We start from the raw sequence: 144,179 nt of genomic DNA on the forward strand, positions 1-144,179 counted from the left end.
AACTAAGTCTTGATGATAATAAGCAAAGATTTTTAAAGTAATAAAAGTATATCTTTTTCTATGAAACTTTTGCCCCTGACCCTGTTACATTTATTGTCAAAAAGAATTGTTCTAGGTGTGTGTTATGTGTTTCCCTTCTGGTAAAACTCCTAAAGAGATTTATTTCCATGTGATTCATTGTTTCTTTGTTTCTATATACGTAACCATGTATGTGGAGCATTAAACTAGAATGTTTGTATTATAAAAGTAAAAAAAAGTAAACATTCTGTGACGTGCAGTACAGCATAGTGTAAGATACTGTAAGAATAGAAAAATTAATGTTTGCGTATTTTTTTGCGTAAGTTAGCATTCGCGGCGCCATTTTCTATGTGTTCGCCATTTTGAGTTAAAAATCTAAACTAATCCTTCGTCATTTCTGAGAAGAGGCCTCTGCTGAGATTCATTTCTCGAGGCTGGGCTTTGCTTCACTAATGAATACATTGTCCTTATTCGCGCATACCTTTCCCACTAGATAGAAGCCTTCTCCCACTTGTCTAGTGGTGGGCACAGGCAGAGCGAGCTTGAGTAGTAGAGAGTGGCCTAAGAATCGAAACATATTCCTCTGTACTTCACTATTTAGCTGCATCTCCCTGGAAAATCTCATTATGGGCGTGCCTTCATTGGTTTCCTAATTTAATTTGTTTGCCCAAATCCTCTTCGATCAATCTACTGTTTCTAAATTCTTGTTATCCCTGCATTATCCTGTTTACTAACTTTGTTATTTTATATTTCTAGTGTCTGTATTTAAATTTGTACCTCAAACTACCTCTGTCTGTATTAGTCTGTCTGTAGCTTGCTTTCTTCTGGTTTTTCAGTCAGCTTTCCCTCTCCCCTTAACTATTTTGTGGACTGCCTTGTGGTGGTAATATAAGACTTAGAGAACCCATTGGTCCTCACTACTACTAGTACACTAGTACTACTACTCTGCTGTGCAGATTGCATGCCCAAGTAAGGTATTATACCCGTGTTTGTTGAGATGGGAAGGCTTTCTTTTACTATCTCATGTCCAATCAGTAAAACCAGAGAGTGGCCATGGTCACATTGGATACCACAAAGTTGTGTCTTCTGCTCTTCATGTCATCTAGGCCTAGTATTATTTACATATTAGTAGCAGTTGATGGTGAACTGAATACCGTGCACCACGGCTGAAAGGAAGTGTGAGGAGGACGGCACCCTTACATTTTCCTACCAAGAAGACCTTAAGTCCGATTGTCCGCCCAGTCTTATTTCTTTTCAAAAACCCAGATTCACCAATAGCTCTAGACCAGTGTTCTTCAACCTGTGGGGCTCCCCCACAGGGGGGGGCGTGACACCTTCCCAGGGGGGGCGCGCACTCCACTACAATCTGACCTTTGTTCCGTCCTCCGTGCAAATCTCCCAGGAGGGGGTTAATTCACGGAGGTGACAGCTTCAACAGCAGTGTGATACAAGGAGTCTCCTCTGCTAAAAACGAAAGCATACAAACAGACACGCTTTCGGTTTTAGCAGAGGAGACCCCTTGCCTCCCACTGCAGCTGCAGCATTTCAGCGCTGTGAATTAACCCCCTCCTGGGAGAGTTAGCTCTTCCCAGACGGGAGAAAAGTTTCCAGAGTTCGAGTCTTGGCATTGAAGCTGAAAATCCAGTGATTCTGGGCAAATCACTTAATCTCCCCGTGCCTAACAAAGAAAATGAATATGTCCTCATGTAATGCAACTTGTGCTATGTAAAGCGCTCTGATACCTGATTCAGGTCAAGTTTGCGCTATATAAAACTCAGTAAAAAAAAAAAAAGTGGGCTCTGGCCCAGGGCCCCAGCCTTTCAAAGGGGGTGGGAGTGTGTGTGTGGGGGGGGGGGGGGTTGGGGGTGGTGGTGGTGAAGGAGCCAGCACTATTCTACAGTATTGCCCTCATTACCTTGAATCATTTAAAAACATAATGTTGTAAATAGCGCTTTTCAATTATTCATTTTCAATGTGTATAAGTCTATTACAGACATTTTGCAGACAAAATGTGTTTATGCCTCATGCGACATCCATATAAAAAGTGTATTTTAGATCAATACATGACCTCACATATGAGAAATAGAAGGGTGTGACAGATTATTTGCAGTAATATTAGTGAACTGCTGTTGTGTTACATACTGAAAACACACATCACTATCTCTGAATATCCGATGTACACACATTTAGTATTTGACCAAAGAAGGCATGAAAGTGCCGAGACTAGATCTTAAAATCAAAGCTTGTCTGAACAGGGACCCCGAAAATACATTTGGCCCACACCACAAAATCCTTAAAACGCCCCTGAAAGTTTCTTTTAAAATTACACAGGCAGGCGCGCAAAATGCCAGCCAGCCAGGTGTTTTTTAAACAGCTTGCAAATTGCAGTTTACTAAACAATCTTATTGTATTAAATGTTATTCGCTGAATATGCCCGGAATGTGCGCGTGGCGGTCAAGTCCAGAAATTTCTGTCAGGTGGTGGGGGGGCCCAACATCTAAAAAAAATCACCTGGGGGGCTTAACCTACAAAAGTTTGAAGACCTCTGCTCTAGACACTGAGTCCAGTCCTTTCCAGGTTGTCTTCTTGAGCGACATTTCAAAAATTGCCACCAACAAAATGCCCAACCGGATATTTTATTATTTTTGATAGGACATATTGTCTGTCCCCGAATTGTAGTGATGTGTGTGGTGTATGTATTTTCAATCTTGCTACGAAAAAGATATGATTAGGGGGAGGTGTGTATGGCATCTAAACAATGTGTAATGTTTTTTCTAGCCGTACCGACCACCAGTGTCAGGGCCAGCGGAGACGGCGATGCCAGCCAGCAGGGAGCAGATGTGGCAGCTGCAGGGGGTGAGCCAGCAGCACTGGTGGGGGTGGTTGTGAGTCTTATTGCTTGCTTATTTACAATTTATACACTCGCTACAAGAATGTACACTGTACTGTTGAGACTAAGTTGTGAATAGTCAAAGACACCCTTTACTTAGCATCAGCATATACAGCGGGAGTTGAGTAACTAATAGCCTCTCCTATCTTCAACTCAGCAAAGAAAGTTTTATGAAGAAATCTCAGACCTTGATGGGTTGACGGAAAAGCAAAAGAAGCTTGGAAGGAGGAAGGATGGGTGAAATGTAATATGATTGGCAGAGAAGGATGTGTGGGTGAAGGGATGATAGAGGTGGCTGATAGGATGCATGGGCGGTTGAAGGATGGGTGAAAGGTGAAAGAAAGGATGCCTGCCTGGGTGGGTGAAAGTGTATGGTTGTTGGACTTGGCCCTCTTGGCAGGGTCATCCCTGAACTTTTTGCCTTCCTCCTGTATTTTGTCTGACCGGTTTTTGTTGGTATAACGACTCTGGGCACTTTACCACTGCTGACCAGTGCTAAAGTGCATATGCTCTCCCTACTGTAAATTGCTATATGTGATTGGTTTCCATGACTGGCTTATTTGGTTTACTGTCAGTCCCCAGTAAAGTGCACCAGGAGTGCCAGGGCTTGTAAACACAAATGCTGCTGGTGGGCCTGCAGCACTGGTTGTCCCAGCGGCCTAGTAAAATGTGCCTAGGGTCTGCCATTGCAGAACCTGCGTGCAGTCTGGTGCTGTCATGCTGGCTGGGCAAGTGCACCCACTTGCCTGTCCCTAAACCTTCCCTTAACTTCATATTAGTCACCCCTATGGTAGGCCCAAGGGTGGGGTGCATTGTAAGCATAAGGTAGGACAAGCCCTGATGTATGTGGCATGTCCTAATAGTGAATTACAGCCGTTTTCGTTTTTCACTATTGTAAGGCTACCTGTTCTCATAGGCCAGAATGGGCTGCTGGAATTACTCTACTCTATAATTCCAGCAGGCTCAGGGAACATGGTAGAAAGTCAAGTTTAGCATGCCTGAACTCAGAATAATAAAATACTTCTTTTAGTAAAGTTTATTTTAATATCCTGTGTTTGCAAATGCTACTTTTAGAAAGTTAGCATTTTCTTGCCTAACCATTTCAGCCCGCCTCTGCCAGGATGTGTATCTGTTGTCTGGGTTGTGTAAGTGACAGGGCTGGGGATGACAGGTGGCGAATAGAGGGATTACACCAGAGTGGGTGGTGGGAGTGCCCCTTGACTCTGAATAGGGCTGTGCTCTGTCACCACAATCCTGGCTCCGCCCCCTGGGGAGCGACTGATAACTCTGCCCGACACCTGGTCCAGGAAGAGGGAAGACTGTCAACAGAGTGCTCGTGGACTGTACTTGTCCTCACAATGCTGGCTCCACCTCCTGCGGAGCGTCTGCTGTCCCTGCCCCACACTCTGAAAGAAGAAACCAGAGCCTGGAAAACAAAGTGCTCAGAGACTGACTGGATTAGGCAAAGGCCCCCCTGGCCTGCAAGAACAAAAGAAATGGTGTATAAAAGAGGGAGCCCTGCTCCTAAGAAATTAGATCCTGTTGACGCCAAGAAGAAACTCTGCCTGAAGAGAAGGACCTGGAAAAGCTACATGGAGGACTATTGTCTCTAATCCTGAGAGACTGGCCTGTGGTAGGTTCCTTGCTGTAAGAAGGAGAGAGGAAGAAAAGACTGAGAGACGTTTTATTCACTTGTCAATCTTAAACAAATCTCCAAGGGCTTGCTGGTGAACTTGCCCCCTGAACTGCGCCCCAGGAACAGTGGGCGCTACCCCTCCCTTGAAGAAGGAAGCTGCTGCTGGTGTATTTCCCCCTTCAGCGCTGACCCCGGTGACCTGAGTGCGACTGGGAATCTGTCCCACACTCTGAGAGCCTGTGCGCCCCATCCCGCTGAGCAAAGTTACCTCTGACCGACTGGGCAACAACTAGCATCGTGAAGGCCTGGCCTAAACACCGCGACCTGCTGAAACATCGAGCCGGAGCTCGCACCGCAAGAACGGACCGTCCAATCCAAACAACGTGAGTCTGTGGCCCCCGAGCTGTAGAACCCACCGTGAAGACTGCCTGCACCTAAACTCGCCCCTCCATTACGACGCTCTGTTGACAGCGCCTCGCCGCTGGATTCACCTCAAGCCGCTGCCCCCTCCCTCTTCAAAACACAGAACGGACCATAAGATCAAGAAACCCCAACGCACTGCTGCCCTCCGAGTGCAGGATCTATTGTGCCCTCAAGCTGTAGCTCGCAACGAAGGAGAAGCGCACCTCGACGTGGGACGCCCGATCTCCACCTGTGTTCGTCCGCCCAACCCCCGAGATCAAGGTACTGTACTTGTGCGCGGTGCGAGTCGCATTGAAGCTACGGCTCGCACCGCCCTTTGTGCCTCAGGAGCCCCTGGTACGCTCCGCATCGTGCGTCGCGCCCGGACAGAGGTGTCCGCGAGGCGCGGGCTAGTGTAAGGCCCGGGTGGAAGTAGCAGTACGAGTCGTACCCCTATTCCAAAACCGGCCACGTCGTACACGTCTAACGCGAGGCGCATGAGCTTTAGCGAGGCCTTCCTGTTTTCACCATACGAGGCGCACAGGAGCACTAAGATGCGTACAGCCTTAACGAACATTGCCAAAAAGCACCGCATCTTGCTCTAAGTATTGTGGAATCCTTTTTAAACCTAAACTGGAACTATTTAAGTACTGTGAAGTCATTTTCAAGTAATTGAATGCATTTTCAGTACTGTCCATTATATTTAGGCACTGTGGCAACATTTTAAAGAGTAACTGGAAACACGTCTAAAGCACAAAGCCTTAAGCCTGCTTGAAAGTTTCTATACATAAAAGGAATATATTTTTACAAAACTACAGTCTTGTGTCCCTGTGTGGGGGTTGGTGATTTATTGTGTGTGTTGCACTAAATGCTTAACCGTATGTGCTCTGGAGTTTAGCCTTGTCTGCTTGCGCCACGCCGCCTAGAGAGTGAGCAGGGGTTATTTCTAGGAGTAGTCCTTTGCCCTGACTTAGAGGAGAGGGTCCCTGCTTGTCACAAGTGAATACTTGCACCAACCAGAGACCCCCAATTCTAACAATGGTGAAAGGAATCCTCCAAGCGGTTTGATGGGTCAACTCAAAGCAAGGATGCATGGGTGGGTAAATGACAAATGTATGTTGGTGAAAGGTTTGTTGAGAATGATAGCCACGTTTGGATGGATGGATGGTATTCAATCATAGGTGGAGACTGGATGAAGAGAATGTAAAACATAAACCGTGCCGGAGTAGCAAAGACAAGGGTGCTAAAATAATGCGAGAAGAACAATGCATTTATAAATGGAAAAATCCATGGGGAGAAGACTAAACAAGGAATGTTTTTGTTTATCAAGGTTTTTGTTAAAATGTTTGAGGTTGTATTTAGGACTACTGCCTTGACTCACAGTAGTTTCCAAGCAAAACATATATATTATGAACCCACCCTTCATTAGTCACCTCCCTCCGAGGCCCACTCCCTACTAAGCATGGGCGGAAAATCCGTTCCGCTCGCATATTTTGCGAATTTTTGGTAAATTCGCGATCCGCGAACTCCCGCGAATTTGCCGCGAATTCGCAAATCCGCGAGCGGCTTATCCGGGCCCGGGGCAAAAGTTGAAGCCTGGCCTGTTGTAACTATTTTACGATGTCGCCGGCAAGCTGCCGGCGCCATCCTAAAATAGTTACTAAGTTAGCTTCAACAGGAAGCTATAATAGATAAAATAAAGCAGGTGCTCGATTTTATCTATTAGAGCTTCCTGTTGAAGCTAATTTAGTAACTATTTTAGGATGGCGCTGGCAGCTTGCCGGCGCCATCGTAAAATAGTTACAACAGGCCAGGCAGGTGTGCCTTCTTCCCAAATCTACCGTCGGAAATCAGCTGTGATGCTGGACAGAGGCCTTTGCATCCTTGACTTTCAGGAGCGCAATCCCTTTGCTGTTCCTGTGACCAGGAGGGTCTGTCTCTTCATCTACTGCTCTGATCGGTCTAAGACCTTTTATCCACACAAGAGGCATGTGCACTCGCATGGAAGCCCCGCCCACACACTCGCGGTGTGCACCGTCTTCCCGCCATTGACCCACTATGATGGACAGCTCACCTAAGGGAGCCCTTCGGGGCGATTGCATATTAACACACACATGGTCGCTGGAACTAGTTGGAGCTCAAATGCAGTCACTCATTCATCAGCCCAAAAAACAATCGTGCTCGTCATCGAGGCTGGGCAGGTGTGCCTTCTTCCCAAATCTACCGTCGGAAATCAGCTGTGATGCTGGACAGAGGCCTTTGCATCCTTGACTTTCAGGAGCGCAATCCCTTTGCTGTTCCTGTGACCAGGAGGGTCTGTCTCTTCATCATGTGTACCTTTTAAACACACAAGAGGCATGTGCACTCGCATGGAAGCCCCGCCCCAAATCCGCGGATCCGCATATACGCAAAATCCGCCGATTTTGCGGATTCACGATCCGCAAATCCGCGAATCGTGGATCCGCAAAATCCGCCCATGCTTACTCCCTACCCATGGGATTTTTCGACAGTGTCAGCCATGGGTGGCCTATCGGCTGTATGGTTACAACAATACAATACCAGTACCTCACGTAGCGTTGTGACGTTTATCATCATTCATATTAGTAACTATTCATCTGCCTTGTTGTAGACTAGTCAGGGCGAAAGTGAAATTGAGCATTTGCCATTTAACAGAGCCTGGCCATAATAGAAAATGAGATAATTGTGTAGTACAGCTGCCCCACCTGCAGACAGTAGTAAGGTATCGCAAGTCTGCGACAAGAGCATGTCTGTCTATGGCGCAAGCCGAGCTGGCATGCCTACAAGATTAATTTAGCTAAACATGAGAGAGAGAATAAGAATGCTTGTCTACTCCATCAGCCGCTGATATTGGGCCCTGATGGCCTCCAGCTGCCTTTTGCCAGGTCCTGGTTGCTCTCTCTGGCCTGTCAGATGGTGAATTGGCAGGAGTAGCTATATCAAGAAAGAAAAAGACAAATTGTAACCAATACTCTTGGCAAAACAGTAACATATAAAATGATATAGTGGCACAGTAGCACTAGCAGCACATAACATGTGTGGTATCCTCGATTCCTCGGCCCCCAAGATGTGGATGTGATTAGAGTTTCAGGTATCAAGGCCCAATATCAGCGGCTGGTGGCCCAGGAAGAAGTAGAGGAGGCGGCAGCCGCTGCAGCCTCTAATGCCCCAGGCCCCCGCCAGGCCCCAGTAGTGGCTTCGGTGGTCCGGCAGCCGCCCGCTGCCATTCTTCAACCATTGCTGCTCACCCTGTACACTTCGAGCCTTTCTGCACTGCATGCTCCGGACGTTTGCGCGCCTGGAAAGCCGAATAAAGGAGCGTTTGGACCAGCTGGAGAGGAAGATCCGACTCCTAGCCCGCCGCTGGGCCTCAGTCTCTTGCCCCTTTTTTAAATTGTTTGTTGGGTGGATGGGACCTGTTGGGGAGAGGGTGGGAATGTGGGAGTTGGGGAAATTGGATTGGGTTTTTTGGAATCATTTTTTATGGACATTTGTTTGGACAATTTGGATTTTGGATTTTCGTTGGACATTGGTTGGGGTTAGGGAGAGGGGTGGGTCAGGTGTTGTGAGCTTTTCTTCTAGTTTATATTTGTTAGGGAATACATTCTTAGTTTACATATGATATAAATCTTTTTTGGAGAGGGTTACTCTTTTACTTTGCACTGTTTCCTTTGACGCAGGGCCACAGCCAGTTTTTTAAATCTGCCGATAGTGTAACACAACAACAGATAGTTGCGGCACCCTCACTTGTCCTCCTACTCTCTCCTCCTAGTCTGTGCAGTCTGCAACTATATAAAGCCCTGTGGACTCGGAAGGGGTGTGGGTGTGTGAATTTATTTTCACAGTTTATACAGATTATTGCATCTTCAATGAATCCCCCACAGTTCTTCTCTTACCTGTGATCAGGCGAAGCGATGGCTGCATGGTGATGGTTTGGTTTCCAAAGGGGCCATTGTGGTGGTGATAGTAGACAGTAGCAGCAGCATGCTAGCGGACTAGTCGAATACTAGTGAAGCAGTAAGCACCAGATCCTGCACCGAGGCTTCACTCCCTCCTAGCCGAACTCAAACTGTAGGATGAGGAATGAATATTGATCGCAGGGACTAATTAAATTGACATATTTAAAACTGACTTAATGCTGTTTTATTACGTTTTACACCTCCGGGCAAAGTAGAATGAAGACGCACTCACTCTAGGCATCCTTTTATTTGTTCAATAAATGGCAATTCAGGTAAAGCCGTTTTATATGCAAGTTTTGACACAAAAATAATGAGAGAGCCACCTGAGGGAGACTAAAGTGTGACTAGTAGTACAGTTCACGAGAAGAAGACTGCCAAACCAGAAACCATGATAAGCAATGCTAAAGTAACATAAATCAGAATGGTGGGCTAGTACAAGTTACAAACTGAAGTCGAGATGAGCTGTGAAGTGGACAAGTGTAACCTTTAGTGCTGGAAGGAGGATGATGCTCTCAATTAATATGGATTATGTTCCTCTGGAAAATCTTGAATATCGAATACTGGTGGGTGGGCAATCTAATATATATAATATTGCAAGTGTGGGCTATATACTTATAGCAGAAGAAGGTCCTCGTCCCGCCTTGTGAGAAGTTGGCCTGATAGGGGATGTTTCCAATTCTGGAACCACCTGCTATCTGACCAAACAATCCCTTATGGTGTCTGGTTGTAAGTCAACCTTATTAGACAAGCTATCCTAGGGGTAGCATGGACTAAGCAGCCTAAAGGCTTAACTTAAGAGGTCGTGTTAAGCGAGCTGTTTTACCACATACAATCCTGTAATACAAAATGAAAGGACACCACACAAGTATATATTATAAAAATATATGTGTTTATTACTAAAAACAATCCCCAGTATTCTTTATGAATAAAGGGGCACAAGCGTTAAATCAAAAGCACTGTTTAAACATACAAGTTGCACAATTATGGATGAGGGCGGGTGGCCACTCAAACCATATACTAAACAAGTGGTATAAGAGAGGCCACTCGAACAGTGGTTAGGCCTAGGGCCTAGGGAATCGCTGGGAGCAGTCAGGACAAGCAATGCTGAAGTCGGGAATGGCCCTCGGGATTCGGGAGATGTGCGGAAAGCGCACGCATGCACCAATATTAACCAATGGTGCGTAAAAGTCATAGAGTTAAAGTTTAAGGAAACTTCCGCTGAACCTAGAGGAACAAAACTTAACACACAGACCCTAGAGGTGTGCACCAGTGTGGGAACACCGGCGGAGCAAAGTTACCTCACCCACAGGAAGTGGGTGCACAGGGTCGAAGTGGCGTCGGGTTTTGACACGCAGGCTCTTGGTGCTTGAAGCTGAAAGGGCTGCAGGCAGGTTGAAGATGAAGTGTCCGGTGGAGTCCAAGGGTGGACTCAAGTTGTAGAGTACCTGAAAGCAGAGGGGACAGAGTCTGGGTCACTCAGCAGTGACCAGGGTGGAACCAGGACGGAACCAGGCAATGTCGGGCGCAATCAGGTGGTCGTCGAGGAGCTTCTCTCCGCTGTCACGTGGGCTCTGGGGCATCTGCGACGTCCAGGAGCAGGTCACGATCTGTCCCACGCAGGCTCTCACCGTCGGTGCAGTCGGCTTCAAGTTTGGAGCAAACAAGCCTTGGTAAGAGCAATCCACGCGGGATCGGAAGATTGCTTCTCACTCGGACCAGGAAGGTCAGAGTCGGGGCTCCTTTTCAGGGGAGCTGGTGTGGATCTGGAGCAACCAGATTCACGAGTCTTCTTTGTAGTTTCGTCGGCACAGGGACCATTAGCCAGCTGGCAAGTGACCGGGCCAACGCGTTGAGCCAAATAGAGCCAAAGGGCCCCACGCAGCACTCGTCGAGTGTGGAGGGCTGAACTTCGGCTCAGGAGCAGCTCAGGGTGGGGGCTTCTCAAACCCCGGTGCACAGCTTCGAGGGTCACTCGTGGGCTGCACGGTCAGCGTCTCGTGGTCAATTCAAGATGGCGTGCCCCACGCTTCCGGTCGCCTCCACGGGTCTCAGCTCTGCAGGGACTGTGGATCGGGCTGTTGGAAGGCAGGCAAGCTTGATCTCGTTGATCTCAGTCGCTCGAGTTCCGGCGGGAACTGCAACTAAGTAGACGTCGAGGGCTGGATGGTGCCTGCTGCTGCAGGGTGGTCACTCCTTGACCACAAGGGAGATTCTTCGGGCTTCCACGTTGAGATGGAGGTCCAAGGGTCCAGAGTTTCGTTTCAAATGTTTCTTCCAGGAAATCTGATGTGCATTGGCACTGCTCCCACTCTTATTCCAATCTGGGGGGCGTGATTACCTGCTAGGTCCCTCCCTATGGGTGGGACCCAGGAAGGGGGTGGATACACCCCTTTCCTTTGATCCAGGCCGCCCTGGCACGAGGGCTGGAGTGCCCCAGAACCGGTTTGGCCGGATTATGCAAGGGGCAGCCTTGTGCGCCCCAGGCAGTGTCTGGTTTCTTTCAAACCTCCCTGCTACAATCCACTATCTCCTGTCTGGAGGGTGGTGACACCCTCCTGTGACAGGAAACCCTTTGTCCAGGCCCCATCTGCTGAGTTTCGGTCAACTGCAGGGGTCCAGACATTTGTCTGTGGCAGAGGCATCCATTTTGTGGATCTTAAGGTCTTTGGAGAAATTAACCGTATTTAGTAAAGGAACATGTCTTACCCCTCTAGAGGGGTGGAATGCCATCCCCGTTGCCAGAACTGGCGAGGGGATGGTATTCCAAATCGTATGACACCTTACACGACATGTTTTGATAAAGCCAAACCAAAGTTGCTATATAACCGCGAGGATTATAAGGCACTTAAGAGTATATGGTATGGCATTATCCTGAAACAGCTTAGGGAGTTGTTCCCGACAGCTGCAGACAGGCTCAGCTCATGCTAGAGCTCCATCTCACATTAAACCACGCACTCTGCCTCCAGGATTGATGAGGCCTTCCATAGGAGTGGCTCACAGGTTAATATGTGTCCAGATATAGGTTTAGATATAGGTATACTATATCTAAGCAAGGGGTGCTTACACCACCTTACCCCAGCTGAGTGATCAGCCAGTTGTGTCAATTTAAGAACCAGCCAGGGGTGGCAAAAGATATGCTGCAGCCCATGGTAGGCCTTGGTGGCCCCTATGCCCTGGGCACCTATAGTGCATTATACAGGGGCTGACAAGGAGTCCATTTCCAATTGTGGTATGTACCTAGGGTACATGGAATCCATTTTACAGAGAGAGCAGATGGCCTGGGGCCCTGATTAGCAGGGAACCAGGTCAACTAAGTCAAAAAACCAGCTAAACACAGGCAAAAAATCTGGGGTAACCATAGTCAGGTAGCCACCTTCCTACATAACCCCCCCCCCAAACGAAAGGAGATAAGGCTATCCTTGGCCAGGTAAGCCTATATTGCCTGAGTGGCCATATAAGGAAGTACCTGCACTAGCATGGGTACCCCCTGTCTCATGGTCCACTAAGCAGTCCCTCACCCTTTGGGTATTAGAGGGTCTCCACCATAGGGAATTACTACCTTGGGTGTGTTTATGCAAAGTTAAAGGCTGGTTTGGATATGGAGTATTGAAGTGAGGCTCTACTAAGTTAGGGCTTGGCTTCCTCCAATTATCTTCCACCATGTGTGCCTTTCTTTCTTTAACTGAGTTGCACTGTGCTCTCAGGGTCAACCTCTGGCTACCTAAAGCTGGAGGCTGGGTCCCTCTGTTTGGCTTGCTGGAGGGACAGTTCAGGTTTGGGCCCTTTGGGTCCCAGGTTTGGCTGTGCCCAACAGAATCCATCTGTGGGAGGTCCCTAACTGTTTTTAAGGGGGCTCCCTCAGGAGTTTTTAAAGTTTTCACCTTACTAGGGCTACTAGTTTTGGTGCACCTAATCTGTTGATGGGGGTGCTTTATTTGACAGGGGGCCCCCTGGGTCTCACTGTCCTTCTTGTCCTCTGCAGCCCTGGGCTGGCTAAGGCAAGGGAGAGAGGGGCAGGTTACCTGCTCCAGACTGGGTCCCACCTGAGAAGGGTCCACTGACATCAGAGGTTCTGTCAGGCTAGGCCCAACCACCTCTGGGGCAGTTCCTTCATCAGGGGTAAGATCAGTTCCCTGAGGAGGCTGATCCTGTCCTAAAGTCTGGTGAGGGGGAGATTTCTCTTCCTCCTCCATGCTCTCAGTTTGTGTGGAGTTATCCATCATTTCAGGTTTCACAACACACATGTCAGTTTGAGTTTGGGCTGTGGCCATCACAGCCCCACCAACCTTTTCAGGAGGAGACTCAGTTTGGGTTTCTGCTGTTATCATAACAGCTTTGCTATTCTGTTCAGGAAGAGCTTTTGCTAAAGATGGGGCAGAGAGTTTCTCAGCCCTACCAACCTTTTCAGGAAGGACATCTTGAATTGGGGCTGTAGCCATTACAGCCCCACTAACCTTTCCATTGGAATTTACCATTCTAGAATGGGTTTCCTGTTCAACCTAAGCCCAGGCTGAGATCTCCAAATCATTACCAAGTAGGCAGTCTACAGGCAAGTTTGGTGACACTGCCACTCTCTTTGGGCCAATGACACCTCCCCAGCTGAGACTTACTACTGCCATGGGAAGATTTGTTTGGATTCCATCAATGTTTGTAACCTGGTATGTGGCACCAGGTAAAAGTTGCTTAGAGGGGACTATGCCATCAGCCACCATGGTGATGCTAGCCCCTGTGTCTCTAAAAGCTTCAACTTTCAAACCATTGATGATGGGTTCTTGTCTATACTTGCTCAAAGTATTTGGGCAAGCTGAGAAGTTGGCAAACCCCATGCCAGTCTCATAAACAAGATCATTGGGTGATGGGGACCTGGATTGGCCAGGGTCCACCTGAGCTCCAACAGTAAACCCACCCAGATTCCTGGGTGTGCTTCCACTTCCTGGGGGATTACTGCTGACAGTAACAGGAGGTGTTGAAGCTGGCTTTGGAGGTATATTTTCTTTATTGTTATTCTTGGGACAACAGTTGTCTGTTTTGTAATGCCCCACCTGTTTACAGGCATAACAATAAGGCTTTTTCTCAGTTGAAGAAGTGTCTTGGGACCCACCCCCATTCTTGGAGTTTTGGGGCCCTGGGGAAGTCTTTTCTTTATTTTTATCCCCACCCTTATCTTGAGGCTTGGTAGACTCCTTCTTCTGGTTACTGTCCTGATTCTTAGGCCTAATCCTGGTTCTGACCCACTTGTCTGCCTTCTTTCCCAATTCTTGGGGAGAGGTCAGATCAGAGTCCACCAGGTGCTGGTGTAAGAGCTGGTTCTGACAATTACTTAGGATCTGCTCCCTCATAATCAAATTATACAATCCTGTAAAGTCATGTACTTTGCTGCCATGTAGCCAACCCTCCAGAGCCTTAGTTGCACAATCAACAAAATCAGTCCAGTCCTGAGTCTGTGTCTTCTGGGTGTCTCTGAACTTCAACCTGTACTGTTCAGTGGTTAAGCCAAACCCATCTATCAGAACACTCTTCAGGACTTTGTAATTGTTTGCATCCTCATGTCTAACAGTGAGGAGCTTATCTCTCCCTTTCTCTGAAAAGGAGTACCATAAGATTGCTGCCCACTGTTCCTCAGGAACCTGCTGTACCATGCAGGCTCTCTCAAGAGCAGTTATCCACTTGTGGATGTCATCCCCTTCCTTGTAGGGGGGCACAATCTTTGTCAGGTTTCTACTATCATAGGACCTGGGTTTCTCTTTAGGAATATTGCTGCCACCAGTGGCATCTAAGCCACACAATTGTTGCTCTCTTGCCAAGGCAAGTTTAGCTTGAGCTAAGGTAAGCTTAGCTTGACTCAGGGCTACCTCCTCTCTCTCTATCTGGAGTCTGACAGCCCTCATTCTAGCCCTATGCTCAGCTTTCTGAGAAGCACTCATGCCTCTCTCTGATTCTCTGGAGGCACTAGAAATATGAGAGTCCCCTGAGGGAGATCTCACTCTTCTGTTGCCTGGGAGAATCACATGTTGGGTTCTGGGGAGGTGCTGGCCCTCTCCATTCCCCAGTAGGTCCAAGTTGGCCTGGCTAAGCCTACCAACTGGAACCTGGCTACCCTGGTCCTGTACTTCTAAGTCCTCAACATCTGAGTCCTCATCCAAGTCATCATCATCCTCCTCTTCAGGGGGATCAACTACAGGGGGGTTCTCTCCATTTCCTGTGTCTAGGGAAGCTGCTTTTGCCTTCTCTAAGTCATCCTGTTCTAGGATTTCTACCAGGATTAGGCAGGTGGGGCTTCTGCCCCTTTTTAACCCTCTTGCTTTGCACAAGGCAATCAAGTCTCTGCGGGTTAGTTTGTCATATCCAAAAGTTGCCCGGGTAGGGTCAACTGTCACAGGAGCAGACCCTGAGGCTTTTCCTGTGTCAGACATGGTTACTAGTGAGGTGTAAGTGGTGCACTTACCTACACTAAGTGTTTTCCTACTGTACCTTGCTAGTTAGTTGTAGTCAGGGTGTGCTAATCCCTTCAACCTACAACTACTAAGTTCAGTAGAACTTAATATGCTAAGCTTTTGATTTTATATGTACCTAGAGGTACTTGATGTGATCTTTCAATTTGATTTAGATTGCAATGGTAAAACAACAGCAAGCTCAAATCCGCACCGCTGCTCACCAATGTGAGAAGTTGGCCTGATAGGGGATGTTTCCAATTCTGGAACCACCTGCTATCTGACCAAACAATCCCTTATGGTGTCTGGTTGTAAGTCAACCTTATTAGACAAGCTATCCTAGGGGTAGCATGGACTAAGCAGCCTAAAGGCTTAACTTAAGAGGTCGTGTTAAGCGAGCTGTTTTACCACATACAATCCTGTAATACCAAATGAAAGGACACCACACAAGTATATATTATAAAAATATATGTGTTTATTACTAAAAACAATCCCCAGTATTCTTTATGAATAAAGGGGCACAAGCGTTAAATCAAAAGCACTGTTTAAACATACAAGTTGCACAATTATGGATGAGGGCGGGTGGCCACTCAAACCATATACTAAACAAGTGGTATAAGAGAGGCCACTCGAACAGTGGTTAGGCCTAGGGCCTAGGGAATCGCTGGGAGCAGTCAGGACAAGCAATGCTGAAGTCGGGAATGGCCCTCGGGATTCGGGAGATGTGCGGAAAGCGCACGCATGCACCAATGTTAACCAATGGTGCGTAAAAGTCATAGAGTTAAAGTTTAAGGACACTTCCGCTGAACCTAGAGGAACAAAACTTAACACACAGACCCTAGAGGTGTGCACCAGTGTGGGAACACCGGCGGAGCAAAGTTACCTCACCCACAGGAAGTGGGTGCACAGGGTCGAAGTGGCGTCGGGTTTTGACACGCAGGCTCTTGGTGCTTGAAGCTGAAAGGGCTGCAGGCAGGTTGAAGATGAAGTGTCCGGTGGAGTCCAAGGGTGGACTCAAGTTGTAGAGTACCTGAAAGCAGAGGGGACAGAGTCTGGGTCACTCAGCAGTGACCAGGGTGGAACCAGGACGGAACCAGGCAATGTCGGGCGCAATCAGGTGGTCGTCGAGGAGCTTCTCTCTGCTGTCACGTGGGCTCTGGGGCATCTGCGATGTCCAGGAGCAGGTCACGATCTGTCCCATGCAGGCTCTCACCGTCGGTGCAGTCGGCTTCAAGTTTGGAGCAAACAAGCCTTGGTAAGAGCAATCCACGCGGGATCGGAAGATTGCTTCTCACTCGGACCAGGAAGGTCAGAGTCGGGGCTCCTTTTCAGGGGAGCTGGTGTGGATCTGGAGCAACCAGATTCACGAGTCTTCTTTGTAGTTTCGTCGGCACAGGGACCACTAGCCAGCTGGCAAGTGACCGGGCCAACGCGTTGAGCCAAATAGAGCCAAAGGGCCCCACGCAGCACTCATCGAGTGTGGAGGGCTGAACTTCGGCTCAGGAGCAGCTCAGGGTGGGGGCTTCTCAAACCCCGGTGCACAGCTTCAAGGGTCACTCGTGGGCTGCACGGTCAGCGTCTCGTGGTCAATTCAAGATGGCGTGCCCCACGCTTCCGGTCGCCTCCACGGGTCTCAGCTCTGCAGGGACTGTGGATCGGGCTGTTGGAAGGCAGGCAAGCTTGATCTCGTCGATCTCAGTTGCTCGAGTTCCGGCGGGAACTGCAACTAAGTAGACGTCGAGGGCTGGATGGTGCCTGCTGCTGCAGGGTGGTCACTCCTTGACCACAAGGGAGATTCTTCGGGCTTCCACGTTGAGATGGAGGTCCAAGGGTCCAGAGTTTCGTTTCAAATGTTTCTTCCAGGAAATCTGATGTGCATTGGCACTGCTCCCACTCTTATTCCAATCTGGGGGGCGTGATTACCTGCTAGGTCCCTCCCTATGGGTGGGACCCAGGAAGGGGGTGGATACACCCCTTTCCTTTGATCCAGGCCGCCCTGGCACGAGGGCTGGAGTGCCCCAGAACCGGTTTGGCCGGATTATGCAAGGGGCAGCCTTGTGCGCCCCAGGCAGTGTCTGGTTTCTTTCAAACCTCCCTGCTACAATCCACTATCTCCTGTCTGGAGGGTGGTGACACCCTCCTGTGACAGGAAACCCTTTGTCCAGGCCCCATCTGCTGAGTTTCGGTCAACTGCAGGGGTCCAGACATTTGTCTGTGGCAGAGGCATCCATTTTGTGGATCTTAAGGTCTTTGGAGAAATTAACCGCATTTAGTAAAGGAACATGTCTTACCCCTCTAGAGGGGTGGAATGCCATCCCCGTCGCCAGAACTGGCGAGGGGATGGTATTCCAAATCGTATGACACCTTACACGACATGTTTTGATAAAGCCAAACCAAAGTTGCTATATAACCGCGAGGATTATAAGGCACTTAAGAGTATATGGTATGGCATTATCCTGAAACAGCTTAGGGAGTTGTTCCCGACAGCTGCAGACAGGCTCAGCTCATGCTAGAGCTCCATCTCACATTAAACCACGCACTCTGCCTCCAGGATTGATGAGGCCTTCCATAGGAGTGGCTCACAGGTTAATATGTGTCCAGATATAGGTTTAGATATAGGTATACTATATCTAAGCAAGGGGTGCTTACACCACCTTACCCCAGCTGAGTGATCAGCCAGTTGTGTCAATTTAAGAACCAGCCAGGGGTGGCAAAAGATATGCTGCAGCCCCTGGTAGGCCTTGGTGGCCCCTATGCCCTGGGCACCTATAGTGCATTATACAGGGGCTGACAAGGAGTCCATTTCCAATTGTGGTATGTACCTAGGGTACATGGAATCCATTTTACAGAGAGAGCAGATGGCCTGGGGCCCTGATTAGCAGGGAACCAGGTCAACTAAGTCAAAAAACCAGCTAAACACAGGCAAAAAATCTGGGGTAACCATAGTCAGGTAGCCACCTTCCTACACCCCTTGAGTTGGTTTTGCTTTCACCACATCCACCCCAGCAAATGTGTGATTAATTAATGATGTAAATTTGATTTAGCCACACCTCAATAAATCACACAGCCGGGAGGAAGATGGTTAGGGGTTCAATGAACGGATGGAAAGTGGGATTTGAAGGAAAGGTTTGACAAAGATAAACATTACACATGGACAACCCATTCATCTTGCCAGCCGAGCATCATAAATCTGTAATGGGAGGAAAAGGAAATGCATGCATGATGATGAGTACTCGACTAGTACAGATATATCAAATTGTCTATCTGTTCTGCAGTAAATAGTTCAGTTAAGCTTACACAAAAGATCCCTTCCTAACAGGCAGATTGGGCTTGAGTCGCATACCACAAACTGATGCCTATCTCGGAAAGTCCCTTTTCTCACAGGGATCGGCTCAGTCAAAAGGTTTGTCATTTTCTTGTTTGCTACTCCTACAACTTGCATTGATTGTTCCGGGAGGGGTAGGTTGGGAACTACTGCAGATCTAACAGTAGAACGGGTAGCACCAGTGTCAACCAAAAAGGTGGTAGGATGCCCGTCAATGTCAGCTTCTACAAACGGTCACCTCTGGTCTACCTCCTAGACTGCCCCAAGAGTGCAGTCTTCCTCCCCCCTAAGGCACCGTCATACCAACGAGTCAGGACTGTACTCGTCAAGCCCATCAAAGAGAGACATCTGCTGGTATGTCCGAGTCCCTTGCGGGATTCTCGGTGGCTGGGGAACCTGCGCTTGTGGAACCAATGTCCTCCCTTTCATCGATCTTGGCTTTGTCACAGTATTAATCATTTCAGGCACCTGCACTGTCTCTCCCTCCTGCTGCAACTGATTTGCTGGGTTCAATGGACACTCGCATTTCCAATGCCCGATTTGGGGCCATATGTAGGTGGCCAAATACATGCCCTAAGGGCATGTATGTGTGCCACATGGCACACAAGCCAGAATCAGGGGTGCAACAGGGTGTCAAGGTGACACCCTGTCCCCATTGAGAAATCGGTAATTTTACTGAATCGGTATTTACCGATTCGGTAATTGCCATTGATTCCTATGGGCCTCAAGGCCCATAGGAATCAATGGCAATTACCGAATCGGTAAATACCGATTCGGTAATTACCGAATCTTACCGATTCGGTAATTGTTACTGAATAATTAACTACATGGCATTTACCGATTTGTAAATACCGAATCGGTAACATTCGGTATTTACGATTCGGTAAATGCCATTTACCTACATATGGCCCTTGGTGACAAAGATCACATGCAGTGGTCTTCTTCAGTGTCGCCACATCCATTCCCGTTTTGGAGTCTACTTGTTTTCCCTTTCCCTGATCCTGACCATTCTGTGCTCCTCCCTGATTACTTCCCTGTTTTCTCCCTAATGTTACTCCACTTGGCTGCTTCTGGAGTCCCTTATCAGCAGCTTGCATCTGGACTAACATCAGCTTATCTTTAAGCTTTCTATGTTTCGAGTCCACCTCATCACTGCAATACCTGGCATATCGCAGTATCTCATCCCCTGGCTTGTTCTGCCAACAGATCAAATGCTGCTGAATAATAAGTCTAATCTCTTGTCTCAGACCCAAACCAAACTTTGAAATGAACTGTCCCATGTCTTTAGGGTCTAACGTATCTAACCCACTGTACTGTTTAAAGACTTGCAAAAGTCTTTCATAATACTCATGTACCGTCCCCTTCGGCTCCTGAACCGTTCGATCTATCTTGACCCAATCAATGTCCTGTGGCGCTACCTTGGACTTCAGCCATGTGATCATCTGTTCAAACTTCTTCATGACAATAGGCGAAGGACCATTTGTAACAGAATCCCTAACTGGTTTATAAGTAGGCCAATCAATAGCAACTTTACAAGCTGCCCACAAATCGCTCGGAACTTCAATGTCAAACAGCGTATTCATATCAAACCACAACAACTTTGAGATCTTAACATAGCGATCAACCTGTTTGTACCATTCAACTGGTTTCTCCCTCAACTTAGGGAAGTCATTTATGAACGCTGCTAAGTCACCTCTACTCCAAGGCACATACCTTCTACTAGCTTCCTCCCGCAAAGGGTAATTCTGTACTCCCAACACTCCCCCTCCCGGAGGTGGTGTCTCTCCTACGCTCTTTTTAGCACTCTTCTTTTTGGACCATCTTTCTTCCCACTTTTTGAGCATTTTCCATGCGCGTATCCCTATAATCAGTTCCCGAATGTCCTTAATCCAATGACCCTCTTCTTTTCCAGTTCCTGCTCACTGTATTGCAACATGTTACCCCCTTGTAACATCTTTGATTTGGACAAATCCACCTTGTACCTCTTCGCTAAGGCAGACATTTTCTCATGTGCCCAACTTGTGCCCACCTTGCCTTTTCGAGTCACATCCTTTGCTACAAACAATAACTCATCTGGTTCATAATGCTCCACTCTCTCCAGAGGTAAGTTTCCTTCGATTATCTCATCTACCTCTGCTTTCAGTCTCACTACATCCAGCATCTTTGCCCTTATGTCCGCTTTCAGAGTCCCTCTACTAGATGCACCATTCAATTCTTCGCTTCCACTGCTCTGTTCTCTACACCTATTCCCTTCGGCTGTATCCATAAGGACTGGTTTGATCCCAACTTACTGTCATCCTGTCATTCCGATTCCTCACGGGTGGCTCCCACATTCTTAGGTCTGATCTCGAATCGGCAAGGGATCTCGGCCTCGCCGTCCTTATCTCCATCTGTCCCCTTGATGAGTCTTCAGTGACTGGCAATGGTGTACTCAATTCGCTGGGTCTCGGCAATTGAGCTATCACGCTCACTGTGCCATTCCCTTCAGAGCTAGTTCTCTCTCCTATTACTGACTGTGATGAATTTCCATTTCTCACCTGATCTGGATCGCATACTGACACTATGGGACCAATGGTGGCATTTTAGAGTCCTAAAGTTAGGAGTCCTAACTTTAGGACTCCTAAATGCCTTCTGTGAATACTGAAAGTCTTAAAGTTAGGCTTTTTCTCAGTTTAGGAGTCCTAAAGTTAGGACTCCTAACTTTAGGACTCCTAAATGACTTCTGTGTATACGAAATGAGTAAGTGCCTACTGTGAATACCAAAATGGTCGTAAGTTTAGGATTTTGTCTTAAGTTAGTTCTGTGAATCGGGCCCACTGTTCTTGGAAATGGGCCGCTACACCCGCTCTAGTAAAAGTACTGGGCTGGTCCGTTAACTCTGGTATTTCAGGGTGATATATTAGATGAACCTCTCGCAACGGAAACTGAGATACCAAGGTAGGACTCTTCTCATGCAACCTGCCCCTATACACAATTAACGTTGTGATTTTCTCAAAAACTTGGCCAGGCTCCATACCGCCAGCATACACGCCCTTATCTTGGATCAACCTCCCGACTATCATTAAATAAGGTAGTGCCTTCTACCAGTTCTAGAAGTATAGCTATGAATAATAAATCCAATTTACCTTCACAAAGTCAACAGGTGCCTATGTCTTTTATATCTGGTGCACTTATGAGAAATTTGTTTGTATTGATAATTCTTGCAGATTAGATGTATGCATAAAATTGAAAAAAAACGTGAATATTTTTAGACTTTATTGCTCGACAAATAAGTCCAGGACCAACTGTTTTTGTACCACTTGATACCAAGGTCCACGGATATTTATTGAGTTACCCCGTTAAGTTATAATGGAATGTAAAACATGAGGCCGGTATTTTTCTCTGGGAAAGGTGGCAACCCTATTTCTGCTCCAGGACCCAGATTCTCTCTCCAACATTGTTGCCAGTCTGCATTTACGTAGCTTGAGTTTCCCTCTTTTGATCAAACTGGAAAACTTGCCAAGTCACAAAGCGATTTCTATGTTATTTCAACATAAAAGCACCAATAGTATTTCTTTACCAGCATAAACGTCACTTTTACTGCTCACAAAACCTGGCTTTACATCTTTAAAATAATTGTGTATTGTATACATTTTCATATGTGTGAATTAATCTTCTATCAGGGATAGCTGTTACGGGACAAGAGGCCCTGACAGTTCGGACACATACACAAACATAGTTGGTAAAAACAAATCTTTTCTCAGCCACTTCAAATTATGACTCATAGAGCTGGGCGGTCACACTTAGAAGAGCACCACACACATCTCACAGACAAACACACACACAGACACACACAGAGACAGACACACACACACGCACACACAGACACACACACGCAGACACGCACACACACATACACACACACACACAGACAGACACACACACGCACACACAGACAGACACACACACGCACACACACACATACACACGCACACACAGACACACACGCACAGACACGCACACACAGACTGACACACACACGCACACAGACACACACACAGACACGCTCACACACACACACACGCACACACAGACACACACACACAGACACGCACACACAGACAGACACACACACAGACACGCACACACAGACACGCACACACACACACGCACACACAGACACACACACAGACACACACACGCACACAGACACACACACGCACACACGCACACACACACACACAGACAGACACAAACACGCACACAGACACACACACACACGTGCACACCCAGACACACACACACAGACACGCACACACACACAGACACACACACACAGAGACATGCACACACACACAGGTGTGCAGCTCTGGTCCCTGCTTTTTCTCAGAGAAGCCAGTCTCATGCACAGACCTCGATGCACAAGAAACAAAAACTAAAATTTTAAAGAGCTAAGGATGCGCGAGATTACACAGAATTAAATCCCCTTGAGTGACATTTCTCAAAAGTAGTCGAAGATGGACCCTGTTTGGTGTTTGCTTAAGAAACCAGGAAGTAGAAGTTTTCTGACTGTGAGTGTCTTAACACCCACGTCTGTGTCTTTGCCGGCGCCAATGCTTGTTTCTCATATGAGACCCTGTCATGGACTCAAACAGCCATGTCTGTTTCTTTGCAGGCGCCAATGCTTGTTTCCCATAACACCCATGTCTGTGTGTTTACAGGCGCCAATGCTTGTTTCCTATAACACCCACGTCTGTGTGTTTACAGGCGCCAATGCTTGTTTCCCATAACACCCATGTATGTGTGTTTGCAGGCGCCAATGCTTGTTTCCCATAACACCCATGTCTGTGTGTTTACAGGCGCCAATGGTTGTTTCCCATAACACCCATGTCTGTGTCTTTACAGGCCCCAATGCTTGCTTCCCATAACACCCATGTCTGTGTGTTTACAGGTGCCATTGCTTGTTTCCCATAACACCCATGTCTGTGTGTTTACAGGCGCCAATGCTTGTTTCCCATAACACCCATGGCTGTGTGTTTGCAGGCGCCAATGCTTGTTTCCCATAACACCCATGTCTGTGTGTTTACAGGCGCCAATGCTTGTTTCCCTGCTGGACCTGGAGGCGGCGGTTCCGTCATCGGCCACCAGAGGGCGCTCCTCGCCTGCTGATGAATCCACTGAGCTGCACATGGGATGAAAGGAGAAGGGTTTCCTCTTCTGGGTCAGCGGCGGCAGAGACAGCACTAGTAGTGTTGACATCACTTCCTGGCTCTCCTGGTGTGTGCAGCCTGCTGCAGAGGAGGAACGAGCCCTGTCTGTCTGTGCAACGACCTTCATCTACAGACCCCCCCAGACCCCAGATCTGCCCTTGCCCCCCCTCAGACCCCAGATCTGCCCCCTCAGACCCCAGATCTGCCCCTGCCCCCCCTCAGACCCCAAATCTGCCTCTGCCCCCCCTCAGACTCCAGATCAGCCCCCCTCAGACCCCAGATCTGCCCCCCAAGACCCCAGATTTGCCCCTGCCGCCCCCTCAGATCCCAGATCTGCCCCTGCCACCCCTCAGACTCCAGATCAGCCCCTGCTCCCCCCTCAGACCCCAGATCTGCCCCTACCGCCCCTAAGACCCCAGATCTGCCCCCCCCCCACAGACCCCCAGGAGGAGGAGAGAGCCTGGACACGTCTGCACAGGTCTCTGCTCAGGTAGGAGATTGTCAGCACCTTCTGCTGTGTTTGTAGAAATAGACTGAATAATCCTGGAGGGAATCTCTGCAGGAGCCGGGCTGAGCTGGGCTCTTCTATCCAGGGCTCCTGGGGCTGAGCTAGGCTCTTCTATCCGGGGGCCCCTGGGGCTGAGCTGTCTATCCGGGGGCCCTGGGGCTGAGCTCGGCTCTTCTATCTGGGGCCCCTGGGGCTGAGCTCGGCTCTTCTATCCAGAGCCCCTGGGGCTGGGCTCTCCTATCCGGGGCCCCTGGGGTTGAGCTGGGCTCTTCTTTCCCGGGCCCCTTGGTTTGAGCTGGGCTCTTCTATCCGGGGCCCCTGGGGTTGAGCTGGGCTCTTCTATCCGGGGCCCCTGGGATTGAGCTGGGCTCTTCTATCCGGGGCCCCTGGGGCTGAGCAGGGCTCTTCTATCTGGGGGTCCTGGCGCTGAGCTGGGCTCTTCTATCCGGTGGAACCTGGAGCTGATCTGGGCTCTTCTATCCGGGACCCCTGGGGCTGAGCTGGGCTCTTCTATCTGGGGGGCCCTGGGGCTGAGCTCGGCTCTTCTATCCGGGGACCCCGGGTCTGAGCTGAGCTCTTTTATCCGGGCTGTTCTTTCCTTAGTACATCAGGTAGAACCGCCCATGACGGCGTGCCATGGGTAGTACGGTTGATACTTCATCTCATTTGTAGATCTAGGGCTGGTGCAGCCTTGTACTCATTTGTTCTTGCCTTAGTACATCAGGTAGAACCGCCCATGACGGCGTGCCATGGGTAGTACGGTTGATACTTCATCTCATTTGTAGATCTAGGGCTGGTGCAGCCTTGTACTCATTTGTTCTTGCCTTAGTACATCGGGTAGTACCGCCCATGACGGCGTGCCATGGGTAGTACGGTTGATACTTCATCTCATTCCTAGATCTAGGGCTGGTGCTGCCTTGTACTTATTTGTTCTTGCCTTAGTACATCGGGTAGTACAGCCCATGACGGCGTGCCATGGGTAATACGGTTGATACTTCATCTCATTCCTAGATCTAGGGAGGGTGCAGCCTTGTACTCATTTGTTCTTGCCTTAGTACATCGGGTAGTACCGCCCATGACGGCGTGCCATGGGTAGTACGGTTGATACTTCATCTCATTCCTAGATCTAGGGCTGGTGCAGCCTTGTACTCATTTGTTCTTGCCTTAGTACATCGGGTAGTACCGCCCATGACGGCGTGCCATGGGTAATACGGTTGATACTTCATCTCATTCCTAGATCTAGGGCTGGTGCTGCCTTGTACTTATTTGTTCTTGCCTTAGTACATCGGGTAGTACAGCCCATGACGGCGTGCCATGGGTAATACGGTTGATACTTCATCTCATTCCTAGATCTAGGGCTGGTGCTGCCTTGTACTTATTTGTTCTTGCCTTAGTACATCGGGTAGTACAGCCCATGACGGCTTGCCATGGGCTGTATGGTTGATACTTTATCTCATTCCTAGATCTAGGGAGGGCGCAGCCTTGTACTCATTTGTTCTTTCCTTAGTACATCAGGTAGTACCGCCCATGACGGCGTGCCATGGGTAGTACGGCGGATACTTCTTTTCATTCTTAGATCTAGGGCTGGTGCAGCCTTGTACTCATTTGTACTTTCCTTAGTACATCGGGTAGTACTGCCCATGACGGCGTACTACCCATGACGATGAGTATAGTGTCTGCCAGTGATTACTGGCTATGTTCTAAGTTCATATATATTCTTTTACTATTTCTTTACCAAGTGCTAATTCTAACAGTGGCCCACTTGGCCCAGTCATGTGTAAATAATCCCTTGTAAATATTGCCGGTTCCAGTTGGCACAATGTATATTGTGTGATTATTATCTGATGTGTTTTGAGAATACAAAGGCTAGATTTTATATAACCTTGTGTGGAGTTCCTTTTGTGGGGGGCCTGGGATGTTGTTGCTGGTGGGTGCGTGCGCAAATGCTTTACACATTGCCTCCTGGATAAGCCTTACTGCTCGTGCCAAGCTACCAAGGGGGTGAGCAGGGGTTATCTTTGGAGTGTAACTCCCTTTCCCTAACTAGAGTGGTGGTCTCTGCCTGGCTTTGGGGCCAGCCTCTCCCAACCAGAGATCCCATTTCTAACAAGGAGGAACTCCTGGAGATGTCAAAAAGAAAGGAGGGGCAGTGACATTTTGCGTTATGTATGTACTATGTTTTGACCTAGTTACTACTTATGGGTGAACTTCAGTGATCGGCTTACAGAGCGCAATATCCACAAACCTTATAAGCTGTGCGCATCAGTGAAACTGCATGAAACTTTAGCAATGAAAATTTAGGCCAATACGTACAGTCCCAGAAACTTTATTTGCTGTGCGCATCAGCGGAACCATCAGCCCGATTACTGATGGCACATATTTATACAGGGAGGAGTCACTTTAGTCTGGTGCTCAATTACATGTGTAGATGTGAGTCTGGTGGTGCCTGATAACTGAAAGGCACATATTTATTTACATACAATTTCATATATGTATGATTTATTATTCCTATTACAGCGCCTTCTACCTTGAGAAGACCCATTCTAGACCAGTGTGTGGACAAAACCCATGCCGACAAATCGAGGACAAAGGGATCGGGACATGGTCTAGGGACACTGACAACAAATCCTACATCAAACTTAATGTTTAACCGATGGAGAGCTATGAGCGACCTGAAGGGTAATACTGAGAAAAAGTAACCTGGAGAATTGCTGCAAATTAAAATAAATTTAAAAAAAAACTAATAAAGAACTACATAACCACAGCTGTGTGACCTGGAAGCCGATTGTTTCTCAATATATCCCTAGTTTGTGATTACCTTACAGTGCTCACATTATCATCCACGCTGGAAGAGATGGGAGCCTGGGGTGTCTGGTCACAGAAGCTCATTTACATACAAAGGGGGTGACAGCCTGTTCACAACGCACAGCACAACTTGTTTACGTAAAGTGCTTGTACACAGAACAGGGTAAAGTCTTGTGTCTCTTTTTTTCATTTTCTTTATTATATCCTGCACCTCGCTCTCTTCTTCTCTTTCTCTCATTTCAATTCATCATAAATTACTCAAATTCACTATTGCTTTATCAGCACGGCACAAGTCGGGGGTAGCCACAGTTTGAAGGGGTCCCCGTACTATTATCTAGAAACAGGACTCAGTTCCACCTAGCTCCTTAGCCTGCAACTGATAATTGTTACTTTGTGCCCCAGCACTGCAGACACAGGCCTCTGAGTGTTTGTTTGTGTGAGTGGCGCAGGAGAGGAACAGAGAACTTGACAAAATTAGCCCTTCTATTGCTTAATACATTGTAAATGTGAAACACTTTGGGTCTTAGGGGCTGGATAAAGATTAACATCAGGAAACAATCGCAAATTAAAAGCACATTTTATTTATTCGCTGAAAACTCTTTAAAAATGTAATTTCCAAGTTCCACATATCTTTTTAAAAATATTTACACTTTCAGTAATTTCCAAGTTTAGTTACAAACTAATAGCGGAGAAAACACATGATGTATAAAAACTGAAACCAAAAACGTATTTTTACGTTATTTTATGTTTCTTTTTTTTTGTTTTTAAAACAGGCCGTCAACCTTTCACATGAAATTATTATAAGGGCCTGACATCACTTTTGTGATGTCACTACATGTGACGTCACTGTGATTTGCATATGATGATGGGCTCCTTCACTATTTTCCTTACTTGTGCCCTGTTTATTTGCATGACATGGTTCTATAGGTATTAAAAATAAACATATAAATTCACAGGTGTTCAGCACGTTTCTCTGGTGATGCCACACATTGACATGTATTCGGCTGCTTCTTCTATTTTTAGGTGAGTACAAAGAACGTGTCGTTCCCCCTCCTTCCATTTCTCTCTTTTTCTCCCCTTTTCTTTGTCTCTCTCGCTCTCTTCATCTCTTCCCTCTCTATCTCCCACACACTCCTGTTAGCATTAGCTTCATGAATGTCACTGCCACTTCTGGCATTCATACGACAAATCCTTCAAAACATTTGAGGACAAGGGATAATCAGTGTGGAAGACGAGTTGCTGGGAGTGCAACTGATTGTCCTGGCACATATATGCTTTTGATGTGGGATTTCGCTATTTCATCACATTCTTCAAACAGAGTCTGCTGCTTACAGTGGCTCAATTCTGGTAAAAAGTAGAGTTTGGCAAGTCACAAAATGAATAGGGAGAGCCAAGTCGGAGTGGAGCCACAGGATCTAAAAATAGGTTATTTCTTAAACACCTGTGTTTCCCTTTAGTTCATTACATATACTGCAGTGGCATTTGTTAATAGTAATACATACATTTTACCAATGAAGCTTCATATATCCAGAGCCCTGACAACATGTCCACTCTGGGTGTGTCGGGTTTATAGGTTTTATCACTATTTCGACAAGTTAGCTAAAAATACCATTGTTAGTCCCAGTATTGTTCAGTGTTGCTTTTACGGGAAGTGTGATCAGGTGCGATTGAATTTTTTTCTTTGTATCTCTTCTTCATCAAATAAAAATGAAGAATGTTTCTTTTAATCCACATTGTGTTACTTCCCACTATGTATCCTGGTGCATCATGTTGCTTTGCTTTGTGTATGGAAGTGAACAATCTCTGGAAACAAACACTTTTATAACTCTGCAAATACTGATATCTGTTTTTCTTCTTTACTGCTAGTCGGGTCTTCTATCAAAAGCCCTTCACACTTTCAGTGCCCTTCTATGTTTTCTCCCTGTGTGTTTGCTGATGACTTTGTAGCTCTGATAATCGACTAAAGATCTTCCCACATTCATTGCACTTGAATGGTTTTTCTCCTGTGTGAGTTCGCTGGTGATACCTTAATGCTGAAGATCCGCAAAAGCTACTGTCACATTCACTACAATCGGGTTTTTCCCCTGTGTGTGTTCGCTGATGACTTCTTATGTGTGATCACCGACTATAGCTCTTCACACATTCACTGCACTTGAATGGCTTTTCCCCTGTGTGTGTTTGATTATGTCTTTGTAGGGTTAATAACTGACTAAAGCTCTTTACACATTCACTGCACTTGAATTGTTTTTCCCCTGTGTGTGTTCGATTATGTGTTTGAAGGTGTGATAACCGACTAAAGCACTTTGCACATTCACTGCACTTGAATGGTTTTTCCCCTGTGTGTGTTCGATTATGTGTTTGAAGGTGTGATAACCGACTAAAGCACATTGCACATTCACTGCACTTGAATGGTTTTTCCCCTGTGTGTGTTCGATTATGTGTTTGAAGGTGTGATAACCGACTAAAGCACTTTGCACATTCACTGCACTTGAATGTTTTTTCCCCTGTGTGTATTCGCTGATGTTTTTGCAGGTTTGATAAGTGAATAAAGCACTTTGCACATTCACTGCACTGGTATGGTTTTTTCCCAGAGTGTGTTCGCTGATGTCCTTGTAGGTATTCTAATCGACTAAAGCTCTTCCCACATTCACTGTAGTTGAATGGTTTTTCCCCTGTGTGTGTTCGCTGATGACTTTGGAGGTTTGATAACTGACTAAAGCACTTCCCACATTCACTGCACTTGAATGGTTTTTCCCCCATGTGTGTTCGCTGATGACTTTTTAGGTCTGATAACTGACCACAGCTCTTCCCACATTCATTGCACTTGAATGGTTTTTCTCCTGTGTGAGTTCGCTGATGATACCTTAATGCTGAAGAGCTGCGAAAACTACTGTCACATTCACTACAATGATAGGGTTTTTCTCCCGTGTGTGTTCGCTGATGACTTTGTAGGTATGATAAATGACTAAAGCACTTTGCACATTCAGTGCACTTGAATGTTTTTTCCCCTGTGTGTGTTCGATTATGTATTTGAAGGTGTGATAACCGACTAAAGCACTTTGCACATTCACAGCACTTGAATGGTTTTTCCCCTGTGTGTATTCGGTGAGGTGTTTGGAGATTTATTAAGCGACTAAAGCACTTTGCACATTCACTGCACTGGTATGGTTTTTCCCCTGCGTGCGTTCGCTGATGACTTTGTAGGTCTGATAACTGACTAAAGCTGACCTGCCTGAGCCGTGTTGGAGGCTCACTCGACTTGCTCCCTGAAATTGCTGGAAATCACCCACACCTTGCCGGACCCGCTGCGCGGGTCCGGCTGCGCCAGGAGACACCCTGTGGAGGCGCTGGGAGGGGAGCGCTGTTCAGGAAGAACTTCGTCCACCGGCAGGGCTGCGAGCAGGCTAGCAGGGACTCCATTGTCCAGGAGTCCCTGCGTGCTACACCTGTGGCCGCTCTCCCTGCCGGCCACGCCCCCTGACAGCCGCTGAAATCTGCCTCGCCCTCTCTACCCAGCGGGAAACGTTGTTGCTGACCTGCCTGAGCCGTGTTGGAGGCTCACTCGACTTGCTCCCTGAAATTGCTGGACATCTTGGGAAATCACCCACACCTTGCCGGACCCGCTGCGCGGGTCCCACTCTGCGGGTCCCGCTGCGTCAGGAGACACCCTGTGGAGGCGCTGGGAGGGGAGCGCTGTTCAGGCAGAACTTCGTCCACCGGCAGGGCTGCGAGCAGGCTAGCAGGGACTCCATTGTCCAGGATTCTCTGCGTGCTACACCTGTGGCCGCTCTCCCTGCCGGCCACGCCCCCTGACAGCAGCTGAAATCTGCCTCGCCCTCTCTACCCAGCGGGAAACGTTGTTGCTGACCTGCCTGAGCCGTGTTGGAGGCTCACTCGACTTGCTCCCTGAAAATGCTGGACATCTTGGGAAATCACCCACACCTTGCCGGACCCGCTGCGCGGGTCCCGCTGCGCGGGTCCCGCTGCACCAGGAGACACCATGTGGAGGCGCTGGGAGGGGAGCGCTGTTCAGGAAGAACTTCGTCCACCGGCAGGGCTGCGAGCAGGCTAGCAGGGACTCCATTGTCCAGGAGTCCCTGCGTGCTACACCTGTGGCCGCTCTCCCTGCCGGCCACGCCCCCCGCCCCACTCTCGCCCTATTCTATTGGGCGGAGTAACCGCTGCGCGGGAGCGCGCGGGAGCGACCGGGGCGAAGACCGGGCAAAGAGTGGGCCGTTTGAGGCCGTTCGAGTACGGCAGAGTCCGGCCCGGGCCCACCCCCCCTGGCCGTTTGGAAGTATTTAGCATACAAACCTTTGCCTCTTGGGTTTGCAAGGACGGTCTAAAGGTAACTGTGTGATCTCTTATCTTACCCACATCGTACAATGCCCTTAAGGTCAGGTAAAGAACGCACAGTCCAAATCCATACTACCAAGGGAGTCGTATCAGGCCCCCTTGACGCCTTTATCACACGGGCTACGGGGATATTGGAGAAGGAAATTGCCATGGTCGAAAAAAGACTCTCGCTTGATCTTATCAGAGGAAAGCGTTCATCGCTGGGGGAACTAGCTACCATTACCAGCCCCGTAACTCATGCTGCTTTCAACTGTGTCCAAACATCCTCCACGGACGCTATTGTCCATCTAGAAAGCGGGGGGGTGAGTCCTACTGCTTCTACTTTGGAGGAAGATGGGTACAGTGCAGATGACTCAGAAGTTAGCCAGAGGGCCGATTTACAGATTAGCGGGGGGCTTGAACCTAGCCAGATATCTGGATACCTACCCCTTAATGTCTCTAATACTGTTGACATCGTGGATTCCCTAAACACTAACACTGACTTTAACACCAAAAAGAGAAAACAAGATTCTAGACTGTCGGAGGGGAGAGAACGAAAGATCCCAAAAATAAAAGATGCCCCAGATAAAGGGAGTCAGGGCTCGGAGTATCCTGTTGACATACAAAATCCCTCTGCGTTTTTTAATATGTTGTGCCCTTCCCTCACTACACTGGGCTCTTCAAACACCTGCCCCACGTGCCTTAATAGTGATGAAATACTGCTAGTAAAAATGGAGGCCATGTTCAAAACTTCATTACTACCGGTCTTGGAGCGGACAAGGCTAATGACCTCTAAAATCGACAGCATGGAAGCCGTAATCAATTCAAACCATGCCATGCTACAAAAATTATCTGGTACTAGTCACATAGGAGTTAGCAAAATACAAACAGCCCCAAAAAACTTAGTTAGTAATAATATGGCAACAAGCAATACAGCTCATAATAAAACACCAAGGCCAAATATCAATATGCCCACAGGGGGGTAGAAGCAAAAAGCCACATCCTCTAAACCATCTACGAGCACTTTAACACAGGTACCCAAGACAACGGTTACTGAGAGACATAATTCCCGTGGGCATCAAAGTACTGGGCCACCGCCTCAAGTTAAAATAAACCCTGCCCCCCCCGCCCCCAGCCACATAGAGATATAGTTGGCCAACGCAGTAACAATAACCATAAGGAAGGGAGACACAGAAGATTTACCACCCCCGCGCTGATCTACCTGTTGAAGCAACTCAACACACAATAGTCTTGACAGGTGTTGCCCCACTAAAACCTGGCAGTAAGGAGTCGGAGGGAGATTGTATTTTGATTTCGTTCAAAGACCCATGGGTGGTTGACTCTATCTGCAGAGAAGCTAGATTTGCTAGACAGGGGGATGTCCAAACTTTGGCCCTATCGTATTTTTACCCACATAGGCAAAGACCCATCCAACCATATCCCACCTTCCGTCAGCCCCCAGCTATAAGATTCCCCCTGGCATTAACCCCTCTTGACCGCCAACGCCCATTCCTTTTCAACCATTTTGGCCCCCTTTCTGACCTTGAGGCCATAGATTGACTTCACACAACGCTTTGTGAGTCCTCCCTTGTTAAAGTAGTTGGTCATGAGCCAATAAGGTGTAGTATGGAGACCTTACACCCAAATGATAACTTAGATGCAGTTAAGGGAGGTCTTGAGACAAGGGCAATTAATCTACCTGCATCCAAAGATGATCTAGATGCTATGTTAAATGCTAATTCCATGGACAATCTCAAGTTCACGGAGAACAAGAAGGATAGGGGGCGCAAGCAGGCACCTATCCTAGTTTCATCTTTGCAACCTCCCCCTGTGGTCCCAATCATTGACAATCTAAAAATCTTATCATGGAATATCGCAGGAATTAAGGCCCGCATGTCCTCTGCAGATTGGCTGGAATTTGTGGACAAATATGACATTATTTTGCTCCAAGAAACCTGGGCAACCGAACCAGTCTTTAAGTTGGGTTATGCAAATTTCTTTAAACCTGCGATTAAAGGGGGTAAAGGACGTGCCTCAGGTGGTTTATTGATTTGGGTGAAGCAGTCATTGGGCCTTTATCCAACAGAGTTTCATGTCCAGCATCCGGATCTCCTTTTAATTAAACTGAGTAAGGCTAATCAACATGATCTGCACCTTTTCAACATATATGCCAGAGGTATGCCTGGTGGCCGTAGCCCGCCGTTGCTGAACGTTATCGACCACAAACTTGCTGAAATAGGCAGTGGGAATGCCATCATCTTAGCTGGAGACCTAAATTGCACCATAGAGCCATTGCTAGATATGGGGGACAGTTGGAGCTCGGCTGAGGATGCTGTTTGGGACATACCTGATCTGTTGGTTGATAAAATGGCTAAAGCAACTGAGGCAGCAGTGAACTGGATGGCCCTATGCTTAAATAGGGGATTCCGAGCTTGTAATGGCCGCACAAGTTCGGATAAAGAAGCTAATTGTACCTTTGATAATGGACTAAGGCGGAGCCGCATTGACTACGTTTTGTTAAAATTGGAATATTGGCCTTCACTAGTAGATATGGTAGTAATACAACGTCCGGAAAGCGACCATCATCCGCTGTTATTATCATTGAAACTGCCAGATATAAAGAGACTAGACGAGCCTACTTTTTCACAAACAGGGGAAGTTTTGTTAACCAATGACAGGAGGAGGTTGAAATGGTCTAGGATAATGGAGGATGAATCCTTATGGGACAATGTTAACACAATGGCTAAAAATGTGTACAATGACATGTTAAAAATTGATTTGTTGGGGGGAAGTCCGGACTTGGCAAACAGTGTTATCAATCTCCACACTAGTTGCTTTGACCATCTAAAGTCCCTACTTTCCCTCCCTTGTGGAAGTGTTCCCATCAAAGCCAATTCTCTTCGCCAAAAATGGTATAACAAAAAATGTAGGGAGGCCCATTCTGATCTTATTAAAACTATCAAATCTCGTGATATGGTTGCAGTCAAAGCGGCTAGGCTGCATTATAGAAAAACCCAGTGGGAATCTAAACGGGAGTGGGAGGACAGGTTTTGGTTAGATCTCTTGGACGCCTCCACCTCGAATAATCAGAAAAAGTTCTGGGACCTAGTCAAGTGGGGGAAGGATCCAGACTCGAGCACCCCGGCCAACCATGTACCCTTAGATGAGTGGGTAACATTCTACTCTGCCCAATTCAGAGCCGATAATTCCAAACCCTTAAAAACTACGAGTACGACACTCCCGCTAAACACCCACGGGGAGAAACTCATTTTTTCAGTATCAGAGACCGAGCTGGCATTAGGCTTGACCCTGCGAGGGAAAGCTCCGGGCATGGATCTTATCCCAGCGGACCTGTTTAAATCAAACCCAGCCTTGTGGCTCCCTTACATGACCATGATCGCTAACTCTTTAGTCAAAGGAGCTACAATCCCAAAATCATGGAAGGGAGCTGAGATAATTCCAATATTCAAAAAAGGTGACAGGTCCAACCCAGGGAATTACCGCCCTATCAGTCTCATTGATTCCATACAAAAAATCATCGCACGTATTGTCTTGGGACGGGTGCAGGGCTGGATCGAATCTGAGGACATATTATCTCCTATGCAGGCGGGCTTTAGATCAGGCATAAGCACCATAGATCAGGTGTTTAGATTATGCCTGATCTATTGGAAAGTGGTCTTGCTTGGCGGCGGTACCATCTTTGCTGCATTCATTGACCTCAAGTCCGCCTTCGATCTAGTGCCAAGGGACAAACTGTGGGGAGTGATGGAAAATCTAGGTTGTCCTCCAGAACTACTTGACCTCATAATTAAATTCCATGGGGATAATTATGCGAGGGTGAGGTGGGGAGGCCAGGGCCAAGTGACGGAAACATTTCCCGTAACTAGAGGTGTCCGTCAGGGGTGCGTCCTGGCACCAACACTCTTCCTCTTATTCATCGATCAAGTGGTGAAATTTTTTATGGACACCCCCACTGATGCACCAATGCTGGCTGGGAAGAGATTCCCACTGCTCATCTTCGCCGATGACACCCTACTCCTCTCTAGAACACGCAGCGGACTGCAGCGGGCCTTGGACCGCTTTGAGGAGTTTTGTGCCATTAACAATCTTGCGGTGAACGTGGGTAAAACAAAGTTCATGGTTTTTTCTAGAAATCATTCTGTCCGGAGCTCTGTGAGCTTGAATGGCGTTAATCTCGAGCAAGTCGAGACTATGCCCTACCTGGGGGTTACTCTTGACAGCCGCTTGAGATGGAAAGATCAAATTAATACTCAACATCTCAAGCTCGCACGGTTAACGGGCTGTCTTATAAAAGAGCAAAAGAGATCCATCACTAAGCGGGTTCTCCCAGCTCTCAAGATCTATGACGCCAAAATCACCACTACTATCCTATATGGCGCAGATCTCTGGGGCCATATGGATCTCCTTAATCTCTTTAAAACCCAATGTAAGTTCTTACGGAACCTGGTAGGCTTACCACAGTCGACTCCATCAATCCCGCTCTGTTTGGACCTGGGGTGCCTACCGATTAACGAGATGGCTAGATTTAGGCTGGTGGCCCTTTGGAGGCGAATATGGACCTCCCCTGACCTGTCTCTATTCGCGAAAGAACTTGCAGAAGTCAGGTCAATCAGTGGATCTGGAAAAATCCCATGGCTTCAAGCTGTAAAAAACATCCTCATTGACATGGGGTTAGTACAGCTTTGGATATCTCCCTCATCCAATGCTTTCCTTCTAAACAGGAGTTTAAAGCCTTGTATTGGGCCTCTGTTCGTCTAAATCGAGTTTCACTCTCCAGCAATACTAGCCTCACGGGCAGGTTTCTTACATTCAAGCTAGACCTGTCCCGTGAGCCCTATTGGGATATAATAACCAAACCACTGGACAAGAAACTGTACCATCAGTTCAGAGTGGGTGCTCTTCCCTTGAATACTTTTGTAAACAAATGGTCTACGGGGGTGTCAAATTTCTGTAAAGGCTGCCCGGGCCAGAAAGAATCAGAGGGCCATTTTCTTTTTGCCTGCCCCCGTTATTTGGTGCCACGAAAGAAATGGTTAAAACCACTGTTTCAGCGTTTACCATTTAGAAAATCTGCCGATGCCATCTGGGCGCTAAAGATTAACACCTCTGAGGTCTTTGTAGTGAGCCTAGCTAAATATCTGGGGTGGGCCTGGCTCATAAGGTTAAAACCTATGACAAAGTTGCCAGAGCCCGTAAATAGTGTTTCATAAAGTGATATACTGTTTACTGCCTAAACACTCATTTTCTACTATTTGCATTGTCGCATTTTATATCATGCATTGGTTTCCCATTGAGTGATATGACTTGATATGTATTATTAAACCTCTATGTCCTTATTCAGGTTTCTCACCCTAGATGTTTAATACTTTTTCTTAACTTCTTAACTCCTTTAAAATCAATTTATCTTAGGTTATTATTGTGTGGTTTATATGGTTTGCTTCACATGTATATAGCCTTTGCTCACTAATGTTTTGTACTTCTTCTTTTTTTTTTGCTAAGAGTTTTTTAACTTACTGTTTTTTAATTTATTATAATGTGTCTTTTATGATTTGCCAAAAATCGAAATAAAGACTTGAAACCTGACTAAAGCTCTTCATACATTCACTGCACTTGAATGGCTTTTCCCTTGTGTGTGTTCGCTGATGTCTTTGTAGGTCTGATAACTGACTAAAGCTCTTCCCACATTCATTGCACTTGAATGGTTTTTCTCCTGTGTGAGTTCACTGATGATTCCTTAATGCTGAAGAGAAGCGATAACTCCTGTCACATTCACTGCACTGGTATGGTTTTTCCCCCCGAGTGTGTACGCTGATGACTTTGTAGGTCTGATAACCGAATAAAGGTCTTCACACATTCATTGCACTTGAAGGTTTTTTCTCCTGTGTGAGTTCGCTGATGATACCTTAATGCTGAAGAGCCGTGAAAACTACTGTCACATTCACTACAATGATAGGGTTTTTCCCCCGTGTGTGTTCCCTGATGGCCTTGTAGGTTTGATAAATGATTAAAGCACTTTGCACATTCAGTGCACTTAAATGTTTTTTTCCCTGTGTGTGTTCGATTATGTGTTTGAAGGTGTGATGACTGACTAAAGCACTTTGCACATTCACAGCACTTGAAAGGTTTTTCCCCTGTGTGTACTCGGTGATGTGTTTGGAGGTTTGATAAGCGAATAAAGCACTTTGCACATTCACTGCACTGGTATGGTTTTTCCTCAGAGTGTGTTCGCTGATGTCTTTGTAGGAGATCTAATCGACTAAAGCTTTTCACACATTCACTGCATTTAAATGGCTTTTCCCCTGTATGTGTTCGCTGATGATTTTGTAGGTTTGATTACCTACTAAATGTCTTGACACATTTACTGCACTTGAATGGTTTTTGTCCTGTGTAAGTTTGCTTATGAAGCTTGAGTACTGATGACAAACTAAAGCTTTTGCTGCATGCGTATGATTCTTCTTTCTTGGTTAGTGTCTGTGGGTTGGGTATATATTTGTCTATATCCCATGATAGTATTTCCTGATGGACCAACATGGCTGATAAAGCACTTGTGTTTTTCTCACACACTTTATATGTGTGCAGCATTTAGCACGTTTTATTTCTGTTTTAACAATAAAATGCAATAGCCACCAAATATTTGCTACACTCCTAATACGTATTAGGTGTCTTTGAAGGTGATTGTGCCTTTAGATTGGATTATGGCTATGCACATTTGCGGATAAAGATGTATCTTCCTTCTGCCGGTGCAAATTGGGACAGTCTGTTGTATTGTAGATAGAAGAACTCCTCTTTCCTTTACCCGTCAGTTGTCCGGCTCCACTCTGTAGTGCTTTTCTCTGGTTACTGTTTGGCCACAAAGAGTTTACAATTCACATAGAGGACTGAATGATGGCATCATTTTAGAAAACTGAGCACTGCGGTAATCACATCATACCAATCCCATGATCAAAGCTGGTGTTGGACACTTGTTTATACAGGAGGCGGTTTGTTATTGTTGTTGCCTTAATTTTCCTAAGGTCATTTCTTCGTCTTGTGGCGTGGAGGTGCACAGCTCAGTTCTTACAATCAATGAACTGCCCTTGATGCTTCATCCGGGATCTGTCAGTTTGTGTGCAGGTTCCTGTGTCGCCGACTGGGCTGATGTTTTCCTGAATACTGCAGCTCATTATTTCTGCTATTATTGAAGATTTACAGCATTCGCTTCATTATTGATGGTCATTTCATACGTTCAAGGCTTGTTTTCTGCTGGATGTAAACATATTTAACATTACTAAATTGAAACATAATGGAATGAGAATTCAAAATGTTTAACTGGTTGTAAAAGACATTTCAGGGGAGATTTACTAAATCTCCACGCAATGCAGCGCAGCCCTTCCCCCCGCACGAGGCTGCGCTGTGTGACAGGGAGGGAGCAGGAGAGCATATTTTCAAAGATATGGCTCTCTCCTTCCCTTTCCCTTGCGCTGGCACTGATTACAGCAGCCCTGCGCCATGCACACACTTTAGCACCAGAGCGCTAGCGTGTGTGTGTGAGTCCAGCATAGGTTTTGTACAGGAAGGACACCCTTCCTGTACACAATACTATGCCTAGACATGAGGGAAACCTTTTCCCACTTTGTATACGTGTTGCACAGTGCAGCACGCATGCAAAGTTAGAAAAGGAAGGAGAAATGAAAGCATTTCTCCTTCCTTGCGCCTAGTTTAAAAGGGTGCAGTTTTCTCACGCTAAACCCAATCTACGGTTTTTGGTAAATTGGGTTTAGCGAGAGAAACCTTGGGTGGTTGCACGGGAACGCCAATCCACCACCCTTGGCAGGCCACCATGGCACAAAGTAATGCGAAACAATGCTATTTGCAGTGTCACATTATTTTTACGTTATTTCCAGCGCAAAAAAAGTTTAGCTCTGGAAAGTAAATTAGGAAAAAAGATTTTGCGCCATTTTATGCCACTTTTGTGAAGCACAGTGCAAAATTATTAGTTAATCTCCCCCCTCTTCTTTACCGCCTTTGAAACTTAGCAAGGAATATTTCTTCATTCACAGATATTTAACAAAAGTCATTTTGATCAGGTGCCATTTTAATAATGTCTGAAAAGGAGGCGATTTGCCAGGGTTTACAGAGTAAGGGCGCTCCCGGGGCACCCAAGTGCTAGAGGTATAGCTTGAGATAGACGCATAGGGTCAAGATTTCATTTAAACAACAATAGATTTTAGAAAAAGAGATAGATCAGGCGGGGCTGCAAAATTTCCAGTAACTCTTTACGGGGCTTTTGTGTAAAACAGAACGAGGTGTTCACTGTAAGGCCTGTCCTATACATTATAAGCGTATATAAGGCAAACAAACGTTGGTTCATATAATTTAATAATCAACAATATCAGTTTTTTTGTACTTATAGAGAATCCATCACAACCAATAATTTACCTGACATATCCCTGCAGCAGGTGTGTGCATATTACTCTTTTTCCCCCTGTCCCACCAATACATGGCATCTGGCATGATGTTGTCCGTTTGGGGCCCTGGATGCCACTTTGTGACTGGATGGGCACTTGGAAGATCGGAAGGAGTTGCCAGTTATCCACAGGTGATGCAGCATTTATACCTTTCCATATTCCTCATATTCAAGCTTACTAATTTCCTGTCCTTCGGTCTCCCTACGGCCCTGTGGCTACCCACTCACTCTGTGGGGTTCATCAGAAGTCAGATAATGGCCTGATAGTCACAAGGCCATGGATCTCACTTCTTCTACAACACTTATTGCAGACATAGGGCCTAGTTAGGAGTTTGTCCAACAGATTATTGCCTCAAAACTAGGGGTGGTGGAAGAATTCTGATCTGCCGGGGGAGCTTGCAAAGTTTTGCCCACAGGTGCGGAGTTCCAAAAAACTCCACAAAGTGATGCAGAACTGAGGTTTTTTTCTCAAGCGGTTCGCCAACGGTAAGGTGGCGAGCGCTTGTGAAAAAATATAATGCGCTAGACCTCCTGGCGAGATTTCTCATTTAGGGTGGTTGCGACCACTTGAGTGTAGAAATCTGCCATTCTCGTTGATGAAGCTGCCACTCAATTAGAAAGTCAATTCGAGCGGCAGAAAGCAGCAGCGCCCTCTGGCGTGACGCGTAGTGCCGTTCATGCTGATTTTACAATGCGGGACAAACTCCTGGCACTGAAGATCAGTGAGAGCAGCGCAATTTAACAAACTCTGCCACTTACGGAAGTCTTGTAGAGTGTGGAGTTTTGTGGGTTCCGGGAGAGTAAAACTCGGCGAACTACACCAAGGCATAATCAAAACGTGACAGATATCCGGTCTGCCTTATTTTAATTGCCACAGGATGTAATGCATTTTTAGTGGGGCGGGCAGGATACCTGTCATATTTGTGATGGAATAAACCATCCGCTGAAATCTAAATTAGGCCTTTGGTGTACATTGTGTCCAGTGTGGCTAGCTGGGCTTGAAGGATCTTGTGGTTTGTGGGTCTCTCACTGTTTTGAGGTCATTGCCAGGCAGAACTTCTCTCAGCAGCGCCTTGTGCAGATCTTTCTTCCAGGCAGGACCTCCGTCAGCTGTGCCTTGTGCAGATCTTTCTTCCAGGCAGGACCTCCGTCAGCTGTGCCTTGTACAGATCTTCCTTTCTAGGCAAAACATCTGTCAGCTGGGCCTTGTGCATATCTTCCTTTCAAGGCAGGACCTCTGTCCGCTGCACCTTGTACAGATCTTCCTTTCTAGGCAGGGACTTCTGTCAGCTGTGTCTTGTGCAGATCTTCCTTCCAGGCAGGACTTCTGTCAGCTGCGCCTTGTGCAGATCTTCCTTTCAGGCAGGACTTCTGTCAGGGATGTATGACGTTTCAACGCATGCTTTTACAACGCATGCCATTACAACGCAGGTTTTACAACGCAAGTCGTTACAACGACTTGCGTTGGGGGGGTGCTGGATAGTGAATAGTTTAATTTACTATTCCAACTCCAGTCCCCGTGGAAAGTAGGGAAGGTGTTGGATAGTAATTAAACTATTCCCTATCCTAGAGCGCCCCCCAGCGCAATGCGTTGTAATAACTTGCGCTGTAAAAGTTGCGTCGTAATGGTAGTGCATTGCAAAAGTTGCGTTGTAAAGGATGATCCCCTCTGTCAGCTGCTTTTGTGCAGATCTTCCTTCCAGGCAGGAATTCTGTCAGCTGCGCCTTGTGCAGATCTTCCTTTCTAGGCAGGACCTCTGTCAGCTGCGACCTGTGCAGACCTTCCTTCCAGGCAGGACTTCTGTCAGCTGCGCCTTGTGCAGATCTTCCTTTCAGGCAGGACTTTTGTCAGGGATGTATGACGTTTCAACGCATGCTTTTACAACGCATGCCATTACAACGCAGGTTTTACAACGCAAGTCGTTACAATGACTTGCGTTGGGGGGTGCGGGATAGTGAATAGTTTAATTTACTATTCCAACTCCAGTCCCCGTGGAAAGTAGGGAAGGTGTTGGATAGTAATTAAACTATTCCCTATCCTAGAGCGCCCCCCAGCGCAATGTGTTGTAATAACTTGCGTTGTAAAAGTTGCGTCGTAATGGTAGTGCATTGCAAAAGTTGCGTTGTAAAGGATGTTGCCCTCTGTCAGCTGCTTTTGTGCAGATCTTCCTTCAAGTCAGGACTTCTGTCAGCTGTGCCTCGTGCAGATCTTCCTTCCAGGCAGGAATTCTGTCAGCTGCGCCTCGTGCAGATCTTCCTTTCTAGGCTGGACTTCTGTCAGCTGTGCCTTGTGCATATCTTCCTTCCAGTCAGGACTTCTGTCAGCTGCGCCTAGTGCCGATCTTCCTTCCAGGAAGGACGTCTCTCAGCTGCGCCTTGTGCGGATCTTCCATCGGGCAGGACTTCTGTCAGCTGTGCTCTGTGCAGATCTTCCTTCCAGGCAGGACTTTTGTCAGCTGCGCCTTGTGCATATCTTCCTTCCAGGCAGGACTTCTGTCAGCTGTACCCTGTGCAGATCTTCCTTCCAGGCAGGACTTTTGTCAGCTGCACCTTGTGCAGCTGACATCGTCCGGAACGGCCCCACTCAACCCCCCCTACCGACGGCACGGACAGCTCTCACATCCAGCAGCGGGACCCGCGAAAGAACCGGTACCCTAGACAACGGACTCCCACAAGGGAGTCAACACAGGGGTCCAGGGGAGTCCCAGCCAAGAGGCCTGGAATCCAATCCCATTGGAACCCCGTCCCCGTGACGGGGCCACCGGAGTGCCTCCCAACAAACAAACAAAAACGGAAGACCACTCTAACACTCACCGGAGTGACTCCTGCACCCGTGGCACGCGCATCGAAGCTCGCAGCGCCTGGAGGCCACAAGCAGCAGAGTCACAGGACCCCCTTGCCCATCAGATAATAAGGGCGCCGCAGAGGCCCCAGCGGAGCACTGTCCTCCAAGGGAGCGGAGCCGAAGAGGAGATCCGCAATAAAGGGCGCGGGCAGCGTGGGTGAGCCCACGCTCGTCTTCACCCTGTAGTGCCGTTCATGCTGATTTTACAATGCGGGACAAACTCCTGGCACTAAATATCAATGTGAGCAGCGCAATTTAACAAACTCTGCCACTTACGGAAGTCTTGTAGAGTGTGGAGTTTTGTGGAGTTCCGGGAGAGTAAAACTCGGCGAACTACACCAAGGCCTGATCAAAATGTGACAGACATCCTGTCTGCCTTATTTTAATTGCCACAGGATGCAATGCATTTTTAGTGGGGCGGGCAGGATACCGGTCATATTTGTGATGGAATAAACCATCCGCTGATCTCTAAATCAGGCCTTTGATGTACATTGTGTCCAGTGTGGCTAGCTGGGCTTGAAGGATCTTGTGGTTTGTGAGTCTCTCACTGCTTTGAGGTCATTGCCAGGCAGAACTTCTCTCAGCAGCGCCTTGTGCAGACCTTTCTTCCAGGCAGGACCTCCGTCAGCTGTGCCTTGTACAGATCTTCCTATCTAGGCAAAACATCTGTCAGCTGGGCCTTGTGCATATCTTCCTTTCAAGGCAGGACCTCTGTCCGCTGCACCTTGTACAGATGTTCCTTTCTAGGCAGGGACTTCTGTCAGCTGCGCCTTGTGCAGATCTTCCTTTCAGGCAGGACTTCTGTCAGCTGCGCCTTGTGCATATCTTCCTTCCAGGCAGGACTTCTGTCAGCTGTACCCTGTGCTGATCTTCCTTCCAAAGGGGCTTCTGTCAGCTGTACCCTGTGCTGATCTTCCTTCCAAAGGGGCCAGACAGATTTATTTTACAATTTATGATCTCAAACAGCAGATTCATTCTGGAGGGTCATCTATTTTATTTTAGTTTTTTGTATTTTTCGAAAAACATTTTGATATTTAAAATATGTCATCAAATAAACAGTCATCAGACAGTGAAAGATACATACAGACAATAAAAATGTGCAAAAATATGTACAAGTGCTATACAAGTGATCAAGAATAAATGCTATACATTGACACACGCAACACCAAACAATGTTGAATCAATTACCTAACAAGACTTAAACATTAGGAACCAGTCCTTTATATTGGGTACAAAAAGACAAACGGACCTCTAATCACAGAGAGCTGCCTGCCTGTCTGACTGAGCCAAGGGTATGGAAAAAAAATTTACAGGGTTGCACAACAAGGGATAACACTGTATAAGTCTCAATGGTCCTAGCGGCACCCAAATTCTTTTTCCGAGGCTCAGAGTCAACGCGTTTCGAACCTCAACGCTAGTAAGGGCCGAAGACGGCTGTAATGCCAGAAACCGGTCCCCGGAAGCTTGTTTCCTTCCCAGTGTAAGAATTGGCTTTTGTAGTTTGGTTTGCCCTGTTCCCATCATGCACTGGGACAGGAACAGACTAATTTGCATACAGCCAGGTTCTGAAACTGGGATGGTGCAGTGAGCTAAAAAACGGTGTTGGATCTAGCCCTGATCTCTTGACAGGGTGAGAGTATTCTGCTTAATTCAGAGACTCTGTCCCTCACCACCCCTTGTTGTAAATATTTTTGTCCACCCTAAGCGTGGAAGGGTATACTCAGACATGAGTCCCTTGCTCATTGCACCATCAGGATTCAAGCAAGCCGGGCCGAAGACGGCTGTAATGCCAGAAACCGGTCCCCGGAAGCTTGTTTCCTTCCCAGTGTAAGAATTGGCTTTTGTAGTTTGGTTTGCCCTGTTCCCATCATGCACTGGGATAGGAACAGACTAATTTGCATACAGCCAGGTTCTGAAACTGGGATGGTGCAGTGAGCTAAAAAACGGTGTTGGATCTAGCCCTGATCTCTTGACAGGGTGAGAGTATTCTGCTTAATTCAGAGACTCTGTCCCTCACCACCCCTTGTTGTAAATATTTTTGTCCACCCTAAGCGTGGAAGGGTATACTCAGACATGAGTCCCTTGCTCATTGCACCATCAGGATTCAAGCAAGCCGGGCCGAAGACGGCTGTAATGCCAGAAACCGGTCCCCGGAAGCTTGTTTCCTTCCCAGTGTAAGAATTGGCTTTTGTAGTTTGGTTTGCCCTGTTCCCATCATGCACTGGGACAGGAACAGACTAATTTGCATACAGCCAGGTTCTGAAACTGGGATGGTGCAGTGAGCTAAAAAACGGTGTTGGATCTAGCCCTGATCTCTTGACAGGGTGAGAGTATTCTGCTTAATTCAGAGACTCTGTCCCTCACCACCCCTTGTTGTAAATATTTTTGTCCACCCTAAGCGTGGAAGGGTATACTCAGACATGAGTCCCTTGCTCATTGCACCATCAGGATTCAAGCAAGCCGGGCCGAAGACGGCTGTAATGCCAGAAACCGGTCCCCGGAAGATTGTTTCCTTCCCAGTGTAAGAATTGGCTTTTGTAGTTTGGTTTGCCCTGTTCCCATCATGCACTGGGACAGGAACAGACTAATTTGCATACAGCCAGGTTCTGAAACTGGGATGGTGCAGTGAGCTAAAAAACGGTGTTGGATCTAGCCCTGATCTCTTGACAGGGTGAGAGTATTCTGCTTAATTCAGAGACTCTGTCCCTCACCACCCCTTGTTGTAAATATTTGTGTCCACCCTAAGCGTGGAAGGGTATACTCAGACATGAGTCCCTTGCTCATTGCACCATCAGGATTCAAGCAAGCCGGGCCGAAGACGGCTGTAATGCCAGAAACCGGTCCCCGGAAGCTTGTTTCCTTCCCAGTGTAAGAATTGGCTTTTGTAGTTTGGTTTGCCCTGTTCCCATCATGCACTGGGACAGGAACAGACTAATTTGCATACAGCCAGGTTCTGAAACTGGGATGGTGCAGTGAGCTAAAAAACGGTGTTGGATCTAGCCCTGATCTCTTGACAGGGTGAGACTATTCTGCTTAATTCAGAGACTCTGTCCCTCACCACCCCTTGTTGTAAATATTTTTGTCCACCCTAAGCGTGGAAGGGTATACTCAGACATGAGTCCCTTGCTCATTGCACCATCAGGATTCAAGCAAGCCGGGCCGAAGACGGCTGTAATGCCAGAAACCGGTCCCCGGAAGCTTGTTTCCTTCCCAGTGTAAGAATTGGCTTTTGTAGTTTGGTTTGCCCTGTTCCCATCATGCACTGGGACAGGAACAGACTAATTTGCATACAGCCAGGTTCTGAAACTGGGATGGTGCAGTGAGCTAAAAAACGGTGTTGGATCTAGCCCTGATCTCTTGACAGGGTGAGAGTATTCTGCTTAATTCAGAGACTCTGTCCCTCACCACCCCTTGTTGTAAATATTTTTGTCCACCCTAAGCGTGGAAGGGTATACTCAGACATGAGTCCCTTGCTCATTGCACCATCAGGATTCAAGCAAGCCGGGCCGAAGACGGCTGTAATGCCAGAAACCGGTCCCCGGAAGCTTGTTTCCTTCCCAGTGTAAGAATTGGCTTTTGTAGTTTGGTTTGCCCTGTTCCCATCATGCACTGGGACAGGAACAGACTAATTTGCATACAGCCAGGTTCTGAAACTGGGATGGTGCAGTGAGCTAAAAAACGGTGTTGGATCTAGCCCTGATCTCTTGACAGGGTGAGAGTATTCTGCTTAATTCAGAGACTCTGTCCCTCACCACCCCTTGTTGTAAATATTTTTGTCCACCCTAAGCGTGGAAGGGTATACTCAGACATTAGTCCCTTGCTCATTGCACCATCAGGATTCAAGCAAGCCGGGCCGAAGACGGCTGTAATGCCAGAAACCGGTCCCTGGAAGCTTGTTTCCTTCCCAGTGTAAGAATTGGCTTTTGTAGTTTGGTTTGACCTGTTCCCATCATGCACTGGGACAGGAACAGACTAATTTGCATACAGCCAGGTTCTGAAACTGGGATGGTGCAGTGAGCTAAAAAACGGTGTTGGATCTAGCCCTGATCTCTTGACAGGGTGAGAGTATTCTGCTTAATTCAGAGAGTCTGTCCCTCACCACCCCTTGTAAATATTTTTGTCCACCCTAAGCGTGGAAGGGTATACTCAGACATGAGTCCCTTGCTCATTGCACCATCAGGATTCAAGCAAGCCGGGCCGAAGACGGTTGTAATGCCAGAAACCGGTCCCCGGAAGCTTGTTTCCTTCCCAGTGTAAGAATTGGCTTTTGTAGTTTGGTTTGCCCTGTTCCCATCATACACTGGGACAGGAACAGACTAATTTGCATACAGCCAGGTTCTGAAACTGGGATGGTGCAGTGAGCTAAAAAACGGTGTTGGATCTAGCCCTGATCTCTTGACAGGGTGAGAGTATTCTGCTTAGTTCAGAGACTCTGTCCCTCACCACCCCTTGTTGTAAATATTTTTGTCCACCCTAAGCGTGGAAGGGTATACTCAGACATGAGTCCCTTGCTCATTGCACCATCAGGATTCAAGCAAGCCGGGCCGAAGACGGCTGTAATGCCAGAAACCGGTCCCCGGAAGCTTGTTTCCTTCCCAGTGTAAGAATTGGCTTTTGTAGTTTGGTTTGCCCTGTTCCCATCATGCACTGGGACAGGAACAGACTAATTTGCATACAGCCAGGTTCTGAAACTGGGATGGTGCAGTGAGCTAAAAAACGGTGTTGGATCTAGCCCTGATCTCTTGACAGGGTGAGAGTATTCTGCTTAATTCAGAGACTCTGTCCCTCACCACCCCTTGTTGTAAATATTTTTGTCCACCCTAAGCGTGGAAGGGTATACTCAGACATGAGTCCCTTGCTCATTGCACCATCAGGATTCAAGCAAGCCGGGCCGAAGACGGCTGTAATGCCAGAAACCGGTCCCCGGAAGCTTGTTTCCTTCCCAGTGTAAGAATTGGCTTTTGTAGTTTGGTTTGCCCTGTTCCCATCATGCACTGGGACAGGAACAGACTAATTTGCATACTGCCAGGTTCTGAAACTGGGATGGTGCAGTGAGCTAAAAAACGGTGTTGGATCTAGCCCTGATCTCTTGACAGGGTGAGAGTATTCTGCTTAATTCAGAGACTCTGTCCCTCACCACCCCTTGTTGTAAATATTTTTGTCCACCCTAAGCGTGGAAGGGTAAACTCAGACATGAGTCCCTTGCTCATTGCACCATCAGGATTCAAGCAAGCCGGGCCGAAGACGGCTGTAATGCCAGAAACCGGTCCCCGGAAGCTTGTTTCCTTCCCAGTGTAAGAATTGGCTTTTGTAGTTTGGTTTGCCCTGTTCCCATCATGCACTGGGACAGGAACAGACTAATTTGCATACAGCCAGGTTCTGAAACTGGGATGGTGCAGTGAGCTAAAAAACGGTGTTGGATCTAGCCCTGATCTCTTGACAGGGTGAGAGTATTCTGCTTAATTCAGAGACTCTGTCCCTCACCACCCCTTGTTGTAAATATTTTTGTCCACCCTAAGCGTGGAAGGGTATACTCAGACATGAGTCCCTTGCTCATTGCACCATCAGGATTCAAGCAAGCCGGGCCGAAGACGGCTGTAATGCCAGAAACCGGTCCCCGGAAGCTTGTTTCCTTCCCAGTGTAAGAATTGGCTTTTGTAGTTTGGTTTGCCCTGTTCCCATCATGCACTGGGACAGGAACAGACTAATTTGCATACAGCCAGGTTCTGAAACTGGGATGGTGCAGTGAGCTAAAAAACGGTGTTGATCTAGCCCTGATCTCTTGACAGGGTGAGAGTATTCTGCTTAATTCAGAGACTCTGTCCCTCACCACCCCTTGTTGTAAATATATAGATCTTCCTTTCTAGGCAGGACCTCTGTCAGCTGCGACCTGTGCAGACCTTCCTTCCAGGCAGGACTTCTGTCAGCTGCGCCTTGTGCAGATCTTCCTTTCAGGCAGGACTTTTGTCAGGGATGTATGACGTTTCAACGCATGCTTTTACAACGCATGCCATTACAACGCAGGTTTTACAACGCAAGTCGTTACAATGACTTGCGTTGGGGGGTGCGGGATAGTGAATAGTTTAATTTACTATTCCAACTCCAGTCCCCGTGGAAAGTAGGGAAGGTGTTGGATAGTAATTAAACTATTCCCTATCCTAGAGCGCCCCCAGCGAAATGTGTTGTAATAACTTGCGTTGTAAAAGTTGCGTCGTAATGGTAGTGCATTGCAAAAGTTGCGTTGTAAAGGATGTTCCCCTCTGTCAGCTGCTTTTGTGCAGATCTTCCTTCAAGTCAGGACTTCTGTCAGCTGTGCCTCGTGCAGATCTTCCTTCCAGGCAGGAATTCTGTCAGCTGCGCCTCGTGCAGATCTTCCTTTCTAGGCTGGACTTCTGTCAGCTGTGCCTTGTGCATATCTTCCTTCCAGTCAGGACTTCTGTCAGCTGCGCCTAGTGCCGATCTTCCTTCCAGGCAGGACGTCTCTCAGCTGCGCCTTGTGCGGATCTTCCATCGGGCAGGACTTCTGTCAGCTGTGCTCTGTGCAGATCTTCCTTCCAGGCAGGACTTTTGTCAGCTGCGCCTTGTGCATATCTTCCTTCCAGGCAGGACTTCTGTCAGCTGTACCCTGTGCAGATCTTCCTTCCAGGCAGGACTTTTGTCAGCTGCACCTTGTGCAGCTGACATCGTCCGGAACGGCCCCACTCAACCCCCCCTACCGACGGCACGGACAGCTCTCACATCCAGCAGCGGGACCCGCGAAAGAACCGGTACCCTAGACAACGGACTCCCACAAGGGAGTCAACACAGGGGTCCAGGGGAGTCCCAGCCAAGAGGCCTGGAATCCAATCCCATTGGAACCCCGTCCCCGTGACGGGGCCACCGGAGTGCCTCCCAACAAACAAAAAAAACGGAAGACCACTCTAACACTCACCGGAGTGACTCCCGCACCCGTGGCACGCGCATCGAAGCTCGCAGCGCCTGGAGGCCACAAGCAGCAGAGTCACAGGACCCCCTTGCCCATCAGATAATAAGGGCGCCGCAGAGGCCCCAGCGGAGCACTGTCCTCCAAGGGAGCGGAGCCGAAGAGGAGATCCGCAATAAAGGGCGCGGGCAGCGTGGGTGAGCCCACGCTCGTCTTCACCCCGTAGTGCCGTTCATGCTGATTTTACAATGCGGGACAAACTCCTGGCACTAAATATCAATGAGAGCAGCGCAATTTAACAAACTCTGCCACTTACGGAAGTCTTGTAGAGTGTGGAGTTTTGTGGAGTTCCGGGAGAGTAAAACTCGGCGAACTACACCAAGGCCTGATCAAAATGTGACAGACATCCTGTCTGCCTTATTTTAATTGCCACAGGATGCAATGCATTTTTAGTGGGGCGGGCAGGATACCGGTCATATTTGTGATGGAATAAACCATCCGCTGATCTCTAAATCAGGCCTTTGATGTACATTGTGTCCAGTGTGGCTAGCTGGGCTTGAAGGATCTTGTGGTTTGTGGGTCTCTCACTGCTTTGAGGTCATTGCCAGGCAGAACTTCTCTCAGCAGCGCCTTGTGCAGACCTTTCTTCCAGGCAGGACCTCCGTCAGCTGTGCCTTGTACAGATCTTCCTTTCTAGGCAAAACATTTGTCAGCTGGGCCTTGTGCATATCTTCCTTTCAAGGCAGGACCTCTGTCCGCTGCACCTTGTACAGATGTTCCTTTCTAGGCAGGGACTTCTGTCAGCTGCGCCTTGTGCAGATCTTCCTTTCAGGCAGGACTTCTGTCAGCTGCGCCTTGTGCATATCTTCCTTCCAGGCAGGACTTCTGTCAGCTGTACCCTGTGCTGATCTTCCTTCCAAAGGGGCTTCTGTCAGCTGTACCCTGTGCTGATCTTCCTTCCAAAGGGGCCAGACAGATTTATTTTACAATTTATGATCTCAAACAGCAGATTCATTCTGGAGGGTCATCTATTTTATTTTAGTTTTTTGTATTTTTCGAAAAACATTTTGATATTTAAAATATGTCATCAAATAAACAGTCATCAGACAGTGAAAGATACATACAGACAATAAAAATGTGCAAAAATATGTACAAGTGCTATACAAGTGATCAAGAATAAATGCTATACATTGACACACGCAACACCAAACAATGTTGAATCAATTACCTAACAAGACTTAAACATTAGGAACCAGTCCTTTATATTGGGTACAAAAAGACAAACGGACCTCTAATCACAGAGAGCTGCCTGCCTGTCTGACTGAGCCAAGGGTATGGAAAACAAATTTACAGGGTTGCACAACAAGGGATAACACTGTATAAGTCTCAATGGTCCTAGCGGCACCCAAATTCTTTTTCCGAGGCTCAGAGTCAACGCGTTTCGAACCTCAACGCTAGTAAGGGTTCTCCTCAGGACACGGACTGGATGGAGCCGAAACTGCAAATGATAATGGTGAGGGACAATGATGTAAGTGTTGTGCACTATAGTGAACTTGAATAGAATTAAAAAATCAGACTTGTGACTCATATCTCAAAAGGAAAATGAATAGTACCTGGGAATGACGGTTAATTGTCACTTGTGAATGGTTGCAATATGATCAAGCCTGGATCTCAGTCAGGCCAGCGGAGGTTGCAGTATACTGAAACACCTCTCCAATATCGTAATTCTGTAACCAGATGAGGGGGGAAATCAAGACCATCGAATTTCACACAATTTCATCGGTTTGCACTTATTTGGATAAAAGCCTACCTGTTTGGGAAGGCGTTTTTCGCACAGATTAGCAGAGTTGCAGTTGTGCTTGGCAGAGCTGACGTTTTTTTGGGGGCGAGTCTGAGCTGGCACTAACCTAGAAAAAAGTTGAGGTATAACGTTTGTGTCCACGTATAACGCTTGCTGCGGGCTATTAACTCTACACATGTAGCACAGTTCGTGGTTGGCCAAACCCATTGTAAGCTCAGTGTTATCGAAACTCACTGTTTTAGAAGGCGCCCAGAGCCGAGGCTCGATAGCCGCTCTCGTGTAGATGTTCGTCAGCAATGTCGATTAATCTGAAATGGTGAAGAAACCAGGTGTCAATGACCCAGCACGTTCTGGCTCTTAGAGCGCCGCGCAGCAGCGCTGGAAGTTATATTAAGACTTACTCGTAGTTCGATAGATTGGGGTGATCAGTATCCTGCATTCACGGGCGGCGTTCAGCTTGCGCAAGCCGGGCGCGTTTGAAGCTGACTTAAAGGGAACCCTACAGGTCACGTGTACCAACAGGGTAACTGGGACATGTAGTGCAACTGAGTAATGACTACAAGTGGACAATTCCGTTGCAACTGACTGAGAGAGGCCCAGGGATAACAGAGTTTGCTAAAGACTTTCAGACTTGTTGGAGCACACCAGAACCAACACGCAACGGATATTATTGCCGAAGTGCAAGGGCTGAGAAGGAAGATTCTGAGTGTACAGTAGAAGGACATGGATCTCATGCTGACCAGAGGTTGCTTGATTCTGAAAGGTCATTCATACCTAAGTTTGCAGTATCGAATTTCAATATTAGATACGCTTCCCTCTGAGAGAGGCGTAGGTCTGGATCACCACCTCCACCTGCTTTGATGACTGAGAGCACAGTCCATTTTAATTCATCCGCCTTGTGATTCTTCTGTAGGTAGTGGGCCACTAGTGGAGCAGTAAGTATTTTGTTGTTGATTCTGGACCTGTGTTGAATTATTCTTTGTCTGACTTCTTGTGTAGTTTTGCCGATGTACACCTTTTGGCACAGGCATAAAATGGCATACACCACGTACTTGGTTTTACAATTTGTGTGTTCATCATGCCGCCAGAATTTCTTACCATCTGTGAATAGCGAGCCTTCCACTGTGAGGTTACACACCGAACAGGTGCCACATTTTCTGTGGCCCTTGACTGGATTCGCGCCAAATATTGTACTCTGGGTATCACGCTTCTTTTGTGGTCTTGTTGTAGTGATCAGTTGTCCTATACTACGATTCTTTTTTAATGCAAAGAGGAGTGATCCCACATCCGGGAGCACTTCTTCAACTAGATGCCACGCATTCCGAATGATTTTCTGTAAGGGGTGTGTGTGGGGTCCGAATGTAGACACACACACCATGCGTTGAGTTGGTGGTCTGCGTCTTTTTTCGAGCAGATGCTCCCTGGGTGTCCATCTAGCCCTCTTCATCGAGTGCTTGAGAAGCTTTCTCGGATAACCTCTGTCCTGTAATTTTTTAACCAGGGCTTGGCCATGGATATCGAAGTCTTGGATTCTAGAGCAGTTCCTTCTTACCCTAAGAAATTGTCCATAGGGCAGGTTGTTCTTGAGGCTCCTAGGATGGTAACTTTTGAAGTGCAGGGCGTTGTTTTTGTCCGTCTTTTTTTGATACAGGGAGCAGGCGAGTCCGTCAGCCGTGGCCTTAACTTCCACGTCTAGAAACGGTAGTGATTTGGAGTTATAGGTGAGGCTGAACTTGATATCAGGACTGCGGTTGTTCAGCCAGATATGAAACGCCTCCAATGCTTCAATTGATCCATTCCAAACGCACCAGACGTCATCTATATATCGCAGCCACTGCTGGATTTGTGATTTATACGGGTTATTGTTGTAAACAAACTTCTCCTCGTATTGCCCCATGTACAGAATCGCCATTTCTGGGGCAAAAGGACAGCCCATTTCTGATCCTTTCACCTGTAGAAAGAAATCGTCCTCAAATGTGAAGTAGTTTCTTTTCAAAGCAAGTCCCGCAAAGGCCAGACGTAGCTCCGTTGGGACCCTGTGCGGTCGCGGCCTTTTTTCCAGATATATTTCAAGACAATGATGAAATACAAGATACCCTAGACAACGGACTCCCACAAGGGAGTCAACACAGGGGTCCAGGGGTGGCCCAGCCAAGAGGCCTGGAATCCAATCCCATTGGAACCCCGTCCCCGTGACGGGGCACCGGAGTGCCTCCCAACAAACAAAAAAAACGGAAGACCACTCTAACACTCACCGGAGTGACTCCCAGACTCGTGGCACGCGCATCGAAGCTCGCAGCGCCTGGAGGCCACGAGCAGCAGAGTCACAGGACCCCCTTGCCCATCAGATAACAAGGGCACCGCAGAGGCCCCAGCGGAGCACTGTCCTCCAAGGGAGCGGAGCCGAAGAGGAGATCCGCAATGAAATGGCGTGGGCAGCGCGGGTGAGCACACGCTCGTCTTTGCCGCCGGAGCTGCCTGCCCCCAAAATGGCCACCGGCAATCCAATCCACGCAAGATATAAACGAGGCCATACAAGCGGAAACGGCCCCATTAAGCTGCCAGCCCTGGAGCACTGTGAGAAGCCCTCGTGCCGTCCCTAAGGAGTACCAAACACATGTTTCTGCAGAAGATCCTGGAGACCCAGCTGGATCCCCCTTCCTAGGACACCTGACTATAAAATGGCCACCACCTCAGACTTCCACTGATCATGGAAGGAGCAAAGGACACGATCTCCAACCACTCAACGATGGCCCAGCGGAGGTTGTAGCTGAAGATCGACCCCAGTAAACACCCGGCCCCAGCTGCAGAGTCCCCTCTACATTTAAACACTGGACCCAACACTGCTCTAACTTGGGACCACTCCCCTCCGGGCTGCCTGCCCTCAAAATGCCCACCAACTTTCCCTAAACAGACAAAATTGATGGCACATCGACCGGATTGAACCTTTCTGGACGCTTGCCCCCGGATTGAGGAAAGCAGACCCACGCCACGACCAAAAAAGGATAACAAATTCCCGGCACCACCGGAGGATAGCAAGCTACAGCTCCCCTCTAGGCTAAGTGGCTGCCTGACATTAAAATGGCCGCCTTGTTTTCAACACCAAAAGCTCAAACTGGGAACGGGAAGCCCACCAATGTCTGCCTCTAATGTCATTTTTTTTTATCGACCCCGAGGGCTTGGCGCCTCAGCGTGCATTAACTCTGAGGGGTCGCCTAATCCTATAAGGCATTAATAAAGCATCCCTACCTCACTGCAACTCATTTTGAACCCAGGAGCAACACCCCCCTTGCATCCTCTAGGCGGCCGGGGTGCCCCAGGGCAACCCAACTAGAGGACCTCCCTGGATGAATTCCCCAAGGGAGCATTGGTAAGGTATTACCGCAATGCCTCAACATCGCCAGGTTAGTAAGGTCCCTGACCCTACCCACTCCCTTAACCAGGAAAGCCGAGGGCCTCTGCACTCCCAGCCCAACACCGACCGCCCCCAGAGCAGTCCACTCCCCCTCCCTCCTTCCTGACAATCAGCTTTCATCCCCCCTACCACCACAGTCCTCCCCGGAAGGGGAACCTCAGTGCGCTATAACCCCCACCCCCCTACTCAAAAAGCCTAACCTCCACCCGCCACATCAATCCTCGCTCCCTCACCCGAAGACCCTCACCCCCCAACCACCAAAGATGCACCTGGCCGCGCAATTGGACTCTCTTGCAGGCCCTTCTCCCAACGCCCTGACACCCCACGGTTAGAACACCTTCGCTATAACCTACCCCCACAGTCTCTCATTGAAAGCGAAAAAACGCTTTAAACAGAATTTAATCAGGCAACACCCCAAAACACTAGTTGTTGACACTTACCACTGAGCTACTAGAGGGCTGAAGAAAATGGACTTCATTTTCCATACCAACAGACCAGATCTCTGGGTCATTATCTTCAACTCCCACCTGCCCTTCTCCAAAACCACTATCACAGATCACAACCGTAGATTAACCATCTCCCCCCTGAAACATCAGTCCCTGACCGGAGACATCTCCATTACCATTTTCAGCAACTATATGTTTTTTTTAATCTACCCCGAGGACTTGGCGCCTCGGCGCACATTAACTCTAAGGGGTCGCCTAATACTATAAGGCATCAATAAAGCATCCCTACCTCACTGCAACTCATTTTGATCCCAGGAGCAACACCCCCCCTTGCATTGTCTAGGCGGCCGGTGTGCCCCAGGGCAACCCAACTAGAGGACCTCCCTGGATGAATTCCCCAAGGGAGCATTGGGAAGGTATTACCGCGACGCCTCAACATCGCCAGGTTAGTAAGGTCCCTGACCCTACCCACTCCCTTAACCAGGAGAGCCGAGGGCCTCTGCATTCCCAGCCTAACACACCGCCCTGCCCCCAGAGCGGTCCACTCCCCCTCCTTCCTTCCCGACAATCAGCTTTCCTCCCCCCCTACCGCCACAGTCCTCCCAAGAAGGGGAACCTCAGTGCGCTATAACCCCCACCCCCCCTAATCGAACAGCCTAACCTTCACCCACCACATCACCCCTCGGCCCCCTCACCCGAAGACCCTCACCCCCCAACCACCAAAGATGCACCCGGCCGCACAATTGGACTCTCTTGCAGGCCCTTCTCCCAACGCCCTGACACCCCACGGTCAGAACACCTTTGCTATAACCTACCCCCACAGTCTCTCCTTGAAAGTGAAAAAACGCTTTAAACAGAATTTCATCAGGCAACACCCCGAAACACTAGTTGTCAACACTTACCACTCTTTATCTCATTTCAATTCATCATAAATTACTCAAATTCACTATTGCTTTATCAGCACGGCACTTGTCGGGGGTTGACACAGTTTGATGGGGTCCCCCCACTATTATCTAGAAATGGGACACAGTTGCACCTAGCTCCTTAGCCTGCAACTGGCGACAGTAATCACTTTGGGAAGGTGGTGCAAGTCCAACTTTTTGATGCAGATCTCGTATTCATTAACAGTGGCAGAGTCACTATCAGAGAGTTCAGGAAGGTGTTTAAAGAATTCTTGTCCCTCGGAGCCCAAACAATGCATTAACAATGAGGCTTTCCTCTCTGCACTTAAGGAAGTGCCACAGACATGAGCATAATGTGTGAAAACCTTCTTTCACTTCAGCCATGACGGAGGAGATTCCTGGAGATGTGAACAAGAAGGGAGGGTCATTCACATTTTGTATGATGTACGTACTATGTTTTGACCTAGTTACAACTTAAGGGTGAACTTCAGTGATCTGCTTACAGTGCGCAATATTCACAAACCTTATAAGCTGTGCGCATCAGCGAAACTGCGTGAAACTTCAGCAATTAAAATTTAGGCCAATGCGTACAGTCCCAGAAACTTCATTTGCTGTGAGCATCAGTAGAACCATAAGCCCGATTACTGATGGCAAATATTTATATAGAGAGGAGTCACTTTAGTCTGGTGCTCAATTCCATGTGTAGATGTGAGTCTGGTGGTGCCTGATAACTGAAAGGCACACATTTGTTTACATACAATTTCATATATGTCTGAGTTATTATTCCTATTACAGCGCCGTCTACCTTGAGAAGGCCAATCCTAGACCAGTGTGTGGACACAACACATGCCGACAAATCGAGGACAAAGGGATTGGGACATGGTCTAGGAACACTTACAACAAATCCTACATCAAACCTCACGTTTAACTGATGGAGCGCAAAGAACGATATAAAGCAATATACTGAGAAAACGTAACCTGGAGAATTGCTGCAAATTAAAGTAAATAAAAAATACTAATAAAGAACTACATAACAACAGCTGTGTGACCTGGAACCCGATTATTTCTCTATAGCCCTTGTTTGTGATTACCTTATAGTGCTCACATTTATCATCCGCGTGAGAAGAGATGGGAGACTGGGGTGTCTGATTACAGAAGCTCATTTACATACAAAGGGGGGTGACAGCCTGTTTAAAACGCACAGCACAACTTGTTTACGTAAAATGTTTGTACACAAACAGGGTAAAGTCTTGCTTCCCTTGTTTTCATTTTCTTTAATACATCCTGCACCTCGCTCTCTTCTTCTCTTCCTCTCATTTTAATTCATCGTAAAGTACTCAAATTCACTTTTGCTTTATCAGCACGGCACTTGTCGGAGGTTGACACAGTTTGATGGGGTCCCCCCACTATTATCTAGAAAAGGGACTCAGTTCCACCCAGCTCCTTAGCCTGGGACTGGGAAATGTTACTTTGCTTCTTGCATATGCAAACACCGGCCTCAGAGTGTTTGCAATTATCTGTCCCACTAGCAGCGTCCCCTTTATTTATTTGTATGAGTGGCGCAAGAGAGGAACAGAGAACCAGACAAAATTAGCCCTTCTATTGCTTAATTCACTGTAAATGTGAAACACTTTGGGGCTTAGGGGCTGGATACAGAACATCAGGAAACAAACACAAATTAAAGCACATGTTATTTAATTGCTAAAAACTGTTTAAAAATGTAATTTCCAAGTTCAACATATCTGTTTAAAAATATTTACATTTTTCAGTCAATTCCGAGTTTAGTTACAAACTGAAAGTGGGATAAACACATGATGTATAAAAACTGAAACCAAAAACTTCTTTTTACATTATTTTATGTTTCTTGTTTTTTGTTTTTAAAACAGGCCGTCAACCTTTTCCGTGAAAATTATTATGAGGGCCTGACATCACTTCTTGTGACATCACTACATGTGACGTCATTGTGATTTGCATATCATAATGGGCTCCATCACTATTCTCCTTACTTGTTCCCTGTTTATTTGCATGACATGAGTCTATAGGTAATAAATATAAATAGATAAATTCACAGGTGTTCAGCCCGTTTCTCTGGTGATGTCTCACTTTGGTATGTATTCGGCTGCTTCTTCTATTTTTAGGTGAGTACAAATAACGTGCCATTCCCCCTCTTTCCATTTCTCTCTTTTTCACGACCATTTCTTTGTCTCTCTCGCTCTCTTTATCTCTCACCCTCTCTGTCTCCCACACACTCCTGTTAGCTTTAGCTTCATGAATGTCACTGCCACTTCTGGCATTCATACAACAAATCATTCAGAACATTTGAGAACAAGGGACTATCAGTGTGGAAGACGAGTTGCTGGGAGTGCAACGGATTGTCCTGGTACATATATGCTTTTGATGTGGGATTTCACTATTTCACCACATTATTAAACCAGAGTCTGCTGCTTACAGTCGCTCAATTCTGGTAAAAAGTAGAGTTTGACAAGACGCTGAATTAATAGAGAGAGACAAGTCGGAGAGGAGCCATGGGTCACACTTAGCTATAGGACCAGAGGCACAAGCTGATCCATCAACCGATAACAGTGTGTAAAAGGTGCAGCAAACATTACTTAAAAACAAGGTATATGTTCTTTCATATCTAAAAATAGGTTATTTCTTGAACACTTGTGCTTCGCTTTATTTCATTACGTATACTGCAGTGGCATTTGTTAATAGTAACACATGCATTTTACCAATGAAGCTTCCATCTCCAGAGCCCTGACTACATGTCCACGTGTGTTGGGTTTATAGGTGTTATCACTAATCCGACAAGTTAGCTGAAAATACCGTTGTTAGTCCCAGTATTGTTCAGTGTTGCTTTACAGGTAGTGTGGTCAGGTGCGATTGAATGTTTTTCTTTGTATCTCTTCTTCACCAAATAAAAATCAACAATGTTTCTTTTCTTTAAATCCACATTGTGCTTGTCTCCCACTGTGTATCCTGGTACATCATGTCACTTTGTTATGTGTAGGGAAGTGAACAATCACTGGAACCAAACACTATTATAATTCTGCAAATACTGTTATCTGTTTTTCCTCTTTACTGCTATTCAGGTCTTCTATCATTGGTATTTCAATGTCATACATAATTTGAATTTTATCTTTTTCCGTAATTTATTCCTCTCACAATAACTGCACTGCTCTGCTCTTGTCTATGTCCTTAGACGGGTCAATATTATTTTTTATGTTCTTAAATTCTTTCCGGAATCTCTGCATCTCTAGGATTATTTCCATGTGAGTTAAATGAAGGAGTGTATTCACTGAGGGCTGTGTGGGATCGAAAATTGACAAAAGCCCTTTTCACTTTCAGTGCCCTTCTATGTTTTCTCCCTGTGTGTTCGCTGATGACTTTGTAGCTCTGATCGTCGACTAAAGCTCTTCCCACATTCATTGCGCTTGAGTGGCTTTCCCCCTGTATGTGTTCGCTTATGTCTTTGAAGGTGTGATGACTGACTAAAGCACTTTGCACATTCGCTGCACTTGAATGGTTTTTCCTCTGTGTGTGTTCGCTGATGTTTTTGTAGGTTTGATAATTGACTAAAGCTCTTTGCACATTCACTGCACTTGAATGGTTTTTCCCCTGTGTGTGTTCGCTGATGATTCTTTAATGCTGTAGAGAAGCAAAAACTACTGTCACATTCACTACAATGATAGGGTTTTTCCCCTGTGTGTGTTCGCTGATGAATTTTTAGTTTTGATAATTGACTAAAGCTCTTCTCACATTCATTGCACTTGAATGGTTTTTCTCCTGTGTGAGTTCGCTGATGAACCCTTAATTCTGTAGAGTTACTAAAACTACTGTCACATTCACTACAATGATAGAGTTTTTCCCCCGTATGTGTTCGCTTATGTCTTTGAAGGTGTGATAACTGACTAAAGCACTTTGCACATTCGCTGCACTTGAATGGTTTTTCCCCTGTGTGTGTTCGCTGATGTTTTTGTAGGTTTGATAATTGACTAAAGCTCTTTGCACATTCACTGCACTTGAATGGTTTTTCCCCTGTGTGTGTTCGCTGATGATTCTTTAATGCTGTAGAGAAGCAAAAACTACTGTCACATTCACTACAATGATAGGGTTTTTCCCCTGTGTGTGTTCGCTGATGAATTTTTAGTTTTGATAATTGACTAAAGCTCTTCCCACATTCATTGCACTTGAATGGTTTTTCTCCTGTGTGAGTTCGCTGATGAACCCTTTATTCTGTAGAGTTACTAAAACTACTGTCACATTCACTACAATGATAGAGTTTTTCCCCCGTGTGTGTTCGCTGATGAATTTGTCGGACGGATAATCGACTAAAGCTCTTCCCACATTCACTGCAGTTGAATGGTTTTTCCCCTGTGTGTATTTGCTGATGTGTTTGAAGGCTTGATAAATGACTATAACACTTTGCACATTCACTGCACTTGAATGGTTTTTCTCCTGTGTGAGTTCGCTGATGATTCCTTAATGCTGAAGAGTCTCGAAAACTTCTGTCACATTCACTACATTGATAGGGTTTTTCCCCTGCGTGTGTTCGCTGATGACATTTTAGGTCTGATAACCTACTAAAGCTCTGCACACATTCACTGCACTTGAATAGTTTTTCCCCTGTGTGTGTTTGATTATGTCTTTGAAGGTTTGATAACTGACTAAAGCACTTCCCACATTCACTGCACTTGAATGGCTTTTCCCCTGTGTGTGTTCGCTGATGACTTTGGAGGTTTGATAACTGACTAAAGCTCTTCCCACATTCACTGCACTTGAAGGGTTTTTGTCCTGTGTACGTGTGCTGATGAAGCTTGAGTAGTGATGACAAACTAAAGCTCTTGCTGCATGTGTATGATTCTTCTTTCTTGGTTAGTGTTTGTAGGTCGGGTATATATTTGTCTTCATCCCATGACTGCATTTCCTGATGGGCCGACATGTCTGATAAAGCACTTGTGTTTTTCTCACACATTTAATATGTGTGCGGTATTTTACATGTTTGATTTCTGTTTTAATAATAAAATGCAATAGCCACCAAATATTTACCATACTCCTAATACGTAGAAGGTGTCTTAGTAGGCGATTGTGCCTTTAGATTAGATTATGGCTGTGCACGATTGCGGGTAAAGATGTATCTTCCTTCCGGCCGGTGCAAATTGGAACAGTCTGTTGTATTGTAGCTAGAAGAACTCCTCTTTCCTTTACCCGTCAGTTGTCTGGCTCCGCTCTGTTGTGCTCTTCTCTGGTTACTGTGGTTTGTCCAGAAAGAGTTTACAATTCTCCTAGAGCACGGAATGATGGCTTGTCATCATTTTATAAAACAGAGCACTGTGGTAATCACATCATACCGATCCGATGATCAAAGCTGATGTTGGACACTTGTTTATACAGGAGGCGGTTTCTTATCGTTGTTGCCTTAAGTTTCCTAAGGTAATTTCTTCGTTTTGTGGCGTGGAGGTGCACAGCTCAGACTCTTACAATCACTGAACTTCCTTGATGCTTCATCCAGGATCTGTCCATTTGTGTGCAGGTTCCTCTGTCGCCGAATGCGCTGATGTTTTCCTGAATACTGAAGCTCATTATTTCTGCTATTATTGAAGATTTACAGAATTAGCTTCGTTATTGATGGTCATTTCATACATTGAAGGCTTGTTTTCTGTTGGATGTAAAGATATTTAAAATTACTAAATTGAAACATAATGGAATGAGAATTCACAACTTTTAACTGGTTGTAAAAGACATTTCGGTGGAGTTTTACCAAATCTCCATGCAATGCAGCGCAACCCACCCTCCCCCCAGGGAGGCTGCGCTGCGTGACAAGGAGGGAGCAGGAGAGCACCATATTTTCAAAGATATGGCTCTCTCCTTCCCTTTCCCTTGCACCTGCACTGGTTACAGCAGCCTTGCGCCATGCACACACCTTAGCACAAGAGCGCTAGGGTGTGTGTGTGTGAGCCCAGTATAGGTTTTGTACAGGAAAGACACCCTAGACATGAGGGAAAGCTTTTACCACTTTGTATGCGTGTTGCACGCATGCAAAGTCAGAAAAGGAAGGAGAAATGAAAGCATTTCTCCTTCCTTGCGCCTAGTTTAAAAGGGTGCAGTTTTCTCACACTAAACCCAATCTACTGTATTTGGTAAATTGGGTTTAGCGTGAGAAACCTTGGGTCGTTGCAGTGGAACGCCCATGCACCACCCATGGCAGGCCCCCCATGGCGCAAAGTAATGTGACACAGTGCTATGCGATGCTTCACATTACTTTTACATTATTTGCTGGAAAGAAAATTAGGAAAAAAATATTTTGCACTTTTTTGTGCCACTTTTGTGACACAAACACGGCGCAAAATCTTAGTAAATCTACCCCTTCTTCTTTACCACCTTTGAAACTTAGCAAGGAATATTTCATCATACACAGATATTTAACTAAAAGTTCTGTTGATCTGGTGACATCTTATTAATATCTGAAAAGGAGGTTCAAGATAGACGCATATGGTTAAGACTTCATTTAAATAACAATAGATTTTAGAAAAAGAGATGGATCAGGCGGGGCTGCGAAATTTCCAGTAGCTCTTTGCGAAGTACATAACAAAAGTAACTCCATTCACTCACTTCGTCTCGTTTCTTTCCTATTCACTTAAGATCATCTCAAATACCAACTCCTGTCTTTACTCACTTTTCATAAGTCACCTTTGACACTGTCAATAGCTCCCTTGGTTCAAGCATTTCTGGTTTCTTCTAACCTGGAAGACTGGAACATTATTGTGGGTTGAGGGGGGTTTCCTATCGCCATAACATCTGTCCATCTCCCTGAAACTAGTGCAGCTTACAGCACCTGGTTCTGGCCCTGAAAGACAACTTTAAAAAGCAAGTCTTTAGTTCTTCCTAAGTTAGATAAAGTTCTGTAAGATGCAGCTCCTTCGGGGGCTTTTTGTAAAACAGAACGAGGGGTTCACTGTAGGGCCCGTCCTTTATATTGTGTGCGCAGATAAGGCAAACAAACGTTGATTCATATAATTTAATATTCAATGAAATCAGTCATTTAGTACTTATAGAGAATCCTTCACAACTAACCCTGAGTGAAGTATTACGCTACGCTTGTGTAGTTTGCGAAGTTTGCGGTACTCCGACCTACGCGAATTGCATGTAGCACAGGGCAAACACGCATAGCGTAGCGTAGCGTAGTGCAGCAGTCATTTTGTGCTTGCTCGCAGTCCGCATGCTCAAGTTGGCAACCGCGAGCGAGCAAAAATTACATCCCGGCGAGACTTTTTCCTCGTGCGCAATCAGCAACATCAAGTTGCCGATCGCGAGCGTGGAAAATAAACCTCCAGGTCTGATTCTCAATGCGGGGAGGTCAGGTTTCTCATTGCGAGTGGGCGCGTATGCTCGTGACCTCTCGCGATGCGAAACTACCAGTTTGCGTTGAGAAAGCAATAATTTACCTGACATATCCCCACAACAGATGTGTGTATATTACTCTTTTTCCCCTCTTTTCCACCATTACATGGCTTCTGACATGATGTTGTTCGTTTGGGGCCCAGGATCCCACTTAGTGACTGAATAGGCATTTGGCAGAATGGGAGGAGGTGTCAGTTATCCACAGGTGATGCGGCATTTGTACCTTTCCATATTTCTCATATTCAAGTTTACCTCATTTCCTGTCCTTCGGTCTCTTTACTGCCCTCTGGCTGCGCACTCACTCTGTGGGGTTCATCAGAAGTCAGATAATGGCCTGATAGTCACAAGGCCATGGATCTCACTTTTTCTACAACACTGATTGCAGACATAGGGCCTAGTTTAGAGTTTGTCCAAGAGATTATTGCCTTAAAACCAGGGGTGGGTGAAGAATTCCGCTCTGCCGGGGGAGCTCATTTCAAAAAACATCACGAAGTGATGCACAACTGAGTTTTGTTTCTCAAGCGGTTCGCCAACTGTAAGGTGGCAAGCGCTTGTGAGAAAAAATCACATGCCAGACCTCCTCCTGGCGAGATTTCTCAGTGCGGGAGGTCACGGCACGTCACGACCACTCGAGTGTAGAAATCTGCCATTCTCGTTGATGAAGCTACCACTCGAGTAGAATGTCAATTTGAGTGGCAGGAAGCATCAGCGCCCTCTAGCGTGACGCATAGTACCATTCGTGCTCATTTTACAGTGCCGGACAAACTCCTGGAACTAAAAATCAGTGCGAGCAACTTAACAAACTCTGCCACTTGCGGGAGTCCGCAGAGTTCTGCAGAGTTTTTCTGGCACTTCGTGGAGCTCCCAGGAGTAAAACTCTGCAAACTACACCAAGGCCTAATCAAAACGTGACACATATCCTGTCTGCCTTATTATAACTTGCACAGTATGTAATGCATTTTTAATGGGTTGGGCAAGATAACTATCACATTTGTGATGGAATAAACCATTTGATAAAAACTAAATCAGTTGGTGTACATTGTGTCCAGTGTGGCTAGCTGAGCTTGAAGGATCTTGTGGTTTGTGGGTCTCTCACTGCTTTGAGGTCACCACCAGGCAGAACTTCTGTCAGCCGTGCCTTGTGCAGATCTTCCTTCCAGGCAGGACTTCTGTCAGCTGCACCTTGCGGAGATCTTCCTTCCAGGCAGGACTTCTGTCAGGTGCACCTTGTATAGATCTGCTTTCCAGACAAGGGCTTCTTTCCTCAATGATGAGTTCAAATGTCGGGAGAGGTAGAACTGGTCTAGGTCATCTTCTTTATTGGAGTTTAACTGGTCAAGCCAAAGAGCTCGAGCTCTGAGATGAAGGCGAGTCTGGATTTTCTGAGCTCCGTAGAGCATTGAGACAGTCCTACCACATCCACCACCCACTACAAGACTCCAAGAGTCATCGCTACAAGTGCTGCTCCAAGGTTTAATTCAACCACTGTATCTGAACATCCCCTGGTAAATGCCAAATAGAGAATAAACATCCTGCCTGCACCAGAGGAGTGGAGAAAGCTTTTCAAGAACCTCGAGGTAGATGGGCTTTCTCTGTCTGTCGTGACTGAAGATGTTAAACCTTGGTAACATCAATCCCCTTTGAAACGGGCAAGAGTACAGTTGTAGAACACCAACTGATCACTAAGTGTGAAGGGATACAAAGATATTTAATATTAGAGCCTTCTCCCTACATTCGCATGCTCTTGACCCGTTTCTGAACTGACATTTTTTATAGACTAGTAACTTTCCCGTATCCCAACAACTGGTCTAGAAACTTAGAGAACTGCCCCTCTGACGACATATCAGCCCAATCTACTATCCATTGTATTTTATTCTGTAGGTTTTATGGGAACCCGAGGGAAAGCCTTTTGAAACCACTATTGAGATCATGGGGCATATGTAACTGTAGAGCTGCCTATCACAGATTGAACATTTTAGAAAATCTGTATACCGTCAAAGTTGTATCCACCTACCTTAAAGCAGTTGTTAGGGTTAGGGCCTTGATGCAACCTTAGAAAAACTGGTAATTAACATGGAGCGGTAAAATGCCATTTCCTGCCTCGTATTGGTTATTTCTGTCTTTTTTATCAACTAGTCTCCCGAGTACTGTATTGTTTTTATTTTGCTTTTAATCGAATTGTTTTTAACATATGAAATGGTTTTTATTGTTCTGTCTTTTACATTGTACGCTTTTATGAACTTGTTTATACAATTCGAATAAAGCTTGATGAATGAAAAAAAAGTCCTCCATTTTGCTATCAGAATGTAACTCATCCAGACCAGACACAAACCCTTAAGTCCGTATTGCATGAAGCTGTGTGGTTCTCACCCAAAAGAGGGCCCTCCACAAATTGCTGACATTTTCCTACACCCCCTGGACAGCCGTGACAACACACAGACTAACTACACCCCCTCAGGGATCACCAGTCCACCTGCCAGCATGAAGAATCAGATCTTTCAATCTTCGCTCCACACTCAGTGAGCTCAGAGTTGCCTTGTAAAACCATCTCATGAGAGTGGAAGAAAAGAACAATAAGTGACACGCACTGCACAGAAGTGTAAATAAATCTACCAATATCATTCCATGTACCACTGTCCTACTGCTGTTGTTTCAACATGGATGTTTTGCCGTCTATCACAGCAGCTTCTTCGTTTAAATCAACAGTTTGTATTGCATCATACTTTCTTACCTATGTACTGTTTCTGACCTTACGACATCTCTGGCAGACATGCTGTGCTGTCTGTTGCTACATAAATAGGAAGTAGATTGCTACTGCAAGATGAGTGCAGTGTCCTTGCAGTCAGATGCACTTGATTGGAAAAAAAGGTACGACTATTCAAAGAATAACATACCAAAAGCAGCGCATACAATGCAATAACACAGACCAGGTGCTAGAAAAACGTGATGCAATCAATGCAATAAAACAGGCCGGGCAATAGGAAAATGTGACGCAAACAATGCAATAACACAGGCTAGGCAAGAGGAGAATCTGATGTAAACAATACAATAACACAGACCAGCACTTGGATTGAAGCAAATATTACAATAACATAGGCAAGGCACCAGAAGAATCTGACGCACACAATGCAATAACACAGGCCAGGCACTCGGAGAATCTGACGCAAACAATGCAATAACACAGGCAAAGTAGTAACAAAATCTGAAGCAAACAACATAATAACACAGGTCAGGCACTAGGGTTGATGCAAACAAGGCAATAACACAGGCCAGGCATGAGTAGAATCTGATGCAAACAATGTAATAACATGGGCCAGGCGCTAGGAGATTGTGACGCAAACAAGGCAATGGCACAGGCCAGGCACTAGGAGAATCTGATGCAAACAATGCAATAACACAAGTCAGCCACTAGAATGATGTAATGCAAACACTGCAATAACACAGGCCAGGCTCTAGGAGAATTTGATGTAAACAATGCAATGACACAGGCCAGGTACTAGACGAATCTGATGCAAACAATGCAATAACACAGGCGAGGCACTAGGAAAATCTGATGCAAACAATGAAATAACACGGGCCAGGCACTAGGAGAATCTTTTGCAAACAATGCAATAACACAGGCTAGGCACTAGGAGAACCTTATGCAAACAATGCAATAACACGGGCCATGCACTAGGAGAATCTGATGCAAACAAGGCAATAACACAGGTCAGACACTAGGGTTGATGCAAACAATGCAATAACACAGGTCAGGCACTAGAAGAATGTGATGCAAACATTACAATAACACAGGCCAGGCACTGGGAGAATCTGACGCAAACAATGCAATAACACAGGCCAGGTACTAGGTGAATCTGAGGCAAACAATGCAATAACATAGGCAAGGCACTAGGAGACTCTGATGCAAACAATGCATTAACACAGGCCAGTCACTAGGAGAATCTGATGCTCACAATGCAATAACACGGGACAGGCAGTAGGAGAATCTGATGCAAACAATGCAATAACATGGCCAGGCACTAGGAGAACTTGAAGAAAACAATGCAATAACACGGGCCAGGCAAGAGGAGAAGCTTATGCAAACAATGCAATAACACAGGTCAGGCACTAGAGTTGATGCAAACAATGCAATAACACAAGCCATGTACGAGGAGAATCTGATGCAAACAATGCAATAACACAAGCCATGTACGAGGAGCATTTGAAGCAAAAAATGCAATAACACAGGCCAGGCATTAGGAGAATCTGATGGACACAATGCAATAACACAGGCCAGGCACTAGAATGATCTAATGCAAATAATGTATTAACACAGGCCATAGCAAAACACATATAGTATTCCAACTGGTATAAGTATTAGAACAATTAGAGAGGATATGTAGAAAACATTGTCAGCAAAGAAATAAAGAGACTCAATGCATACGTAGAATGGGCCCGAGGCATCGTGTTTATCTAGGAAGAACAAAGTAATTTACAGTAGTAGCAGCACTGTAGATACACAAGTAATACAACCCCAATTGTACTTGGTGCGTGAAAGGTGCATATGGTGAGCAAGGTGGCGACGCGAGTGACAAATTGATCAGCGTAAACGGCGCAATAGTGATTAGTGTTGAATATATACAGTGATTTATGCAAAACAATGTGGCTACAGATGAATTCAAAAAAGCTTGTTTTGGATGTAGCTAGCCGTTGGTAACATGTGCCACATTGTGGGTAGCGCCTATTATTAGGCTGAATGGTCAACGGCGTTTCGATCCGCGTTAATTGGGATCATCTTCAGGACTGGGTTGGAAGAAGAACAGTACTGTACAAGGGGATAGAGAAAGGGGGTGGGGGTTAGGGCAGAACAGGTGGAATGGCACGCTCAAAACTGGTAAAGTGTTAAGGTAGCGCCTGGCGTGGGTGGTCAGTTCAGGTGGGAAGGACTGCGCAGAAGGAGAAAAGCGCTGGAGCGATTGGGGCTAAAGGAAAGCAGGCAGGGACCGGAGAGTAGATCAGACTATGCATGGTGGTCGCCTGGGGGAGCAGCAGTAGGTATGGTCAACAGTAGGCGTGCACAAAGCATTCATGGAGGAGTAGCCCGTGATGGAGAGTGGGCAAGGGCGTAATTGTTAACACAGACAAGGCACTAGAAGGATCTAATGCAAACAATGCAATAACACGGGCCAGGCGGTAGGAGAATCTGACGCAAACAATGCAATAATATAGGCCAGGGACTAGGAGAATCTGACATAAACAATGCAATGACACAGGCCAGGCACTAGGAGAATCTGACACAAACAATGCAATGACACAGGCGAGGCATTAGGAGAATGTGATGCAAACAATGCAATAACACGGGCCAGGCACTAGGAGAATCTGACACAAACAATGCAATAACAAGGACCAGGCACTAGAAGGATCTAATGCAAACAATACAATAACAAGGGCCAGGTGGTAGGAGAATCTGACGCAAACAAGGCAATAACACAGGCCAGGGACTAGGAGAATCTGACATAAACAATGCAATGACACAGGCCAGGCACTAGGAGAATCTGACACAAACAATGCAATGACACAGGCCAGGCACTAGGAGAATCTGACACAAACAATGCAATAACACGGGCCAGGCACTAGGAGAATCTGACACAAACAATGCAATAACAAGGACCAGGCACTAGAAGGATCTAATGCAAACAATACAATAACACGGGCCAGGTGGTAGGAGAATCTGACGCAAACAAGGCAATAACACAGGCCAGGGACTAGGAGAATCTGACATAAACAATGCAATGACACAGGCCAGGCACTAGGATAATCTGACACAAACAATGCAATGACACAGGCCAGGCACTAGGAGAATCTGACACAAACAATGCAATGACACAGGCGAGGCATTAGGAGAATGTGATGCAAACAATGCAATAACACGGGCCAGGCACTAGGAGAATCTGACACAAACAATGCAATAACAAGGACCAGGCACTAGAAGGATCTAATGCAAACAATACAATAACAAGGGCCAGGTGGTAGGAGAATCTGACGCAAACAAGGCAATAACACAGGCCAGGGACTAGGAGAATCTGACATAAACAATGCAATGACACAGGCCAGGCACTAGGATAATCTGACACAAACAATGCAATGACACAGGCCAGGCACTAGGAGAATCTGACACAAACAATGCAATGACACAGGCCAGGCACTAGGAGAATCAGACACAAACAATGCAATAACACGGGCCAAGCACTAGGAGAATCAGACACAAACAATGCAATAACAAGGACCAGGCACTAGAAGGATCTAATGCAAACAATACAATAACAAGGGCCAGGTGGTAGGAGAATCTGACGCAAACAAGGCAATAACACAGGCGAGGCATTAGGAGAATCTGACACAAACAATGAAATAACACTGGCCAGGCACGAGGAGAATCTGACACAAACAATGAAATAACACAGGCGAGGCATTAGGAGAATGTGATGCAAACAATGCAATAACACAGGCCAGGTACTAGAAGGATCTAATGCTAATATTATCCCTGTGTGCCATGCCTACAAAACACTTCCCTGGCCTAGATCAGCCACCCCTCCAGCTGGGTGTAGTATACCAGTGGTGAGGGTACAGGTGAATGAGCCCTGTACCCCTACAGTGCCCAAGTCCATTCTTGGGCATTGTAAGTACAGTGCTGTCATTATGAGTATATGGTGCGGGGATTTTGTCATTACGAATTCCACAACACCACAATGACTACACTGAAACCTGGGAAGTTTGGTATCAAACTTCTCAGCACATTAAACCCACACTGATGCCAGTACCTCATGTATTTTTATCTGAAGTGTTTTAGTGCGCCAAATTATATTTTGTACTGGGGATTAAAATTAGAACTGTTTATAGGGAGTCACAGATATAATCTCCTTTTTACATACAAAGGAAATAACATAAGTTGTATTTTATTATATTAAAGTTATTATGTGGAATTCCTTTCTTGGTGGTATATATGTATCATTAAATGATCTTGTGTAGATGTGATTGAGTAGAGTGGATTGAATGGTGGCTATACCTATTTGGTGATACTTTTGATGCCAAGAAAATATTTTATTTTCTACTCTTCAATAAAGACCAGATCTCCAGAGGACAGCGGCCTGTCCAGAAAACCTCTAACTTCAAGGATTTCGAACAATTGTACTCTGAAGTTCCATCGTTTGACCTTCTCAACTCTCAACGCACCTCCAGGCCTGGCCACCGTGACTATAAACCTTTCAATTTATAAAGATGTGTTTACTTCTTGGTTTCAGTGTCTAAAATGTGTCAGCCCAGTATGGTTATGGTATGCCTCTCCTGAAGTTCACAGGCCTAAGGGTTCATTCCTGGTATATAGAACGGGCGACAGAGGGCGTCCCAGCCCAGTGCCCCAGGGGATCTAAATGGCATCTGAGATGAGCCCATTTACGTAAACGCAGGCCATAGGCTGTGTGTCCAGCAGCTTCATGAGTGATCTCAAACTCCCTGAGACTAAATGTCTCAATCATAAAAGGTATTTCCAGGGAGTCCAACACCTTATCGGCATCACCAGCCTTTATGTGTGTATTTTCCCGATGCAGCACTGCGAATACCGTCCGTAGATGAGACTATTCTCTCTTGTAGGAGGGATAGCCGAGTCGCATCACCTCAGGCAGGAATTTATTATCACAGGGCAGCAGTGACAGAGGGTGATAAGAGGTACACTTAGCCAGGTCTGTCCCAAACTTGGGGAGTGCTGATATGAATGTGTCACTTATAGACGGCAGCGCCACACCACCCTTTAATGCCTCGGCATACACCTCCAGCAGATATGCGTCCAGTATTTATTTCTAAGCTGTGTAAAACTCTACACCAGACCTTCAGATCCCGGAGCCTTTCCTCCTCCTAGGGCGTCTATAGCTGCAACGATCTGTTGCCCAGACATCGATGGCTTATGACTGGATGTGAGAGCCAATTTACATAGCCCTGCATAGCTAAATCGAGAAAGAAGTGTCCTGGTGCTAATATGAGCACTTAAGTATCAAAATCACACAGCCCCTGAACATGAACAGAAAGGTTTTGATTTGTTTCCTGAAAGAACTCATGTTTTCTTGGGCGCACAGGGCAGGTGGGAGGGCATTCCATTCCAGGTACCTGCAGTCACCACAGGCAGAGAGTAGTCATCTATTCTGATTTTCGTAAACTTAGAGACTTTTGTCAGCAAAGCACAGTGGGATCTCACCCCTCGGCCAGCTGATACCAGGCAAAAAAGCGAGTACAAATAAGAATGAACCCCCTGATTGAAGAGCGTTTATGACATGAAGTGCTTTATATTGACATCTTTTCAGGACAGCAAGCCGGTGCAATTTGACCAGTTTGTTGGAGATCGACCATGATTTTATTAACCTCAGAACCAGCCCAAGTGCTGTCTTTGTAGCAGCAGCAATCTATGAAGGCGATATTCAGATATGCCTACGTATACGGTGATGCAGGAATCCATTCTCGATTTATTTATTTATTTATTTATTTATTTATAAAGTTTTATATAGCGCGAACTTGATCCCGAAGGATATCAGAGCGCTTTACAGTTAGAGGGAGAGGAAGGAAAAAGATCACAATCAGACTAAAATTGTGAAACTAATATGCATAAAATCATATAGTGCAAACATAACAGATCCTATCTAATTCAAGGTTAACGTAGAGTGGGCTAGTCAATGATAAAATGACATCAAGGGAGTGATGATACATAATGATGTAAGCGGGGCGAATACAATTGTAACAAACAGAATTATTAATGCGGATAGCAAGCTTTTTTCAAAAATATTGGCTAACAGATTGAATGACTTAATGCCAAGTCTAGTTTCAATAAGGCAGCAAGGATTTATCTTAAATCGAGATACAACAGACCACGTGAAAAAGGATTATCTCTCTTCTGGATTGGGCACAAGCTACAGGATCTCCTGTTTCGGTAGCACTGTTAGATGCTGAAAAAGCATTTGACAGGGTTTCCTGGAGGTTTCTTTGGTCTACTTTAGTTTGGAAGGGATTCCCTAAAGAATTTATAAACGCAATACAGGCATTATACAGTCACCCGAAGGCAGCAATCCGTATTTCTGGGGATCTTTCAGACAATTTGGCAATAACAAGGGGGACCAGACAAGGTTGTCCTTGTTCCCCCTTGTTATTTGCCTTGTACATTGACCCATTTTTAAGTAGACTGGAAAAAACAAGAGGTATCATTCCGGTTAGGATACACCAGGCTGCATATAAAGTGTTTGCCTATGCAGACGATGTCACTATCGTAACTTCGGATATTAAGAGTGCTTTACCGAAGATAGTGGAATTGGCGGAACAGTTCGGGGGATGTTATGTTACGTTATGTTATGTTAAGTATGTTTGTATAGTGCATGGCTGCCCCAGCAACAGGGTGTCCCAGCGCTTGCAGAATAGTCAACCAGAGGAGTGAACAGGATAGGTAAGTTGAGCTAGAGAAGCTTGTGCTAAATGGAGGCGAACAGCCAGGTTTTTATTTTTTTCCGGAAGAGCCAGTGGTCTTGCGTGCCTCAAGGGGGATGGAATTCCATAGAGCAGGGGCCAGGGATTTGAAGGAACGTCCGCCTGCTCTGCTATTGCGTACCCTAAGGTGCGGGCAAGGTGAAGGTCCGCAGAACGAAGGGCACGTGTGGGGACGTAGAAAGAGCAGAGACCCTGTAGTATTTGGGGGGGCCTGGCCATGTAGGATTTTGTGGGTTAGACAGAGTGTTTTAAATCGAATTCTCTGTTTCACCGGCAGCCAGTGAAGATGGCGAAGGATGTGTGAGGTGTGGCAGCGTTTGGGTAGGGCAAAAAGAGTACGAGCTGCTGCATTTTGAGCCCTTTGGAGTCTATTCGTGGTTGTAAGTTTAGCACAAGGCAATAGGCCGTTGCAGTAGTCCAAGTGGGATAGGACCAAGGACTGGACTATTACTTGTCTGCTGGGCGGCTCAAAGAAGCCAAAAATGGGCTTAAGGGTGCGTAGGCGACCAAAACAGGTACCAGCCACCTTTTTTGTATGTGACTCAAAGGAGAGAGAGTTGTCCACTAGGACTCCCAGATTCTTAACTTCCTTCTTGGGAATCAGGGCAGGGCCCATCGTCGGGGGCCACCACTGGTCGCCCCATTTCTGTGAGTCTCGACCAATCAGGAGCACCTCCGTTTTTGTTAAGTTGGAGGCAGTTTTCCGTCATCCAGCGTGAGATGGCTGTGACATCTTCCTGAAATTGTAACTGATCCGATATAGTGTTGTTGGAAAAGGTGAAAATAAGCTGCGTGTTGTCAGCATACAAGATCAACTTGATCCCACGTTCTTTTGCTAGCAGGGCCAAGGGGCGAACATACACGTTAAACAGCGTAGGGCTGAGGGCAGAGCCCTGGGGAACGCCGCATTTGAGAGGGAATGTGCTGGATGAATAAGGTGGGGCGTGAATCTGGAAGGAACGATCAGACAGAAAGGATGCAAACCATGCCAAAGCCTTGCCCCAGACCCCAATCTCCCTGAGGCGTTTGAGTAAAATCTCGTGGGAGACCGTGTCGAACGCCGCACTTAGGTCGAGCAGGATCAAAGCTGAGGTGTGTTTAAGGTCCTGTGATGGCCTTAGTTGCTCCGTTACTGCCAGGAGCGCAGACTCTGTGCTATGGTTTGCCCGGAAGTCGTTCTGTGACTCATCAGGATCCCATGTGCTTCCAGATATTTGGTCAGGGTGGAGTTCACATGGGCCTCCATCACCTTGGCCAGGTACGGTAGGAGGGAGATGGGTCTGAAGTTTTCTGGCAGGGAGGGGTCCAGGGTGGTTTTTTTTAACAGGGGGATGACTTTGGCATGTTTCCAGGATCTGGGGACTGTGGCGGACTGGAGGGATCTGTTAATCAGTTCCCCGCCTACGAGCAGAATGGAGTCCTGGAATTGCCTGAAGGTATCAGGTTTGACAGGGTCATCGGGTGACCCAGACTTTACCTTTATGGCAAGGAGCTCGAGGTCTTTATTGGTCATGAACGGGAGAGTTGGGAGGGAGTAACGGGAGTCCAGCTGGTAAGGGGGGTCGGCCGGGTAACGGGGAGGGTCCACTAGTATTCAGCAGGTTATAGATCCCCTCTACCTTATTAATAAAGAAGCAGGCCAGATCTGCACATTGGGAGTTGGAAACTATTGTACTGTTGGTTCCCTCTGTTACTTTAGTCATATCTTTAATTAGTGAGAAGATAGTTTTGGATGGGTTGGGACTGATTTTAATCATGTTCGTATAGAAAGCAGCTTTAGTTTTTAGATCTCGCACCTGCGACGCATCGCGTAGCGATGTCGCAGCGAGACCTATTGTTGTCAGCTCTGCTTACAAGGAGCTAAAGGGCGACAAGAGATGGGCACGCGCAGCCTCAGGAACCGGATCAGGTAGCGCGCGCGTTCACCATCTCCTGTCTCCCCTTTAGCTCCATGTAAGCAGACACACACGAGCGCACGCACACAAACACACACACGCACACACACGAGCACACATACACGCATGCAGACATAGAGACACCCCCCCGCCGCGGCGCGCACACACACACACACACACACACAAGCGTACAGAGACACCCCCTCCCCCCTACAACTAAGCCCCACTCACCTCATCGGTGCCACTCTGGACTCAAGCAAGCCGGGCCGACGAGGCTGAAATGCCAGAAACCGGTCCCCGGTAGCTTGTTCCCTTCCCAGTATAAGAATTGGCTTGGTAGTTTGGTTTGCCCTGTTCCCATCATGCACTGGGACAGGAACAGACTAATTTGCATATAGCCAAGTTCTGAGCTGGGATGGTGCAGTGAGCTAAAAAACGGTGATGGATCAAGCCCTGATCTTTGGACTGGGTAAGAGTGGTCTGCTTAATTCAGGCACTCTGTTCATCACCACCCCCCTTTTCTGAATCATTTTGTCCACCATAAGCGTGGAAGGGTATACTCAGATGTGAGTCCCTTGCTCATTGCACCATCAGGATTCAAGCAAGCCGGGCCGACGAGGCTGAAATGCCAGAAACCGGTCCCCGGTAGCTTGTTCCCTTCCCAGTATAAGAATTGGCTTGGTAGTTTGGTTTGCCCTGTTCCCATCATGCACTGGGACAGGAACAGACTAATTTGCATATAGCCAAGTTCTGAGCTGGGATGGTGCAGTGAGCTAAAAAACAGTGATGGATCAAGCCCTGATCTTTGGACTGGGTAAGAGTGGTCTGCTCAATTCAGGCACTCTGTTCATCACCACCCCCCTTTTCTGAATCATTTTGTCCACCATAAGCGTGGAAGGGTATACTCAGATGTGAGTCCCTTGCTCATAGCACCATCAGGATTCAAGCAAGCCGGGCCGACGAGGCTGAAATGCCAGAAACCGGTCCCCGGTAGCTTGTTCCCTTCCCAGTATAAGAATTGGCTTGGTAGTTTGGTTTGCCCTGTTCCCATCATGCACTGGGACAGGAACAGACTAATTTGCATATAGCCAAGTTCTGAGCTGGGATGGTGCAGTGAGCTAAAAAACGGTGATGGATCAAGCCCTGATCTTTGGACTGGGTAAGAGTGGCCTGCTTAATTCAGGCACTCTGTTCATCACCACCCCCCTTTTCTGAATCATTTTGTCCGCCATAAGCGTGGAAGGGTATACTCAGATGTGAGTCCCTTGCTCATTGCACCATCAGGATTCAAGCAAGCCGGGCCGACGAGGCTGAAATGCCAGAAACCGGTCCCCGGTAGCTTGTTCCCTTCCCAGTATAAGAATTGGCTTGGTAGTTTGGTTTGCCCTGTTCCCATCATGCACTGGGACAGGAACAGACTAATTTGCATATAGCCAAGTTCTGAGCTGGGATGGTGCAGTGAGCTAAAAAACGGTGATGGATCAAGCCCTGATCTTTGGACTGGGTAAGAGTGGTCTGCTTAATTCAGGCACTCTGTTCATCACCACCCCCCTTTTCTGAAGCAATTACAACTATGCCACTGCACTACACAGTTCATTTTCCCACCCAAAATGTACTTTTTAGTCACCGTCATCTGGTCAAAAAATTACGTACCCAATTGTTTAACTGAAATTATTAGATGGTCTAAATCCTGCACAATTTGAAACGACATGCCTAGTGCATACACAGTGATGAACAACACACACAACCACACACACACAACCACACACACACACAACCACATACACAACCACACACACAACCACACATACAACCACACACACCACACACACAACCACACTATCAGTGCACACTTTCACCAGACACAGACACCATCAGTCGTCAGTGCACACTTTCACCGGGCACAAATACAATCAGAACCAGTACCAGGTCCTTCTTAGATGAAGCAGGGATGAATGGATGTATTTTTCTGATAACTTTTAGCAGTCAAAAGCCTGTATTGCAGGTGATTTTAATGTATCCTTCTAAGGACAGATGCAAGTCCACCCAAACTCCCAGTTCGCTGACCTGATGGAATGGGATGGACAGAGATCCCAAAGGCACTGGCCTCCACCCTTGTGCCGTGAAGCTCCGGTCCCAAATACCACTATTTCCGTTTTTTTTTCACTGTTTAGGTCTAGGGAGTTTGAGCTCATCCAATCAGCGTCTTCCTGGCGGCAGCTCCTAAAATTACTGGACATTTCATCTGTATTTAATTCTACTCTAATGATTTGTGTATCATCTTTTAGAGGTGGTATTGATTATCGAATGACTGGACCAGGTGTATTTTCTTCTAATCTATTCATTTGTGTATCATCGAGTAGAGGGGATATCGAATGACTCGATCAGGCTGGCCAAGTGGGCCATGTAAAGATTGAAAAGATTGGGGCTCAAAACCAGCCGGGGGAGGGGTAATTGTCTTAGGGGTTGATATGAAGTTAGCTGATGCCACCACTTGGGTCAAATCTTTCAAAAAGTATAAGCACCAAGCAGGCACTTTCCCCTAAGACCCACCATCTGCAATCTCTGTAGGAATGTGGAGTGGGAGATGGAGGCAAAGGCTGCAGACAGATCTGATCAGATCAAAGCCCCCACCCCGCCACCTCCATACATAATGTCACTAATATCCCACGTGGCTTTAGACAGCAAGGTCTCTGCAGAGAGCCCTTTTGGAGCCCTGGATCGACTTTGTGCAGAAGTTGGTGGGACTCAAGGTATTTGGTGAGCTGCTTGTTCACTGTGGCCTCAGTTAATTTGGTGAACATCAGGAGCAGAGAGACAGGTCAATCCTTAGAGTTAGAACTGCTGTGACTACTGGAGCAGACAACAATGGAAGTAATATTAGCTAAAACTCTCTGATTGGCTGTATGCTGAGGTGTGACGGAGTGCAAGAACAAGAAGGTTGGGCTGGGATGTGTCCCAGAGTAATTACCAGTGGCAGAGATGAACTCAAACGTTCCACCCATCATTTTGCTTATTCATAAATACACCAGGTGGGCCCATGTGGGGGTCCCGTGCTCCCTGCTCCACTGGAATGAAGCCGCACCCTACTGTCAAGGCTCACATAGGCTGAAACCAGTCTTGGGTTGATTGTGTTCCGGTTCAGAAAGGATCTGGATTGGCTCTACAGGCTGGTCTGCCCTATTGGAAGAAGTCTAAAGCTGATTTGCATATGTCTGCTTCCTGTTTAAGGTGGCATTGTGGGCCAACAACCTATTGATCTCCCTCTCCGGCTTGGCCTGGTGAGTACCTGGACGTGAGCCGGAGTCTAGTGAGGAAGAGGATGTGATCAGGGCCTGTTGAGGACCAGGACGTGAGTCAGGGGCTTGTGAAGACCAGGACTTGAGCCAGGGCCTTGTGAGTACCAGGACGTGAGCTGGGGCCTTGTGAGGATCACGGAAGTAAACAGTGGCCTTGTGAGGACCAGGACGTGAGCTGGGGCCTTGTGAGGACCAGGACATGAGCCAGGGCCTCGTGTGGACCAGGACATGAGCCGGGGCCTGGTGGAACAGGATGTGAGCCAGGGTCTGGTGGACCACGACATGACCCAGGGCCTTGTGGGGACTAGGGCGTGAGCCAAGGCCTTGTGAGGACCAGGACGTGAGCTGGAGCCTGGTAAACCAGGACTTGAGCTGGGGCCTGGTGGACCAGGATGTGAGCCAGGGCCTTGTGAGGACCAGGACGTGAGCCGAGGCCTGGTGGACCAGGACGTGAGCGTGGGCATTGTGGACCTTGTGAGGACCAGGACGTGAGCGTGGGCCTGGTAGACCAGGACCTGAGCCGGGGTCTGGTGGACCAGGACGTGACCGGGGGCCTTGTGAGGACCATGACGTGAGCCAGGGCCTTGTGAGGACCAGAACGTGAGCAGGTGCCTTGTGAGGACCAGGACGTGAGCCGGTGCCTTGTGAGGATCAGGATGTAAGCCGCGGGCCTTGTGAGGATCAGGACATGAGCCAGGGCCTTGTGAGGACCAAGACGTGAGCCAGGGCCTTGTGAGGACCAGGACGTGAGCCGGGGCCTTGTGAGGACCAGGATGGGAGACGGGACCTGGTGCACCAGGATACTGAGCCAGCTCTCGCTCCCTTGGAGAGGCCAGACTAAACACCTGGTTTGTCCTCTCTTGCAGGACCAGGGAAGGGTCAGTCCAGAGATCCAAGGACACCAGAAACTCTGGCGCTGGACTTGCACCCCCTGTTTTTCATTGTATTTCTCCCTGAAACAGATACAACTGTGTGAAATCTCCTTGAGAGAGAGTCATATTATCACAGATCTCACTGGACTCACAATCTGCAGAAAGAGCCTGAGAATGAACGCCCTTGCACATGAACTGTTCTACTCTTATCTGCCACGATGCCCTGGGAAGTACCAAATATATCCATAGAGTGATCCCCTGAATATTCATGCCTGTAATACGTAAGTGCATTCTGGGGGTTGTAGTCTTGGTTACTTTACTAAAGACAGTGGTTTAAAAAATAAACTCCATGCTTGGAGGAGATGTGTGCCTTTGTCAGGAGTTTTAATTGTGCTTCCAATTAGTAATTGGGTGCATCCCATAGGGCACACTTACATGGTTCCATTATAGGATTCCACTAATGTTAAAAATGAAACCAATTTTGCAAAAATAGTTCCAAAAGAATAATTTTTATTCCAATCGTTCAGAAATTATATACATTTCTTTTCATTTCTTTCATGCTCAGTAAACAGAAAAACTGTATTTTTCATATCGAGTTCAGTTGTTAGCTCCGATGCATTTCGGGCGCTGTGCCCTTCATCTGGGAGCATGTCTAAAGTAAAAGTAACATAGCTAAGTTTTAGACTACATAGACATCACAAAAAACTGTATATAAACAATTGTATGAGCCTGCAACAGTGTCCCCGTGCTCTATAAAATGTGGAGTGAGGTGTGATTTAAACGAGGTGTGTAATTCGGCGCAGTAAGTGAAGAACGCTCTATGAGTGAACAACAAGCGTGTGGTTAAAAAAATGGTGCGGCGCAACAAGTGCCACATTTTTAAATGTGAGCGCAGACTTCAAGAAAATTATCAACAAATACTGGTCGATTCTAAGCTTAGAACCAGATTTCAATGCAATATTTGATCATAGACCACTGTTTGCTTACACCAGAGGCAAAAATATAGGGGAAATCGTCAAATCACCCACACAACTCAACTTGGAAGCAAAAGGTACAAGACCATGTGCAAATTGTAATAACTGCAAAAACATCATGCCAGGGAGTAGCGTAATGCACCCAATGAAAGGCTGTAAGATCAAGCTTACTGTAACAGCAATATGTGACACTTCAAATGCGGTTTACCTTCTAAAATGACCCTGCGGGAAAGTCTATGTAGGTAAAACTGAACGGAAGATTAAAGTGCGGCTTAATGAACACAAATCTAACAGCAGGACACGAAATCTCAAGTCTTCAGTAGCCACACATTTCCTAGAACAAAATCACAACATCTCACAATTAAAGTTTATGATCCTAGAGATCATACAGAAGACAGAAGGACGTGACAACAACAAATACTTACTCCGCCGCGAGAACTTTTGGATTTATAAACTGAAAGCAATTAAACCCAATGGGTTAAATTACCGAACTGAACTGGCTTGTTATCTATGACAGTTACTTTGTAATTAAGGGTCGATACAGACCGTATGTTCTGTACACTATGTTTGTATGGTGGCATGATTCCCTACATAGCAACACATATGCATAGCCCTAAGCTATACTTTTTTGCACATTTTACATTCCCTGATCACACAGGCACTTTCCTCATCGGATCTAATCCACACTCGTAAATACATTTTTCAGGTTCTCTGCTTTTCAAACCGCCATTTTGACTCCTCGTTTTATCTTATACGTTTTATTTCACACGTTTTATTTTTAAATTTTTCACTCCATCCTCGAAGCTATCCTCTTCTAAACTACCCGTTTCCATCGTTACCACCACAGTGTATCTTCCCTGTCGTTCGTAAATGTCCGATCACGTGGTCTCACCACGTGGTACTAGTATATCCAATAGGCGCCTGTAAGAACTGGGACCGCCAGTTCTCCGGGGGGTAGCTTGGCTCGAGCAGGAAGGCAGCCAGGGGCTTACGTGTAAAGTAGCTACACAACACACTCATCCACTGAGGCGGTAAGTGGGCACAATAATGGAGACCACACCAGTACTTTTGATTGAAAATCGATGTTTTTTATATAGGCTTCAGATCAAGGCAAACAATGCATTAGCATTTCATTAAAGCATTCTCCTTAAAGCATTTCAGTATGCATTTTCATTAAAGTATTTTCATTAAAGCCTTTTCATTAAAGTATTCTCATTAAAGCATTTCATTATGCATTTCATTAAAGCCTTTCATTAAAGTATTCTCATTAAAGCATTTCATTATGCATTGCATTAAAGCCTTTCAGTAAAGCATTTCCTTAGGCATATTCATTAAAGCATTTTCATTAAAGCAGTTAACCCCCTTGTACCGGGCTAAACCATTTCAGGCCAACTCAACAGATTTTCAGGCCTAAACAGGCAACCAGGCCCCGTACCACTTTATGGACACTCAGGGTCTAAACAGTTGAACTCAAGTGTAAGCCTGTCCACAGGCACAAACAGTTACTGGGGCCTCGCAGACTCTAGTGGCACATTGGGGGCCAGCAGGGCCCAGTCTCACTTTCCCCGGGGGAGGGGCGAACTCGGGGCCTCCTCCCGCCTTCCGCCCTCCTCCCCTGGGGTTACCTTGTGACTTCGGCCCTCCGGGGCCCTTGCGTTGGTTCGCTGCGAGATGGGGAGGGCTTCGGCCCTCTGGCAGGCCTCACGTGGGCAAAGGGGCACTCGCTGACACAAGGGAGGGCTCCCTTGATCCACGGAGCCCTCCGGCGGTGTTCACAAGCCCCAGGGGGGTAGTAGGCCGTAGGGGGAGACCCGCGCCGCTCTCACGCTCTTCCCAGGTCTCCCTCCGGCCCCCAGGGCAGTCCCGGCTTCCTTCCCAGCCCTTGCGATGGCCCGGGATCAATCCGGTCACGTCCTCGGGGGGCGTGAGAGTCAACAGCCAATCGCGGCGCGGCCAGGGACCAGGTCGGGCCGCGGGCTCAATCGTGGCCCTGGAGAGGCGGGGCAATGATGTTCCCCCGTCACGTGGGGTGGAAGCCGGCTTCACGGCCTGGCAGGCCCAACGCCGCCTGACAGGAATCCCGGCACGGCCCGGCCGATAATCGCGGCGGCCTCCCCAAGGCTCCGGGGGCCGCCGCGGGAGAAACTGCACACAGTCGGAACGGTCATGGCCCTCAGGGAACACAGTGGCGGCCCTCTCCTGGCACCGAGGGCCGCCGGGGGCCAACAGCAGCACCTCAAGGCCAGCGCTTCCCACAGGTTGCGGTGGTGAGTACTTCAGTGAGCGCTGCGAAGGCGCAGCAGCGCTCCGGGGGCACAGCGCTTCACAGCAGTTGTGGGCAACAGCGTGATGATCATACAGCGCCTCGGGACAGCGCATGGGGCATTAGCGCTTCAAGGCAGGTTACAGCGCTCAGGTGAGACGCAATGTGGGGGCCCACCCAGCAGTTCTGACAGGAAAGGCAGTCTAAGCCAGAGAGCTTATCAGATCAGCAGGTTACAGCGCTGATGAGGGGAGCAGGACAAGTAGTTGATCAGTTCAGTCAGGGGGAGGAAGGGAGTTCACAGGGCAGCACAGTCCAGTACCTGGTTGATCCCCCAGTAGTCTCTGGTTAAGGGCAAGTAGTCTTTTCGGCGCTTGGATGGTTCTGCGCCCTTTGGAGATGGTTTCTTGAAGTGGTGGGGTTGAGTTGGAGGCTGGATGAGTTTTCCTCAGGTCACTGATGATGGACCCTGGGGTCCCCTACCGCTGGGCCAGATCAGGGGGCTAGTCTTGGACACCTCACTCAGCTTAAGAGGCAGCACCTAAATCCTGTCACTCCCAGTGGCATAAGTTCCTGACTAGGCCCTCCCGCCTAAATCTCCTGCGTGGGTTCCCCAGGCCAGTGAAGCCCCAACTGACTAAAAAAAGTTCCCTCCCTTGCTTAAGTATGCCCAGGTCAGGTGACCACTCTCTAAGGCGGCAAAAATCAGCCCTGCCTTTCTTCTGGAAGGTTCCAGGAGCCTCCTCACTCTACCTATTGACAGGGGATGGCAATATGGCATTGCAACAATGTATGGGGATCCAGCCAGCTCCTGGCACTAGGGTGCTACACTAAAAGACCACGCTGCAGTAGCAGGGGCCAGTGGCAGCCATGTTTGTAGGAGAGAGCACCTGCATCCTAACATGGATTAGCCATGAAAAGGTGCCCGAAGACCTAAGGGCCAGCAAAAAGAAGGTGGAAAAAATGAGGCAAGGGCGAAAAAAACAGGGAAAGACCACCCTAGGGCTGACAGGTCTAACATGCGTCCCCCCCAGCCGAAAGAGGGGAGAACTACCCAACCTCTAGGGAGTTCTCGTCGCTAAGGCGGAAAAACCGGGAGAGACCGTCAGCATTGGCGTGGTCAGCTCCGGGCCGATGTTCAACCCTAAAGTCCATCCCCTGTAGGGAAATGGACCACCTTAGCAACTTGGGATTTTCGCCTCTCATCTGCATGAGCCAGCGAAGGGGACGGTGGTCGGTTTGAATTAGGAAGTGAGAGCCAAAAAGGTATGGCCTCAGCTTCTTCAAGGCCCAGACCACAGCGAAGGCTTCTCGCTCGATGGTACTCCATCGCTGTTCCCGAGGGAGGAGTCTTCTGGATATGAAGGCCACAGGTTGGTCTTGGCCGCCATCGTTGAGTTGCGACAGCACGGCGCCTACGCCATGCTCTGAGGCATCTGTCTGCACGATGAATTCTTTTTGGAAGTCCGGAATGGCCAGCACCGGAGCGGTGCACATCGCGCGCTTCAGTGTTTCAAATGCCTCCTGGCAAGCAGCCGTCCAGATCACCTTGGGTGGCTGCTTTTTGGACGTCAACTCGGGCAAGGGGGCCACGATGGTGCCATATCCCTTGATGAACCTGCGGTAATAGCCAGTGAGGCCGAGGAAAGATCGGACCTCAGTCTGAGTCTTGGGGGGCTCCCAGGCCATGATGGTCTCAATTTTGGCCTGGAGGGGTTGCACCTTACCCCCGCCCACCAGGTGTCCCAGGTAAACGACAGATCCCTGTCCAATCTGGCACTTGCTAGCCTTGATGGTGAGGCCAGCACGTTGCAACGCCCGCAGCACCTCCTGGAGATGCTGCAGATGGTCCTCCCAGGTGCTACTGAAGACAGCTATGTCATCCAGGTACGCCGCTGAGAAGGACTCCAGGCCAGATAGCACCTGGTTCACCAACCGCTGGAAGGTGGCCGGAGCATTCTTAAGCCCGAAGCGCATCACTTGAAACTGGAAGTGGCCCTCGGGGGTGGAGAACGCTGTCTCCTCCTTCGCTCCATCGGCCATGGCAATCTGCCAGTACCCTGATGTCAAGTCGATGGTGCTGAGGTACTTGGTTGCTCCCAGCCGGTCGATCAGCTCGTCTGCCCATGGGATCGGGTGCGCGTCTGTCTTGGTGACAGAGTTCAACCCCCGATAATCCACACAGAACCGAAGTTCTGGTGTGGTGCCCGGTGGGGCCGCTTTCGGCACCAGCACGACCGGACTAGCCCACGGGCTGCTGGAGGGTTCGATCACCCCCAGCTCCAGCATTTTGGTTACCTCACCCTGGATGCTGTTCTTCACTTTCTCGGACAGCCGGTAAGACTTGGTTTTTACTGGCGGACTGTCCCCTGTGTCCACATCATGGGTACACAGATGTGTAATTCCAGGCATGAGGGAGAACAACGAGGCGTGCTGCGCCAATACCTGGCGGCAGTCCCTCTGTTGCTCTGGGGTCAAGGATGAGGAGAGGACAACTCCCTCCACTGAACCATCCTTCTCCTGGGCCGCTAGAATGTCAGGAAGAGGCTCACTCTCCTCCTCCTCGCTCCCATCCGTTACCATGAGGAGAGCAAGCTCCGGTCGCTCATGGTGAGGCTTCAAGCGGTTGACGTGGAGCACCCGATGGGGCTGATGGGGGGCCTTCAAGTCCACGATGTAGGTGGTCTGGCCTCGACGCTCCACAATCTCGTACGGACCAGTCCACCGGTCCTGGAGGGCACTAAGCTCCCCAGGCTCCATGACCCACACCTTTTGTCCAGCGTACAACTCCACCGTCCGAGCGTTGCGGTCATACCACTCCTTCATGACGGCTTGGCTAGCCTCTAAGTTGTCTGATGCTTCCTTCCACAGCTTGGCCATCTGGCTGCGGAATGCCAGCATGTAGCTGACAACATCACAGGGAAGCTTCTTCGAAGTCTTCTCCCACCCCTCTTTGACAAGACTGAGGGGTCCCCTAACGGGATGGGCATAGAGCAGGTCGAAGGGGCTGAACCCGACTCCCTTCTGTGGTACCTCGTGGTACGAAAACAGCAGGCAAGGGAGGAGGATGTCCCATTTCCGCCTCAATTCCTCGGGCAGGCTCCGGATCATCCCCTTCAAGGTCTTGTTGAAGCGCTCTGCGAGCCCGTTAGTCTGGGGCTGGTAAGGAGTGGAGAACCGATAGGTCACTCCGCACTCCTTCCACATGGCCTGCATGTAGGCCGACATGAAATTTGTGCCTCTGTCCGACACCACGACCTTGGGGAATCCCACTCGGGTAAATATCCCCATCAGGGCCCGCGCCACCACAGGTGCAGTAACGGTCCTCAGAGGGATGGCCTCCGGGTACCGAGTGGCGTGGTCCACCAACACCAAGATGAACCGGTGTCCCGCAGAGGTCGGAGGGTCCAACGGCCCAACGATGTCAATGCCGACCCGCTCAAAAGGGGTACCGACCACCGGGAGTGGTTCCAATGGGGCCTTCACTTTGGTCCCCGTCTTGCCACTTGCCTGGCAAGTCTTGCAGGTCTTGCAGTAGGTGTCAGAGGCAACTCTCATCCTGGGCCAATAAAAATGTGGGACTAGCCTCGCAAAGGTCTTATCCTGGCCCAGGTGTCCAGCCAAGGTTATCTCATGCGCCAATCCCAACAAAAAGGCCCGGTAGCACTGGGGTACCACTAAGGCCCTCGAGGATCCATGCACCGGAACCTTTGGCTCACTGTACAGGAGGCCATCCTCCCAATACACGTGATAACTGCCGGTCTCTTGGTTGACCGCTTGGGCTTCGGCCTGTCGCCGCATGCCTTCAAGCGTGGGGCACTCCTTCTGCGCCTCACAGAATTCCTACCGGGTAGGCCCTCCTTCCACATGCCCCTCGGCAAGGGTCGGCAAGTCCCCCACGGTAACAATATCCACCTCCACGGACTCCGGGGGTACCTCCGCGGGCTCCCCATCCATCACACGGGGTGTGTCCTCCACCACACTCTCCTCTTCACGACCAGCATTGGGTTGGGATTTTGTCTCAGGCTCCAACCCGGGTTGAGCTTTTTGCCGGGCAGCCATGGACCGCGTGACTACGCAACTCCACCCTGGTAACCCCAGCATCTCAGTGTGGGCCTTAAACTCCACTTCCTTCCAGGCGGTATGTTCCAGGTCATTACCTAGCAGACAGTCCACAGGCAAGGCAGGGCTGATCGCAACTCTCAACGGGCCTGACACTCCTCCCCACTCAAAGGGAACTTGAGCCACGGGATAGTAGCTCATACTGCCGTCAGCTAACACGGCCGGATGGAACACATAAGGTACTACCTGCTCAGGGGATACCAGCCGCCTCACTACGGTGGTCATGCTGGCTCCTGTGTCCCTCAGAGCGTCCACCTCCTCCCCATTGACCTTCACCCTCTGCTGGTACTTAGCAGTATTCGATGGTAAGGGCGTCACTGGGACCATCTCTCTATCCCCAAGTGAAACCAGGGTCAGGCCTGTCCACTCCCCTTCCCTATCTAGGGGCAGCTCCATCCCAAGCGCTACACTAGCCCCCCTGGGACTCTTGCCACCAGTGGGGGATGGGGACGTTTGCGACACTGGTCATCTCCCTTGTAGTGTCCGACCTCTCCGCACTCATAGCACCGGACCACTTTTGGCTGCTGACTCTTGTCAGGGTAAGTGGGTTTTGGGGAACAGGTCTGAGGTGGGGTACCTACTCCTTTCCTAAACTGTCTAGTTTGTGGGCCTCGTGAGAACTCCGTCCTTTTATCTCCACCCTCTTTCTTCTGGGGGGCGCCCTGTCCGCCTTTCGGGCTATCTCCCCCGGGGCCCTTGTGTGACACCCGGGTGCTAACCCAGGTATCCGCCTCCTCCGCAAGCTCACGGGGATCAGTAAGATTGCGGTCCACCAGATGCTGGCGCAGCTCCGGAAAACACTTATCCAAGAGGTGCTCTCTCAAAAAAAGATTGTACAGGCCCTCATAATCACGCACCTCGCTGCCACGCACCCAACCATCCAGAGCCTTACGGGCATACTCCAAAAAATCCACCCAATTCTGCGTGTACAGCTTATGGCTGCCACGGAACCTCTGGCGATACCTTTCAGGGTTGAGGCCAAAATGTTTAATGAGCGCCTTCTTCATGGGGGAATACCTGAACTGGTCTGCCTTATCCAAATACAGGAGGGTGTCCCTGACGTCAGGAGGTATATAACGTTACAGGCCACCTCCCCAATGTTTCTTGGGCACCCCATGGGCAGTCAAGGCCACTTCATACGCCTCCAACAATCTTTCAATGTCATCACCCTTGGTATAGCTCGCTATCACCTCCTTAGGTAACCAGAATCTGGGCTCCTGCTGAACCTCTGGTACACTGCCACCATTCGGACTTCCTGGAGCACCCAACTGTAAATGCTTGCAGCTCCATTTCCTTGAGCTGTAGCTCGTGCGCCAATTTCCTTTCCTCCATAGCTAATCTTTCTCTCTCCAAAGCAAGCTTCTTGTCTTCCCTTTCTCTCTCCCTCTCGTGCTCTAACTTGGGAAGCTCCCACTTCAATCGCCTCTCCTCCCTCCTGTCCTCGTTCTCCTGCGACGACACACTCCCCCTGGATACACTACTCCCTGCCCCGGAACGTCTTCCTGGCAATACATTGTCAGTCATATCAATGTTGAGCAGGCCTGGGTCTTCTTGAGTGTCCGCCTCCCCTTGTGTGACCTGTCCCTCTTGTTCCTCATCCTCTCTCTCCCCTGGGTGGGCCCTTACCCATGCCCTCAAGGCGGTGCGGAGCTCTTCTTTTACAGCTCTCTGCCCAACCGGCACCCCCATCCCCTGACAAAACTCCCTTAACTGCACTACCGTGTACCTATCAAGGTCAGCCAGCTGGAACTCCATTTTGTCAGGTGGGGACCCAGGTAACTTGGAAGAAAGATCCTAGGACATAGGCAACAATGCTGGGTCAACACAGGTCCCTACACACTTTGCAGGCTAGACAGTGGTGGGCAATTGGGCAAGCTTGTAGGCACAACAGGTGTCCACTTAATTGCAGCGCACTCTGTCCCACTGGAGGGTGTTAGGTAGCTACAGGTCCTGGATCCCACCGCTCGCCAACAATGTAAGAACTGGGACCACCAGTTCTCCGGGGGGTAGCTTGGCTCGAGCAGGAAGGCTGCCACACTCATCCACCGAGGCAGTAAGTGGGCGCAATAATGGAGACCACACCAGTACTTTTGATTGAAAATCGATGTCTTTTATATAGGCTTCAGATCGAGGCAAACAATGCATTAGCATTTCATTAAAGCATTCTCCTTAAAGCATTTCATTATGCATTTTCATTAAAGTATTTTCATTAAAGCCTTTTCATTAAAGTATTCTCATTAAAGCATTTCATTAAGCATTTCATTAAAGCCTTTCATTAAAGTATTCTCATTAAAGCATTTCATTATGCATTGCATTAAAGCCTTTCAGTAAAGCATTTCCTTAGGCATATTCATTAAAGCATTTTCATTAAAGCAGTTAACCCCCTTGTACCGGGCTAAACCATTTCAGGCCAACTCAACAGGTTTTCAGGCCTAAACAGGCAACCAGGCCCCGTACCACTTTATGGACACTCAGGGTCTAAACAGTTGAACTCAAGCGTAAGCCTGTCCACAGGCACAAACAGTTACTGGGGCCTCACAGACTCTAGAGGCACATTGGGGGCCAGCAGGGCCCAGTCTCACTTTCCCCGGGGGAGGGGCGAACTCGGGGCCTCCTCCGGCCTTCCGCCCTCCTCCCCTGGGGTTACCTTGTGACTTCGGCCCTCCGGGGCCCTTGCGTTGGTTCGCTGCGAGATGGGGAGGGCTTCGGCCCTCTGGCAGGCCTCACGCGGGCAAAGGGGCCCTCGCTGACACAAGGGAGGGCTCCCGCGATCCACGGAGCCTTCCAGCGGTGTTCACATGCCCCAGGGGGGTAGTAGGGGGAGACCCGCGCCACTCTCGCGCTCTTCCCGGGTCTCCCTCTGGCCCCCAAGGCAGTCCCGGCTTCCTTCCCAGCCCTTGCGAGGGCCTGGGACCAATCCGGTCGCGTCCTCGGGGGCGGGAGAGTCAACAGCCAATCGCGGCGCGGCCAGGGACCAGGCCGGGCCACGGGCTCAATCGCGGCCCTGGAGAGGCGGTGCAAAGATGTTCCCCTGTCACGTGGGGTAGAAGCCGGCTTCACGGCCTGGCAGGCCCAGCGCCGCCTGACAGGAATCCCGGCGCGGCCTGGCCGATAATCGCGGCGGCCTCCCCAAGGCTCCGGGGGCCGCCGCGGGGGAAACTGCACACAGTCGGGACGGTCGCGGCCCTCAGGGAACACAGCGGCGGCACTGAGGGCCGCCGGGGGCCAACAGCAGCGCCTCAAGGCCAGCGCTTCCCACAGGTTGAGGTGGTGAGTACTTCAGTGAGCGCTGCGAAGGCGCAGCAGCGCTCAGGGGGCACAGCGCTTCACAGCAGTTGTGGGCAACAGCGCGACGATCATACAGCGCCTCGGGACAGCGCATGGGGCATTAGCGCTTCAGGGCAGGTTACAGCGCTCAGGTGAGACGCGATGTGGGGGCCCACCCAGCAGTTCTGACAGGAAAGGCAGTCTAAGCCAGAGCGCTTATCAGATCAGCAGGTTACAGCTCTGATGAGGGGAGCAGGACAAGTAGTTGATCAGTTCAGTCAGGGGGAGGCAGGGAGTGCACAGGGCAGCACTGTCCAGTACCTTGTTGATCCCCCAGTAGTCTCTGGTTAAGGGCAAGTAGTCTTCTCGGCGCTTGGATGGTTCTGCGCCCTTTGGAGATGGTTTCTTGAAGTGGGGGGGGTTGAGTTGGAGGCTGGATGAGTTTTCCTCAGGTCACTGTCGATGGACCCTGGGGTTCCCTACCGCTGGGCCAGAACAGGGGGCTAGTCTTGGACACCTCACCCAGCTTAAGAGGCAGCACCTAAATCCTGTCACTCCCAGTAGCATTGGTTCCTAACTAGGCCCTCCCGCCTAAAACTCCGGCGTGGGTTCCCCAGGTCAGTGATGCCCCAACTGACTAGAAAAAGTTCCCTCCCTTGCTTAAGTATGCCCAGGTCAGGTGACCACTCTCTAAGGCGGCAAAAATCAGCTCCGACTTTCTTCTGGAAGGTTCCAGGAGCTTCCCCACTCTACCTATGGACAGGGGATGGCAGGCTGGCATTGCAACATTGTATGGGGATCCAGCCTGCTCCTGGCACTACGGTGCTACACTAAAAGACCACGCTGCAGTAGCAGGGGCCAGTGGCAGCCATGTTTGTAGGAGAGAGCACCTGCACCCTAACATGGATTAGCCATGAAAAGGTGCCCGAAGACCTAAGGGCCAGCAAAAAGAAGGTGGAAAAAATGAGGCAAGGGCGGAAAAAACAGGGCTGACAGGTCTAACAGCGCCCATCAATGCCGATCACCAGGAGGTACCGGCACACACCGGACACAACATTGAACGTGTCTCTTAAACCTTGGTCCCGAATGCTGTATCCTTCACAGCACACGACATAGTGAGTATTATTTTGCACTCGCTTCACCATATTGACCGCCATTTGTATCGTTTAATTGGGGCTAACAATCCCGTTTCTCTTTCCAGACCAACCGTGCAATTTCAGGAAGAGTTTCAAGTAAGCTTCTCACCGATTCGCTTAGCACTTGTTGCGCCGCACCATTGTTTTAACCACACGCTTGTTGTTCACTCATAGAGCGTTCTTCACTTACTGCGCCGAATTACACACCTCGTTTAAATCACGTCTCACTCCACATTTTATAGAGCACGGGGACACTGTTGCAGGCTGATACAATTGTTTATATACATTTTTTGTGATGTCTATGTAGTCTAAAACTTAGCTATGTTACTTTTACTTTAGACACGCTCCCAGATGAAGGGAACAGCGCCCGAAATGCATTGGAGCTAACAACTGAACTCAATATGAAAAATACAGTTTTTCTGTTTACTGAGCATGAAAGAAATGAAAAGAAATTAATATAATTTCTGAACGATTGGAATAAACATTATTCTTTTGGAACTATTTTTGCAAAATTGGTTTAATTTTGAACATTATTGGAATCCTATACTGGAACCATGTAAGTGTGCCCTATGGGATGCACCCAATTACTAATTGGAAGCACAATTAAAGCTTTAAGACATTCTGCGTCACCAGGACAGGAGGCGTTACCAAAGGAGCACCTAAACTAGCAGAATTCGACACATAAACATCTTAAAACAAGGCAGGGCACTCACGAAAGAGAACTTAGCCAGTTTGCCTTTGTCAGGAGCCATCTGAGGCTCTAAGGTAACTCCAGATACTTTTCAAAAATTCAGATTATGAGCTCTTAAAATAAAATGATATGTCTGGAAAGGAGCATCTCTGGGCGGTGAGAGCAGCGGCTGAGGCGGTCCACATTCTTCATACCAAGAGAACAGGACAGGCCTCACCTCCTACCCCTACAGGGCACGTTTCATCCACGCAGACAACACGCCTCCACTCCTCTGCATCCTCCTGGACAGGCCTCAACCACTCTGCACCCCTCCCGGATACGCCTCACCTCCTCTGCACCCCAGCCAGGAACAGGTACCACCTCCTCTGCACCCCTGGACAGGCCTCACCTGCGCTTAACCCCCCGGACAGGACATGCTTCACCTCCTTTACACCCCGGACAGTCCTCGCCTCCTCTGCTCCCCATGGACAGGCATCTCCCCTGCAACCCTCAGGACAGGCATCACCTCCTCTGTACCCCTGGACAGGCCACACCTCCTCTGCACCCCGGGACGGGCCTCATCTCCTCTGCACCCCGGGACGGGCCTCACCTCCACTGCACACCCCGGGACAGGCCTCACCTCCTCTGCACACCCGGGACAGGCATCTCCTCTGCAACCCTCAGGACAGGCATCACCTCCTCTGTACCCCTGGACAGGCCACACCTCCTCTGCACCCCCGCGGAACAGGCCTCAACTCTTTTGCATCAGCTTCGCAGGCCTCATCACCTCTACTCCCTCTGGACAGGCCACCTCCTCTCCTCCCCTTGGGGAGGATTCACCTCCTCTGCACCTCTTTACAGGCATCACCTTCTTTGCAACTCCCCTGAAAAGGACATGGCTCACCTCCTTTGCACCCTTTGGACAGGCCTCACCTCCTCTGCACCCCGGACAGGCCTCACCTCCTCTGCACCCCTGGACTGGCCTCACCTCCTCTGCACCCCTGGACAGGCCTCGCCTCCTCTGCCCCCCTGGACAGGCCTCACCTCCTCTGCACCCCTGGACTGGCCTCGCCTCCTCTGCACTCCTCTGGACAGGCCTCTCCTCCTCTGCACCCCCTGGACAGGCCTCACCTCCTCTGCACCCCTGGACAGGCCTTTCCTCCTCTGCACCCCTGGACAGGCCTCACCTCCTCTGTACCCCGAGGACAGGCCTCACCTCCAATGCACCCCTGGACAGGCCTTACCTCTCTACACCCCTGGACAGGCCTCTCCTCCTCTGTACCCCTGGACAGGCCTTTCCTCCTCTGCACCCCTGGACAGGCCTCACCTCTTCTGTACCCCGAGGACAGGCCTCACCTCCAATGCACCCCTGGACAGGCCTCACCTCCTCTGCACCCCTGGACAGGCCTCTCCTCCTCTGTACCCCTGGACAGGCCTCAACTCCTCTGCACCCCTGGACAGGCCTCACATCCTCTGCACCCCTGGACAGGCCTAACCTCCTCTGCAACCCTGGACTGGCCTCACCGCCTCTGCACCCCTGGACAGGCCTCTCCTCCTCTGTACCCCTGGACAGGCCTTACCTCCTCTGCACCCCTGGACAGGCCTCTCCTCCTCTGTACCCCTGGACAGGCCTTACCTCCTCTGCACCCCTGGACAGGCCTCACCTCCTCTGCACCCCTGAACAGGCCTTTCCTCCTCTGCCCCCTGGACAGGCCTCACCTCCTCTGCACCCCTGGACAGGCCTCTCGGTGCTTCTCTCAGGAGCTCTCGGTGAAGGATTCTCATTAAGGACAGAGGAGCCCAGACTTCATTCCACCCCATACAGTGCCTCTCACTCCGCCCTGATCCTCGAGGCGCTATGCCCAGTCCCTCGAAGAGACACTGCTCCCCTCGATAGGCCTCACCTCCTCTGCACCACTGGACAGGCCTCACCTCCTCTGCACCCCAGACAGGCCTCTCCTCCTCTGCACCCCAGGACAGGCCTCTCCTCCTCTGCTCCCCTGGACAGGCCTCTCCTCCTCTGCACCCCTGGACAGGCCTCGCCTCCTCTGCACCCCTGGACAGGCCTCACGTCCTCTGCACCCCTGGACAGGCCTCGCCTCCTCTGCACCCCTGGACAGGCCTCACCTCCTCTGCACCCCTGAACTGGCCTCGCCTCCTCTGCACACCTCTGGACAGGCCTCTCCTCCTCTGCACCCCCTGGACAGGCCTCACCTCCTCTGCATCCCTGGACAGGCCTTACCTCCTCTGCACCCCTGGACAGGCCTCTTCTCCTCTGCACCCCTGGACAGGCCTCTCCTCCTCTTCCCCTGGACAGGCCTCTCCTCCTCTTCCCCTGGACAGGCCTCGCCTCCTCTGCACCCCTGGACAGGCCTCACGTCCTCTGCACCCCTGGACAGGCCTCTCCTCCTCTGCATTCTTGGAAATGCCTCTCCTCCTCTGCTCCCCTGGACAGGCCTCACCTCCTCTGACCCCTGGACAGGTCTCACCTCCTCTGCACCCCTGGGCAACCCTCTCCTCCTCTGTACCCCTGGACAGGCCTCTCCTCCTCTGCTCCCCTGGACAGGCCTCACCTCTTCTGCACCACTGGACAGGGCTCACCTCCTCTGCACCCCGGACAGGCCTCACCTCCTCTGCACCCCTGGACAGGCCTCTCCTCCTCTGCACCCCGGGACAGGCCTCACCTCCTCTGCCCCCCTGGACAGGCCTGGACAGGCCTCTCCTCCTCTGCATTCTTGGAAAGGCCTCACCTCCTCTCCACCCCTGGACAGGCCTCTCCTCCTCTGCATTCTTGGAAAGGCCTCACCTCCTCTCCACCCCTGGACAGGCCTCACATCCTCTGCACCCCTGGACAGGCCTCACCTCCTCTGTACCCCTGGACAGACCTCACCTCCTCTGTACCCCTGGACAGGCCTCACCTCCTCTGCACCCCTGGACAGGCCTCTCTACCTCCGCTCCCCACTCGGACTCAGCAGGAGGAAGAGCTGAGCTCTCCTGAAGTCACAGTGAATGCCAGGAGGGGTGAATCTGATCCATGGATTCATAAATTGCAGTGAAGTGAGTTGGCAGCTCACCTACCTGAGCAGAAACCTGTCCAGGCTCTCTCCTCCTCCTGGGGGCAGATCTGGGGTCTGAGGGGGGTCTGTAGATGAAGGTATCTGCACAGATAGACAGGGCTCCTTCCTCCTCTGCAGCAGGCTGGACACACAAGGAGAGGCTGGAAGTGATGTCACCGCCGCTGCTGGTGCTGTCTCTGCCACTGCTGACCCGGAAGAGGAAACCCTTCTCCCTTTCATTCAAAGTGCAGCTCAGTGGGTTTCATCAGCAGGTGCGGAGCGCCCTCTGGTGGCCGCTGACAGAACCGCCGCCTCCAGGCTCCAGAAGTGACTCCATTTCACACAAACAAGCATTTATACCGGTGAAAACCTGGGATTTCAGATGTCACAGACGTGAATGTTTTTAAGGGTCAGACAGTTCAAGTACAGGGCCTCACACTTGGTTGTTGCTGTAAAAAAGCATTTATAGCTTCACTTCTGAGGAGCATCTTCCAAACACTGACTGTAAAGGATTAAAGAGTATTTACAGAAAGGTGACAACTGGAAGCGACAGTCTGTATTACAATGAATATATCAGTATTTCAATTAATATATCTGTATATCAATGAATATATCCGTATTTTAAAGAATATATGAATATTTCGGTCGGTTTTGCAATTAAACTGGACAGCTTATGTTTTTTTTTTAAATAACTTATTTGCAGGTTTTTCAAATCCAGAGCGTGGTACATAGGAAAGTAAACTGAGGAAAATACCAGGGAGTTTTAAACACCAGATCAAATAGAATGTGGCGTAGGTCATGTGTGAAAGAGACAATTAAAGGAACAGTTTATTTCCAATTTTCCTGTGTCTGTGGCTTATTCCTTATATTTGATACAGTTGTATATCCTCGAACAAGACTGAAATTTAGGCCCTAATTAGGTATTGAGTTTCTGATTTAAGAGCACAACTGTCTTCTAAATTATTAAGACACCGGCCTCTTCCAGGCTTTGTTGTTTTGTTTACAGTAACCACCTCCCTTTCTCAACAAAGATTCACTGACAAAAAAAGCAATTTATCTTTGAAGCAATTAATTCCTAAGATACAGATATCAAGTATGAACAAGAATTTTCTCACACAGTTTGCAATGTATCATAAAAAGAATGAGTGGGTGTTACTGGTTTGAAGCACAGCGGAGGGGCATTTCATGACTCGGAAATATTGTACTCCTTCATATAAGCCCCTATATCATAGTACGCTCGTCATCAGTACACCATTGATTAGCGAGTGCGTCAACTCTTTGTAGCATTGTCATGCAAGCAGCCATGAATGCCTCGACAGCAACATTAATTCAGACGTGCATACATCAGAGCCTTCAAGCCTCACTCATCACTAGGGACACTCACACATTTAGAGGTTGTGCTGAAGTCTCACACAAACCTGGCTCATTCTTCACAACTATGGGGATGAACTAGAACATCACATATGACTTCTGCTGTGTGCTGAGTAGCATCTCCAAAACTTTTCTACACAGAGCAGACTCTCTGTCCACATTTTGGTGGCAAAACGTTTCTCATATTTCACCTTGAGCACTGCACATGTTACAGTTCAGAAGAATGCTAATGTGTCTATTTTAGTTAAACTTGGTTGTTAATTGTATCACTGTACATGTGTTCTCATCATGTCTATAAATTAAGTAATGTCTCAAATAGCCTTTTTATAATATCTCAATTCTTTATTGATTTTCCTTATACAATCAGCATTTAACCGGTATGAATGATTATCGATTAAGCAGAGTCCAAGATTCTGTGTAAACAAGAACTTGTGAGAATACATTGATAACATGAAAAACAATAAATAGAATAACCCCTTCAGATAAAGGTGATACGGCCCAGAAGATCGGACAGATGATCAAGGAAGAAGGATGTGGGGGAACGCGAGGGGAAGGAACATGGGGACAGGAGAGAAAAGTCAGTGTGCCAGGCCACCTGGTAGCCCCTCAAGAAGCCAACTCCCACCCCCGAAGTAGACAAGGGGCAGGTACAGAGGACGGAACCAGGTCGATTGGTGTCAGTGTATACCACTACCCATGTAGGAAGGGACCCCAAAATTCTGCAGTTGGTCTTTCAGCTTACAAATAGGTCTTTTGTAAGTGGCCATGTTGTGCATGTCAAAGAGCCATGTACTATGAGACGGTAGCGTGGTGGATGACCAATGGTGTAAAATTCCACCTTTGCCTCTACGAAGGCTGTAGTCAGCCAACTATTACCATGGTGCATTAAATCCGGGAATATTGACATTTTGTGAAGCAATGTTAGACGGGTCATTAATTAAGCCCTAGGTTGGTCATCAAGGTATCCTAAACGGAGCCTGAGTAGTACAAAAATACTATACAGACCCACAGGAAATGCAAAATGTCACAGGCCGGTGCACCACACCTTCAGCACCTCCAGGACTTGGAATTCTCTGCCAAATGTGCTTTAGAGATCCACTCCGGCGTCCAGTGCCAGTGGTGTAGGAACTTGAAATAACTGAATTTCAACCTCCTGGAGGAAACTGCCATGGTCTTTCCAAGGGTCATGGGAGTCCTCCTCAGAGAGTGAGAGGCCGAGCCTCTGCTCCAACAAACAGCATAAATTGCGGGTGGTGATGCTCGAAAAAAAGCTGTCTGCAGCAGTGTAGGAAAGTAGGATATGCTTCTATGGTTAGCCCCACATTGTGCCTGGTGTTATACTGTTTCTGACTAGTCTATCTTGGATCCTGCTAACCAGGACCCTAGCCTCTGTTCTTTCTCCCCTAAATTGGCTATAGCAAGTACCTTGGTACATTCCTGTTTGGCTACTGGTGCACCCTTGTAAGTCCCTAGTATATGGTACGGAAGAACCTAGGGCATAGGTGAACCAGGGGTCCCCCCCTGGGCTGAAGCATGTATTATGCCACCCATGAGGGTCCCTCCAAATCCTGACCACAGGTCTGCTATTGCAGCCTGTGTGAGTTGATGTTTGCACCTCTCACGAGAGATATACGATTCCTTATATCTCTCCCCATGTGCACTAAGACCCTATAAGTCACCCCTCTGGCAGACCTTTTCAGTCCTAAAGGCAGGGTGCTCGGTTTTAAGTGTGAGGGTGCCCTTGCATGAGCAGGACACCCCTACAAACCCAGGAGTCCATTCTCCAAGCTCTGTAAGTGTAACAGCCATCCCGAAATAGAGAGGCCAAGCATCATTACGCGATGTCCATCTCAAAACTGACTGGAACGAACCTGGGCATGTTTGGTATCAAACATGTTGGAATCATACCTCAACACTGTATCCGGTGTTGGAGGTATGATTCCAATCACAGTAGCTGCTCCGGGAACCAGGTTACAGAGCCTAACAGCAACCTAGGTCTGCTGCCAACCCCAGACACGATTCTGTCCTCCTGTTGCTGTGCCAAGCCCGAGCAGGGGAAGGTAGGACAATAGGTTTCCTGTCACAGGGAGGTGTGACCACCTCCCAGACAGGATTTAGTGTATTAGGCCGGGGTGGGAGTGCTGACCAGTGCCACATAGTCTGCTCGAAGGGCACATTTGGTGGCCTTCTTGCATACTCCAGTTTAAACCAGATCAGGAAGCCATTGGCTCCCTGCTCAGGTGTAAAACTGGACAAAGGACATGGGAGTATCTGAGAGGGACCCCTGAATCATCCCAATCCTCACCTTAGGGTACTTAAGGACTTACCTGTGGATGCATCCCTAGAGTCATTGTGGGATTCGATTCAGATCAACATCACTTCTACCTCGACCGCCTGGGTACTCTGGACTTCGCTTTGGACCTCAAGATCGCACCGGGGTAGATTCTTGCTGCTCTTGACTGCCTCGTCCTGCAAGCCCTCTGCAACGTCTGTGCCTGTGCTCCATACAGGTCCAACCAAGGCCTGTGGAACTTTAAGATAACTGAAGGAATTTCCCTTGGAGTGAAGGAGTCACTCCTCTGCAGTCGTAGGCACTGTAAGGCAACCGATCGGTCGGCCGAGCCTGAGCTCCTGCGGACTCCCCAAAGGTTCAGCAACACAGGTGGTGGTCCTGCATCCCTTTGATGTCTGAGCTGTCCTCTCGTCCAGTTGAGGTCAGCATCCCTCGTGGAACCGAACCCCTGTGCACTGCGTCGCTGGATCACTTGATTTCCTGATGACCGCATCGGTTACCTCCACCAACTCGCGGTAACGGAGTCGAACACTACGGAAGGTTCTGTCATTGAGTCTGTCCTCTTTATAACTGATCCGTACCGATGCAGTTGTGTGATAGGACCAACTCGGCCATCTCCAAAGACACAGTAGTTCAGGCGTAGCTATTGGTTCGGCGCAACAGAGCCTGGGCTCTGCAACAAGCAACCTGTTCTTCTTGACTTCGAGAGACCTGCGTCTTCCAGGTCTCCTGCATAGTCTCTGTCCCATCTGCTTACAGGTACTTCTCTACACGAACCGCATTAGAATTCCAACAGACTGTGTCTTTGTTTCAACAGACTGACTTCATCCAATGGACTCTGTTGACCTTGCAACAGACTCTTTCATCCTTCCAGCAGCGGCATTGAACGGAAGTCCTCCTTTGTTTCCGACAGTGGTTGTAGGTATCCTGCTTCCGATGGCATCCACTGGTGGGGTGGCTCCTTAACCTTCTGTATTCCGCGGGTCCACTGAGAAAGGTTTGGTCTCCCTCGGGGGACTATTGTGTATTGGTGCTGCTTTACTGATATATTGTTGCAATATTGTGTGCATTGTTTAGTGTTAGTTGGTTATTGTAATAAATATCTATTTTTATATATTGCATGTGTGGTTCTTTTTCTCTTAGCCTACACTAAAGGATTAGATACTGGTATACCGCGCTGCTTTGCACTCCTCCTAGACTAAGCCTAAAGGTTGCTCTCCATAGCTACCACTTTGAGAGCCTTTATAAGGTTGGCTAAACCACTAACATCGCCATAAGGGTTGCCTGGAGTGCTGCAGGGTGCTACTCTAAACAATTGGCTTTTGATTGTATCACATGTAATGTGTGGTTTTTAAACTTGTATTGCTTCAGATGAAATGTGTGACACATAGTGTGTGATGATTACTGTAAACTGATGATAACGTTTTTAATAAAAAAGGATTTAATGATACATTTTGAGTGTTGGAATTTATATGATTATCACAGTGGTGGGAGTCTATTGCACAGGTTGGAGGATCTTACTCATCTAAGGGTGAACTCTGAAGTGAGCAAAGGGTTATGCCACTTCATTGTGGCATAATCCAAGGGATCATTTGTTTTACTTTAATTAAGAACGAAACAAAGCAACGTTAACCTGAAGCAAACCGCCACTGGGGAAGAATCGGCAGTGCCAGCAAGGCCGGTCTGGGTCCCAAAAGTTAAGGATCTAGTCAGAGATAAAATTGCAGATAAAAATGAATTTAGACCTTCATACAGAAAACCTGTACCCATCCTAGCTGTCAACGGAACAAGAACAGTACTTCTGCCACCCCTTGCCGGAAAAAAAGGAGAAAAGATGTGTGTCAATCAACCTCATAAAATCACAATATGTGACCAATACTCAACAGTGGCCTCGTGGTCTCCGCCCTAGTAGCAGACGCCCTCCTCTCGCTACTATCCAAGAGGTTCAAACTGAAAGACTCATAACCATCAAGGAGTCGCCAGTGCAAAATGAAGGACTATGCAACAATGCTATTGAACTCATTCCTCTAGAAACCCAAATAACAGTCCGACCAGATACACCTGTCTACACAAATGTAACAAGTGATCAATTAGTTCGACGAGAACAAGCAAACACAGCAATTCTACAAATCCTGATGCAATCCAAACAATTGATTGAACTACTTCTGGCTATTTCATTAATTTTGATTCGTTCTCTGACGATCCAAGAGAACCTGTAAAAGTCCACATTTGTAAAGCGCACAATCACCCGTAAGGGTCTCTAGGCGCTGGGGGGCCGTCGGGAAGATTAAGCGAGCTATTGCCCAGAGTCGCATGGTGCTGGGCTAACCTGCCGCCGGAGCCGGGGATTGAACCGTGGTCCCCATATTCCAGCGTCAGTCACCCTGGCCGCGGCGCCACACCTCTTCCCTGAAACAACGCCAGTCAAAAAATCCTACAAACAGCAAGCCAAAGATTTTCTTCATTTTCTTAAAGAGACTTATCTGGCTTCACCATGACTAATATCAGAAATGCTGTTCTTTTTTCTGGCTAGGTTTAGTTGTAAATAGCAGATAAAATCATCTAGATTCTACAAGTAAAAATGTGAACCTAATTTTAAAACCTCACAAATGATCCCACCGTGAAGAAAGAGACTTGTCTGCAGTGAACATTATAGCTTTTTTTGAAAATCTGTTTATTAGCATAGTAACACGAGCAGCAATACAGAAGCAACAGTTAGGATCAGCATGAGAAGGTGGCATGCTCTCGTGAACAGAATATCAGCAAGTACATCGTACATTTTGTAGTTTGTGGTATACTTAATAATGTAACAGCTCCCCGAACTAACCGGAACAAAAACCCCACCCTCCACCCTCAGGAACCTCCCCCCCTTCGACACTCGTAATACATGTATGTGTAGGCTAGGTCATGCCTGGTGGCACCCATGAGTCTATTCCACTCAGTAGTATTGATTAATACAGATACAGATAGTCATGAGCAATATCATGAGCAGCACGGGATATCCCGCGCCAGTAGCTAGTGCACCATAGATAGACGCGGCACATGAAATTCAGAATTCGTAGGACACAGTGCAGTGCTAAGGCATCGAATCAGCAGAGTCCCCATCCCCCTCTGCTTCGAACATCCCCAATATGGCAAACCAATCCAAGGAGATCGGCGTTTTCCTAAGACCTCTGCGTTCTTCGCGCTGCAGCGCCTCACCTTCCGCTTTGCTCCACCTCGCCACTTCCGCCCTCCATAGCTCGGGGTCAGGTGGTTTAGGTGACTTCCACCTCATCGTTATTGCCCGCTTTGCCAAGAGCATGGCCAGGTCAGCAAAGCGTGTTGCTACACTTCTAGCGCGCGCCGCGGGTCCCAACCCCAGTAGTGCGTATTCCAGTGTGGGAGTGCGTGTTAAGGCGCCTGCACTGGCGAGTGATCCGGCGACCACGGACCAGTAGTAGCCCAGCTTGGGGCAGTCCCACAGCATGTGTAGCAATGATGCGTCATCCGCAAAGCATCGGGGGCATGTGTCTACAGCAGTAGGGAACATGGCGTGTATGCGGCGAGGTGTCAAGTAAGCCCTATGGAGAAGCATGAGCTGAATGAACTTGAATTTGGGATTTCTGGCCACTTTTTTGGGGAACTGGAGGATGCGCTCCCATTCCTTGTCCCGTAGAGGTCTACCCATATCACCCTCCCATTTAGCCCTGAGAAGCGATAGCGGGAGTGTCCTCCCCGATTTAATACTAGCAGCTAACCATTTAGTGAGATGGCTCCCCGTCCCCATAAGATATAGCATCGTTGGCAAGGGATTAGTGGGAGGTTCCAGTCCTCCAGGTGCCCACCTAGTAGCCACGTAATGGCGAAGGCCGGCATGCATGAGGAACGATCCCCCGGGGACACCATGTGTAGTCCTAAAGTCTTCGAAGGACAGTAGCCGCCCCTCGGCAAAAAGGTCCCCTACGGTTGTCACGCCAGTGTCATGCCAAGGCGTGAGTATGTGAGTAGTAAGTGGGCCCGCCTCTAGTGGGACACCCAGAAGTGGGATCGTGGGGGCATAGGACGTCGCCGGGGTGGTATATCTCAGGGCCTTCCGCCAGTATTGGATGGCAAGCCGGAGCAGCGGCGGGGTATCGCCTGGCAAGGCTGAGCGGGGTAACAGCAGGGCATGTATCTTCCCTTTAGAGTGGTCTGCCTCTGTAATGTCGACCTCGTGCAGGTTCCGACCCGCTAGCCAGTAGGCCAGCCATTGCAGCTGGCATGCAAAGTTGTAGGCCCGAAAGTCAGGTACTCCCATGCCCCCTGCACCGGCGGGGAGCTGTAGTTTGGCAAGGCCTATGCGTCTCCGCCCTGGGCCCCATATGAGTTCCGTGAGGAGAGTATCCAGTGACTTAAACGTCGAGGCGGGAATCAGAAAAGGCAAGTTGGTAAAATAGTAAAGGAGGCGGGGGAGCATCACCATCTTAGAGATGGCAACCCTTCCAGCCACCGACAAGGGCAAGGACAACCAAAATTGTATTTGGGATTTGAGCGCTCTCATAGCCCGGCCGAGGTTGCCATCGATCATCAGATCTGCATCTCTGTAGATTTGTATCCCGAGATAGCGGAAGGTGGAGTCCGCCATTTGAAACGTGTGTGGTGCGAAGGGTAATGGTGTGGGTTGGTCAGGTGCTGCAAACATGAACCCGTAGGACTTGGACTCGCTGATGGTGAGGCCAGATAAAAGCCTAAAGTCCTCGAATATTTTAGACACAGAAGCAAGGTCCCCCCTCAAATCACGAAAGTACAGGATAATATCATCCGCGTATGCGGAGACCACATGGGTGGTCGTGCCCCTCCGAATCCCATAATGGGGAGCCACCGCCCTGAGCTTACAGAGCAGAGGTTCGAGGGCCAGAATAAACAGGAGTGGGGAGAGCGGGCAGCCCTGTCTGGTGCCCCTTGCTATATCCACTGGACTAGAGATGTGTCTGGATGTGCGCACTCGGGCCGTGGGACGAGTATAGAGCAGTTTGACCCATGCAATATACTCGGACGGGATCCCGAACCTTGCAAGCGCAATGAACATGAAATCCCATCTGAGGGAATCGAAGGCCTGTTTCAGGTCCAACGAGATGCAACCTTCCGAACCCAGTACCGCCGGGTCCCGGAGCATCAACTGAGCAAGCCGCCTAAGATTCATGGCCGTGCTCCTCCCCGGCACAAACCCGCATTGGTCGGGGTGTATCAGGTGCGGGATGTATTGCGCCAAACGCATCGCTAGTATCTTGCTCAAAATCTTGCAGTCGGTGTTGAGGAGAGATAATGGCCTGTAATTAGCCATGTGCATGCCATCTTTACCTGGCTTTAAAAGGGAGGTTATTAGGGCTTGGAGGGAGGACTGGGGCAGCGAGGTAGTGCGCAACGCTTCCAGGTAAACAGTGTGGAGGCGCGGAGCCAGCAGGTCCACGTACGCAGCGTAGAACTCAGCCGGTAGTCCATCCATTCCGGGGGTCTTGCTCTTCGGGAGAGCACGTATTGCCTGCCTAATTTCCGCAATAGTAACGTCACGCTTCAGGTCAGCTGCTTGCCCGTCTGTGAGTTGGGGTAATTCAAGGTCCCTTACAAAGTCCTCCAGCGCGGTCTCGGATAGGCACTGGTGTGGACCATAAAGTGTGGCATAATAGTCCCGGAATGCGGCGTTAATGCCCACCTGGGACGAGACAAGCAATCCGTCCTGGTCCGATATTTCCAAGATCGGATGGTCTACCGGAGAGTCCCTTATAATGCGGGCCAGCAGAGGGCCCGATCTATCCGCCTGCGTGTGTTGTCTGACCGTGTATGCTCTGTAATCTAGGAGCCTTAAGTCTTCCAGCAATTCTGCGTGCTTAATATGCGCCTCTTGTAATGGAGTGAAGTGTGTGCCTGCGCCTGCAGCTTCGCATTCCAGCATTGCCAGTGTACCCTCCACCTCCTTTAGGTCATCTATTACCACCCTCCTCCTGCCCACTCGGGAGGCCATCGCCTCCCCCCTAATGTAGACCTTGAAAGCGTCCCACTCTACCTGTCTGGAGCTGGCAGTGTTTGCGTTGGAAGTAAAGTAGGTCTCAATAGCGTCCGCCATGGATGACCGGAAGACAGAGTCTTCAAGCAGTTCTATGGGTAACCTCCAGGTCGGGACAGGGGCCTGCATCCGGCCCCATTGCAAGGAGAGCTCCACTGAGCTATGATCCGAGAGGGTCTTCCCCATGTGTTGGGCTTGGACGATCGATCCCAGTAGGGAGCGGGAACAGAATACGTGGTCTATCCTAGTGTGTAGCTGGTGCGGGGGGGAGAAAAAGGTGTATTCTCTTTCCAGTGGGTGTGTGCTGCGCCATACATCTGCCAGGTCCCAACCCTCCGCCCACTGCGCCAGCGAATCCGCCTGTCTCCTGCTTTCCGTGGCATGTAGGGGGGGGTGAGACCTATCTAGAGTAACATCCAAGACAGCATTAAAATCTCCTCCAATCACCCATTGATGATCCACCCAATCCGCAAGGACCCTATTGACATGCACCAGAAAATCAGATTGGCCAGAATTTGGCGAGTATACACAGCCCATCACAATCGTTTCCCCATCCAACAGGCCCTTCACAAACACGTATCTGCCCTCATTATCAATTCGCTGTTCAATCGGCTTAAAAGGAACAGAATTGCGGAACCAAATTGCCGCCCCCCTGGAGAACGCCGAGTAGGACGTGGCAAAAAGTTGACCCCTCCACTTCTTCCTGAGTTTCAAGCCTTCAGCGCAGTTCAGGTGTGTCTCTTGCAGACAGGCTATCATGGCGCCTCTGCGATTTAGTTGGGCCAGTATCCTGTGTCTCTTGTGAACCGAGCCCATGCCCCGCACATTCCAGGTGCACATGTCATAAACGTTAAGCGGTCCCATGACTAAACCTGCAATGTAACCATGGTGGGACCGTGGGCGACCATGCCAAGCGCAGCATGCCATATGATAAGAGTGTCGTGCAAACAGCTAACCCCTCAACATTAAGGTCCTCGGGCCAACGGGCCCGTGATCCAAACCAGGGTGCCCAACATGGGCAGAAAGTAAACAGTTCCAAGTGCATACGGAGGGGGAGAGTGGGCCTCTCGCGTCTAACTTGTACTGGCCTGCGGTGGTGCGGCAGCCCTCCGTGAAACCAAACCTGCTAGTTACCTCCCAGCATGTGAGGAAATGCGTAGATCATACATTACCACCCGGAACTCGTTCAGGGTGCAAGCTGCCAGTGTTAGTAGTCTTCCGCCGTCTGCGCCGTGATCTTGGGGAACAATTGTAGGCTGTCCGCCGACCCCGACACCTCAGTGTGTGTGCCGGAGACACCGGTCTGATCCCCTTCAGTGACCGCATCATGAGCAGCGAGGGCTTCCTCAGTGAGGTGTACCACCGACGATCCGCCGGTCAAGCGGTTCCCAGCGGGCCGTCCCCGTGAGGGAGACTTTTGTGAAGGGGCTCGCCCTCTATTAGAAGCCTGGTGACTCCGTTCTGATGGATTCCTGTGTTTCGCACTCCCAGATGCCGAAAGAGGGTCTTGTGAGGTCGGCGGCGTCAGCGTAACCTCCATCCACTCCGCTGCTTCCTCAGGTGAGTAGAAGAAGTGGGATTTGTTCTCATAAAGAATCTTGAGGCGAGCGGGGAACAGGAGGGCATATTTCAAGTCTCTTTCCCTCAGTCTGCGCTTCACCCCCAGGAAGGTGGACCTAGCTCTCTGTACCGTAGGCGTGAAGTCAGGGTATATGGAGATGTTCTTGTCTTCGTAGCGAATTGGTGCCTTCTCCCGGGCCAGCCTTAGCACAGTATCGCGGTCCTTGTAGTGAAGGAGTCGGGCGATCAAGGGGCGTGGGGGTGCCCCTGGTCGCGGGGGTCTCGACGGCATTCTATGTGCCCGCTCTACACTGTACAGCGACGTGAGTTCTTCCGGGCCCGCCAACTTTCTGATCCAGTCCTCCACGAATTGGGTGGGATTCCTCCCTTCGCTGCGCTCCGGAATGCCTAGGATGCGGACGTTGTTGCGGCGGGCCCTCCCTTCCGCATCATCCACCTTGTCCCACAGTTGCCTGAGTTGTTTCTCCATGCCTTCCAGCTTCGCCGAGTGCTCCGTCTGCTGGGGAATGAGGTCATTCAGCGCAAGTTTCTGCTCCGACACCCTTTCTGCAAGTTTGTTATGGTCGGCTCGGAGGAGGGAGAGGCCCGTCGCCATGTTGTCAATGCGTGACTCCAGAGCTTCCCGCGTGGCCCGTATTTCATTAAGTATGAGGTCCAGCTTGGCGTCCTGCGAGCCTTTCCCAGTCGGGGGGATAATGTCCGCAGTGGATGAGGTTAGGGGGTCCTCCGAGCCGGTGGACTGCATGTCCGCCGGTGCGTTAAGTCCCTGGGTCCTGCCTCGGGGCTTCCCCATTGACCTGGTGTGCAGGGTGGCGGGGCAGCAGACGTACTTCACGCGCACGGTTCGCGCCGCCTGATATCACTCAGGGCAATGACACTCAGGGCAATGTATGTAGGTGTCCGTGCAGTCACCAGAGATACCACGGAGAAAAGAATAAAGAGTCTCACCCTCGAGCCACGCCAGGCCCACAGCGCAGGATCCTCGTCAGTGCAGTGGTGCTCAGTGGGTGGTCTTCCACCCAGTCGTGGTTCCGGCCACCTAGGGTGGTGTGCAGGGGCAATAGGCCACCAACGGGGGGTCCGGTGGAAGACAGCAAGAAGGAGGTCGCGTCACCACAGCCGAGCCGGAGGAGTCATGTAGCCCGGGAACCTCCACGGGCGTTTCAGGTGGCCGGGCCCCGCAGGAACGTTCAGGCACCCCCTCTACACTGTGCAGGGGGGGGGGGGCGCGCAATGTGTCAGGGCTGTGACAGACCCACAGCCGCAGTGCGCCCGGTGCAATTCAGCGCTCCGCGCTGGGCGTTGGAAGGGCCCGGGGTGCTGGGTGAAAGCAAGATGGCGGCCGGACCCAGCGGTTGCGGGAGACCGGAGCGGGTGATCCCCGCGTCCACCACAGGAACAAGGAGTTGGGCGGTAGTGCCTGCAGTGCGTCTATCCCAGGTTCCAGCTCCTTACCGGTGCCAATCAGGCGCGGAGTCCCCTCGCTGTCCGGGCAGGAGCCGGGGCGGCTGCGGCGGCGGAGCCGCGATCCGGGCAGGTCGGCTGGAGCGGGCCCCCGGGCTCGTAGATTGAAGGGAGATAGTGCGGCGGCAGAGGGGACCGCATCCGGCGCCGACCCGGCCAGCGCCTCCGGGCTCCGCAGTCTCGCTCCCCTCCGGAGCACGCCAGCAGTCAGCCAATGCAGCACAGCAGCCCCGCCCCCAGACCAATCTAGTCCGCGGCTTGCCACGAGGGTTCAGGCCTCAAGGATCTCCGCAGGTCCGCAGTGCCTCAGCGGCGTCCAAGAGGGGTGGAATGCTCCGAAGGTACGCCGCTCACTCCCTGAACTTCGGGAGTGCAGATGGGGGGAGGTAAAAGTGCAGGATGACAGGATAATCCGCGTGTATTCAGGGCTCAGGACGGAGCTCCTCAGCTACACGTCCGCCATAGACAGCTCTCGGCCACGCCCCCCCCAGTGAACATTATAGCTGTACATGTACCTGATGGTGTAGGTTGGGACAAAGTTGATTTCGACACTTTTGGCCCGACGGAAATGTTAAAAGTTCGACACTTGTTTAAGATTTCATTAAGTGATTTCATTAACCTCCAGTACCTATTCAGATGGATCACTGACAAAATATAGAATTCAAAAATATAGAATACTAAAAATATCGAAGTAAAAATATAGAAAGCAAAAATATCGAAGTCCTATCTACAAACAGGTAAGTACAAAAATATCTAATCAAAAATATTGAAAAAAATATATAGTTAGTCAAAATATCGAATTTTTTAAAATGTCTTAAAAGTAATTTGAAATTAATGAAATAATAACTATAATTAACTAAAACATACTTAAAATACTTAAATAACTAAAAACATGTTAAATCATTAATGTAAGTTAAAAAAATAAACATACAATTTAATTTTTTAACACATACCTATATTAACATAATATTAATTAATAATATACAATATTTTTACTGTAGGATAGCGGGAGGGTAAAATGTACTATTACCACTCCAGCAACTGCAACAGTAGGGTAAACGTTGGATAGCATAGGGGTAAAAATTACTATTCCCACTCCAGTGAGTGCAACAGTAGGGAAAGCGTTGGATAGCGTAGGGGTAAAAATTACTATTCCCACTCCAGAGAGTGTCACAGTAGGGAAAGCGTTGGATAGCATAGGGGTAAAAATTACTATTCCTACTCCAGAGAGTGCAACAGTAGGGAAAGCGTTGGATAGCGTAAGGGTCAAAATTACTATTCCCACTCCAGAGAGTGCAACAGTAGGGAAAGCGTTGGATAGCGTAAGGGTCAAAATTACTATTCCCACTCCAGAGAGTTCAACAGTAGGGAAAGCGTTGGATAGCGTAAGGGTCAAAATTACTATTCCCACTCCAGAGAGTTCAACAGTAGGGAAAGCGTTGGATAGCGTAAGGGTCAAAATTACTATTCCCACTCCAGAGAGTTCAACAGTAGGGAAAGCGTTGGATAGCGTAGGGGTAAAAATTACTATTCCTACTCCAGAGAGTGCAACAGTAGGGAAAGCGTTGGATAGCGTAAGGGTCAAAATTACTATTCCCACTCCAGAGAGTGCAACAGTAGGGAAAGCGTTGGATAGCGTAAGGGTCAAAATTACTATTCCCACTCCAGAGAGTGCAACAGTAGGGAAAGCGTTGGATAGCGTAAGGGTCAAAATTACTATTCCCACTCCAGAGAGTGCATTAGTAGGGAAAGCGTTGGATATCGGGAGTGTAAAAATTACTATTCCCACTCCAGTGAGTGCAACAGTAGGGAAAGCATTGGATAATGGGAGGGTCAAAATTACTATTCCCACTCCAGTGAGTGCAACAGTAGGGAAAGCGTTGGATAATGAGAGGGTAAAAATTACTATTCCCACTCCAGAGAGTGCAACAGTAGGAAAAGCGTTGGATAACGGGAGGGTAAAAATTACTATTTCCACTCCAGAGAGTGCAACAGTAGGGAAAGCGTTGGATAGCGTAGGGGTAAAAATTACTATTCCCCCTCCAGAGGGTGCAACAATAGGGAAAGCGTTGGATAGCGTAGGGGTAAAAATTACTATTCCCACTCCAGAGAGTGCAACAGTAGGGAAAGCGTTGGATAGCGTAGGGGTAAAAATTACTATTCCCACTCCAGTGAGTGCAACAGTAGGGAAAGCGTTGGATAGCGTAGGGGTAAAAATTACTATTCCCACTCCAGAGAGTTCAACAGTAGGGAAAGCGTTGGATAGCGTAGGGGTAAAAATGACTATTCCCACTCCAGTGAGTGTAACAGTAGGGAAAGTAAATACTTCTTATATTAATCAAAATTAATTAAATATTAATACCAATAAACAATTAATTAAATGTAATTACCAATTTAATATAATATAATAATTAATCAATTAAAAATACAAATACAATTAATTATTAAAATTCATTACCTATTAATGCACATTAATTAACAATTAATTAATTAGCAATTAAAAATTAATTAACAATTAATTCTAAATAAATACCAATACATAAATTAAAATATTTAATTAATTACAATTAAAAAACTTTCCACCCTATACCCCTATAAACCCACAACCCGCTATAGGAAATAAATTAAAAAAATTAGCATAATTATCAATTAATCAATTAATAAAAATTAATTACCAATTACAATTTATTTAATTACCAATTAAACATTATTGAACAATTAATTCAAGATAAATACCAATAAATACATAAAAATATTTAATTAATTATAATTAAATTACTTCCCACCCTATTCCCCTATAAACGCACAACCGGCTACAGAATTAAATTACGCAAAAATTAAATAATATACAATTCATTACTTAAAATAAATTATAAAAGAAATATACACTTTTCACACTTATACTAACATACAAAACACTTAAAAAAATTGATATTCTTAAAAATTCTATATATTTAATACCTATATTATATACTTTGATATTTTGACTTTCTTTATTAATGAAAATCGATATTAAATTACTTACCTTAAATTCGATATTTTTGTTGACTATATTCTGTCCATTCGATATTTTGTCCATTCTATATTTTAACTTCGATATTAGTCCTATTCTATTTTTTTGATTCGATATTTTGTCTGTATACCATTCAGATGATTGGGACTTCGAGACTGTCAGTAATATGATGTCTGATCTAGCGAAATCTGCTGCATTTTCTAATAATGAAAACTTGGAAGGTTCATCAGATTATGAACAAATGTACTGTTATCAGCATTTTGGTCATAATTTTTTGCATAGATCTGCAATGCCTAGAAATGTGTTTATGTACAATCAATGGGAACATTGTCCTACACCACCGAAGGGCAGTTCAAAAACATTTTCACAGATGTTTCCATAATTTTCAGGGTTCAATACCACAGACCCATCTTCTTATTTTTATAGGACTGCAAAGCAAACAGCACAGAAAAATATCTTAACTAACACCAAACAGATCTACTCTGCAGCCTTTATTGCCCAGCTGTCTAGACAAGGGTTTGAGTTTTGGAAGGACACTATAGACATAAAATCAGTCTGGGGTTCCAGAGACTAGCAAGTGCAGGGGAGTGAAGCCTTGTTTAGAGCATGCCTCATCCCGATAAGACTCATTGAGAACTCCTGAGGCAGAAAGCTGGGAGCACCATTCGCTCGCATTTTTAAAATTTGTTTGTCATTTTAAAACTTGATTTCTTGTGCACTTACCATTTCCCTCTCCTCCTCACTGTGCTTTGCTCCACCCGTGCAGCCGATTAGGCACTGCTATGGGGAACTGTGAGGGTAGCCGCCATCTTGGGGGTAGCCCCGGGTTGCCGCTGCAGTCTTCCTGCCATTAACATTCTAGCCAGCATATAAGACGCGGTCTCAGCCTCGCGCGCTACACCAATAGGACGCATTGAGAACTCCTGAGGCGGAAAGCCGGGAGCACCATTTGCTCGCATATTTAAAATTTGTTTGTCATTTTAAAACTTGATTTCTTGTGCACTTACCATTTCCCTCTCCTCCTCACTGTGCTTTGCTCCACCCGTGCAGCCGATTAGGCACTGCTATGGGGAACTGTGAGGGTAGCCGCCATCTTGGGGGTAGCCCCGGGTTGCCGCTGCAGTCTTCCTGCCATTAACATTCTAGCCAGCATATAAGACGCGGTCTCAGCCTCGTGCGCAACACCGATAGGACGCATTGAGAACTCCTGAGGCGGAAAGCCGGGAGCACCATTTGCTCGCATATTTAAAAATTGTTTGTCATTTTAAAACTTGATTTCTTGTGCACTTACCATTTCCCTCTCCTCCTCACTGTGCTTTGCTCCATCCGTGCAGCCGATTAGGCACTGCTACGGGGAACTGTGAGGGTAGCCGCCATCTTGGGGGTAGCCCCGGGTTGCCGCTGCAGTCTTCCTGCCATTAACATTCTAGCCAGCATATAAGACGCGGTCTCAGCCTCGCGCGCTACACCGATAGGATGCATTGAGAACTCCTGCGGCGGAAAGCTGGGAGCACCATTCGCTTGCATTTTTAAAATTTGTTTGTCATTTTAAAACTTGATTTCTTGTGCACTTACCATTTCCCTCTCCTCCTCACTGTGCTTCGCTCCACCCGTGCAGCCGATTAGGCGCTGTTACGGGGAACTGTGAGGGTAGCCACCATCTTGGGGGTAGCGCCGGGTTGCCGCTGCAGTCTTCCTGCCATTAACATTCTAGCCAGCATATAATGATCATCCCCTCCCGGCCGCACAGCGGCCTCACACAGCGGGCGCGCCGATGGGGCGCGGAAGGCCTGCCAAAGGCAAGCCCGTCTGCGCCCGTCCGCGCTAAACCGGGCCCAGGGGCCAGTTCCTCTGCCCCCCCCATTAATGTATTCCATCGAGATCCTGTTGAACCTTCGCAGCGCAGCCTATCCATTGTGCCCAGCCTCCATCGACCGCCTACAATATCTAGGCATCTTCCAATCCCCCTCCAGCCCTCCGGGACCCCTGCCTCGGGCGCTCTGCCTGCATCAGCAACCAAAGTCTGTACCGGCCGAAATCCAATGACTAAATATCTTTTATCTCAATACCAGGTTCCTAGTAAAACATCAACTGGACATTTTCCTGCTCCTTACATGTCAAAAACCTGATATCCTCTTTGTCACATCGACTCATCCCCGGATATCTTAGCTGCCCTCCCAGAAAATTACTAAATCTTACAGGTAGACCGTGACTCAGGGAAAGTAGGGGGTGGAGTAGCAGCCATTATTAACAAAAGCTATACATTCTCCAAACTGACGTCTCTTGATCTCTCTGCAGCCGTCAACCTGGTCATTAAGCTCGACTCCAGGTCAGGACCACTTCTATGTGTATTGGTATATAGGCTCCCCTAGAGTATGCCCCTATTTCCTTTTTCTCTGTGAGACCAATTGGCCACCAGGGTCACCAATTACACCAAAATCTTAATAATCAGTGACTTTAACTATTGGTTTAACAGCGATCTTGGTGGCCCTTTGGCCAGTGAACTTACAGAGCTTCTCACAGGCCTCAATGTTAGCCATCACATTAATACCGCCACCCATACTAAAGGCCATACACTAGATCAGATCTGGAGTACGAACCTTAGCATTTCCCCCCCCCCCCCGTTGTCTCTCTCTGCATATGGTCCGACCATTTTCTGATTCAATTCAACATCTCTATCCCTAAGCCTAAAATAAATGTAGACACCAAGAAGGGCTTTATCAGAAAATGGGGCTCCCTGGACACTCCAGCCTTTTTGGGATGTTTAGAGAACTCCATTCCAGCCCATAATACTGACCTCAACCAGGCCGAGGTCGATATCTCTAACTGGCTTGTAACTGCAAGCGATATACACGTTCCGTTAAAGAAACTCAAAACTATTCGTCAAGCTGAGGCTCATAAATGGTTCTCCTCCGACCTTAGGGCAAAAAAACTCACCGTCCGCCAAAAGGAACGGGTATGGAGGAGTAACTATGACCCTCTTGAAAAGGCCCTCTATGTGGCCGCCCGTGCGGACTATATGAAGGATATTATCCTAGCCAAAGCCGCTTTTTTCTCCAGTCTAATCGAGCAATCCAACAATAATTCTAAGGACATTTTTGCCATCGTTAATAAGCTCTCGAATCCTGGAAGAACTCAGCCTAAACCCGCGATCACTCAGGATTTCTGTAATACTCTCAACCAATACTTTCTGGACAAAATCGAGACCATTAAATCTAGTATTCCTGTTACTACCCCGGTCTCTCTAGACTTGACACATGTTACCAATACCCATTCCCTGGATCACTTTCCTCTTCTGGATGCCCCTTCCCTACTTATTCTTTTGAATAGGGTCAAGTCTGGATCCCCTCGTGAATGTTGTCCCCCTTACATCCTAAAAAACATTTTAATTTTTGCTGCTTTTCATTCTCCCATCTTAGGACTCCTTAACACATCCTTAACTCAAGGCATAGTACCCAACTCTTTTAAGGAGGCAGTTGTGGTTCCCCTCCTAAAGAAATCAGGAGCGGAACCCACTATTCTATCAAATTACAGGCCAATTTCCCACCTGCCTTATCAAGGGTAAGGTATTGGAGGCCCATGTAACATTACATCTTTCCAGCTTCATTGAACAATCCTATTTTTTGGATCCTTCTCAAGCCGGATTTCGACCAGCTCACTCGACTGAGTCAGTCATCACGGCGGTCTTGGACTCCCTGCGTCATAACGCTGATATGGGAATCCCTCAGGCCCTGGTCTTACTTGATCTGTCGGCAGCGTTTGACACGGTCGACCATGTCATCCTTCTCGACCGTGTCAAACTTGCCGGCATCTGTGGCCCTGCTCATGATTGGGTCAGATCATTTCTTGGTGGCCGTACGCAGGCAGTCGGTCTGCCCCAGTGAAGTACCGGGTTTTTAAGAACCCAGCGGTGCCAGGGGACACACCCAAAGACTTCGAGTTCTCCTGTCTCAGACTACAGAAACGCAGAGACTTCTTGGTGACGTCAAAGATCAAATTTATTGGCTGCAACCAGTAACAGGCATCCTAGAAGTACAACACGGTGTATGTTCTCAGGAGACTGCTCAACTTTACAAAGCTAGTCATCCCTTTTATACCAAATATTATGCTTCAGGCAAACATTCCTTATTTACAGTTGACCATTCACATATTTTCACGACAAAGAAAAATCAGAATCATGATGACAAGCCCATATTTCAGTTTGTCCAGCCCACAATCAATTACCCGGCAAGGCCCAACACTTTTCATCAGATATCGGACGGACCCTTAATAAAAACGGGCACCTCCTCATCATAAAGCAGGTCATAAAGAAAGGAACAGAGACAAGTGTGAGTAAGATTAGACATAGTTGTGTATAATAAAGAGTTTATTGCATGTTGTGGCTTGATCCCTAATCTCGATCGGCCAATGGGAAAGAAACAGGCTGAGCAGGTTTGGCTTTAGGCAACGGAGTCAGCTTGCCCAGGTCACACAGGAGTCAGCAAAAGGTGTACGTGTCCATGGACCCGGTCGGCCTTAGTCATCGGCCTATGTGAGGGCAACCACAAAATGGCTGCCGTACACAAAATGGAACCCGAGGGTTCAGAACGGAATCCCTGATTTCAGGGTAATCTCGTCACTCGAATACGACGAAAATACTTGTATATAGTATACTCGTCATTCTCGGTCTGCTGATACCAAAATCGTCATGATACGACGATGTTTATGACACGGGTTCAGAATTTCAGTACCACAGACCCTCCTTTTGCCCTTACATAGGCAATTAACCTACACGCACGATAATCTGAGTCCAGGTCTATATTCATAAAATCATTGAGATGTTGCTGTAGCATCATCCTATTACTTAGCTCGTCTCTTGATACAGGTTTCCTTACACATAATGTAGCACAGAGGCCACATATAGTAGGAGCACACTGTACTCACAGACAGAACAGGAAAAGAATGGCTAAGATCATCCCAATGACCATCAGAATCTTTATCCCCAGGCGGATATTAGTTCCCAGAACCACCCCATTAACGACCAATCTCCTTTATCCACATGAATAGATTCGGAGATCTTATGCAGTTAGGAAATGGCCTGGTACACTGTTGGAGCATTATCTGGAATGAAAACACAGCAACTTGATTGGATCACTTTACATACCCCACCTCGGTCTGCAAGTATGACATCTAACGCAACTCTATTTTGAAGAGTCATAAAACGATCCGACTGGAGCTCAGCAGTCAAGTTACTAAGGGCACCGGCAGTTTCAACTACGGTGGACTCAACCACCCTCGTCAATTGCCTTATGTTCCTGCTGTTAACCATAGGTCCCCAAAACTGCAGAAAAACCTTCAAGAAATCTCCCAATTCTTGTCCTGCAGTGTCTTCCTTACTGAAGACACCCCTAACTACCCTTGTCTTGTGGTAGTCTGCTGCAGCCGTGTAGGTGGGAGGCAACAGGAACGAAACAAAACATGTGCCCGAGAAGTCAGGGGCAACCATGTGTATGCTCTATCATAACAGATGAAATAGGTACCATTAGCTGCTAGGAACGAAGGGGAAGTCTGGGACGCAAAGACATACGTTTCATTGAAGATACTCTCCCCTAGCTGAGCTTTCGGATTCTTGCCATTACCCTGCAGACAGTAGTGACCCTGATGGGGTACAACCTAAATCGGGGAGGGTCTTTTTGCTCGCTGGTTCTCACTCAGACTAACTCCATATCGGGTTACGTTCCATCCAATATACGCTAGTGTCTCATCTCTTGGGATAGTCTCATAGGTAGTATCTTCTCTAATCTACTATACCCTTAACTAGAGCACTATTCTTTGGATTATCCTTTACAGAACGTAGGGGGTGGACTTCACGAGCATAGATGAACATCGTTCTGTATGCCCATACAGAACCATAGTAGCTGAATGGCAGGACCAGATAAGGGATACCTTTATCAGTAGTATGAGGCATAAGACCACACACCCAACAGTTAGTCGTGTTCACTACTAATTGGTGTTGGAGCAATAGCTGAACGAAGGAGTTATTGATAAACTCTAATCTTCTAACGGACTCATGTTCAGGCAAAGGGTGAAAAGAATGTGAGGAAACAGTAGGAGGAGGTATGGGCTGTGTAGTGGGTGCAAATGTCACTTGAAAATAAAATAAAACATATCCTATTAAAAACATCATTACACTAAGCAACATAAAAATGCATAATATCAAAAAAAGTTTTCTGGTCATCATTATACACATTTTGGCTTTGAAGTTCATCTCTTTGGCATGTCTCTCCATCTCGAAAAACTCCATCCTCTAACCTTGCTGCTCGCGGAGGTAGGGTGTTCCGTGCTAAGGAATGTGCCTGTCAGTCCAAGGGAAACGCCCAAGGACCAACCAGAACCATCGACCTTGTGTCTTCGGCTTGCACTCCAAAGACTTGTCGCCCGCGACCCTACAGCTGAACCTGGATGGTGGTTCGAAAAACAAAATCAGTTTCTCGAATGAGAGCTGCACTTTCAAAAATAACAAAGAAAAGGAATTTTTTTATTTGTCCATAGTTCTTGGCCTCAGATTATAACGGCTTTTTCCTGGTAATGTCTGATCACGAAACAATAGGTCAGGCTCAGTAGTGTCCAATCGAACTGAAGATGGCACGGCTTCTTGCAGAAGATCGTCGCTTTCGCGTTCAGAATTTGTCCCAATTAGACGTGCATCGCTGAAAGGCAGAAAACGAGGCACAGTCTCAGTCTCAGAGTCAGCAATACCCTCCTGGACCCACCGGTCGTATGGCAAAGGCAAAGGGACCCTCTTGCAGTGTACGCCGTGGATCCAGTTCTTCTTTCCTTGCACTCGCACTGCCGATCTCGTTGACAAAAGGACTAGGTAGGGGCCGATCCAACGGGGCTGATCATTCTTTGTCCGCTGGAAGTTTTTAATTAGGACCCACGATCCAGGATCGATGATGTGTCCTGTGTCTTCAGAAACCTGAGGCAAAGTATTGTGAACCTGTTGGTGTAAAACACGCAATTTAGCCGTCAAATCATATAAGTAATCAAGCAGTGCAGGGTGTTCAATCTCACTGAATTTTGTCGGTCTCGGCACTCCCTATATATTTGCCGGACGACCAAAAATTATTTCATATGGACTAAGTCCCACTCGTGAATGCACAGTCATTCTTGTCGATAAAAGTGCTAATGGCAACGCATCAGGCCATTTAAGACCAGAGCTCGCTTGTATCTTGGCCAGTTTCAGTTTTAACGTGCCATTGTAGCATTCTACCAGTCCAGCTGATTGGGGATGATTTGCAGCGTGAAACTTTTGGCGTATACCTAGCCCTTCACATACTCTCTTCATCACTCGACCCACAAATTCACTCCCATTATCACTCCAGACCATTCTTGGCATGCCAAACCTAGGGAAAAATTATTTGACAAGGGCTTTAGCTGTGGATAAGGCAGTGTTGTCTTTCAGGGGATATGCTTCTACCCATCTCAAAAAGGCGCAAACAACAACGAGTACGTATTTCAAGTTGTTGCACCTTTCCATGTGGATGAAATCTAGCTGCAAAACCTCGAACGGATACGTTGGAGGCGCAAAATGACCAGCTCGAGTTGGAGTTCCCCTACCAGGGTTGTATTTCAGACAAACCATACAATTCTTGACCACATTCTCTGCACACTTAGGAATTCCAGCATTTTGCCATACTGGAGCCAACAACTTACAAATCCCTTTCACGCTGATATGAGCCATTCCATGCGCCATTGTAACCACTGCAAGCACGTATGCATCGGGTAGCAACCATCGCTGATGCTCTGACAATTCAACCCAACAACCATTCGAGTCAAATTTACCCGTACTCTCTCTCCACACACTCAACTCTTTCTCTGTAGCTTCAGCTTGAATGGACTTCACACTCTCTATCGTATCTTCACACATTCCAACGTCACCAATCCATCTTGCAGGGCCCGCAACATACATTCGACTCATCACATCCCTTGCTGTTTCTTTTGCGACTTCATCAGCAAATGCATTGCCACGACCGACATCATCAGTAACCTTCTTGTGTGCACTGCATTTTACTATCGCGACTTGCAACGGCAAAGTAAGTGACTCGAGAAGCTCATTCACCAACTGACCATGCTGTATCTTGGCTCCATGCGAAGTCAGGAACCCACGCTCTCTCCACAATCGTCCAAAACTATGGGCCACACCAAACGCATACTGGCTGTCAGTATATATGGTCACTTTCATTCCTTTCGATAACACACACGCTCTCGTAAGTGCAATCAACTCTGCTGCTTGGGCTGAATTATGTGGGATGCGTGCAGCTTCAACAATCGTATGCAAAGTCGTAACAGCATATGCCGCAGTTATATCACCATTCGGAAGCTTGAAGCATGAACCATCCCCCCATAAGGTACCATCACACTTCGCAAGAGGAGTGTCCCTAAGATCTACTCTCCCTTTCGTTTCTTCCTCTGTCTTAAGAAAGCAATCATGCTGTTCAGAAACATCTGTTTCTGCTACAATCGGCAACAACGTAGCTGGATTCAACGAGTTGCCTCTTTTTATGTGCACATGACCCGCTAAAAGTGTCAACTCATAACCTGACAATCGAGCACTAGTTAAGTGCTGTGTCTTGGTCCTGTTTAGCAAAGTGTCCACTGCATGTGGAACCATTACGATCAATGTGCTGTTCATCACCAAACCAGCAGACTGCCGAATAGAAACAGCTGCTGGCGCTGTAGCTCTCAAACAACTCTGCAACGCTCTAGCTACCGGATCCAAAGTCGACGAGAAATACGCACATGGACGCTGCTTGTCCCCAAAAGACTGTGTCGACACTGACAACGCACAACCTTCTTTCTCATGGACATACAGTGTAAAGGGCTTACTGTAGTCCGGGGTACCCAACACATGAGCCGAACACAACGCATTACGCAATTCGGAAAAACTTTTCTGACAATCTTCAGACCACGGAAGGGGATTTGGCGTATCTTTACAGGTCAATGCCACTAAAGGTTTGGCCAGCAGGGAAAAATTCGGTATCCATTGTCTGCAATATGACGTGATACCCAAGAAAGCACGCACTTCTCTCTGTGTAATTGGCACACTCATTTTGGCAATTGCCTGAATTCTTTCTGGGGGTCAATCTTCTTCCCTCCTTCGATAAGAGGTGACCTAAGTAGGTCACTTCTTGTCGACAATACTGTAATTTTGAAAGAGACACTTTGTGATGCAAATCAGACAAATGACACAACAATGACAAGGTGGCTTCTTTACAAATCTCTTCCGTATCTGCAGCGATTAACAAATCGTCGACGTACTGAATAAGTGCAGCACCATCAGGTAAAACAATCGTATCAAGCTGTGTTTTTAAAGCCTGACTATAGATTGACGGACTCTCACAATAGCCTTGAGGAGCGCGCTTGAACCGGAAGCTTCGGCCTCCTAAACAGAAGCCGAAAATATCCCTACTCTCCTCGGCAATCGGATGCTGAAGAAAGCATTTTTCAAATCAATGACCGAGAACCAAGTGGCTGAAGCTGGGATCATAGTTAATAAGGCAGTGATATCGGGAACAACAGGGAATTGTGGCACAACGATTTTATTCACCTCTCTAAGATCAATCACAAATCTGTAAACGGGTGGCTGAGAAGAGTCCGTTCTTTTTAGGACAGGCAAAACAGGGCTATTGCAAACATTACCTCTTGTTTCTTCAATCACATCCTTTTCAATCAAATCATAAATGATCGCTAACAACGCCTTTTCACCTTCATTAGAGATCTTGTATTGGGGAATGCGCGGCATTTTAACATTCGCTTTCAATGTCACGACATATGGGGGTATTTCCAAAAGACCCACATCATTAGGACCAGTAGCCCAAATAGAATCAGGAAGAGAAGACAATTCTGTCGGAAGTTTATCCTTCGACAAATACATTGAGGAGACCACTTTCTTACCTAGTGTAAGTTGTACTCCCGAAGGAGAACAATACAATGTCGCATACAATCTTTTCAACAGATCCAATCCTAACAAGTTCTCACCACAACCTGTCGTCAGAATAAGGGGTGCTTCGAATTCACAAGGTCCAACAGACAGAGACATAGGACTAGAAATCTGGTTCCTAACCGGGGCGCCAGAAAAACGTACTGAAACATTCGTCTCGCCAGACAAAGGTGCGACAGGGAGTTTAGAGTGCATAATAGAACTCTTTGTAGCACCAGTATCCAACAGAAAAGGCTCTGACACACCTGATGTAATCACCTCAACATAAGGTCCACTCTGATCTACTGGAACTGAAACAACTCCCTCTCTTTGTCTATGGCTGTCCTAGCAATCATCACCTTCCATATTCTCACTTTCTGCATAGTAGTCATCAGCATAGTACTGAGTCGTCCTACCAGACGCGTTATTCTGCTGATCAAAACTATTAATTGAATTTTGTGGAGGAAAGGAACGTGCGTTCTGGGGGAAACCTCCACGTCCTCTACCTCTAGGAGCTTGTTGAACACCGCGACCTCTTGTACCAGATACACCATTCAAACGCTGTAACAAAACAGGGCAGCTACTTTTAAAATGACCCTTTCCTTTGCAATATGCACACTGATTAGGGCCTACAGGAAAACATGGTTGAGAAAACTCTAACCTTTGCGAGTTTCTCTGAAACTGCTGAGGTTGCTGATAATCACGCTGACCATTACGAGGCGGATACGCCTGCTGTAAAAGAACCTTCGTCTTCAATTCTTTAGTTTTCTTGTCTGCTCTATCCTTCTCGTCCTTATCTCTATTTTCGTAGTACTGTGCAGTAGCCAATATCTGTGCTGAAGAGGAAACGGCCCAAGAACTCTCTGAATCTTTCAATTTCTTACACCACTCGGGGAGCAAATTGTGCACAAACTTGTCAACGAACAACCGTTGACCACCTTCTGTACTCATGTCTTGACCACTGTGGTCGATAAACGTTTCTTCAAACCTGGTGAAGAAGTCGGACACAGTTTCATCTTTCTTCTGCTTACATGCTGACAATTTATCCCAATTTACACTCATCGCAGGCATTAAAGTCTTCATGTAAGTGACGATCTTACCAGGGAGTTCTGCTACTAAAGGCTCAGGTTTAGCACCGCCTACTTGTCTGTCATTCGCAGCACTAATATTAGCCCATGTGTCACCTAACTCTTGCGCATGATCCGTATGATGAATCAATCCCCATAAAGGCTGTGGAACAACATTCCCAAACAACATGTCTATATCAGCTAAATTCATAATGCATGATTCTGCAGTCTGTGATAATTCCTTATAGTACCCTGCAGGATTTTTACGGGGGTCAGGTAAAGTCTGCTTAAGGGCCAAAACTTCAGCTCGCTTCCAAGGAACATGTACCCAAACACGCTGAAAGTGAGCCGGTACGGCATCAATGTAATGAGCGGCATCAGCCTGAACTGCTTCCTTCCATACCGGAGGAACCTCTCTCATTGGGTACTGTCTCGCTTTCCTTCTAACAGAGGGATCAGGCTCAAACAACGACTGAGAAATACCCTCACTCCGAAATGAAAACAATGTCGCAACTGCTCTCTCAACATCGGAACCCACAATCGTGCCTTTTGCAAACTCGAACCGTACACGGCACAGCTCAGGTGGATTGGGCTCCAAATCTTTATCCTCCAAATCCTCACAAAGAAAAGCACACATTTTCTCAAAAACGTATCTCTGCTTCGGTGCTTCCCACTGATGGAAGACATCCATAACAGACTCTAGCTCATATCTTGTGGGGTCAGTAACCCACCCCTTGTGGAGAAGCGTGGCTCAGTGGTTAGAGGCGGCAGACCCGGAAGCTGAGATCGACCGTGGACCAGGGTTCGATTCCCCGCCTCAGCGGGTCTCGGGCTCATAAATTCCACGGACTCGACAATTCTCGCTCCGGTGCCTACTCGACTCACGGGGTCACACTCTGTCGAACAGAAGAAGTCAATAAAAGAACAGGAGGAAAAACAGAGTGAGGTAAGGCAGACTCAGAGGCAGACGCAGATGCAGTATCAGAAGGAATATCAGAAGAGGTAGTCTATACAGTAGGCAAAGTCGTAGGAAGTAAAGGCGAAGTAGGTAGCAAAGTCGGCGGCCCTTGAGGAGGCTGCGCCGTAGCAGTAGGAGCCAACTGAAGAGGAGCTGGCGGCTGTGGAAGAACCTGAGGCAAAACAACCAGAGGTTGCACAACTAAAGGTTGCGGAGGTGCTGTAGCACTCTGCGCATAGGGGGGTGGTGAACTCAATAAATGTGACATTAAAGGGTCTTTCTCAAGTTCTTTTGCTACCTCTTGCTGGAGAGGCGACAAAACTGGGTAGCATTTATCAATCGCCATTTTATGTTGCCTGTGCAACTGCTCACTCGCTTGTTCTTCTTCGTTGTCTTTAAACTGTATAGCAGCTTGCATTATCGAGATACCCTTTTCTCTTTTATCTTTCTTTGCTAATTTCATTTCTTTCTGTTTGGCTTCCTTTCGCCATAGGCGGAAAGAGTCAAACATCTCTGGCCGGGCTTTCTTCTTAAAAAGTCTAACCTCTAAATTATCTAAAATCTCGGTGTCGTAGCTACCATATTGGGGCCATTTTAAAACACCATCCTTCCTGGTGTATCGGATCCATACTTCATTATATGCGATGGGGCCCACGCCATGCTTCACATAAAGTTCATAGGTTGGAGTTCCAATTGCAGCAACCGGACACGAGTCCTCCAATCGGGAATCCCTATTTCGACCACAACAAAACAAATTTCCAAGTCTGCTAAAACCAGGCATCTTTGCTCTCTAGTCTAGCTTCAAACTTCAAAGGATTATCGAATACGATAGTCTCGTGAATACACGAGTCCCTCGGCTTTGGCACTTGCAAGTTCCAAATCAAAGATCCCAAGGGGATACCCAAAAACTAGGAACCAAACCTAAGGACTGGGAGACGCTCCACTCATACTTAACTGATGTATCGATGACGTCACCAGAAGACTCGTCTATCGTCTCGCTCTACAAATCATCAAAGGGTCCAAGACAGGGCGATAGTCAGGGCAGCAGTCCTTCGCAGCCGTTGGGAAGCGGGAACCTCGCAGCAAAGACTTTCGGACCACGACGACATACAGGGGTCGATGAAGTGGTTGGCCTTCCTCCAGAATTTCACACGAAGCTCCTCACGAACCTCAGGCTTGGACCGGTACCGCTGAAATCGCCCCCGTTGGGCGCCAAGTGAAGGACCGGGTTTTTAAGAACCCAGTGGTGCCAGGGGACACACCCAAAGACTTCGAGTTCTCCTGTCTCAGACTACAGAAACGCAGAGACTTCTTGGTGACGTCAAAGATCAAATTTATTGGCTGCAACCAGTAACAGGCATCCTAGAAGTACAACACGGTGTATGTTCTCAGGAGACTGCTCAACTTTACAAAGCTAGTCATCCCTTTTATACCAAATATTATGCTTCAGGCAAACATTCCTTATTTACAGTTGACCATTCACATATTTTCACGACAAAGAAAAATCAGAATCATGATGACAAGCCCATATTTCAGTTTGTCCAGCCCACAATCAATTACCCGGCAAGGCCCAACACTTTTCATCAGATATCGGACGGACCCCTAATAAAAACGGGCACCTCCTCATCGTAAAGCAGGTCATAAAGAAAGGAACAGAGACAGGTGTGAGTAAGATTAGACATAGTTGTGTATAATAAAGAGTTTATTGCGTGTTGTGGCTTGATCCCTAATCTCGATCGGCCAATGGGAAAGAAACAGGCTGAGCAGGTTTGGCTTTAGGCAACGGAGTCAGCTTGCCCAGGTCACACAGGAGTCAGCAAAAGGTGTACGTGTCCATGGACCCGGTCGGCCTTAGTCATCGGCCTATGTGAGGGCAACCACAAAATGGCTGCCGTACACAAAATGGAACCCGAGGGTTCAGAACAGAATCCCTGATTTCAGGGTGATCTCGTCACTCGAATACGACGAAAATACTTGTATATAGTATACTCGTCATTCTCGGTCTGCTGATACCAAAATCGTCATGATACGACGATGTTTATGACACGGGTTTAGAATTTCAGTACCACACCCCTTTTTGTCCCCTAAACTCCACACCACCTGTGGGGTCCCCAGGGCTCCTCACTGTCCCCTATCTTATTTAATATTTATTTGCTCCCTCTACTTCAGTCTCTTAAAGCCTTCAAAGTCACTACTTTCAATTATGCAGATGATCTGCAACTCACTTTCACAATTGAAAATTCCCCAGATTTGTTGCACGAATTCCATAACACCATGCTCCACATACGTCATTGGATGGATGGTAACCAATTAAAGTTAAATCCTGACAAGAAAGAACTGGTCCTTTTTGGTAAAAGCCAGTTATTTTGGGGCCCACATTATTGGCCACCCGAACTCGGACCCCCTCCTATCCCGTCCAGTTTGGTCAAAAGCCTGGGGGTGCTTATTGATAGAGATTTATTGTTAAAGCCCAAGTGAATTCGGTTGTGTCCACTTGTTTTTTTCAGCTCCGCAAAATAAAAAAGATTAGTCGGATGCTCACCCAGCCAGCCTTGACGCAGGTGGTGATTGCCTTGGTGTTGTCACATTTAAACTACGCTAACTCCATCTACCTGGGCCTTCCTATTGCCCTCAGTAGACGCCTGCAGATGGCTCAAAATCAGGCAGCCAGACTTATATACCGACTGCCGCGCTGGCAGTCAGCTAGACCCTTACTGAGGCAACTTCATTGGCTCCCTATTACACAACGTGTCACTTTTAAAACTGCTTGCATCACCTTTAAATCTCTACATGCCTGCAGCCCGAAAGTCATTCAAGACCTCTTGCCCAGATACATCCCCCCCGTAGCTTACACTCTGCTTCTCAAATTCTTCTAACCGTCCCTCGCTACAAGTTCCAACGCAAGGGAGGGCGAAGGTTTGCTACCCTCGCCCCAAACTATGGAACTCCCTTCCCCTGGATATCCGCTCCTGTTCCACTCTTCTTCCGTTCAGGAGGCATCTTAAAACCTGGCTGTTTGTCCAGACCATGGCCTCCTTCTAGCCTCTTAAGCTGTGTCCTCATAGCCTCTGTCGGTCAGCGCCATGAAACCTCTGGGTGTACGGGCGCTATATAAAACCTTGTTAAGATAAGAAAAGATAAGATCCCACAGCAAATAATATTTTTGAATGGCACAGTGCAACAAACATCTTGCCTTGGACTAGCCAAGATCAAAGACAAGAACACACCTCGTGTACCAACACCTGCAAATATAGAGGGTAATGGTGCATCACAAGAGGCAGTTACCATGGATAACATACTACAATACAACAGAACAGACCCCAATTGGGAAAAATGGTTTATCTGGCCCACAGACACAAACATTTGTCAACAAAGATTCCTGAACAAAACATAGGGTATTACCATCCATAGGCCAGACCCACGTTATGTACAAAGACAACATCCAGGGGTAGTGACTACATATAGTTTAGGGAAATTGTGCCTTGATTGGCTACGTATCTTTACTCAAAGAATATGCAGACCTTAAGGATTTCTTGCTAGAACCAAGGAAACTGTGTCAAAAACATTTCATATATGCCGGCATTAAGTCTGCCTATAATGAAGTATGGAAAGTTTCACCGGCAGAGGCCGCAGAGAGAATAAGAGAATTAGACCGTATTAATTTAGAGAAATATCTTGCTGTGGTCGACACTGGTTTAACGACTTTATCATCCAGGATCTATTTACTGGGTAGTATTGTATCCTCTGCTATTGACATACTCGAACAGGATTTAGCCATGTTACAGCACATCCAGCCCCAGTTACGTTCAGTAATGTTATTACTATTAGGCTGGACGCTGCAATCATTGTGTGCACGCTATGTGCCTTGGTGTTTTATCAACACGTCATCGCTGTTCTCTGAATACAATCTCACAGATAAACAGATCGAAGTGGCACAAAGGGAAGCGAAGTGTACAACGCTGCGCATTGAAAAACTGGAAAGATTACCATTCACAGTAGCAGAAAAAACAGCTACAGAGTAATTTATACATGGCCATATCAACCTGCCGGTCACAACTTTCCAATTTCAATATTGCCTTAACCCGTTCCATGCTGCTGACGAGCTCAACTCGTCATGAGGCACAGTTGAGCTGCAATCATGACGAGCTCAGCTCGTCACAGCCGTTGGAAAGTTCACACGCGGGGGTAATTGTCCCCGTGTGCTGAACGTTCCAAAAACGGGTGTGGCTGTGACTCCGCTCGTCACGAGTGCAGCTTCGCTGTGCCTCATGAAGAGCCGAGCTCGTCACCAGCACAGCTGCGCCGCACGCGCCCCCTTCCCCCCCGCACAGCGGGGGGAAAACACCCCCCAGGGAAGGGGTTAAACAAAAGCAGGCAGGCAAATATGAAAGGGTGGGTAGCTAATACATTCAGCAATCCTGGGAACTACCTTACGACTATAGATGTAGGAGTGGAGGGACGTGAAGTGTTTCTAAGTGGTACCAACTGTGAAAATACACTGAGCGGTTCGCTCATATATCAGGACATTTCTTTACACGGGGCTTGTAATGGTTCTGTGGCAAACTTGTCCGGCCACCTGCAAGGACATTCGGCCTACTCTCAAATGGGAGTTACCTCATGTTGAATGATCAAGGCTGTTGTGGCATGCTATCAGGCATCCCATATCTGGTGACAGTGAATTCCAGGGTTATTTGCTAATTGCAAGTATTGTTTCCCCCAGCAAATACAGTCAGTGAGTCACCAATTTGGCCTTCACTGAATGTTTCTTTTATACGTTGTGATACTCTAAGCAGAATGAAAGCCATGTTTATACAACAGAGCCAACCCTTAACCTCCACCCGAAAAATGTATAAACTTCAAGTTGCAAGGACCTAGGCTGAGATACAGGCTCTGATACACACAAACTGCCCCATACATTTCCTAGAAATTATGGGTCGTATCCTTAACATGTCTGACACGAGCGGAACTATACATGTATTTAAGACCATGGGTTCAGGACTGTTATACACCTTTCAGACAACCGTCGGTATCATTCCAGACTTTGTGCATTCAGTGTTTGGAGATCTGCCCTTAATTCTTGCCATAATTGCAGCAAATTAATCAAAATTATATGCCGATGTTCTAGATCTACTGACTGTAAAAGTTGAAGAAAGTGTGCAGTATCTCTCACATACGTCACCCAACCTTGCACGAACGTTTGCAGAAACTCATCAATGTATTGGCCTAGTGTTTATATTGGAGTTGCTACAATTTTGTCTACGCCACTCATACTTCAGATGGAAGGAAGATTACTTTTTGCAGATAAGTGACAAAGACATAGAGCCAGATGTATCAACATACCCTTTTGCGATTCTCAAATAGCGATTTTTTGAGAATCGCTATTTGAGAATTGCAAAATGGTATGTATGTAGAAATTCGCTATTTCTTAAAATTCCTTAATTGCAATTAGCAAATTGCTAATCGCAATTAAGGAATAATTTCCCATTCATTTCTATGGGCCAGGAGGCCCATTGGAATGAATGGGAATTTATTCATTCCCAATTTGCGATTCGCAATTTGCTAATCGCAAATTGAGAATAATTTCAAGGGTGCAAGGGTGTCTTAAGGACACCCTGCTGCACCCCCTGAAATTGACATGTGTGCGCATGTGGTGCACATGCATGCCCTAATGGCATGTATGAGCGTCACATGGCACCTTTACAAATGGCAAAAAGCGCATTTGTAAAAGAATTCGCAAATTATCCCCAACTACAAGTTGGTGGTAATTTGCGATTTCTTAGCCTAAATTCGCAAAACTTAAATGCTTCATACATAGCATTTAAGGAATCGCAATTTGCGATTCCTTAAATGCTTACGCAATATTAAGGAATCACAAAATTTGCGATTCCTTAATATTGCGAGGCTTTTTACTTGATACATTCCATTTTCCTATTTTTTTGTCGCAATTCGCAGCGTTTGAGACAAAAAAATGGTTTGATACATCTGCCCCGTAGATTCTTAGCTCATGGGTACCCGTGTGACATTGTACAGTCAGCAGAAAAAAGAATGGAAACAGTACCAAGAGAAACACTAATACAAGTTAAATCGTAGACTAAACAGGAAAGGTTGGTTTTTGTCTCTAAATATTCTACACAATCACAGCAAATAAAAAAAAATGGATTTCCCGTTGGGAATTACTACAACAAGAAGAAGATTTTCAAGGAGTGTTTGCGAGCAAACCTTTGTTTACATATACAAGGAGCAAGAATCTAAAAGAGTTGGTGACTGATGTCACTACATCACAGATGACACAAAGTTTGAATCCAGGGATGAAAAAATGTCAAAACTGCACGCATGCAATAACGTCATTTCTAGGATCATTTATTTTACATCCACAAACTGGCAGAAAGGTCAAATTGAAATGTCAGACAGATTGTAATTCATCACATGTTATTTACAGTATTAAATGTCCCTGCGGAAAACTATACGTAGGCAAGAAAGAGCGTAAAATAAAGGTACGCATAACTAAACAGAAAAGTAGAATCCGTAACAAGACCACAACGTCGAGTCTGGCTACTCATTGGGCTGAAATGAATCCTACCATTCCACAATTGGGGTTTCAGGTCTTAGAGCAAATCAAATTGGAGCAAGATCGCGATAACGCTAAATGGCTAGCAAAAAGGGAGATCTGGTCAATGATAAACTGGATATGATTTGTTTTTTTTATAGCAGTAAAGTAGAACATCGTTCAAAGCAACTATGAAAGTTTATAGTACGTGTTCATCCACAGGTTGAGGTGGTCTCAGTAAAAGGTTTAGGATGAGATCGCTAGAAGAGCATTTAACAACAGATGCTGACAGCTACCATAGTACAGTATTTATCTCTGAGTGTTAGATTTAATGAGCAGCCACTGCTCACCATCATTTCCAATATGAAAATATACTCTCACAGGTTTGATTATTTAATCATTTGGCATTATTGTATGATACATGTTTGATGTACTAGGCTTACCAGGTTTGTACGAGAAATGAAGCTGACTATCCGAGGAGGTTGAGAACCGAGAGAAGTGTAGTGGTGGTGATCACAGCGAGCGGGTATATGGTGGAGTACCATAAGAGTTCAAGATTGTTCAAGGCAATTATGAGTGCACTAAAGAAGGAATAGTTCATCGAGGCTAGTTTATATGGATTTGAGCTCCCCTATACTGGAATTTGACCAGCCTGGCTGTAGTTAGAGTGCTCATTCGTATTTGATTACGTGCCACTATCAGACATTGGTGGTTATTAGCTGAACCCATGAAGGCATTGATCTTGACTACGATATTGTTGTTCCCCTGAAGAAGGGAGTCATTCCCGAAATGCAGTGGGATTTGCAACAGCAGCAATATTGATTTAAAATTAATAATTAATTCAAAATTCATTATGGATATATGTTCATGTACATGAAAAGGTGTTCATGTTAATTGAAATGTTAATTTTTTTTGTAATGGACAAATTCAAAATGTTCATAAAAAGAGGACTGTGAATGCATTTTGCATATGCCTCATGTTATAATACTTTAAGAATGATTAAAGAGTAAAGATTAAACTGTTGACTAATTAATGCAAACGGAAGCTTGCTACTTGCAGTGCGGGTAGAGTCAAGTGACTGTTGTCACTTGAACATTTTTGTTCATAGTTTAACTTGCAGGGTAGCATCCTCCATCCTGCCAGGCATGCCTAGAATTACACTGGATTACTCAGGAAAAAGGTTTTTAGGTGAGATTTAGATTAGGTGTGCACTGCACAACATTTTTATTTAAAAGTAAAGTGCGCTATACTGCGATTGCTACAATAGTTAATTGTGGATGCGTTAACAATTGATATGTGCACTGATGGCTGGTGGTGTGTGTGCCTGTAGAAATTGTGCACTGATGGCTGGTGGTGTGTGTGCCTGGTGGAAGTGTGCCCTGCCGGCTGGTGGTGTGTGTGCCTGGTGGAAGTGTGCACTGATGGCTGGTGGTGTTTGTGCCTGGTGAAAGTGTGCAGTGATGGCTGGTGGTGTGTGGCTGATGAAAGCATGCACTGACGGCTGGTGGTGTGTGTGTGCCTGGTGAAAGCGTGCAGTGATGGCTGGTGGTATGTGTGTGCCTGGTGAAAGCGTGCACTGACGTCTGGTGGTGTGTGTCAGGTGGAAGCATGCACTGACGGCTGGTGGTGTTTGTGCCCGGTGAAAGCGTGCACTGATGGCTGGTGGTGTTTGTGCCCCGTGAAAGCGTGCACTGACGACTGATGGTGTCTGTGCCTGTTGAAAGTGTACACTGACTGTGTGGCTGTGTGTGTGGTTGTGTGTGTGTGGTTGTATGTGGTTGTGTGTGTGTGATTGTGTGTGTGGTTGTATGTGTGGTTGTATGTGTGGTTGGGTGTGATTGTGGTTGTGTGTGAGTGTGTGTGTGGTTGTGTGTGTGGTTGTGTATGTGTGGTTGTGTGTGGTTGTGTGTGTGGTTGTGTGTGTGGTTGTGTGTGTGTGTGTTGTGTTTGTGGTTGTGTGTTTATGGTTGTGTGTGTGTGGGTGTGTGTGTTGTTGTATGTGTGGTTGTGTGTGTGTATGTGTGTGGTTGTGTGTGGTTGTGATAGTGTGTGTGGTTGTGTGTGTGCTTGTGGTTGTGTGTTTGTGGTTGTGCGTGTATGGTTGTGTGTGTGGTTGTGTGTGTGGTTGCGTGTGTGTGTGGTTGTGTGTGTGCTTGTGGTTGTGTGTATGCTGGTGGTTGTGCGTGTGGTTGTGGTTGTGTGTGTGGTTGTGTGTGTGGTTGTGTGTGGTGTGTTTGTGTGTGGTTGTGTGTGTGATTGTGTGTGTGGTTGTGTGTGTGGTTGTGTGTGTGGTTGTGTGTGTGTGTGTGTGTGGTTGATGAAAGCACCGGATGGCTGAGCGCACTGTGGAATAGGAATCAGAATGATTGACAAAATTACAAGGAAAAAAAACAGCGGCGCCCGGTTAAATGTGAGGAAATCAATGACCTTGGCACTGAACTTGACCTGACACACACTCACAACAACACAAGTAATCACATTCAGAAACAAACTGAATCAGAAGTTATATGGCAAGCATGTATGATCACAGAATCAAGTAAAAGGACTAATGACTTGTGAAAGAGATCGCAAACGGATAAACACTGCTCAACAATAAAGGAATGTGACAGCATGAGCCTACAGTCACCAGATGAAGAAAACAAGGAAGCGGCATCTGAGTACACCGTTGAAATTAGCGAATATGGGAAAAAAACTCGCTCTGAAAAGACATCGGCAAGCCAGAGCGAAGGGTAATTACAGTAATTGACAGTTACGTACTGACATCAGCGGCGCGTAGCTCTGAAAGTGAACTATTCTATTTCGGGGCTCACAGTCTAAACAGCCAGTACTTAAAGAGGAAATATAAATAAATAAAACTCAACCAGTCCCTTGGGAATATTTCGATTTCCGCCTGTTACACGCAAGTATAGATAATAAATATAATAAATATATAATAAATGCTTAGCCCAAAACAATCGTATTTAGGTTGAGAATGGCATGTAAGCACTATATACACTATTTAAAAAACAGTGAAGAGAAGAAACAGTGTCGGATGGATCCCTAAATTCAATGGGAAAAGGAGTTAACATACAAAGAATACCTGTACATCAGAGGAACATGTTAGAAAGATTTGGAGCGTGAATCTGGGCAAAAACGCGGTTTGAGAAGGCGTCAGCAAGTTGGAGCAAAGGGAAATTAAAGTAATTGACAGCAACTTACAGACAACAGCGGCGCAAAGCTGTGGAAGTGAACTATTCTATTTCAGGGCTCACAGCTTAAGCCGCAAGTATGTGAGGAGGAAATGTAATCAAATGGAAGTTGTCCACTGTTTTGGAAAAAATTGAATTTCAACTGTTTCAAGCAAGTACAAATTTAAATTGACAGAAACACATGAGCACAAGAAATGCTTAGCCCAAAACAATCGCACTAGTTTAAGAAAACGGAATAAAGAAACCATTTGCAAAAGTGGGGAGAGTGAACAGAAGCGAATTGGAGTAAGGAAAGCAATTTAAAGAACGGCATGAAAGAATTACAAACACTGTCCGACAAACAATGACAAGCAGGAACTGGGGTAAGGGAGGGAGTGGAAAATGGTGAGCATTTTGCGGCCGCTTTGATGTTCTCAGTGGCCACGCGGCTAACTGAGAACATCAAAGCGGCTGCGAAAATGCTCCCAAAAGCTGTAGGGGGACAAATGGTGCATGCGACTGGCGCACATGCACTGTGCCCGATCCGCCTGCAGACTTTGGGAGCATTTTTGAAAGCCCCTTGCTATACTCTCGCAGAAAAACGCATGCGCGTTGGTTCAGCGAGACCTAAAAAGGATCATGTTCTTTCATTTAATTTATTTTTGGATTAAAGGATCCATCTGGAAGATGTCCTGGAGAAGACAAATGACTGAAGAACCAACCCAAATTAGTTCTGAGAGTGCAGACAGAAAATCCATATCCCTTGCAAGCGTTAACTGTACAAAAGTATGAGCTGCTGATGCACTTGCTGCTCCAAATTCAAATTCTCTATGTCCAAGAAAGTTTAAAAAGAAAATACCTGCTGTTCCAGGTTAAAAAAAAATTTTGGGCCAAGGAAGGTACTGATCCACAGAGTACTTAAAGGATAGCTGTGCAACCAGCAATGGTGTCTTCCTGACACCAATAGACAGCACGCAACCCCACATCTTTCTCTTCTCCCCTGCATATGTTGATTTTCTCGGAACAGGTGCGGTGACGTTCCTATACGGAATTTGGTGCTCCCTGATGCACCCATCTCTCCTGTAATGAAAATTCAGTAAAACATTGTCTCTTGATCACATTGGAATCTTTATGAACGACAGACACAATAGTCTTACGTTTTAAAGATTTACTTTGAAAATATTCAAAGTTCGTAGGCACAAATTGAAGTTAATAAAATCGAAACTCAGACTGAGTGCTAAGTCAGAAATACAGAGAATTATGAACTTAGGAGATGGAGACACACATTTATCGGATTTTAAACAAAGATTCATGCATTCACTGTATTAGTATAGGGTTCTTAGGACCAATAGGACATATAATGTGAGGTGGCTAGGAGATGAATGTTCTCACTGTGCGTTTCGGCACTGTGAGTGCCTTCAACAGGAGGGCCACAACTCATTCTATATGTGGTGGTAAGTGAGCTTCAATAGATAGACTGCGGGTGTGCCAACGACACCAAACGCGTATACGGCGCTGCTATTACCGACAAACGGTTAAAATGGGATAGAATTTCACAGAAATCATGGCTCTGTTCTGAAAATAAAGTTAAAGTTACCTAGTATTGAAAGATGTAACTTTAAGGCGGTATTCCTGCTCTATGGAACCCGCATAAAACCAAACCAGCTAGGTGGTGGGCTGCGTACTTTTTCCGATGGAGTTACGGAAGGGATAGAATCGCCATGATCAAAAAAGTAGCACTAGGACACTCCTTGGAGTAATAGCTGCGCTTTATAAATAACACCACATAGACATAGACAGTGGAAGTGTACTGCTGACATTCCTAATGGTGTAGGGACACTGAAATCGAGACAGAGGTGACAGGGCTTCCTTTAATGATTCGATGGGGTCTTTTTGCTGTGAGGGCTGCTGGTTAGTGTTCCTGAGCACCACCATTTTGTAGATGGTGGGGTGAATGGCAGGTCCCAGGTGTGTGAGTAGTCCTAAAGTTTTAGGGTGCTTCATAGGGTTGAGATGATTAGTTTAGCATCAGGGTTGAGATGAGAATGTCCCCTCATGGTGTCCAGTCGTGTTCCCCTGCCCGAGTGTCGAGTATTTGGCATTGTTTTTTGATTTTGTCCCAGCGCAACGTTATGAGAGAGAGAGAGAGAGAGACAGAGAGAGAGAGAGATACAGAGAGAGAGAGAGGGGAGAGAGAAAGACAGAAAGAAAGAGAGAGGAGAGAGAGAGATAGAGAGAGGGGAAGAGTGAGAGAGCAAAGAAGAGAGAGAGGAGAAAGAGAGGGAGAAGAGAGAGAGAGAGAGAGAGAGGGAGAGAGAGATACAGAGAGAGAGATACAGAGAGAGAGAGAGAGAGATACAGAGAGAGAGAGAGAGATACAGAGAGTGAGAGGAGAGAGAGAGAGGAAAGAGAAAGAGAGAAAGAGAGGAGAGAGAGAGAGAGGGGAAGAGTGAGAGAGAGAAGAAGAGAGAGAGGAGAGAGAGAGAGAGAGGGGAAGAGTGAGAGAGAGAAGAAGAGAGAGAGGAGAGAGAGAGAGAGAGGAGAGAGAGGGAGAGAGAGAGAGAGAGAGAGATACAGAGAGAGAGATACAGAGAGATACAGAGAGAGAGAGAGAGAGAGAGAGAGAGATAGAGAGAGGGGAAGAGTGAGAGAGAGAAGAAGAGAGAGAGGAGAGAGAGGAGAAAGAGAGGAGAAAGAGAGAGAGGGAGAGAAAGAGAGAGAGGGAGAGAGAGGAGAGAGAGAGTTAGCGAGAGAGAGGAGAGGACAAGAGAGGGGGAGAGAGAGAGAAATATTCAGAGAGAGAGAGAGCGAGAGAGAGAGAGAGAGAGATACAGAGAGAGAGAGATACAACGAGAGAGGAGAGAAAGAGAGAAGAAAAGAGAGAGGAGAGAGAGGGAGAGGGAGAGGCAAGAGAGCGGGAGAGAGAGGAGGAGAGGGAGAGAGAGGAGATAGAGAACAGTAGAGAGGAGAGAGAGAGGTGGGGGGAGAAAGGTGGTAGGGAGGGAGGGCCCGTGCATGTCCCTTGACATACGTGAGGTCCTGGATCTGAGGTGAGAACTCACGCGTGTCCTCAGTTCTTGGACAGTGGCCTACAATCTCTGTCATGCCTTTAGCATGTAGAGCGGTGATAGCAGCATGCCATGTTTTGTGAATTAATAGTTGTGAACAGACTCTTTTTTCTGTGTCACAGGATTGGGGGCCTCCTGACGAGGGCTGGTGTCCACCTGACTGCGGTGTCCAGTCTCCCAGATGTGAGGAGCTACACAGCTGTCATGAGCTCATAGCTGTCAGTCTGCCTGCTTAGAGACGACATGTCACTGCAGGAGGAGTGTCTGACCTGAGGAGTGAGTGCAGCTACTGAAGGTGCTGAGAGGTGGCCTCAGAGCTATTTACTAAACACGCACTGATAGGAACAACAGGCTGCGTTAATAGTCAATTGACCCATGGGATAGTTATTCACCCATACTCTCAACTCTGATAATGAAGAGAGCCATGGCTCATGCAGAAAACTTTGAGCAAGAAATTGAATTGTTGAAGTAATCAGAACATTTCAACATAGAGGATATCCAAAAACATAGCGGAAAAACCATGATAAACTGACAGAAATTCTTACTTTTGCATCCCTTTTAATCTTAGTTGAAGATTTGGATCAATGAGGAGGTCCACAAGATAGTTTAAAAATATATTTTAATACTAATTTAAAAACATTTAAAAATATCAAAACTTTTTGACACAACAGTTCATTATCAGGTAAAAATATCTGATTTGGAGCTTTTTCTACTGTGCTTATATTGTATTTTAAAAACTAAGGTCTCAATAATACACTACGCTGTTAGAGCGAGACAGTGGTAACAAAGAGTACATGGTTGCTATCCTGTATACCAGCATTACAGCAGTCACATATTCCATCCCTAACTTTCATCCGAGACCAGTTTGTAGTAACAGATTTTAAAGGGAGCGATTCATACAGAACAATATCAAAAAGTGTTGGATTCTGTCATCAAGGTTCCAAGAGAGAGATTTTTGAGGCTTTGTCACAGAAAAGGATGAAATTATTACCTCAAATGTTCCCTTATTTGTAGAAAATTAAGAATCCAAACTTAAACTATGTGCACCCAAGGATGTCTTTAAAAAACGTTTTAGCTGATAAACTGAACATGAGATAAGAGTTTCCTGATTTACCTCAAACATATTTATTGCATATTTAAAATTTCTATAGAATGCACACTTTTCTTTTTCATATCAAAACTTTCTGTAAGTGACAGTGAAAGATATCTAATTGTGTTTTCTTTGTTAATCTCAGCCGGTGCCTCCACCGTACTACCGCTGCCAGGCCTTACAGAAAACCATTCATTATCCTGAATTCTAGTCTAAGTGCTGGTACTGCCAGAAGTGTATTCAAATTACATATTTTCCTTAAAATTGTCATACAATTTTATTTAAAAAGTAGCATTTTGAAATATCTATGCATTCTATAGCGTCCAGCAGAGTCTAAGAGGCTATTGCTTGATATACAGGTGATAAATGTAGAAAGTACCTATGGACATTATAATAAGCCTCTAACCCACCTACGCAACGAGGAGTTGTTTAATATGTGCTCACTTTCATTCTGGGTATCAGACGATATTTCGTCCTAGTAAGGGTAAGGCTTCCAGCTACTCTTTACCAGGGTACCAATCACAGCTGCAATGTTTACAAAACTTATTTCCCTTAAAAATCAAACCTTTACTCTTGGAAATATAAACTTTCGAAAAGTGGGAAACAGCAAACTGACAGAGAGAAAACAGGAGGGTATTGAGACCCTGAGGCGTTAAATCCAAGATAACAATATTATCTAAATAAAGTAAACATGACAGATGGTGTACTCCTACAGACATCCCTGTTTCAATCCATTATTAATATGAATTACGGCTGAGAGGCCACCGTCCCCTCCAAAAAGTTCTTGCTGCCAGGTCGAGGAATGTAAGGCAATAACGCTGTGGAAACTTCTATGAATGCTGCATAGACCGTTTTTTTCTCTTCTGGACTCTGTGGTGAAGGTGGTATGCCGCATGGTACTTGACACACTTGTATCTTGGGTTGATGAAAACAACTTTTTATCCGATATCCAATAAGGCTTTCGCCCAGGTCATTCCACAGTGGAACAGTGTTTAAACCTGTACATGGTTCTGAACAAATACACTGTGGCTCGTTCCAGCCCCATATACCTAGCCTTCATGGACCTGTCCTCAGCATTCGGCTGTGTCAATAGGTCCAAGCTGTGGCAGTTGATGTCCTCCATTGGCATAGACAGTAATATTGTTTTATTTCTGAGGGATCTTCACCGTGATTCAACCGCGGTTGCCCGCTATTCAAAGGATCTGAAAGTGTCCAGTCAGCTTGACATCAAGAGAGGGGTGTGTCAGGGGTGCATTTTAGCATCCTTTCTTTTTAACCTATATATTAATTCCTTAGAGAAGGCCCTCTTGGTCACAAATGTGGATTGTCCCCAGGTAGGCAAGCATAGCCTGCCAGTTCTCCTATAAGCAGACGACGCAGTCCTTCAGCGAGGACAGCTAGGGGCCTACAACTTCTTCTGCATTCTTTTGCCATTTTTATGAAGGACTTGAACCTTTCGTTTAATCATTCCAAGTCGTTCATTATTCAGGTGGGACCTCGTAAAGCTAAGCAGTTCACTTTTAAATTCGGACATTGACCAATGTTTTCTCCTATTTGGGAGTTGTGTTTGACGATTCCTTGAGTTGGTGCCCTTTGCTTACTTGGAAGAAAGGGGATCTAGTGAAAGCTTGTGCAGCTGTTTCTAACTTTGCCAGCAGAGTAGGAGGGAAGACAATAGGGGCTCTTTTGAAGATATATGAAGCCAAATATATCTCAAAGGTTAGTTATGGGAGTGAGATATGGGACCACATTGGGGTGGGGGCAGTGCAAAGTCCTGAAAACTCTTTCCTGCGATGGACCTTTCTGTCCCACAAAGCAGATGTACTGGCTTTCCGTCCCCTGGCTTTGTGGCTTAATATTTGGGCTAATTAAGAAAATACACTTAGCAAAGACATCCTACAGGAATCCCTTTCACTTTACCATTTCTCAAGCATCCGATGGCTCCACTATATAAGAGTTGGCCTCTTCAGGGTAGGTTGGAACTATTTGTTAACCCTGAGCGCATATGTAAGAGGGAATTTTCTCTGGTCAAAGAGTGTTTTTTAAGAATGAGCTGCTGTACTAGAGAGGGAAATATGAGCTGTGTAAGCCTAGTGTGCGTATGTACATTGTGGTAAAAACTGGACCAACTACCGAACCTTATCTTCTAGGGCTTAAAAGCATCCATGATCGTTTTCTATTGATCCGGTTTTGGCTCAACCTCTTCCATTACCTCTTGGCACACCCTTGTGGCTTCCACAGAGGCCTGTGCCTCATGCCCTGTGGCTGCAACGGTGAGTCTCCTCAGGACATGATGCACTTTACGATGTTTTGTAGTTTTTATGCTGTCCCTAGAAAGTTATTTATTATTCCCATTCTCAAAAAAGCGGGTTTTAGGCGGGTGAGACCAGCTCTTATCTTTTTACAACTCCTCTCTAAAGACACTGTTTTGCATACGCTTAACTTTTTACAGTACGCTGTTAGACATAGGTCAAGCTGCGATTAACTTCTGTACTGTAATTCATGAATTTTTATCTTGTGTTCTGATTAACTTGGACATATTATATTTGTCAATCTGTAATTTTGAAGATGTTTAATCATTTTATGTATGACTTTTATGGTTTTCTTTTATAAAACCAAATATAGTTTGTTGATAATAATCACTAGGGGATTCATTTACAGGGTAGCATAGTATCCCTCACAATAACTCCAGGAGTCACAGTCTACACAATGCATATGCTTTGTTTCCCCTACTTCCAACCTTACATATACCCCTAAATCTCCTGCTCAAACCTCTCCCTCCTGATGCCAATGTGGTCCTCCGTCACCTCGCAGACAATATTTTTGGCCCCTTTGAAAGTGCCCATACAATAAAAATGCTGCAGTTGTAAATGCATATCAACTACCATTTTTTGTGTTTGAAACATTTTATTGAATAATAAAACCTAATAAAAATAAGCTGATTATTGAAGCAAAACAAAACATCAGTTGTCATACACATAAGAGACAAAAGTTGTACATAAAAATCAACATACTGTACCACAGCAAAGTTATGTAGAGCACAATTCTTAATTTCGGGCAATCTTTAAAGTACAACAATAGAAACATTCATAAAGAACAGGAAAGGAAACAAAGAAGGTGGGATACAGTGATGTCATTAATGTAATGATTCCTACATACAGAAAAACAAATACTAATTATTTTCCTTAGGCCATAAAGTCTGCACATTAAAATACTAAGAGAAATATATTGAACAATGAACATTTCACGTGTGATTAGAATTGACTGAATTGTACTAAGAGAAAATGTGCTGATAATTAATCTATTGATGTAAAATACAGTGGTCAGGCAATGCTTGTGGATCTAATCCATTCAGATTTTAACTCCATAATTAGTTCAATAAATTGACTGAGCAAAATACTTGAAGGTCCATCTCTCAGATCAGTTCTATTACAGTTTTAGTTGCGATAACACTAATAGAGATCAATGATAAATAGATTTTAAAAGCCATGGGTGGAATTGATCCTTGGTCTAAATCTAGATTATTGTCTGCAATAGAAACCAGTACAAACAGATCAAATCTAAAAGCATTGAATATGTTTATTATAGTGGTTTAGAGTAAACCCAGAAGAGACACATTGTTCCTGAAACTCAGAAAATTTATCTAAAGATTATGATTATATTTTATTTTATGTCCAGAGACTGCTTTAGCTGCTTTCCTGTTTAAGTGACAACATTTGCAAATATATGTAACAAAACATTAAAGCTGGATGTCAGAAATTTTGTCTTTAAGTATTGTGTAAGAGTTATGTGTGATGGTTTTTATTTGATCTGAAGAAACACTAACACAAAATAGGCACATGCACAGGTTATAATACAACTAACATTATTAGCAAACTTAATATGGAGGGAATTGAGAAAAATTGCCTTTTGAAATGTACTAAGCCCAATTAACAATCCAGAATTTTGAAGGGGAATGTTAATAGGGTCCCTTCAGGATACTTTAATACATCCTTAAGGTTTGTATTAAGCTTTGAAACCAGATGTAGGCTGAAAAACATTAACAGGAGGTAGTAACCCAAGGGGACATTTGTGAATCTGAAAGTAAAATGGGGTGTATTAGAAAATGCCTTTATTTAAAAGCAATCACAGACACCGTAGTGTGCTGACTCCACAAGCAACCAATTTTACCAAATGGATTATTAGTACATGAACCTCAGTATTTCCTATATTCCTGAAATTTTGTCTCTAATATTTTTACCATGTGGTGTAAATATTTGGCCCCATTATTTTATTTCCTGTTTCAATATTGTCATGCAATGTACCTATTATTTTTGTCAAAAATATTGAAATTAAACTACTGCCTTCCCTTGCCCTCTTTAGGAAGTCACTGAAGACTTGGCTCTTTAGTAATGCATATCAGTAGGCTCTGTTTCTGTCCGCTAACAGCCTGTTATTTGACTTAGGCGCCTTGACGCCCACTGGGCATAGCTGCGCGTTATAAATGATATTTAAATTAAATATTTTAATCACAATTTTTGGGGCCTTCTAAAAGGTGTTTTCACTCTCTAACTTGAAACTTTCTAAGGAAAATACTGACGCGCAGTTCCTGGTTTCTCCTAGATCATTTACCTTTCTTACTAAAACAAGCACAATATTGATTTGAGAGAGGTGGTTATAGTAGTCATATGCACTGGAGTTAGTTTAGAAAAGACGAATATAGAACTTCTTTTATCTTTAGAAATAATACTTGCAAACGTTTATGTCCAATAATTTCAGATAATTTACTGATAAAGATATCAGATAAAGATCCCCTAATTTCTTATACCTTGTAGTATCAAAAATCTGCTAGAATTAACAGACTTCTCTTCTAGATAAATCAAGGTAAGAGAAGGTATTAAATGTGATTATCGACTTTCCGTTATTTTAACACATTTTCTCAGTGCACAGAGTATTTTCCCTACATTGATCACAACATTTCAAGCAATGGTCTGTGCTTAAACAAACAATGAAGGGGTAAAATGTATTTCTACCACAATCAAGAACCTCTTGGGTCTTTGAGGATTTCTGTGGCAAATGAAGACCTAGCTAAGATGAAATATCCCTTTAAAAGGATGGTTTTCCTCACCCACCATAGTTGGCATGCTTCCTCATTGGGAATCTCCTTGCACCGTGATACAACCCCCTCACTGAGAGGGAGGAGTTCAGACATGTTTTGTTATCGAGAAAGGTATACCAAATACCACAATAATGAGCTCAGGGTAGTGGGGGCAGCAGAGTGAAAGTTAAAACTTGCTAAAGGGGATGTGGTTTCGAATATTTGTACGCCCCTGGGCCAGGATTAAAATCGGGGCACTGTGGGAGAAATATATATTCACTGTTAGTGTCAATAAGAGGTCAACATGTTTCAGCCTATAAACCCTCCAAAGAGGTGTTTGCTGTTTTCTTCAGGACCTAATCAAAAGTGCTGCTCTTCAATGTACTCCATCAATAAAAATGATGTACAAACCAATATAAGTATAAAGAAGGGTTTATATATACAAACCCATCCAGTGATCATATTAATCTTTATAGAGTGGTGAATTCACAGGTGGTACCTAAAACAATACATACATAGAAAATATAAGAATAGTTTGAAAAAATCTAGGTCAGACATTTGAACAACTGTGCTAGCGTTACATTTCAAAGCTATTCAGCTCAGGACATATAAAACCGTCCGAACGGGACATAACCATATACTGTATAGTCAATGCTGGTTAATCTTAGTATAGGATTCACTACAATAACACTATACTGTAGAAGGTTAAATCTGCTGACGTCGGGAAATGAGCCTCAACTCACAGTGGAATGAGGCTCAGGGTGACTCTCTGCCCTATAAAAGAATTATAGGAAGGGGAGCATGGTAAGAAAATCAGTCCTCTGGAAGGCTTTAACAGTTCTAGGCATTTCACAAACAAGTGTAAAGATAAAGTGTGCCCATGTAGATTAAAAACTGTCCAAATACTCATAAGCATGTTGATTTCTAGTAGGTCCTGACACCTTGTCAAAAAATTTGCAGTTGAACCTAACCCTGCTAGTGACCACAATCATCTTACTGTTTCTTTGTGTATTGTGGCGCAAAAGGGTAAGGTTTCAGAATGTCCAATAATATATAATCAAAATCGTGGGATAAGGCTAAAATGGGACACAATTAATCATAAGGCTTTTGAGGAGTCTCTTATTAAAATTAATCTAACACAAGTAATGACAAGTAAGGACCTGCGTAACCGAAACATCACACCCAGATGTAATAATAAGAACTGTTGAAAAAATTTGTGATGACGTGGCCAAAAACTTGCACAGATCAATAAGAAAGGGTAGTAACCCTGAAATAAGATGCTTTAATACAGAGTGTTCCGCAAAAAGAACTGAAGAAGGCTCTCTATGTAGTCCCCTGGGATAGGGATGCAATAAGGGCAGCCAGGCAGAACTATAAAAAGGTAATTGAACAGAGAAAGGACGAACTGAGAAGGCAGGTTTGGGATGACCTTGAAAGAGCAAGTGCCTTGAAGGATTCCAGGGGTTTCTTCCCTAACGAGTCAAGGGCCATGGATACTAACATAACGGGAGTGGCCTGAGAGACCCATTTTGCTAAAATATTCAATCCAAAGGGTGTCCTATTAGGCGAATGTGAGGAGGAAATAAGTATTAATATAGAAACCGTGCAAAAGTTTAGCACATCAATTTTACTGGGGGAGGTTGAGGAGGCATTGAGAAAGGGTATTTCCCTAAAAGACCTGAGACCTATTTAAAAGTAACTTACAAATTTGGGCTCCGCTGTTACTCAACAAGTTTAAAGCAGTAATTGTGGGTCGTATTCCATCGTCGTGGAAAAATGCTGTGGTGGCACCAATTTTTAGGAAGGGAAACAGAAGTGACCCCACATGCTATAGATCTATTTCTATGATAGATGCATCATGCAAGCTGCTGGGGCGGGTAATCCTTGCATGCCTGGAGTCATTGGCCAATACTTCCGGCCTTGTAGTGAACTCCCAATTTGGTTTCAGGAAGGGAAGGGGAACTACCGAGCAGTGCCTCAATCTGTCGTTGGTTATGGGCAAGTACATGAAGGCCAGGGGTGCTTCGATCCATTTGGCCTTCATGGACTTGTCCAGCGCCTTCGAAACAGTTTGTCGTGGTAAAATGTGGTCATTAATGGATGCCATGGATTTGGAGGAACCGCTTGTTACTCTGTCGCGCAGATTACATGCTTCTTCCACTGTAGCTATCCGGTATGGCCCAGTGGGAGAAAAGACTAACTTAATTGCTTCAACTGAGGGAGTACGCCAGGGTTGTATATTGGCCCCTTTTCTGTTCCAGGTTTATACTAATGGCTTAGAGCATTTCCTGCTTCAACAACAATTGGATTGTCCAATGATTGCAGGTAAAATGGTACCTTTACTGTCCTATCCGGACGATACTGTCCTGATGACCTTAACAGCGAACAGTTTACAAAAATGTCTGACTGCCTTTAGTGAATTTATGACAGGACTGAACTTAAGGTCAATTTTATTAAATCTTTTATTATGACCTGCAGTCCAAACAAAACTAAATCTCGCAAATATACAGTAAATGATATAATTATTAATAAAGTGCCAACTTTTACCTATCTGGGGAATCATTTTAATAATAAATTGAGCTGGGACAATTTGATCATGATGAGGCTTCAACAAACTAATAGATCTATAGAGGGGCTCTTTCATTCTGCCAGTAAACTAGGCCATAAGCCGGTAGCTGAATTGAAAACATTGTACAAATCTAAATGTCTGTCAGTGGCCACCTATGGGGC

The 144,179-nt window shown here is 47.1% G+C and overlaps 1 protein-coding gene and 1 pseudogene across 1 annotated transcript; both read right to left on the reverse strand.

Moving 5' to 3' along the window:
• Positions 1-27,872: 27,872 nt before the first annotated feature.
• On the reverse strand, positions 27,873-53,463 carry LOC144807488 (uncharacterized; annotated as a pseudogene).
• A 4,529-nt stretch (positions 53,464-57,992) lies between these two features.
• Positions 57,993-94,876, reverse strand: LOC144807487 (uncharacterized). The gene is made up of 2 exons (XM_078673127.1): positions 94,790-94,876; positions 57,993-61,973 (listed from the first exon to the last, which is right to left on the reverse strand). Exon 2 carries the CDS (start codon positions 61,287-61,289, stop codon positions 60,546-60,548), a length of 744 nt encoding a protein of 247 aa, XP_078529253.1. The 5' UTR covers positions 61,290-61,973; positions 94,790-94,876; the 3' UTR covers positions 57,993-60,545.
• Between the last annotated feature and the right edge of the window lie 49,303 nt (positions 94,877-144,179).

The sequence above is a fragment of the Lissotriton helveticus genome, unplaced genomic scaffold (genome assembly GCF_964261635.1).
Source record: "Lissotriton helveticus unplaced genomic scaffold, aLisHel1.1 SCAFFOLD_370, whole genome shotgun sequence".
Lineage (NCBI taxonomy): Eukaryota > Metazoa > Chordata > Amphibia > Caudata > Salamandridae > Lissotriton > Lissotriton helveticus.

What these genes read in the sequence shown, in the direction of transcription:
- LOC144807487 (XM_078673127.1), bottom strand. Translation starts at nt 61,289, where the DNA reads ATGTGTGAGAAAAACACAAGTGCTTTATCAGACATGTCGGCCCATCAG.